Genomic DNA, 144,179 nt, shown 5'->3' with positions numbered 1-144,179 from the left:
TTGAAAGTGGAGAAGTTAAAATGATCTCACTTCTGAAAAGATACATGACAAAATAAAATATGAACAGCCCATACATCTTATTTAAAAGCCATGTCTTTATTCTGCAAGTAGTTGAAACACATTAACACCAAAAAAAGAGAAGCATTAATAAGGATAAAGAAGATGTAATTAAAATAAAAGAAGAGAAATTTAGATTGCAGTGCAGAAAACCTTTCTAACAATGAGATATAGTATTGGCTGACATATTTTGTTTTAACTCTGACAGAATTTGAATAAATATATAACTAGAGCTGCTTTTTTTTTTTTGTTGGAAGGGGTCTAGAGTCATTTAACTACTTTCTAGCACTAGATTCAATTAGCCAAATTAATTTTTAGTGCACTCCATTCAAGCAATGAACTGCATAATACTCAATATCCCATCTCATTTTATAGGGGTCTGTGTGCACTCTCTGTGTCTTCAAAAACAACAGCATTACTTTTTAGGAGGAAAAAAATGCCTGAGCCTAGTTACACTAATATTTTTTTCTAAAAAAGCAAAATAAAGACATTTATAATATAATAACATGTGTGGCAAGGTTTTGGTAGTAGGAGGGCTACAGGGGTGGCTTCTGTGAGAAGATGCTAGAGGCTTCCCTCATGTCCGACAGAGCCAATTCCAGCCGGCTCCAAGACGGACCTGCTGCTGGCCAAGGCTGAGCCCATCAGCGATAGTAGCGCCCCTGGGATAACGTATTTAAGAAGGGGGAAAAAAAACCCTGCCAACTGCAGCCAAAGAGAAGAGTGAGAATATGTGAGAGGAACAGACCTGCAGACACCAAGGTCAGTGAAGAAGGAGGGGGAGGAGATGCTCCAGGCACCAGAGCAGAGATTCCCCTGCAGCCCCTGCTGAAGACCATGGTGAGGCAGGCTGTCCCCCTGCAGCCCATGGAGGTCCACGGTGGAGCAGATACCCACCTGCAGCCCGTGGAGGACCCCACACTGGAGCAGGTGGATGCCCAAAGGAGGCTGTGACCCCATGGGAAGCCCACGCTGGAGCAGGCTCCTGGCAGGAGCTGTGGACCTGTGGGGAGAGGAGCCCACGCTGGAGCAGGTTTGCTGGCAGGGCTTGTGACCCCGTGGGGGACTCATGCTGGAGAAGTTAATGAAGAACTGCAGCCCCTGGGAAGCACTCATGTTGGAGAAATTCATGGAGGACTGTGTCCCGTGGGAGGGAGCCCACACTGGAGCAGGGGAAGAGTGTGAGGAGGAAGGAGCAGCAAAGACAACATGTGATGAACTGACAGCAACCCCCATTCCCCGTCCCCCTGTGCCGCTCGGGGCGGGAGGATGTAGAGAACTCGGGAGTGAAGTAGAAGAAGAAGGGAGGGGTGGGAGCAAGGTGTATTTAGGGTTTCTTCTTATTTCTCATTACCCTACTCTGACTTTTGATTAGCAATAAATCAAATTAATTTCCACAAGTTGAGTTTGTTTTGCCTGTGACAGTAACTGGTGAGTGATCTCTCCCTGTCCTTACCTCAACTCACGAGCCTTTCGTTGTATTTTCTCTCCCCTGTCCAGCTGAGGAGCGGAGTGATAGAGCGGCTTTGGTGGGCACCTGGAGTACAGCCAGGGTCAACCCACCACATAATGAATAATAAAAAGGGAAAGATAATCTGGGATTTCTGTGTTCATCTTTGAATGATGAAAACTGTAAATAGAGGATGGGTAACTGATGATAGAATCATGTATCAGACTCAAGGAGGTTACTATATACTGTTTAAAGCTGAACTAACTTAAGCTTTTGTCAGAAATATTTAGGCATATCAAGGTTTTTAAAAAAACACAGATTTTTATTTTATTTGGCAATATTATCTGGTTTATACATTCCCAATAATTTTTGAACATATGGGTAACAGTTCATATATTTTTAACAGTTGGGGTGGTGTTGTATTAGATGAAGCTATAATGTTTTTTTCTTGCATCTCCTTGTCCATAGTACAAAGTTTTTAATCTCTGACCAACCATCCTAAACTTAAATGGGAGCTGGATGCGTTCACCATTTCCCAGCATCAAAGCATATGGCTAAGTTCTTATGCTTTTCTGATTGTCTCATTACATGAGCAGATGGAAAATACTGCATGCTTTTAAGAACTATCGATAAATCTAATATATGCTATACAGTACTAAACTTTGAATGTACATTATCTTGACCACCTGTTATCCCATTGGAATAAATGAAAATGTGTTTTTACCATGCATACAGAATTTACGTCTTAATTATTTCACATGTTTTGATCTTTCTGACTCCCCAAGAGTCTTTGCTACCTTAACAGAGTCACTGCATTATTCTGTCCATCTTTTTATCTTTGAAAATGTGAAGTAAATACTCTACTAACAAGCTTACAAGAAAAAAAGTTTGAGTGATTCCTTTTTTAACACAGAGACTACAATATAAACAAGCAAGGACACAATTACTGTAGAAATATTTCCTGACAAGAATGTTAAGTAATGCAGTCTTGGAGTATTAATTATGTTCTGTGTGCATGTGCACATATTCACGTGTGATATGAAAAGCCACAGGAGTACTTTTGAAATCTGCTTTTGAGAGTTTCACAGAATTGAAATTCAAATGCTCACACAGGTGGAAATTCATATTATGGCCATAATCTAATTCAGCTGATTAGGATATTGCTTTAGCTGTAATAGCATTAATATCCTGTGCCACTATCAAATTAACACAAAAAGCATAAAATGAAATGAAATGACAATATAATGTAATTAACATCAACATAGTTGAGAACCAGCCCCCACTGCTGACTTATCCAGATCAGCTGCACTCCATCGATTATAACCATTAATCACAGTCTGGCACATTTTTATTTTGTTCTCTCAGGCCTACATCCTTCTTTTAATCTCATGAATTTTTATTCTGGAAATTTTTCTCCTGGTTCAGTTGCAGCATTCCTATCTTAAATTTTAGAACAATTTTATATCCCTGAATTGGATTCATGGTACAATTTCTTGATACTCCCTGTGCTAAGCTGGAAATGGTACAGAAATAATAAATTGGTGATAAGTAGTTTTTCTACAGTTATGTTATTTTTAGTCTGTCTCTTCTGTATCCTCATCACTTATTGTTTCTGCTGATTTTCTCTCTGCCTTCCATCTCCTGAAGCATTCAAAAAGGATTTATTGTTAATTTTGGTGCCCTTTAAAAATTAATATACACCTTGTGGAGAGTCTCAGGATGCTTTTACATTTAATCTACCGGTATGGATCATCCTTCTTATTTTCCTAATTTCTGAAAGATCATAGTGCTCCTTGCTTTTATTTGTCTCTTTTACACCACTGTTTAGCTATGCTAGGTCCTTTCTGGTCTTTCTGAAGTTCCTTCCACTAAGTAGCATACATTCTGGATTTCCAGTGTGACGTTCAGAATGCTCTCCATGCTGCCTGGGAGGGTGGTTTATTTCTTTAATAGCTTCTTTTTAAAAAATCATAGACTCAGAAAAGGATTTAGGTTGGAAGCTCATCTTGTAGAGTCACCCGCTCCAAGTAGAGCTAACTACAAAGCTAGATCAGGTTGGCCAAGGCCTTGCCCTGGACGGTTTTAAAAAATTCCAAGGATGGTGATTCTATCACCTCTCTGGGCAGTGCTTAAACCTGCTTTTAGTAAAGATTTCTTTCCCCATATCCAATAAAAATTTCCCCTGCTACTACTTGTGGCTGTTGTCTCCCACCCTTTTGCTGCACTCTGAGAAGTTCTCTTCTGTTGATGGCATCCCTCTTGAAACTGAATGGATGCAGTGGATTTCTTTGTTGCTCCCACACTCTGCATATGTTACAATCACTGTCATAGGATGACTCTTGAACAGTCATACTCTGAATCAGGTCCTCGTGCGCTGCTCAGAACCAGGCCAACAGATGTTGATGGTATCTAAATATTAGTCATAGTCCATGACATTTAAGTAAACTATATAATCTATTGTCTTTCCTGAGGGTGCTGATGACCCTTAGTGTGCCTAGGTAAAGTGTATGGTCAGTACATATTCAAACACAATAATCCTCCCTCTAACTAAAATAAGGCCATAGCTCTTACATAAAATAGTTTCCTTCCACAGAAAAAAGCAATAATTCCTTAAAAGCAACCTTTCCCCCCTGTTTTTTCAAATGCAAGTATATATATTGCTGTATTGCAGGTGGCAAAAGTATCTGAAGAGAAGGACAGCAGACCATATTTTAAATACCCAGAAATAAATAAGCTGGATCAATATACTGTAACAGATTGTTTTCCTCATTAGAAGGTAAAAATAAAAAGGAAACTTGTGATTCTACCAAAAATTTAGCCTTTCAATAAGGATATAATTGGAACACGCTGTCAAAAACAACTTTGAAATTAAATTCACAGCAGCTGGTACTTCATGACAGGTCATCAAAGATAAAAATTTACCTCTACGTGTTACTTCTTTCATCTCTGACAGATATTTCAAAATGTCCAGGATTTTTAAAGCAATATTAACTCTTTCAGGTTAGAATAACCTACAAATCGTATCTTTGTCTTAATTGGAGTTTTTTCCTTTGCTGGAAAACCAGAAAAAGCCTTCGTTAAGAGAAATACTTCACTCTAGCATTTGCTACTGTGAGTCACAATCCTTTCCTAACCCATCCCTTATAGCCTTGACTAGTCCTTAGTTTTGTTGTAGCTTTTTAGTAGCAAATTATCTCTTTAGTAATAGATGATTTGCTTCCTTCACTATAAATAATATGCAATATTTAGCAATATTTTCTATCAATCAACAGATTGTGGATACCATCTTACGTGTGAATGTTTCTTAAGCACCCAAACATACAAATCCAGAGATATTTAGAAAGACAGAGGATAGCATTAACGGTTAGATCTGATAAAGATCACTGCAATTCTGCTCTGCAGCTTACTATTAAAAAAATTATCACCTTTTTCATAATATCCTAATTTTAAAGGAACAACAAACGATTGTTTCTTTTCCACCAGGAAAAGTGTCTGTTGATATTTCCTACCCCTCCAGAAATCTCAAATAGTATAAAATGCCTCAGGTGACTAGTTTCCTCATTTGAGATAATCTACAATTTCGTACAAAATCATGGAAAGCTGGAACTAGAGAGGAAAGAAGTCCCGCTCCCCATGGGTAGCTGTCATGCTTCTGTTAGAAGATTGCTAGAAGGCCAACTGATTAAGAGGTTTTCATACACTCTTCTATCATCAAGGTTGTTGAATGATTAAAACCTGCCTGCTGCCTATTTTCTTATTCACACTTTTGTGTTTTGTACCCATCTCCACTTGTGCTGCATCACTGTTATTGATCTATTTTGTCATTTGCAAAAAACCATAGTGGTGGGAGAGGGGACATGTTACAAAAGTGGTTAAGAACGAGAGCTAGCAACTGAGGTCTGCTTGGATCAGGAAACTGTACAAGAGCTCCAGAGGTCCCTTCTAGCATAACTCTTCCTACGATTTTATGAAAGTGTAGAAAACTATTTCAAAGATTGAGCTCAGGCCAGTACTCCAGACTGAACTTGCTGCAATTTGTGACTCATAATTGGACAGGTGATATTACCATTAGGGCTGTCATGATGCTGCTTTTTTTTTTTTTTTTTTTAATCTTGAAAAATTCAAGTGGTTGCTGCTGTCACTGCTGCCCTGTTGTGTGAAAGAGTGAGAAGTAATGGGTAGTGTTGGAAAAAAGCCATTGCAACTGCACCCCCTGCACCCCTATTCTGTAGTCCTGCCCGGGCATCAAGGTTCATAAGGGAAGGTGTAATCTTAAAGAACGACTGTAGATCTGTAGGCCTTCAGAAAAACTGAAGTCCTTACTAGTGAACTGAGTCTCACCGTTCAGGCTCTTTTTATGAGTAAACTAGCAAAACCACAGTGCTTTCAGAAGTTTGACGTCAAAACAGCAAATGTCATGTTGTGAAGTCACCATTTGAGCTGTCTTAGAAATACTAGGTTCATTAATAAAAGATACTAAATTAATGTAATTAGCATTTTAATTAATTAAAATGTATTTTTTGAAATGCAGAATACTCAAGAGCTAAGCAAGCCTCTTGCCTTTATCTTATTATAAGAATAAGACTGTACTTTATTACACGATTCATCTAGTAGCTGGGTAACATTTTATGGGAAGGTCTGCTTCATCAGTACTGAAAGTAAAATATACTTTTCAGTGAACAAGTACAATATTTAATTTTTGTCAATTTCAGTTTATTAAATATGTATGCCACAGAAAAAGATTTCCTCTTTGTTTTTCCCATAAGTCCCTTTGCAGCTTTTTGTGGACTTAGAATTACAAAATGAAATACAGAGCTGTGTTCTTTTGACCTAAAATCTCTGACCTGTGAGATAAAGTGACATTGTTTCTGCTTGAGGACCGGTTCAGCTAATTGTTGAGTGATGGCTGTGACACAGCTGGTACACGATTTTGTTCCCAAGGTAACTCTTCCATACAAAGTGATTCAGAATCAATCATTTGTTTTATAGGGATACAGCAGGTGTTATGTGCTGCACATGGGGAAAATAGCCATTTTTACTGAGAGGAAAAATAGACATTTTTTACTTTTATTAAAATATTCTTTCATCTCCCTTTGTGACGTAGAAAGAACATTTGCAGTATTATAGCTGAAGGGAACATAATGGTTTCAATAGGAAGGATACTCAGGAATTTCTCCTTTGCTTAACATGAGTTCCCTGGGATTAACATGAACCTAAAAAGCTGTAATAAAACTGCAAAGAAATACCTTTCTATTTTCTCTTACCTTCAACAAAATCATACAGCCTTTCCCTGCGCCCTCACGCCCCAGAGCATTGGTTCACAATAATAGTCAATAAGCTGTTTTATACTTACAACACACAGCAGAGACCATCTTATTAAATACGAATGTTAGGCAGTTAGGACAGAGTTCATCTCCCAGCGAAGTCTGCTGGATTTCTGTGCTTCCAGTCAGAGAAGCTGGACTGCATTTAGCACTGGAATTATTGCTGGAGAAAGCAAAAAATTCTACACAATTACATATGCCTTTTTGTTCTTGAGACAACATCAGAAAAATAAGAGGTAGAATTTGTTCCTCCCATGTGGATGAAGAAAGTCTAATTTTTCACATGTTTGAGCAGGAAACACTTAAACACAGACCCTAGCCCCAGATTGTCATGTATCTGAATAAAAAAAGAAATAATATCTTCTTCAATGCATTGAGTTATCTTTAAGGCTGAAACAAGGACATGGTCTTTGAATTGTTGCTCACTTTGTAACTGTGCAAAACATTCCTTGATTTCCATGAGGTTTTACATGCAGGCAAATCCTTCAGAATTTGGCTTATTATTTCTAAGGAAAAACATAAAATTTTGGAGATGGCACAAAAGAAGCATTTCTCAGTTCATTGAAAAATAAATCATTGAGAGCTGCACAAAGAGTTCCTCCTTCAATTATTTTCTAAATATTTTTACGGGGTTTTTTGTTTCTTTTTTTTTTTTTTTTTAAGAATATCACAAAAGGTTTCTTCATTTATATTAAATCAGGTTTTTTTAGCTCAGAGCTGTGAAGAAAAGCTATGATTGAATTTCATGAAATTGACTTTTCTCTTAAAGCTAGTTCCTGTTTAATCCAACCACAAACCAGCATTAACATAAATTCCTATGAGACAGAGAAGATCCTGTCAGATTAATTTAAAGCTATGGGAAATCCCTTTCAGATTTATTACCATTTTACAAGTTTAAAAATTAGGGATAATTTTTGGCTGCTCTATTACTTGGTAATATTCCTTATCATTTGAATTACTTCCTTGACATTATTCTTCTTCTTGAACGAATGCCTTTGTTTCTTAATGGTTCATGTAAAGGAGTGTGTGGTGGGTTAGCCTTGGCTAACAGCCAAACTCCCACCCAGCCACTCACTCCCCCTGCAATGGGAAAAAATGGGAAGAACAGAAATGAGAAAGCTTGTGGGTGGAGATGAAGACAGGGAGATCACTTACCAATTACCTTCGTGGGCAGACCAGACTCAATTTGGGGAAAATTAGCTTAATTTTTGGCCAATTAAAATATATATTTAATTACCAATTTGGTAGTGGGAAACAAAAAGACAAACATTAAAATAACCCTTTTCCTTCCCCCCTTTCCCAGGCTCAACTTCACTCCTTCAATCCCAACTCCTCTATGCCCAAGTGGTGCAAGGAGATGGGGAACGGGGGCTTGTGATCAGTCCATAACAGCTCCTCTCTGCTGGTCTTTCCCCCTCACACTTTCCCCCTGATCCAGTGTGGGTCCTTCCCAGGCTGCAGTCCTTCATGAACTCCTCAAATATGGGTTCTTCCCATGGGCTGCAGTCCTTCAGGATAAGCCTGCTCCCGTGTGGGTCCTTCACAGCCTTCTGTTCCTTCAGGGACTGTCCACTTGTGGCGTGGGGTCCTCCATGCGCTGCAGTGTGGATATCTGCTCCAGCGTGGTTCTTTCCAGGGGCTGCAGGGAAATACCTGCTCTGCCAGGGTCTCTCCAGGGGCTGCAGGGGAATCTCTGCTGGGGTACCTGGAGCACCTCCTTCCCTCCTCCTGCTCTCTCCTGGCTGTCTGCAGGGAAAGTCTCAAAGACTTCTGCCCTCACCTCTGCTGCTCTTGCAACATAGACCTTGCACTAGGCTGGGTTTTACTAAGATTGCCTGTGTAGTAACATATCACATTAGGTGAATAATATGGTCCTCAGTCTGTTTCACAGACAATTTACTGGACCTTTTGGCTCACTAAGAAGGTAATATTAAAAGCCTTGTAATTCAGAAATTCGGTTTCTTTGATAATTATCTCATTTTAAGTTAGAGGCTCTGTAATTATAATTCTGCGCTTGCAGTTCTTGTATTTCCTTATTTAGAATAAAAGTTTATTATATCTTTTGGTTTTATTCATCAAAGTGAAAGTCCGGAATATAAAAGAAAACAAAATTTTGCATTTGATCGGATCAAAACGTTATCCGGAGGTGACACACCTTTCAAGATTAGGTTTACAAAACATACTTGCAGGATACTTAAAAAACCAATCAGGATATGTAAAAAACCAACCACCCTGACGTAAGATGCGACTCAGTCATTGTTAGGGTTAAGGAATGCTAACATCTAACAATTGTTTAAGTCAATAGATAGACTCGTATTGATTTTAATTAGCACAATTAGCAAGGCCCTGAAGAGTCAGAACAGAAAAGTCTATTGCTCTGAAAGACCCAAGACCTAAGATATCACAGGTCATCCCAGCAAAGACAAGGCACAACCTTTAGCAAAGGGGAGGACCAGTGCCTCAGAGAGAGCAGATGAGAGGCTATTTAGTCCTACACAGTCTGCTATTGGGCCTGTGGCTATAACTGCCAGTAATACTACAGGAGACTTGATTCACAATCATTTGAGGGTTAAATCTGAAGCACTTAAATGTCGAAGAAGATTCTGAGCTTATTTTTTATTGATACTTACCAAAATGAAGAAAATCAGCTATAACCTGCATAGCAAGCAAACCCCAGAGATTTAGGGGAGCAAGATGTTGCTTAGTAACACTCCTAAGAGTGAAGTTCTTGATATTTGACATTGCTGTTTAGTTTAGCTGTTTCCTATGTATCAGCTCTAAGCAATGGTATAGCAGAATTAATGTATGCATTTATATATAAATTGATATATGAAGTATTACTAAACAGGTAGGTACATAGGTACTATCATTTTTTGTGAAAGTCCTAGCCTTTTGCAAAAAAAATACCTTAAAACAAAAATTAAAGCATCTAACTTCTCATCCATTCCAGATAGATTTGTGTATTCAATTCTTTTTGTCAATCTCAATCTTGCTTCAGTCACTTAGAGGCTGTCTTGCGTTAGAATTAAATAACTACTTTCTAGGCTTTTCTTGTAATGGTATATGTATGACTCTGACTACATTTTGGTTATGCTGAAGAGATCTAAAGATGCATTGCATCTATCTTTTGAACTATTAGAACATGAAGTATAGGCAAACCAAAGAGACAGGTGAAGTGAAATTCAGTAATGTGTTTCTATTATATGTCAACAGTCTCAACAGAAAAACTGAAGCTTTTTTTTATTGACAAAAATAAGTGTTGACTGGCTTTTACCTCTCTTGCCCTTACAGGGTTCATAATGTTAAGATTAAGCTTCTGATTCTGCAAAACCCCTGTGTGAATTAAGTAGATCAGTAACCAAATCAGAACTGCAAAGTCTGTTCTACATTCTGAGCATCAGCACTATTTATTTCTTTCAAAACAACCCTGCCAGTACAGACTGGCTGAAATCCATAGGGCTGCACACATTATGGATTGCTTAAATAAGCCTGCAGAAGTGTTATTACATAAATGAGGCCTGGCTCAAATGGAACTACTATTGACTTAGGTTTATGACAGTGGAAGTTAAAGCCTGTTACCATTACATTTCTTCCCAAATACACAAAGCAAGCTAAATTTTAAAAATAACTAATATACAATTTTCAGTGCATTTTTATAGATCTTTATTTCTTATTTCTTTAAAAGGAGAATATTTTAATATAATTTACAAGTTCAAGAATGTATTGATTACTGAAAGTTGGATGTTTTTAAAGGAAGAAATAATTCTAGCTGTACAGAAGCATTGATACTGGCATTATAATCTCCTCAGAATCCCCAGTATAAGGGACAAATTTTCTCAATATGCCACTCACAAGATGCATCAATCCTTTCACTTTCCTGATGATTTTAAATGTCTTACTTTTATTTTGTGCTGTCTTTTGTATCACCAAATATGTATCATTACATGTAGGCCCTATTATTAATTTCTACCTCTTTTCCACATTTGATTCTTTCATCACATTTGTTTATTTGCTGTCTTTTTAATTTCTAGTAAATCTCACTTGTCTTGACTTTGCATATGGTATGGCAAGTGCCAGCAACTGCAATTATTTCTTCATCTCTTCTTCCTTCTGCCTCTGACCTCCTTTACTGATGTTGACAGGATGCACGTATGTATTTTTAAAATCACTTAAAAACCCCAAAATTATATTCTCAGGGAAAATGTTATTATCTCAAATATTTATGTTCTTTAAAAATTCTATTTTCATTCCTTCCTAGAAGAGAACCCCAAAGTGAAAGCCTTCTATTAGGCATAGTAATAAATGAACTGTAACACTACATGTTTCAGACGTCATATATGTACATATTAGTTACTGCAAGCTCTAAAAGTATTATTCCTCAACATAAGACAGTGGCCTTGAGCAATTGCTGCCCATGGGCAAGTAATTTGAGTCTTAGGGGTTTTTTTTGTTTGTTTTTTGTGTTTTTTTTTTCATTAACAAAAAGTATTTTTTTTACAAAGCTGATGAAAATTGAAATGTGGGCAATCTTCTGTGGTGTGTTAAATCTTTTTTAAAGATTGATGACCAGATGTGCAAATGGTCATGGATAGCTAAAGAAAGTAGGAACAGAACCAACAAATGCGTGTCTGTCTGATCAGCTATGTGGAAATTAAAATGCCATCACCCTATGCAATATCAATTGCATTTTATTATTTTGATCACGCTATCACTACACCACCAGACTGAAGGAGAAATTACAGTATCTTCAATTAAACTGAATTTTCATATATGCCTAGTGAAAGGACTGCTCCTTTTTTCTTCTCTTCTTTCAGTGCTTCTGGCCTCCTGTATACATCCTGACCCTTTAATAGGATCGTTAGAAAAAATTTAATAATGAACTTGGCTTTTGTGACAGCCAGCGTTATTAATTGCATTAGGTTCTTTAGCAAAGGCTGCACAGCCCCCATAACTTTGCCATCTTTTTTTTACTTACTCTTACCAATGACATTTGCAACATATTTTGTTGCAGCTTGTGGCAGTTCAGTGTAACAGGGCCCATATCATGATTACCCAGGTAATTCAGTCTTAGACTGAATAGGATGTTCAGTCAAAAGTCTTGAAAGCTAAACATTAACTCAGAGCACTGCCCAACTGATAGGATGCAGTCATTTGAGCTTGTCACTGTCAATGCACTTTGCATCATAGCAGAGCTAAAAAAAGACAGCTTAGACAAAAGGCAGAGAATTAGGGATGGCTTAAAAAAATAATAATTCTTTATTTCTGGATTTGAAAAATAGATTTTCCCCAACATGGCTCCAAAACAAACAGCTAATTTCTTGCTTGGGCCTTTGTTTTACCTTTATCTCTTTTCCTGTTCTCCTTGTATTTGTTTAACAAAAAAAACAAGCAAATCAATGCATTCATTTTCCACAAAAGACTAAGTTTCGACCTGATGTTTCAGATGCCTTTAACCGAGAACTGTAGCACTTGGTATTTTTTTTTCTTTAGTTTTTCATGTAAATAAATTATAGCATTCTCTGGTGGTCTTAACTGTAAGGGAGAGTAAGCATATCCTTACCCTACAATGACATCAGCCAGCAACCTCAGCACTCATGGGTGCATCCCGTCAGGTCACATGGACTTGCATCTGTCTAGTTTGTTTAAATATTCCCTAACCTGATAACTCAAATGATGGTTAAGTCTTTCTTGCTCTAGACTTTCCCACTGCTCTCGGGGACCTGGTGTTCCTGAAGGCTGGTGTCACCAGTAAAATCTGAGGCAAGATGCATTGAGTACTTTGTTCTTTTCTGTGTCCCCTGACTTGCCCCATGCAGCACTGGGCCCTATTTTCCCTAGTCATCTGTTTGTTGATGATACATCAGTAGAAGTCTGTCTTGTTGCCCTTCATGTCCCTTGCCAGATTCAACCATAGATGGGCTTTGGCTTTCCTAACCCCACCCTTGTGAGCTCAGAGTGTCTCTGTATTCCTCCTGGGTGACCTGTTCCTGCTTCCACCTCTGGTACACTACCTTTTAACATCTGATTTTAGTCAGGAGCTCCTTGTACTATGTCCTTGTTTTAGTCAGAAGCTCCATGCAAGCCGCTGGCTACTTTTGCTTGAATTCCTGCATGTCAGGATGAACTGTTCTTGAGCTTGAAGCCCAGGGTTGTGATCCTGCAATTTGTCTTGTTCCCTCTCAGGATCCTGAACTCTGCCATCTCATGATCATGGTAGCTAAGGCTGTCCCTGACCTTCAAATCCACAAGAAGACTGTGGAGCTTTCAAAGACCTGACAGGCTCAGGCTACTCCTGGGGAAGAGAGACTTAAATGCTGGTACAAATGGCCAATATACAAGAAAAGGCCTAAGGTGTTTTGCAGTTATTGTAAAATCATGTTTTTCCTTCTTTATCAGTCTCAAGATGCTATCACTCTTGGGACACACTAAGGAGATATAATCTTCAAGAAGATTAAGATAAGCTGATACTGTTAATAAAAACTACATTTTTCATTCTCACTTATTTGTTTTTATTTGACCAGAGCTCAGAGTTTAGCTTTAAGACTTCTTACTATTGCATTAAGAATGTCATGCCCTACAAAACACAATGACCAGTTCTATTATAAAATCATTGTGCCAAATCCAATTAGCAAAGATTTTTTGATGAATTAACCTTGTCATGGCAGGATACTCACTGCACCTGCTGTTCTGCTTTAGCGCCAGACTTTGGCCCTCCTACAGTTAGGTCCCAGGTTGTTTTGCTGATTCCTTTCAGCTCGCTTTTCCCTCCTTGTGTTCAGATGTCACTACCTCCAGATGTCCAAGATTTTTCTCTCTCATTTATATGTATGATTTGCCTCTTCAGTTTGTTCTTTCATCATTCTCAGTACTCTCTTTTTGCAGAACTCTGCAGCAGATGTTTGATTTTTCCCTTGTACCTTGCTTTACCTCCAAGGAGCCTTGCAAATGTTGCTGCTCCAGACAGGAGAGAAAGATGGATCATTGGAGCCCATGAATGACCGAAACAGAAGGTTATTTAGCAATTTAGCTGGGGAAAGAGCATTAACAATTTCCATTTTCATGCTTAAGGGATCTGATCCCCAGGGTAGGATAAATGCCCATTCTGAGGAACTGAAAAGCAGTGTTCTGATATGGTGGTGATTCACATGTTCCCTCCACTTCTGGCAGTTACCTGTGAAAAAAAAGCATGGGAGAAGGAAAGAGTTTGCCTTTGCTGCATCTCCCTCACTGCCTGGAGGGACACAGTGTGACAGTATGAGGAACACAGAGTGTGAAGCAGTGCCAGGGTAAATTTAAGAAGTCCATAATGGGCCTCAGGCAGGCTAGAGACCTGAATCACATCTGGCATAACTTGTCATGGCTGACCCTACTCTGCTGATCTCCCCAAATATTTGGTTGTGATGTTGTTTCCTGTCTTTGGGTACTAAGGACCTACAACACCTATCCTCCTCAGTCACCATTGTCCTTGGCCAGAATCCTGGCCTACATCATCAAAGGGTGCCTCTTTTGGGGCCATTCCTGGGTGATCTGCTTTTGATGCATGAGCAGTCACAGCTCTCCTGCTCCACCACCAGCACTAGTGGCATCTGCCTTGAAAACAGAGGCAAGTATAAGAAGTATCCTTTTACCTCTTGCTGATAAGGGAAGGAAGAGGAGAAAATCTGGACTTGGTTCTGGGATTAGATGCTTCATGATACTGGGCAACAAACACAGAGGTTTGAAGTGTGGACCATCTGTCATCTCTTCAGCTGACAGCCTGCCATGAAAACAAATCAAAGTGTACGTTTGCATGGCCAGCATCCACGTCAGATGGACTGCTGTCTTTCAAGTACAAGGAACATGACTGCAGCTAACACAGCAGGGCCCACATGTCTCCTGACAAAGATCAGCTCCAGCAAAACATTCATCTGGTGTTCACAACTCCCAGCTCCTCCTCCTGCTCCAATATGGCAGTACCTCCATCTCCAGCCACCCACACTAGTTGGCCCAGGCCAACCTGAGCAGAATCCAATGAGCCCCTGACATGCAAAGGAGGTGTACGTACAGGATTCACGCCTGACCCTTAGGTTTGGTGACACTTCCTGTCTACCTAAGAAAGGAAAAAGGAAACATGGCCTTAGAGGGTAGGGAGGAGAAACCTCTTTCAGCAATGACTAGGATCAAAAAATCATTCTCCAGGATTCTGGGCTTCTTTTGGAGCATGGCATAGTGTCCAGACTCTCCACCAGGATGAGATATACTTCTCCTGCAGGAGGAACTCTGGTGTTGGTAGCCTGCGGTGATCACAGCAACCTTTGCTGGCCCACTGCTGGGTCTGGCCAGACAGCAGCATTGCACAAGCATGCCCACAGCAAATGGATACAGTCTTCCTCCATTTCAAAGACACTCTCTGTTCCTGCACCTAAGTTATAAGCATTCTTTTCTTGCTCCCAAAAAAACTACCTGACAGCAGAGCCCTGGATGAGATCCATCAGGTATGCCACAAAATGGTGGGGGCAGCACAGCCTGTGGCATGTGCTCAGTGACCACAGACCATCACTGACAAGTAGCTGGAAGACAGAGCTGCTCAAGAGCTGAGGTGGACACCGTATGGTGAAGTGGAAGGGGACCCATTCCTAGAGTTGAGAGAGGCAGAAAAGACAGAGGAACTTGCAGCTGGGTGAGGAGCTACTGACATGAACGCTGCTTCACCCAAGTGGCACCATGCAAATCCAGCAGCATTTGTTGCTTTCCAGAGAACCTCTTTGAGATCATAATGAGTGATACCCCATCGTCTTCCAGGGAAGGGAAGTAGAATCATTTGGATGCTGTGTCTACCAAGCTTGATCTTGTCTGAGAGATGCATGTACCTAATCAAATTGTTCCTTAATAGTACCATGCATGCACTAGGAGGGGGTGTGGGACCCTTTTGTATGACATAGCTGGTTGCTATGCAGCTGTATGCCTCTGCAGCTATTGCTTTTACTGCTGCAGTTGCTATAGGAGACTATCAGATGAAGTGATGAAAGATTTCTCCCCTCACTCACCATGGCATATTGCCCAGCTTTGCGTATACTGCATACCAAGCATCTGATCCTAGCAAAAATCTGTCCCTGCTTTCTTCCTTCTCCCCTGCTTGAAACCATGGAAACCAAGCTGACTTGATTCTGCCATGGAGAAAGAATAGAGGGGTGGCCCAGAGATGAGGCCCTTGTCAGCTCCACTGAGCTAACCCTGTTCTTTGCCAGGAATGCTCTCACAACACAGCCTATAGGAAAGAGTTAAGGCTTTATTTAATCACAGTTGCAACTCGATTAGACTAGCATTCCAATTTAAGATACCATTTAACAATATTCTTTGATATGTTACTTTCTTCTGTATACTCACTGTCATCACACCAGGCATCCCCAGCCACCGGGGAGTAATATGTGGACTAAGACCACTCAGATCCATTGCATTCCTTGAAGTTTTCAATGCAATGTTTGTTTTTCAAATACCCAGATGTTGGGCTGAGCCACATATACATCTCCTGGACGGTCCATTCGTTGGCCAGGGGGTTGCAAGGCTGGTATTTTCCAACTCACGGAATGATTTGTTGAGCTGAAACATTTTCAGGGTTGCACATAGGTGCACACAATTAGTTTTCCTGCCCGGTCGAGAATAAATTAGTTTTGTGGCCTTGCGTGCAATTACTGGCATTCAAGTGAATAGTGCAACTCCCTCCCTTACGTGCACTCTGTGTAAGAGGTCAGTGAATGGTCACAGCCCTTTGTGGCATCCTCAGTCTCTTTTTCCCCTTCCCACATTGGGTCAAGAAGAGGCCTAGCTGAAAAATGGGACCCTAAAAAGGAGCCACTGGATTCCAGCCTGGGTTGCCGATGACCAAAGGCTCTGTATTATCATCTAATCTGAGTATCTCTTGTAGTTTATCAAAGAATTGGGGATCCATGCTGAGCTACACCAGAACATGGGCTGTAATCTTGGTCATGTGTATGCCCCGTCTTAAACATTCATAATTTTTCATAGTTGCCCATCCATGTGCAGCTTATCTCTCCCAGCTGCTGAGCTAACTCTCTTTAGGTGGCAAGAGATACAACACCTGGTACCCAAATCTTTCTCCAAACCTTCATTCCTATGAGACATCTTCACAAAGAGAGACAATGGTTGCCATCTCCTTGGTGCACATAGCCCTCTGTTGTCGTTTGACTATAATGAGAACTAAGGAGCTCTCCTCCTGTGAGCTGACATTCCAAGAAGGAAGAAAAAGAGGTGTTTCTCTACTACAGTGCTAGGGCTGTGTTTGATATGGCCCTAGGTGAAGTGGATGCAGTGTCAATGTCTGCTGGGATAGGGCTGAAAGACCGCCAGATTGAAGATGACAGAGTGGCATGGCATTGTCCACGCTGCCTACTAGGATTGTTCCCACATCCAAACCATGCCCAGGCATAGCTGATGAGTGTGCCAGTTGGAGCAGCTAAACACCTGCCACAGGGGCTTATTAAATGTTAACCAGCCTGGAGAATCCTGTATCACAATTAGATTATGTGTTTGGCACTGTTTAATTCATGTTATGTCAATACACATGATCCTACAGTCCATGGAGTATGTTAACACTCTGGCCAGAAGATTACAAAAGAGACAGTAGAGCAGTTCTACTAAGCAAACAAATTTTCATGCAGACAGAATGAAAATGCTGTGCAATTATCCTACATAATACAAATAAGAGCGAACTTTGTAAGTGTATAAAAATGTTTGCACCACTGAAGCAAAAACACATAGCAGCAGTGTCCTATTCTTGGTCACAGTAATCCTAGTTGCAAAAAACAATTATTTTTCGGAAAAGGAGATAAGGGCATGTCAAAGAGCAGCAATAGCTGGCTGCTCCCTAAAGGACAGAGAGCCAAGAATCAAGAGCAATAGCACAGCTGGTAGGGCAAGGGTCTCGCCAGCCAGAGCCCAGTCCCACAGTAGCTAAGCAAGGCAAGCAGAGCAGGCCCAGTAACAGTGGCCAGGTTCAACCAAGGGCCCAGGTCCTCAGGCAAGTTCATGGTGATGAGACAGGTCCTAGGTCAAGACAGGATGTTAGTCTGCAGGACAGGGTCTGGATTAATGGGGGCTAGGGCTGAGCTAGAGACCAACACTCCAATGACTTAGGTCAGGCAGGGACTGAGCTTAAACAGAGCTCCTAGGCCTTGGGGCAGGGTGATTAGGTGGAGGTCTCAGACAATACTGGGTCAGGGCCATTGAGGCTTAATAGTACCCCCAGAACCGAGACATGGCAGACTGTGCTTAGACAGCAAGTACACAAGCAGAGAGCAGGCAGAAACCACACAGTCTGCACAAAGACAGAGTCATCCACAGTCAAAAGGAGTTCAAAAAGAGGACAAAGATTTACAGAAGAAACAGCAACAAGATTTCTCTGTGGAAACTGGTCAAAAGATAGTATGGGAAAGGAATATTACACTGAACCCTGACAAGTGTTTCTACCAGTGAATTAAATGTGCCTGATAACATTCCCAGGCACTGAGACCAACTGGCATGGGATGGCCTGTGTCTATGCTTGTAAGCTGCCTTGCCTTTTAAGTATCAAACCACATCCAGCTCAGGAAATTCCCCATGCAGGACATAGAAGGCAGGACAGTACTCTGGGCATTTTTTGAGCTTTGGCTATCTAGCAGGAGGAGAACTATTTTTTCTGTCCCAAAGGTGTCAAGTGTCAAGAAAGTAGTTGATAGGTAGGGCACTAGCCAGTAAATGCGTATGACAAAAAGACGCTTGGATCTCCTGTCCAGGAGAGTGCCTACCCGCCCGAGTGACTCACCATTCTGCGTTTCAGAAGTAGGACACATTATGAAGTTCTGGGACACATTATGAGTTGTGGGAGCAGTTAGAGCTCTCTCTAACTCTGCCTGAGCTCTTGCAAAAGCCTCCGCAGCATGCGTGCTAACAAATCCTGAGCTATCATGGGCTAACAGCAGAGTTCATTCTGGGACATCCTCAGCCTCAATTTTGCTACTATCCAGGCTGAGCCTTTGCGCTGTGGAGTGCTACCCAGCCAGGCTGTGATTGCTTTCTTGCCAAGGAGAGACCTCCAAACCTGAGAACAGATCACAGAAAACACAGAATAATTTCTCACTTTTCTGAGGCCGCTTAGGATTTTCCATATCTACGTCATACCCTTCTGTTATCTATTTTTTTCAGGCTGAAAAATTCCACAGAATTTCTGCTCAGTACAAGCCAATATACTCCGATCACTCTTGTTTCTTCTTCTGTACCTTTAAGTTATGACTCATCTTTTTAATACTGTGCAGTCAAAGCCGTCTACAGTATTCCAGGTTGAACTGTGGATTTGCACAGTAGAATAATGTTTTTGGTTTTGTTCTCTAATTCCTAATTTACTTTTTTTTTGTCTTCCTTGAGCACTAGCGTTCACCAAGAATGATTGTCAATAGCTCCAGCATTCCTTTCAGGAGTAGCAATAGCTCCTCATTATACATGGGCAGTCAGGGTTGTGTCCTGCTGCCTTTCCTGCAGCTTTGTGGTTAGTAACATTGAACTTCCTCTGCCGTTTTATCACATGGTCATTTCAAATTTCACGATGTTTTTCAAATCTTTGTGATCAGCTTTAGTTTTGTCTACTTTGAATAATTTTGACTTGTCATTATTCAAGAACTTTTCTGGATAATTTATGAACATACTGAGCATGCATCTGATGTCGGTAAAGATTAACCTTGCTCATTTTTATCCTAACAATACTATGGCATCATGAAACAGGATATATGTCTTATAACAAAGAACTCTAAAGTGAATGATAGTTTGCTTCGCTAACGGTCCGTAAAGGACTGCTTAGTGTTGCCAAAGCTAAGTGAACTTAGGGGAAAGGTAATTCTGGCAGGGGGAGATCACAACCACTGACTCAAGGACCATCCACTCAAGAAACCCACCGACCCAAAAGATTAAGGAAGTAAAGGTCTCGAGAATTGTACTGAGCATGTGTAGTAATTTACATGGCAGGCGAAGAATTTTAACCAATCATTTAATAAAGGACAATGAATATGTATTAGAAGATTGTATAAATAATTGTTAGTTTACATCAACTATGTGCTGGTTTGTACCATGCACCCGTATTTGCGCATTTATGTAATAAAGGAAAATATCTCGACTCTGTGTGTGAACTGGGCAATGCACACTGGGTAACAGACCCAAGTTTTTGGGACAACAGCATCCCAGGGTATATTCCTGGTAATACAGATCTGTTGTGAGAACTAGCTGTTTAGCCTCATCCTTTCTTTTCTCTCTTTTAATGAGCAATTCATTTTTTTTGATGAGAGCACTTTTGATGAGACACCTTGACCACATATTTTTTTTAAAATCCAAGTATACTTATCCACTTCCTTGATCACTGACTAAAAAAAAAGATTATCAGTTTGTGAGGGACAACTTTCCTCTACAAAAACTGTGTTGACTTTTGCTTGTTTAATCATTAATCATAGATCTATTCATTCTTTCTTTCATTCCACCTTCACTCAATTTTCTTTGCATGAAAGACAGACTTCCGGGCTTGTAGCACCCAGGAGCACTTTTCAAAATTTTGCATGACATTTACCACTTTCTACTTCTCTGATAGCAAGGTAGATTTAAGCAATAGATTACACACTAAGCTGATTGGCAATCTGTTTTACAATCTGGCCACAACCCACCAATTCTGAAGATTTTTTACTATTTTTCACTTTTATTTTTATTTTCTAATATGTTTGTCTTTCCTCATTTTTCCAAGCGAAAATGTATTTGGGTTCCCAGTTTATAAAGCCCTTTGTGCTTGTTGAAAGTGATAAAGAAACATTATGAAGAATGACCATGAAAACTCAAGGTCCATAAAAATCTACATGTGTAAAGAACATTCCAGGAAGAGTTTAACCCACCTCTTCCATTTAGTTTTGTTTTGATCCACATTGTATGTAACCCTTCTACCAGCTATTGATGGTAACCAAAAGAGCTGGGTTCAATGCACAATGAGTGGTATTAGGTAGTCTGTCCCTTTCCAAGCAGAATTTTTAAAACTAATAAAGACATATGGCTTTTCTGTCAGAGCTTTCTACAAAATTCCAGTTAGTTTTTTAAACTTCATGTTGTATTGTATCTACCCTTTAAATATATAGATATAAGGGTAGAGTACATATCCAGAGAGAGAAAGATATATCTCTCTATATATAGATAACCGATCAGGAAACTAGTTTTGCTGTACCATTAACAAAGTGTTCCTCCCTGCTTTTTGGTTATGATGTCTGCTATATAAAAAAGTTATCAGTTAACAAAAGAGTTACAAGATCTCTTGATCCTTGAAAAGGTCTATCTGGAAAAAATGGAGACATACTGTAAATTTCCATTAACCTAGATCACACAGGTCTAATCAAATTACCGTATATATGGGCTTCTGATTAAAGCTAATGTAAACACAGCAGTTTCAACCATGTGTCTTCCATTACCCATGTTATTAAGAGGATCACAGCTTTTACAAATTTACTACTTCCTAGGATACAAGGGCAGCCTACTTGAGGATTTTTTGAGACATCTAGGTGAGTCTAGTATTATGAAGTGCTCTTTCAAAATTAGTAAGGAGGACTTTACAGGAAAGCTGTCACTAACTCCATCACACCATTGCAAATGTCTCTTTTGAACACAGAACGTGCATACTTGAAAAGTGATTTAATCTTTGGTATTACAGTCATTCTTTGGAAAGTCTGAATTCCTTCACTAAAACCACATTGCTCAATCGTACTGCCATGCTGATCACTTTGGGTTTTGTTTGTCTTTTAGGTGGACAACAGTATACAGGATTCTATAAAACACTCATTGCAAAAAACGCTTAATTGCTATGAAAGTTCAGTAGTTTGTCTAGGACAACTATACAGACTGTTTTTCTCCCAGTCACAGACTCGTAGTATGATTTGGGTTTGAAGGGACATCCTGAAGTCATCTAGTTCAAAGCTCCAGTTGAAATCAGGATTAACTTGTAAGTTAATCAGTTTGTTTAGGGCTTGGGAAATGTCCCATTTTTTTCCCTGTCAGAGAATTCTGAGGGATTTTTAATACTTATAGCCTGCGATTGGAATTTTAAAATGCCCCAGAAATAACAGGTTGAGACAGCTAAGAAAAGTGACCTTTACTGCCAAAAGGAATACAGCAACCAGTACTGGTAATCCATGGGAAAGAATACAAGAGGGGGCCAGCACTTCAAATACAGTCAGGAATGCAATTTTAAAATATTTGCATGTAAATGCAAAGAAACTGTACATGGAGCCAGAAAGGCCTAGGTGAGATAGAGTTTGAAGGTAAGAAATTGTACAGGAAGAGTAGGTGACAGCAGGGAGAGGAATTGGGTTGGGAGTAGTGTGATGAGTATCGTCTGACTTGATGAAAAGGATGTAATTACAAGGTGGGGGCTTGTGGACTGGAGGTGCTGTCAGATAAGAAGGCTTGAGGAGCATGAATTCGGTTTGAGGAGTTTGCGGATGCTCAGAAGCAGGAAAGTTAAAGGACTTCAAGTTCTGACAGACAAAATGAGAAATGAAGGTTCCCAAGTAGGAGTTTTAGGAACATCCCCACACCCTAGCTGAGGCATTAGAGAAGATTTTTGGGAGTACTCCATCTTTCCCTGCCCTGTGTTCAGCATATCTGACATAAGACTTCTTTCTCATTTGGCTTATTCTGTTTCAGTTCTGCATATTTAGCATGGAATGACATTGCCACATGAACATGTTTCTACTTCACTCTTAACCCCAAAAAGGTAAAAAACGTTGGAGAAATTGCTCAAAGATAGATGACAAGCCTTTTCATAGAATCATAGAATGGTTAAGGTTGGAAAAGACCCTTAAGATCATCGAGTCCAACTGTCAACCTATCACTGCCAAGTCCATCTATACCATGTCCTCAAGCACCACATCTATCCGTTCTTTAAATACCTCCAGAGATGGAGACTCAACCACTTCCCTGGGCAGCCTGTTCCAATGCCTGACCACCCTCTCGGTGAAGAAGTTTATCCTAATGCCTAACCTAAACCTCCCCTGGTGCATCTTGAGGCCGTTTCGTCTCGTCCTATCACTCGTTACTAGGGAGAAGAGACCGACCCCCACCTCGCTACAACCTCCTTTCAGGTAGTTGTAGAGAGCAATAAGGTCTCCCCTCAGCCTCCTCTTCTCCAGAATAAACAACCCCAGCTCCTTCAGCTGCTCCTCATCAGACTTGTGCTCTAGACCCTTCACCAACTTTGTTGCCCTTCTTTGGACGCGCTCCAGCACCTCGATGTCCTTCTTGTAGTAAGGGGCCCAAAACTGAACACAGCACTCGAGGTGTGGCCTCACCAGTGCTGAATACAGGGGCACTATCACCTCCCTGGTCCTGCTGGCCACACTATTCCTGATACAAGCCAGGATGCCATTGGCCTTCTTGGCCACCTGAGCACACTGCTGGCTCATGTTCAGGTGGCTGTCAACCAGCACCCCCAGGTCCTTTTCTGCCAGGCAGCTCTCCAGCCACTCCTCCCCAAGCCTGTAGCATTGCATGGGGTTGTTGTGACCCAAGTGCAGGACCCAGCATTTGGCCTTGTTGAATCTCATACAGTTGGCCTCGGCCCAATGATCCAGCCTGTCCAGGTCCCTCTGCAGGGCCTTCCTGTCCTCCAGCAGATCGACACTTCCACGCAGCTTGGTATCATCTGCAAACTTACTGAGGGCACACTCAATCCCCTCATCCAGATCATTGATAAAGATATTGAACAGGACCGGCCCCAACACTGAGCCCTGGGGAACACCACTTGTGACCGGCTGCCAACTGCATTTGATTCCATTCACCACCACTCTCTGGGCTCGGCCATCCAGCCAGTTTTTAACCCAGTGCAGAGTGCACTTGTCCAAGCCATGAGCAGCATAATTTTCAAAATATTCTGCTAGTTTTGCTTATGAGTCACAAAAAAATCTTGGGAGTGTTCCTTTTAATCCCAGATTATTGGAAAGAGAGATAGCAAGTCATGTTTTATTCCCAGGTATTCAAGTCAATGATTCGTACATGCTGGTTTTACAGCAGTAAAATACTGCTTTGAATTCCTTGTGTACTTTCTGCTTTTGTCTAACACCACAAATTCTTTATTGTAAAACTTACCGGTGTATTTTTTTTCCTTTTCTGATTTTGTGCAAATGGTTTCTTCACTTCATTCCTCAGTTTCCTAATTTGTAGAAAGGAGGTCTACATCAGAAGGTCTACATTCATCTCACACTGTGGGCTAAGTCACTATTCCTTACAAGTCATTCAGTTACTCCAGTAGGGGCTTCCAGAGATAAATTTATAAAAGAAGTTATGGTGCAAGTTTCATTGGTGTACTCTGCTCTTCAGGGGAATTTACCATCTCATCATATTCAGATTTTTGTTGAGAAAGGGGTATTATGAGAATAGGTTGTTTCCATCATAAACAGAAGGTGTTGGTAGAATTTTATCTTTATTTGAACTGTGCTAACATAATTTCAGGCAAGTTCCTCTTTCTTTTTAATTAAATTCTTAGGTGTCCTACGATACACATCATCAAGTCTGTCTGTTCTTATTGGTGTACTGAAAACCTAGGAGTAAATGGTAACTAGAAAATAGAGTGGAGATGAGTAACCCTTGAGTCTAAGCTGTAAACACACTCCTAGCTACTCAGATGTAACTCCCATAATATATGGGTTCATCTTGAGTGTAGGAAGTATTGAGCTGTGAAAGCTCCTGGGTCCAGAATCACTGGCACGCTAGATATGCACCACCCCACAGTCGAGTAGTGGGAGCTGTTTTCCCAGCTGAAGTGTTTCAGCTTTACAAAAATGTGAGTGGAGAATACTTAGGCCTAAGAACTGAGTTGCATTACAGGTAGGTTAATAAATAGACTGATTGCTTAGATGGAAAGGTCACAGTGACCTTGTTTATTAAAGAAAAAGAAGAGATTTTATATTTTTATTACTTTTCAATATATGGGATTGTTCTTTTCAGCTGGCAATGACATGCAGGTTAAGTTATAATAATAATGTAACCATGGTAATAAAATAATAAGTGCTAATGTGGGCTTAATGAAAATGATTTGGTTAACTAATTTTACTAAATGTATTAACTAAGGGCTCAAGTAAAACTAAGGGTGCAGCTTTTTCTGTCTTTTCCTAATACAGCGTTTCCAGAAAACAAACTCCTCTGCTTCCACCAGGGTAAGTCAAGATGAAGGAGGCAGGCTACTGCTTTGATATTAGCAATAAACGTTGTGTTGCAGAGTGTGTTTTAGTTTAGGTCAGGAGGGTACTTCTCAAGCACGTGTTCTGATCATCCCCATTTCCCTGCTGTAGTACACATTGTGGAGTGGCGTCAAAGAATGAGGACTGGATTCCTTTGGGATGAAGCTAAACTAAAAGCTGTGTTTCAACAGCACACCTAATGTGCTCCAACTCCACAGGACCATTCAATCCATGAGAGCAGGCCAAGGCTTGATCAAAATAAAGCTCCCTGAAACATATCTAGTCTGGACATTGGTTTCTCAGCACTAGGTGTTTCATTCTACATATTCTTTAATGCAGATGTAGTCAAAAGATTTTAGCTCTGTTTCTTGATATCTACTTAAGTAAGCCTTTGATTTTCTGCAGTAATTTTAATGTTAGATCAGAAATTGAACTGAACAAGAGCCACAAGTGTGAGCGAATCCTACCCTTTTATAATAAAGTCTGATGGTTGACATAACCACAGGGGTCTTCATCTCGACTGTTTTTAACTCTCTAGTCCCAGAGATTTCTTTCCTGTATATCTTTGAGGTCTGTTGTTGGTGTTTTATACCTCTCAGCCTTATGCAGATTTTCCCATGTGGATTGTATGGTGGAAAAGTTGTCCATGCCTGGTAGAAGAGAGTACAAAGCAGGAGGTGCAGTATTGTAGTTTACTTTTTGGAACTACTTATACAGAAGGTAAGAATGGGAAAAAAGGCCTTGGAGAGAGAAGAGGAAGTGTTTAGTGCAGAAAATAGAAACAAACAAAATTCAGGGAGTGCTTGCTCCAGTGTAATTTGAACACAGATACCTCATAGTCATGAGCTAAAATGATTCCAAGGTTCATAGGAATGGGATCACCAGGGTATCCCCAGCCTTGACATATTAATGTTGCATCAAACTGATACGGGTATATCTTAAGTTATACCTCCTGAAGAAGCTCAAAAAGAAAGAAGAAAAGCGCCAAACCACTGAAGGAAAAGACAACAGCAGAAACAGTGCTTTCATTAGAGGCATGGCTGTAGGAGTTTGTAGAACATTGAGCTGGGTGTTTACCATTTGATTTGGAATGACAGAATTTGGAAAACACCTACAGCTGCTATGATGCTACGTTATCTGATGAATCACTGCTGCCTATAAGCACTGAGTTCTTGCTGACTGAGACTGAGCGTAGAATTTTGAATCCATAATTAAATTATAACTTAAAGTCATTATATCAAACAATGCAAAGGAAAGCTTTTGCTCTTTTTAATCTTCAGCTATTAAAATTTTATGTGGCCATTCACATGGAATATAGTGATATGACTTAAGAACTGGTACAAAACCATCATTTTCTCCTGATCTTAGAAGTCATTTAACCCATAGCATTTCCTCCCTTATTAATGCAAACAGTCTTTATTGATCTATTATCATAAAATGTTTACCGTTTTATGCTGTAGTGTGAGATTTTTCAGATTAAAGGCTCAAATCTTCAGGTAATTCATACTATCATCTTCCTCATGTCCTCAAGAGAAACACAGGTGAAGAGGTAGGAAAAATAATATTGATTAATATTGAAGTTAATAATGTCATTTTTTACATGTGTTTTATACCCATCTATCATCTACTTTTAATCTGTTGCCTCATTTTTAATTTACTGATCCCTCTATCCATTGCTCATCTCTTCTTCTCCTTACTGTTTAGCTCCAGACTTCCCAACAGGTTACTCACGTGGAGCAATTGGGTAGGACAGGGGCTCGCACTAGCTTGTTGTGTCATTCTTTGCCCTTCCAGGTCACTCCTTACTTCTTATACCTACTTTAAACCAGTATGGGAACAAAAAGATTGTACTCACATCCTTAAGGAAGCATGTGTTGTTAACTTAGTGGTAGCCTGATTTGAAGACACAAGCATCAGGGAACTCTCTGCATTCCATGTATGTCAGAAGCCTTATACAACAGGAGAGAAGAAGCAAAAAAAAAGTCTCATGAGGAACTGTAGAAATCCCTGATATTTCAGGATCTGGAAACTAAAGAACTAGGTAAAGGGTAAAGTGGGTAATAACTGGCTGAATACTCCACTGATAAATGCAGGTTGCATATATCAGTAACCGCAAAGCATTAAAAAAGCTATATATTAAAAATGGAAGCACATAAATGCAGGGCTGAAAGCAGAACAAATCTCTTCAAAAGACAAAAGCATCTTCTATCTCCTTTCATTTGGATAGTAATGCCCTACTAGCAGAATGAAATAGATTCAAGCTTCCAATATAAAACAGTTCATCATTATGACAAAAAGAAGGAGAAAAATTAGAGATAAGTCAGGAGAGGAGCAAGAGAAAGCATGAAAAATCTAAAGGGGCAACAGAAAAGTTTGAAGATAAATACAGCTTAGCTGAGTGATGCCTGAGCATAACAGCTCTCTGCAAACTTAGTAACTGATGGACTGGGTGACTGAAATGGGGATCACAGGAGAATATTGGGAAACAACTCCCTCATGACATCTTTTATGTGAGAAAGACATTCACCCTAAAGAAAGTTTATAGAAAAAGTGAAGAGCAAAAATGTGATCCAACGTTGCTTTAAAGTCTTGTGGGGCCACAAGACAGAAAGTTGAGAGCAATGTCCTTTAGGTTAAACAGACCCTAAACCATACTGGTCTGGACTGCAGAGATGAGTCATGATCAAAGATTGGATCCTGAAGAAGAAGAAGAGATGGGGCTGCAATTTCTGTCCCAGAATCCTCATCCATGGAAACTCACCAGGCTCTGTATGCACTCCAGCCCTGTTCTATCTTCACATACAGTTGGCCTTAAAGACCATATACAGAGGTTGTGAATGATCAGGCTAAACTAAATTGTATATAATCTACCCTAGAGAGTTGTTCTGGTCTCCTTCTTCCACCCAGGCAGAAACTGAGACAAGAAGATTATTAGAGTTCAGGATGACTATATGATGCTGAAATAACAAAGCTTCATCAAGAGTCCCAGGAAATATATTTACAAACATAAATATTTATGTTAGGCTACCTGACAGAAGGCTAATCAAATTCAGCACAAAGACCCAGTTTTCCAAGGAATAATTCACCAAGACTACAGCACAGCTCAGAGTACAGCAGAAGACCTGCACTCTGACAGTACAAGGATGGCAGCACAGTTACAGCACATGGGTTGTGCCTTTTGTCATCCCGATATTCCAACAGGAAGACAGACTGCAGCCACAAGACACCCAAAATGAGGAAATAAAATAGGCAGCCACCTTCTCTAAGATTTACAGAGGATGAAGCAGGGAATATTAGGAGGTGAAAGATAATGCCTAGGAGTCAAATAAATATTGATTCCTGAAAGATGTGAAACATCTACCTAAAAATCACTTCATTGTCATCAATTAAAATGAAGCCAGAAGATGCAGTGAGGACTTAAGTCACACATTGTGTTCCTTGTTGCATACAAGTGACCATGGCCAGACCCCTTAGACACATGTCTTTGTGCTTGCATGTTGGTGTGAGAGTGTGATGGAGTTGAGTCCATGCTTAGAAATCGAAATAAAACCAAAATTATCTTCCTCTTCCATATGACCTCATCTTGAAATTCACTGCATTAATTCCTACATGACAAATGGGAGAGGACAGCTCCACTGTACCTCCAGGTTGGGGGGGGGGGGGGGGGAGAAATCTACCTCCAGAAATCCACAAGACATTTTGATGTTGGCCTTAAAAAGTTCTAGAAAGAATTTCAGCTGGCCTGAGTATGCCTGCTTTGCAAAAGCTGTAGACAATAGCTTCTGCATGGTGGGTGTGGAGGGTATTGGTTAACACATACTTGGTGTTCAGACTAATAGCATTTTTCCTCAATGGAAGAAATCTTGGGCTGTCTGCATGACATCAATATTAGTGTGATCCTCAGATTCCATGCTTTCCATACTTAATCATGGCTTTTCATCTTCTTCCCATTCACTATCAGAGTTTATCAAGTCATCTAAAAATAACCATATTTTCTGATGTCTGGAAATTAGCAAAAGGATACCCTTCCACAGAAAAAATGAACAAGAAGTTGCTGAGCAATCCTTTGTACAGAAGTTGCAAGTAACTACAATACCACACAGTACTTTTGAGCATGGCAGCACAGCAGACAACACCCACACCGCATTCTTCTTCTTTTTTTTTTTTTGAAGTTCACTGTTACCATGTTTTTTAAGTTCCAAAAGTAAAACAGAAAACAGGTGTTTCTAATGTAGATTTGTTTTCGAAAACAGCTGGGGAGAAATCCTCTTCTGTGGTAACCAGCCTTTCTGGTTAGGTATTTAAAGGCTATTTTCCTCATCTTTCCCTGTTTTTTCTTGTCCATGGTTGATACATCTGGTGCCTCTCTTTTTCTAAAGATCATTTTTCCCAGCCGCAGTACAGTTGGGGAGAACCAGCTCTTTTTGTACAGTCAAAACAGATTTCTTTACCCCTTCTGTTTGTAGCATTCAGAATAATCCCTTTGACTCTCATCCAGGCCTCCTGCCCCTCCAAGAAGTTGTACATTTTTGGTCATGTGAACACAAACATGATGTGTTGGTGATGCCAGGTGCTAGCATAGGGGTGTCTATTAAAATAGGGATCTGAGGAAGGTTCCACTAACCCTTTCATTCAGAAATACCACAGAAGCTGATCCAGGTTTGCATAATTCTAAACAAATATAAGTAGTGGAAAACAGCTTCCTAAAACACGCATATTTCTGACAAATGCGCAACAGTCATCTTTGGCACTCTTCCAAGATGTGTGCCATTTCACCACTGATTAAATCAGAGGATGAAACCAGTTGTTCTGAGAGGAGAAGAGACAGTAAAAAAAAATCAGGATCCCTCACAGCACTGAGATGGTAAAGATTTGCTCTTTGACTAAGTTTACCGCACAGATTTAACAACATTTTTGCAATTTGCTCATCAGGAAATGTTCACCCAGCACTATGTGCTGTAATAAGGATAAGTACAGGATTGTTCCTATACTACGTGCTACCATTCTGTACTTATCCCGTGCCATGTAAATGCACACCTCATTTTTGGTGGAGCTTCTCTTTTCCCCTACCATCTCAAGCACTGTACCATACAGAAAAACCCAAGCCCTCTTTTTCCTGTCTGAGATGTAATTTTACCTAGTCAGAAAAAGGAAGGATAGCTTTCTCTCCAAAATGACAAGTGGTGCTGACTCTGCTCACACGTCTCCCCCTTTATATCCAGCATGATCTGTTTCGCAACGCACTAAGCCTCTTCAGTCAGCGTGGGTGTACTTCTCCTACTGCCGGCTTTCCCTATCCAAGCGGCAGAGAGGGGCATAGCTGTGGGAACTGAAATACATTTAGCAAAGCTCTCTACCCAGCTCCAGCACAGCCTTCCTGTCGTATCCCCAACTGGTCCTGCAGTGAACTTCTATCTAATTAAGATACTCAATCTTGTTCTATATCTGGTAATAAAGAAAATAGTATCTTTTTTCTTATTAGGCATTCCATTCTGTTTCACAATAACTGGAGAAAAATCTTGGAAAAACAGTCGTTATATTCAAAGGTGTCCTGTCAATAACTGCGTAACTTCAAAAGAGTAAGAGCCCTCTTTTCATTCCCCTCCCATGATCGATGACAAACCTCAAGGTTTCTTTTGTAAGATATCTGTCCTCCACTCTATCAGTGGGACTGGATATCTCTTTGACTATAATAGCTGTCTGGAGGTAGAAACACTGCGTCTTGTGCCTTAATAACACAAACCTGTATATAGCCATGCAGCTGGTAGGGTTACAAACTGGGAAAGACCTGTACACCATTTTGCTTTCTCAGTTCTATTCCGTCTTTGTGACAGTGGGATGCTCTGCCCTCTCTTTCCAATAGACAGTTCAGGTTGACCTGAAAATTTTAGCATCTCACCAGCAATGAGGGTAAACATTTCTTCTGAAGGGTAAAAACATTAGTCATGTTCTGATGATTTTTGAATAAAGCTCCAGCTTGCCCCTGGACTTCATTCCATCAAAGTCTTCTGTAAAGGTCAATAAATGCATATTTTTAAGCACATTATTAAAAAGGTGGTGGTGGGGGGAGAAATACTCTTCAGAGCATTTAAACCCCATAGCCTAGTGGAGTGTGTTAAATCTTGTACTAAACAAAAATGCAAATAAACTGTTAATCCAGAAGCTTCACTTTTGCACACATCAGATCCTGAGTGATCAGATTTACCTTTTCTTTCAGCAGCTACTTGCTACAAAATAGCCCTTGCAACCTTTGAAACTGTTTCTATGGAAGTATTTCCTGCATCCCCACTTTTTGTGCTAATAGTTCTCTTAACAGAGGCTTTTCTTTACTCTTAAGTTCTCAAGGTTTCTCCTGCTCTAAGCTCATCCCAGAATTGTATTTGGTTACATGTCTTCCTGTCTCAAACATCCATTCAGAATCGTTACAAAAGTGATTTTCTTGAGTCTTCCAGGTCTGTAATTTGGAGACTGACACACAAATGATTATTCATGCCAAAGAGCAGAAAATAACACTCATTACATTGCTTTCTTTTGCCTTTGTGATTCCTGCCCATGTAAGAGTGGCACTAGCACACCGAGTCGTAAATTGGCACTCTGCATAGTTCTTACTGATTCACAGCTGCGTGCGTGTTTAAGTGCTTTCCTGAACAAATATACTACAATTAGGCCAATCCAAAGACCACTCACCCAAAGCTGTCTGCACATAGCGCACTCAAATAAACAAAACAGAAACCAGCAAGAGGGCTATGACCACCTGATGTCTAGCCAGAAATTTCTCTCTCTGGCGAGTTATCCACACCCAGAACACCATGGTAACTGTCAAGTGAGGCAAAACACACCTGAATACATTGGAGTGTCCTGCATTTTGAAAACATCCCAGACCTTTTCTCATTGCCTGGAACCCCCTGAGTAATAACCGGCAAGCGTTTTTCAAACACCATCACATCATTTAGCAGTATCTCCTTTTGGTCAGACCATCTTATACCTTGGGTTTTGCCCCTGCTAATAGTTTTGCATCTGTGCAGTCCCCAGTGGACATGAAGTCAGCTGCAGAACAGGTTATTGCCTGCACTGTTCACACCTAAAATTATAATAACTCTTGCGTGCCCACGCCCTGTGTTCTTTAACTGCATGCCCATTGCATCTGCATGTGTTTGCTATAAGAACCAGAAAAGGAAAACATGTATTTTGGAAGTAGGGGACCCAGGGCAATCCTCTCTCCTGCCCTGTGAGGGCAGAGACCCTGGGTATTCCTCCAGCCCTGGGCAGTAGTGCCAGGCTGGGGTGGTTCCCTGTTTATAGGTGGAGCCCAGAGCGAGATCAGGTCCATGTTCTCAATATACACACAGACACCCCCCTCCAACCCCAAAACCTTTCACATAACTCCCACTTATCTGTCTGTGAAAGCCAGCCATCCCTCACTGTGCTATCTGTAACTGTTGTCTGCTTCTCACTCCGATACTTGTTCCATCCAGAAATTTCTCATGTCATGTTCAGCAGTTTATCATGTCCAGTTCAGTTACTTTCAGCTCAGGCCAGGGCCCTAGCATTTGCATGCATACTTCAGGAGGAATGGTACAGATTACTGACCTGATTTAAAAAGTAGTAATCGGCAGACAGATAATCCCAATTTGTTTGTTTGAAATGCAAAGTATCAATCAAATCACACTCTTGTAAACTTTCCTGTATATCCTTCCACCCTGCCTCCTCCCCCCCTCCCCTGGCAAAGGACTAGCAAGGACTCCTGAAGAAGCTGACATCCTAATGGATAAAGACCTCAGAAGCCTAGTCATCAGACACACACTGTGGATTAACAAAGCAAAATGCCTTTGTCTCCCTTCTTAAAACCCAGTATGTCTTGAGTCCATCATATTCATGTCACACATATTCTGGGCAGAGCCCTTTTTGACCTTAGGTTTACTAATCAAATAGAAACTCACATTTCCCTTTTTTTTAGCTCTGTCCCCAACCATTATGCTATAGACTTAGTCCAGGGTATAAAAACTAATGAGGGACAATGGAAAACATAACACAGATACCAAAATCATATGGACACAGACTGAAAATCCGAAGCTTATACCTAGTTGACTAAGATTCTGCAAAGAGTTATCTAATAGAAATAATCACAGATTAAAAAAAAAAAATGCTTTGAACCGGAGAAGTGCCAGACAGATTCCTGGTCTGCTTGAGAGAAAGCTCCCAGTAAGGATGGCCAGTTCCCCCCTCTGTCCATAAGGCTGTTGGTCTCAGACAAAAAAAGTATGTAAATTAGGGAAAGCTCAACTTGCCGACTATAAGCTCTATAGACTACTGCTTCGGTGAAGGAATTTCCCATTCAAATATTACAGATTAAGAGGTTCTAACTATGCCCTGGAGAATACAGGTATCAGACATATTAAGATCAGCTAGAGGGATGAGGAAGTCTCCACTGCAGAAGAATCAGAAATCAATGTGTTTGAATGCACATATTACAGTCAATATATTTTGTTGAAATGTTGGGCTGAAATATATTGACAAGAACACAGTGGGGAAATTTAGAACCCCAAATGCTAACCAATAAAAACTACTTGTGTTCATGTTCGAGCTATTGGCAGGTGTTAAATTATCTCAGCGAGCAAGCATTTTGTGGCTTACTGAAAGTAATTAACACCTGGAATATACAAGTTTTCTCATGGTTCTATATGTTGAAGATATGAGTTTCAAAAGCATAAATTTTCTGGAATAGTATTAAACTTAAATTAGTGATGTAGATGAGAAAAAAGAAGTGTTAGTTATATGCACAATTGCTACTTTTGGCAAGGATTTTCTGAGATCAGAGGAAGCAAAACAATCAATCATAAAAATCCCTTGAGAAGTGTGATCGTGTAAGTCCTCAAAATGTTCTCTGGTTCAATTATCATTGAAAGGAAAGGAGACCTATCAAACTGTTTAACACCTTATGTTGCTGTTGCAAAATTACTGTAATGAAAGTTAATCAGAAAATCTAATGAAATTCTGCACAGCACAGCCTCATTTTATTGCAAAGCATTGATGTAGGCATCAGTTCACATACTGGCCAATCAAAGACCATGAAGTGATGACAATCCATGCTAATAATAACACAGAGATCATTAAGAGGTGGCATGATTTTAATACAAATGAGAAAAGAATATTAGACTTGCCTATAGCATGTCTTCTAATGGAAAAAAAGCATCATCATACAAACCACCTCATGCTTTATAATGTTAGCACTAGCAATCTCATTCTAGAAACACGTCCATTTGATGGGTTCATATTCCATATTTCCTCTATGACTAAAAATAGGATTCTCTCATGCTGTGTATGTTACACCCACTCCTCTTCTGGTTAACAAAGGTTTTTCTCAACAAACGACGGTAAAGGATGCGCCCACCAGATAGTCTCTTTAAGCTACATAGAAACTACATTTAGTTGGGGCTTAGGTTGAAGGTTTGGTCCAAACTGACCCGTGGCCTGTCCAGACTAATTTATTCTTTTGGCAGCATTATATTTTTCTTTCTTTTTTTTCTTTTTTTTTCTCTCTTCCTCCTGATGTAATAGCCTATTCTTCTGATGTATTTAGGAAGAGCCTTTGTACCCAGTTACCTACCTAAATAAGCCAGCCCCTGATCCTCTGATCCTCTGATCAGCTTACTATGTATTACCTATTTTGTGGGACATGATGTGTGGTAATATCCCTTTGGTATTCTATCATACAATTTGAACAAGTAAACTTTTCCCAATTCCATTGGGAATTCAGAATTTGGGGTGGCTGAATCCAGCAGCCCAAGAGAGGCGAGGCTCCTGCAGCACCAATAAGCACGCATACACATACACACACACAGAGCATACTTATGTATATATGTACATGGCTGGCTGCACAGATTGGCACAGACAGACACACAGCACACATGCAACACAAATGGCATCAACAGCCTCACCCTGCTCTCCTCTCTGGCCAACCAGGATGAAGGTCCATTAGTGGGATATAAATAAAGATACACGTACGAGGTGGATCCCTCCAGCAGCTGGGCTTGGGCACGCAGTCTGCCCAGTAGCTGCCCTGGCATCTCAGTCTCCCCAGTTGCTAGCACCTGGACATATGAGCCCCTGAGGCTGCAGCCCCGCTCCAGCTGCTGGCGCAGACCTGCCTCACTCACAGCCATGCACACACATGCACCACACGCATGTCATCTCCCACTAGTTGGCCCTGGACAAATGGTCCTTCCAGTAGCTGGTCCTGTGCCTCCTTACTCTTCCTAGGTGCCTTACCCCTAGAGACACACACATACATGCATGCACACAGATACGTACATACACGCACGCACGCACGCTTGTACACACATGCACACCCCTCACTGGCAGTTGGCTGGGACTCCCCTCGTCCCTCCACAGCCACTCCCCCAGAGACACCCCCGCCCTGGCTCCCAGGCCACATCACCTCCTCGTTGGCTAGTCCGGCTTGGCAGTCAGACTAGCCACCTGGCTAGAGCTCACACACTCCCTCGCACACCTGCACGCCCTCCAGGTTCTGTCAGCACGGACACAGGGGCGCCTGTGACCCATGGCCACACCCCAGCTGCTGCACGCAGACCCCGTGCACACACACGCACACAGAACAGGGAGCCCGGCACCCAGGAAAAGAGTTAGAAATGGAGTTAAATGAGAAGACAGGACATTCTGCACTGGTCAGGCACAGGGCATGGCCAGGCAAGAGTACTGACCAGCAGCCTATTCAAACACAACCAGCCCCATTTCTCTTTTTATCCCTCTATTTTCCCATGCTTGTTCCTCCACAAACCACCATGATCCCTGCCTTCCCCTACCTTTGGCTCCTCCCCTAAACATCCCATAGTAAGTCTTGGGAAATCCTGAAATGCTCTATCCGTGCATCCCATAACGTGACCCATACTCCTGTAAGCAGTGACCTCTCTCAGCCTGTAAGGTGATGGCAACAGCCTCTCCTCTTGACTTGTGGTGCCGAGATCAGGGGGCTGGGACAGCCCTAGGAGGAACAGGGGCAGCGTGTCCATTCCTCTGACTGGGTTATTGGGGTTCCCCCACCTACCACTGCGCCCCTCTGCTCCGTCCTGTGTCTCTGGAGGCGGGCTTTTTAAACACATATTGTAAGATTTCTCTGACGCTGTGACCTCACAGTTCTGTGACAAGATCATTATGAAAATAAAATATTCTTCAAAGGTCTCTGCTAGTAACCTTCTTCTAGTCCCCTTCATACGCACTACTTTCCATGCCTCCTGCAAGTCTTCTTTGGCTTTCCTCTTAGCTTTCTGTGAAGTAATATTCATGTCATGAATTTATTTTGCAAGTCTGTGCTTAAAATATGGTTTAAGTTAGGTTTTTACATTCCTATTTCTAAGGATTTATTCCTTAAAAGAAGAATCGAATTTTTTGAATGGAGACAATTTCTTTGTATGCAATGTGGATTGAAGCCAAACTTCAACAATTATATTTTAATTTTTACTTGAATTCATTCATAGCTGCATCATCATAACAAGATGACTTGATTCTGATGTCTGCTTTTGACAAAGTGAGGAGACAAGGGCTATGGAAGGGGCTTTTGTTTCTTTATGTCATCTCAAACTTGCAGATGCCATTGTAGAGATCAGATAGAAGTCAGAATATTGTACAGCTTTTGGTTCTCACTGAACAAAGAAAGAGGAAGAACATCCTTTTCATGTTAAGCCTGCATGAACCATGTTATCACTGGATGCTAAGTAATGGCATGGAGTAATGGTTGAACAAACTCTGCAATAAACCTGTAATTTATAAAGTAATTTTTAATATTGTATTCTTCCCAGTGAAAGAGAAGCATCAGGTGAGATTTAGGAAGAATCTGCTTAACAGCTGGTGTTCTGTGGGTGAAATACACTCGTGCTTGCTTGCCTTTTTGTTTTTTGGGTGCACACACATCAATTTTTCCATGTAATACTGGTCTGAAGTAATACTGATCTGAAGTGACTTTTTGTTAGCTTAATTCTGTAGAAAAAGGAGGAAAAAAATCACACAGTGTACAATACAAAAAGTCTTCATATCAAGTTACCTGGCAATATCTCAGACTTTTTCCTTGCAACACTTAATTTGCTCTGAGCAGTCTTGAATGTGCAGAACAACAGGTAGGAGAGATTTGGTTAGACCTTAGAAGTTACTAAAATCATAGTAGTCAAATTCCTGCTTATAATCTGAAAGAGACAGTAGGGACTGTCTTTTGGGAATGAAAGGATGTAGCAAGAAATGACAGAGGATAAATAGCCTCCTTCCCAATTTATAAAATGCAGAAGGCAGAATATTCTGCTGCTGGTGGATACTTGATTTTATTGCAAAAAGATATTGTTAAAATTTTGAGTCTGTCAGAGAGAGTTTTTAAAATAGAAGGGGCTCCCGATTTGTACCCATTCATTACAAAAAAACTATCAAAATCTGAAATCTAGACTACTTTCTGACAATAATTGTAGCATCTAAAAGGCATTTCTGGAGCTCAGACAAAACCCAGCAGAAGTTACCCGTAACTGTAGCTTGTTACAGGGGGGTGAACACTGTAAGAACAGTAACATTGGAGCACTTAATCAAAGTACATGGGGGAAAAGAAAACAGCTTGAAGGGAAAATACAGCCCTCCATCTTGCATATGCTCTGAATAGTATTCTTTCACAAGAAAATCCAGGAAGGTTGTTTTCAAGCAATGAAATTGCTTTGAAATGCTTAGTCAGAAAGAATGCTTCCTCTCCTGTGCTCCTCTCACTCGGCCTCCGCTGCGAACCTCAGCCACCTCCTCCACGTCACCCTCCAGTTTCTGTTAGGCTGAGATGCATTTGGGATCTACCCTAATGCCTCGACACTGAAGCTTCCAGCCTGGAATCTGTTAACTCCTAGGTCTTGTTGTGCTCAGGGATCAATTGGAAGCATTTAGCATTGTTCAGCTTTCAGTCATCATCCAGCATTTTTCAGCACTTCAAGATGAACGAGCATTCCATGACAAGTAAAAAGGGCAGATGATAGGAGAACCCTACCCAGAAAGGAGTAATCTCTTTGACACACGAATCTCTACTGGAGATTCAGTAAGAATAACAGAAATCTTATGTGCAAACAATGGCAAACAGGGAAGAAACATTCAAATAAACGGGTATTTGTTTCACATATTGATCAGCAAACACCCACATTTATGAAAAGTAGTCAACTGATTATGTTTCCAGACTGTACCCAATTGTATTACTAAGCAAGCCAAGCTATAAGAACAATTCTTCTAACTGGAAGGACAAACTGTGAGCTATTAACACAAGCATAATTCAGTAAGCTTTCAGAAAAGAAAAGGGTCTGAGAGCTTGAGCCCTTAAGAAAAAGCAGTCAAAGCATTTGACATCTTGTTTTCTTACCAGATGATCTTTAACATTTTCTGTCTTACTGCCAAGACCTACCAAATATAAGTAACGTAAGGATTGACAGAGATATTGTTCTTCCCCACCTTTTTTGTTTTAATAAAGGCTATTTAAAAAAGCAGAGCTCTCTATATATGTTTACAGTACCCGGTCAGGGAAAATTTTTTCCCTTGAGCTGATGCTCTAAAGATGGCACACATAAATGTTACTATATATTTTTCTTATACTCTTAACCCACAGCTCAAAACTGTTTACAGCACAAAAATGAACTGAAGATGACAGCCCAGTCACAATCTTCATTGTTTCTGATGTCACCAGTATAGCAGTTCAGAATGTCAATGGAGGAAGTGAAAAGAAGGGGAACAGAAAGACCTCATGATGTACAGGGGACATTATTTTAAAAGGAGAGAGAGATGTTAGGATAAAGATGACTGAGTAGAACAGTAGGAGTTTGAGGGAGAAGAGAGATATTTCCCCTTATCATTCCCAACCCGTTGTTTTGTTCCCAAAGTCTTCCAAAGATGGCCATATGATGTTGCATCAGCAACATTTGCACCCATCTGTCATGTTCTCCAACAGCAGAAATACAGACAGATTAGGATTTTCTGACCACTTGGCTCTATCAGGAGTTAGTAAAGCTGTTTGGAAGTACTTTTGCCAAAAAGTTCCAATGAAAAGATGAAGCTCTCTATAGGAAGTGAAAAATAAAAGGTTTCTGTCTTTTACATACACTTCTATTCAGTGAAAACTTCCTCAACTTTCCTATTAGAAAGGGGTGCCAAGCATATTTTAAGACGATTTCTTACATAGTTTGACTGATACCATGCTTATGCTGAATTTTTCATTTTCAGCTATACTTAATACAGTCTTTCTAGGGATATAAGAAAGTGAGTAAGATGTGGCTTATTTTTTGGAAGTATCAGATACTTGCTGCTTAAATTCAAATCAATGCATTTTGCTAAGTTCAAAAACTGTGGAAGCACAGAACGTGAGAAGTGGGGCTTGCCTGGACCAAACTGAAGTTTAAAACAAACATCAGATGATTGTGCCTAGGTGCAAAGAAAGGCCATAAACCATCTTATTGCTACTGCTTAGTTTCATGCAGTAGAAAGTGCTGAGCTCTTAAAGTAAAATGGATACTAGCGGGTTAAATAAATTAAATCAAATACTAAAAATAGAGACCTGTTATTCCTCTCTTTGATTGCCTTTCATTTTTTTACAGCTCAATTAAAAATGGCTGAGAGAATGAAATGAGAAAGAAGTTTGTATATATGACTAGTCCAGTGATCAGTTCAAAGGATATATGGGCAACTGGCTTCTAGTCCTTGCTCCAGTGAACAACTTCATATTTGATTACAAAATATCTAGGTGGCTATGATGTGCTGCTGAGGACTTAAGGAGCTCTATCCCAAATCGAGAAAAAAAAGCATCTAAAACTGGGTCTTCTGTAACCAAGCTGAGTTCTTCCAACAGCTGAGTACAGCAGACTGACAGTTACCACCCTCAGACTGTTTTTTACGAAGGTGGGAGGCTTAGGCACTGTCTCTGAACCAACTCGCTCGTGTTGAGTCACCTGTATGAATTAGCGAGATGAATCCCAAAGGTGTACTGGCATTCCTTCAGTTCCGCACAGCCCACACAGCAGTGATCCTGCACGTGCCTGCCAACAAACGTATAGAGAGAGCGAGGAAGCCCTGTTTTTTGAAGAGCCGTTTGTTTTATTTGAATGCTTACAAAGGCAGCCAGGTATACAAATGTTCCTAGTGAATCTAGACTTGTTTTCACTTCCAGAAACATACATTTAGAATATGTAGTCTAGTGCTCGTTTCATGAACTCAAAAGGAAGAGATTTCACTGACATGGTATTAAATATCTCTGATGAATTTGCTCCAAGATAGCTTTATTTAAGAATAATTCACTAGAACAGGGCACTCACTCATGTCTTATATCTTTCTGATGTACTTTATTCAAGCAGAGGCTTGGTTGTGTAAGCTATTTTAATTAACACTTTAAGCTAAGCCTTCACCATCTGCTCTCCTTTATAATTACAAATGTAAAGGGAATCTCATTCTCCGTAGTAACATTAAAATTCAAGATATTAAAGAAAAGACATAAATGTATGCCATTTTATTCATTCCAAGGGCACTCATTTGCTGTGTTCCTTTTTACTGTTTTTGTCTCCTCTAGGACTCAAAGGACAGAGCAGTGCTAAATGGTGCCAAAATATTTCCTTGACTGAGCTCTTGGGACTGCCTTTGAAATCATGGATGACTCACATGAGCTTCTGAATCACAGAAAAGAAACACATACTGTAGCAATATTATTCTAGGCCAATAAAAAGTTGCTTTCAGGAAATTTCATAGAATTTTTCTATATCAAATTCCCCAGCTTTAACTGTTATGGGGGAAAAGGGTATTCATCATGAATATAAAAATAAAAACAGGAGTCATACTAGCAAAAGATGCAAAAAATGAATGACAGAAGTACATAAGTTTCCTTGAAGTATTGTAGTACTTGAAGTTATTATTTCCATTCTCCAGGTACTTGGAAACCTACTCAATTATGGTTTCCTGCATCCTGCACTGACCCAGAAACTTGCAGAGCAATCTAACCATTCTTCACATCAGCATGGTCAGTAGGGAGAATATTCTCAGCTACCTTCCTCAGAAATGTCCCAGTGCCTCCTACAGTATCAAACAGCCATGAGCACTTGTTATCAATCAAATGTGCACCAAAGACAAAGCTGAGTCAACAGCCAACAAACTGCTAGAACTGTGGGGGAAGAGTCCTTTCAGCAGCATTGATCAAGAAGATTTTGTATAACAAACAAGGAAACTCTTAGTAGTTAGTTCCCAGTATATTCAGGAAAAGTTTATGTTTTGAACTGTCCCTACTGATAAAGAAGAGTACATGAAAGAAGTGACTCTATCATCAGTTTCTCTTACTAATGGAAACCCAACACAAGACTGTGAATACTAGTTAGTCTTGTGGCTCCCCAAAGTCCATCTGAAAGACCCTTTCCCTGACTTCCACATCCAAAGAGACCCTCTAGAGATTTTTTCCTACTGTTCAAGTACACAGACAGATAAGGTTCCTTTGCAGAAAGGGCATAGTTGATATTTTGAATGAAAAGGGTTATACTTGCTATTAAATTACTACTATTTTTAGATGTAAACAAAGAAGAGGTCATGCTATAAATTATTCAACAGCTGTTAAATAGAAACATTAGGACTTACAGAGGTTTTAACTTGCCCAGAATTGGAGTCTGATTTGCTCCCAAATGTAGAAGAAGCAGAAACAATATTTTTGAAATTAATTCAGATACAAAATTATTCAAATAATATATTAATCTTAGATTTACAGCTCATAATCCCAGCAGTTCCTTCATTCTTTCAGCATTTCATATTTAGCTTGACTTTTTTTCTGTAGTTCTTCGTTGTTAATACTAATGTTCTTAATTCATTAATGTCTCTAATATTTAGACTCATGGAATTATTTCGTCTTCTTCGTTGGCCTGTATTTCCATTAGAATTGATAATTCCTGATATTCCATTAATCAAACTAAAAATGAGCCATATCAAATGCCAGTAATAACTTAGATACGATCTATTATCTCTTTAGTCACAGCAAGTGATTTCTAGTCTGTTACTCAATATTTATTTTTATTTTTTCATTTCAGTGTGCTAGGTTAAGTAGCAAAACATGTAATGTCATTCTACATTTCCTTGCAAGATTAAAAGGTAAGAGATGAATACCACTCCTGATTTTCTGCCCTGTAACTTGAGGATCTCCCTCATATAAAACATGTTGAAGTTACATGAAACTTAACTTTGAAATTCTGCTGCTCACAGCAAGACTTGGTACAAGATAAATTTCAGAGATGCCCTCCAAATGTCTGGCTTCACTGTTTACATCAGTGGAAAAAGCTATTCTAATGTGATGCTCAAAGCTATGCTGATAAAATGCAACACCAGCAGGAGCAGATAGACCTCAAATCTTGCTCCTGTCCACCCAGCTGCCTTGATAGAAACTAGTTCCCACATAGAAGTGTTATATTAATCTAGTGCTTAAAAGGACCTAGAAAGAGCTCAGGACCATCACTTTGCTCACACTGGTACAAAGTCTCTTGCCTATTGCTCTCCTGTTCCACCATGTGGTTACATTGATTGAGAAGTTCATACAATAATATATGTTGGAAGGAACGTCTGGAGGTCATCTATTCCTCCACTGCCAGCCTCCCCAAGCTGAGTCAACTTAGATCAGGTTGCTCAGGACCTTGTCCAGTTATGTTTTGAATATTTCTAAAAATGGAAACTCCACACCACCTTTGGGCAACCTGTTGCAATGTGTGTTTGTGTTTGACAGATGAGGCTGACCCAGGAGGAACGGAGCCATAGGTGGACCCTGTGTAGTCTGATCACTGCTTTACACAGGAGGCGGTCCTTTTGTAGAATTCTAGTTTGTTGTAAAGCACTTGTACAGTGCTACGAATGAATGAAAATTTCATAAATCTAATGTCCAATCTTTCAGACTTTGTCATGTATATCATCCTTATTCCTTGAAGTCAAGACAGGAACAGCACTGTCTAAATAAAAGCAACAAAATTTACATGTTTGCTCAACATCTCAGCACAGCCATTTCCTTAGCTCCTGTCCACAAATCTAAACCATGCTGACACATTAGAGACTATTCTTAGTCAAGGTTACAGGACTGCATGGAAAAGGTGAAGTACACATTTTCATTTTTTGGAGTCGGTGCAACCATGTTATTGAAAGGATTGTACATGAACATGATGAAAGAAAAACAAGATCTGAAGAATTTCTAAAACCTTCCCAATTGTGAGTCACCACAGAGAATTTACTGGCATCATTTTGTTCTCTGGTTTTTATACCAGCTCTTACAGGATGCTATTTTAGAAGCAGTTGGACATTTTACAGTGTGCTTTTTTCCCTGCATTTTTTTTGTAAAGCTTCTTGTTTGCCTGAGAGTACACAAACATTTTGAAAATAATACAGGGATGCTGTATACTCAGATCTTTAATGCTACTAAATGATGCATTCCATACTCTGAAGATTACAAAGAGGCAATGAAGTAAGACTATGGCTCTAGGAATTTGAATTTAGATGGAATAAAAACCCTAGAAATATAAGCTATCAGAGTTATGTACTTGTGATTCCTGTGCACTGCACGAAGAGAATTAGGCCCTTCACAAAATAGCCCCAAATCCCGCATGTTGGCCAGGGAACTGTTTAAAGTTAATAAGAGAATGAACACAGTGTCTTTCTCCATGAACAGCGTAAGGCACCTGAGAGGATGCAGAAGAGCAATAAATTTTTTTTCCTCCTTTTTTTTTCTCCATTTTTTCCAAGAGGGATTGCTGAAAGTGCCAGCACTGCTCCTGAACACCTCTTCCATAGCTGCAATTAAAGTAATGATTCAGTGGTACTGAAACAAGGAAGGATGAAGGCCTGGGACTCACTGCCCCAAGTCATTTGCCCAGTAGTGGGACTTCTGGATTCTGATCTCTGCTAAAGCTTCTCTGTTTTCTGTTGACCCTAAAGCTGTCTGACATAAAATGGTCTTAGAGATCCAAAGACTGAAGGCTATTCTTTCTTGTTGTCCTGTTGGCTCCACGAATTCGGCATTATCTTCTGGTAATATATATGTACCTATGGAATATGCCTCCTCCCTGCAGCTGTAAGACTTCGTTACTTTTATGGGCAAAGTGAACCCTCAGCATCCCTAATGAGTGTGCAAGCCACAGGTTCAGGACAGCAGGATGGACATTGACACCACTGTTTAAGGGAAAACTGGACATAGCTTGGGACTTTGCTGCTGTTCTTTCTAGTTTCAGCATCCCGACTCAACTTAGCCAGGAGATATTTTAGCAGATGCAGAACTTCAGTTGTAGCATATATAGAACCTGCAAGCTTATCTGGGAGATGACTAGCGAATTTCAAATGGTTTTAAGTTCAGCTAGCAACTGAGCAGATGTTTTCTCATTTGTAATTTTGAAGCTTGACACACGAGATTTATCTATGTATTGTATCTGGCACTGAGGGCCTTTCCTGTACGTTGTCATTATTGCAATTACCACTGAAGATGATGATAGTTGCCCTTTTCTTATCGCCAAATTCAATTCCTGCTAGCAGCCTTTTAATTAATTCTGATGTTCAGTAGACCAATCGTCAGACAAAGGCACAAGGGACTCAGATTTCATTTTGCCCATGCTTACTCCTACTGAAAATTATGACTCAGTGGGAGAAGAGGAGGCCAATATGTAGCACTGAATGATTCATTACAAATATTTCAGCACTCTGACAGCAGTTATCATTAAAGCTTTTATAAATGTGTTTCCTGGAGAGAATCCCGTGGTTCAGATCTTCCAGTGTGGGCAGACTCAGTTTCACCCAAAACAAAAGTGGGCAACGGCAGCTTCAAGCAAGGCTTATAGTCTTCCAAATTTCTACCTTTGTGTGAGATAATCTCGAGAAATTTTGGATTTATGTCCATTTTCCCCAAGCTTTTAGAACTGGCAAATAAAGACTGTATGTGTTTTGTAGATGGGGAAATTCCTGGGGAATTTGGTAGTTGGGTGTCAGTCAAAGACCTGAAAAGTTCTTGAGAACTATGAGAAGGTAGTATATTTTTTATTAGACTAACTTGCATAGACAGAAAAAACAGGAATATATTACTGTACAGAACCTTTTCTTTGTGTATTGAGCAGAAGGAACAAATTTTAAAGCTGAACAGAAATTCAGTTCTTCCTCTTGTGCAAACCAAAAATAAGCATATCCTTATACCCGATCATTTTGCTGTGACTGCTGAAGCTTTTCTGTCAGTATCTCACACAATCAAAAGAACAGTAGACCTCTTCCAGATGATTACGTGTTGTACCAGTTAAAATCTGCAGCAGCTGAAACAAAGGAGTGATTGAGCACCTTCATTTGAAAGGAAAAACTGAAGGAGAAAATGTTTACTCTTGGATCACTAAAAGTGTAATTGAGGTACAATGTGAATACCGATAAGCATAATAGTGTCCCAGGTACCACCTGCAATTTCTTCACAGACACCAAGCTGTAGGTCATAACCTTCTTACAAGCACCTGCCGCCAGGGAGCTCACCCAGCAAAAGCTGTCTCTGCTGTGCATCAGCTTAATTTCAACATCCACACTATTCAACAAAGTTGTCTTGAAAGAATGGGTCACTGTGGAGGGGTCCCAACAGTTCAGTCCTCCCACTCTGGGCCATCACAGCTGAGCATTGCCTAATCCTTGATCACCAACATCATTCAGCATGAGCTTCCTGCTGGCCACATGTGTCTTTGGAGAAAAAAAACTGTGAAGAAATGTGAGGACAGCATGAGACAGCTGTAGCTGAGAAACAACCTGATGACTGAGTGGTAGCAGAAAGAGCAGCATTGCTGGCTTATAAATCAGTTCTGGACTTATAAATCAGTCCAGCTGTTTGAAATTAGAGCCTATTGCTATTTCGGCACAGGCCTACAGCATCTCTCACACTGTGCTCAACCTGATGCATAGCGTCTTAGGTGCCCAAGCAATTTGTATTGCTATGGCCTTCTATCTGCAAGTCTGTAGCCTTCTTGACATTCAGAGCTTTGTAACCCTTCACACAGCTGCCTGGGCAGTACTTTCGCTTGTTTTCCTCATGCTATCACTCTCATAGAATCATAGAACCATAGAATTGTTTAGGTTGGAAAAGACCCTTAAGATCATCAAGTCCAACCGTTAACCTAGCACTGCCAAGTCCACCACTAAACCATGTCCTCAGGCACCACATCTACCCGTCTTTTAAATACCTCCAGGGATGGGGACTCAACCACTTCCCTGGGTAGCCTATTCCAGTGCCTGACTACCCTTTCAGGGAAGAAATTTTTCCTAATATCCAACCTAAACCTGCCCTGGTGCAACTTGAGGCCATTTCCTCTCGTCCTATCGCTTGTTACTTGGGAAAAGAGACCGACCCCCACCTCGCTCCAACCTCCTTTCAGGTAGCTGTAGAGAGCGATAAGGTCTCCCTTCAGCCTCCTCTTCTCCAGGCTAAACAACCCCAGCTCCCTCAGCTGCTCCTCATAAGACCTGTGCTCTAATCCCTACAGTGGCTTCGTTGGCCTTCTTTTAGACATGCTGCTGTGGCCATGGCCTTACACCTGCAAACTCCAATACTGTTGTTATGGTGGCTTCTCATGGACAATGGTTGCTACCAGTGTGAGAATCACCCCTTCTTTCCCAGTTTCCCTACTCCTTCATTGTAGCTTTTTGTTTGCATTATGGGGAAAATACTACCTAGGGTGAGGAATGGAACAGGCCATCTTTTTCCGGGTTTCCTATTTCTTTTGCACTGCTTGGCACAGCTTGTTGTTCTTCTTTTTCTTCTTCTTGTCCTGACCAGGCTGCTGTCCTGTGCCATCCTATTTTTATTTCAAGGCGTTGGGGTGGGCCTTGCCTCTGGGAAGGTGATGTGTTTATTTCTGTTAAAGCCTTTTCTTTGAATAAAGACCAGCCACAGTCCTCCTGCCCTGTTAGCATTCCCAACTTGTCCAGGATGATCTGAAAAATGTGTCTGACCACATTTTTTGCAATGTGAGAGGTGCTTATCATGTGGGGCTTAATTATTTCCAAACCTCTTTTCAAAAGTGGTATAGACTTCTGTGACTAGTACCCCCTGTTCCTGACCCCTAGTAGTATGGTTGGCATAACTAATGCCATTTTAAAGAGCAAACAGCCATTCTCTGTGCCCAAGATGGTCGTCTTATCAGTCCCCTTTTCCCTCCTTATCAGGCCCTGAAGCCCCTGTGCACCAGACAGATTTCTTCTTCCCCTCCTTATCAGTCTCAAGGTTCCTGGGCACCAGGCTGACTACTCCCCTCCTTACCAGCCTTGAAGGTCCCAGGCACCTGGCCAGCCAGCTTGTGATGACTCCGTCGCAGAACGGGGAAGCATGGCAGCACACAGAGCACTGTCTATAAAATCAAGCAGTTACAGGTCCTAAGTGAGACTTGGACTGGAACTGCTGCTGGATGGCAAAACCCGTGATCCCTCAGTGGTCAGGGATGTCTCCATGGTCATCTGCTTCCTCCACGGACTGAGTGAGGTGACTCCTGTTCTTTTGCCTATTTTGAGTCTAGATTATGATTGTTATATTGATACGGCAAGCCACGTATTAAGATTTGACCCAATCTGCAAAAGGTCCAGGTGATTAGAAACCATAAACTAACCTATGCTATAAAATTCTGTGCTACATTACTTATAAAATTATGCTACACTGATTCTGCTTATTAAAATTCTGTGCTACTCTGATAATAAAATTCTATGCTATGCTGATCATAAAATTCTGTTAAAAAAAGCACTTTAATTGTAACTACAAATTAGTGCTGTCATCATTCTGCCAAGGATCCCTAAAAGAACCTGTCTGTCCCCATTTCTAAACAGGCTATATATATATATGTATACACACCTCCTACACTGGTCCCATAGGTAACAGGAACACCTTGAAAACCAGAGAGACCCTTGCCATGGCTCTGTAAAAATTCATGTACATTGATGGGTCCCCATAATTTTTTACCACCACTATGTTGACCTGTTTTCTTAAAATATCAGTGTCTTCTGGGACCACAGCTGCAACTTGACAATTACCTTCCAAAAGTCAAAGGAGACATGTTTGTTCTGATCAGCCTTTGAGTCTTTGTTTCAGTGCTGAACATGTTGGTGTGCTGCTGTTGGTTCACTCCTTATATCTCACAACCTCCAAGTGCATGGCCAGGCAAAGATCAGTTTTGGGAGCCTCAACCAACAGAAGTGGATGGACCAAATCTTCTCCTGGAAAGGACTATCCAGAGAAGGAGCCATTCTCATAGCATCACTTATTGGCTCTTCCTCCTTTGCCACCCCTGAACCCTCAGATGGGTTTTTTGGGACAAAGCTTGCTATTGTGAATGCTGTTCTCATTGGCTGTGTTGGGGAATGTGTATGGTAAACAGTGTAATCTCAAGAACTTGGTCTTGCAGATACTATCCCAGAGTATAACCTCAGACTTTGCTGGCAAAGACTTGGTTAAAATTGTCTACAAAGCCCATACATAAGGTGCTCATTATGACAAGGCGGTCGTGCCTATGGCTGGACAGATGTACCTAACCACATGACTTGCCTGACTGAATATAAAGCTTTTGACTTCTCTTTTATGCAGTGGTACTCCTGAACTTTTCTGCATTCTCGTAGAGACAGTTCATCTGCTAGTCACAGCTTCTGTGGATGATACTCTGATTACTTTTTCAGCAAAGCCTTTACATGAGCACACATCCTAAGTTCTCCAGGAAGGCCTATAGGTATCGTACTTTCCTTCTGCTTCTACGGGTATGGTAGGAAAGACATCAGCTACCCTGCAGATGCAACCTGTGCCATAGCAGGTCATTCTGACAACTGAGAATGGACGCCATAAGGGCTTCCTTAACCAGCAGCCAGCCAGCTTGTAGCTCAATACTGTGTGAAGAGTTCTTCTGCACAGCAAGCCAGTAAAACTTCCCCCACTCAAGAGCAGGGGCAAGTACAGGCAGTAGCGGAGTGTGAGTGAGTCCCAAGAGTCAAACATACCCCAAAAAGCACACAGCCTCCATCACCTTTCCCATGTTCTTCAGAATGAAGCTTCCTATTTCAAGCATACAAAATCTGCCATTGCATTAATCCTTAGAAACAGAACTAGTTATCACACTTACATAGTGTGATATGTTTCTCCTGGAGAAACAGCAATCACAACATCCCTTTGTACTTCCCCACACCTCTTAGGCTGGAGAACTGTTTTTTTAACTCTTTCCAACTTCTCAGTTGTGTCATGAGCTTTACTAAGCTGTAATTCCTCTGCTTTTTCTACCCCTCCCAGTCCAGCAGCAAGAGCAGGAGAAGTGGCAGCCACAATGGCAGCAGGGGCTGTCAATGCATCCTCACAAAGAGCGTTGAACTGAGATAGTCATGCATGGTGCAAAGCTCTCTTTTATGGCGCGGAGTGGCACAGTCACATCTCCTGGCATAGTTACATGCTATGAATTGAGCAGAGAAGCAGTAAGGGAGAGATGTGTTTTGTGCTGGAGAGTCATGTGAGTGACTGTCTATGCTGGTAAATTAAATATCGCTGAGACCTTTGTTAAGCCCAAAAGTCGACTTGGTGTGAGATGCCTCTGCTGATAAATTCTCTGCCCCAGACTCCCAACAAGATAACGACATCCCACCTGCAAGTTAGTGTTCACAGAATATAACCCCACGCTGGTTACAGATATTCCTGCAGGTCTCTCTCACCTGCCATAGCTAACGTTGGGCCCACGATGCAACACACTGTCACTCCCTGCTGACTCAACCACTGATGATGCTTGAATCAGACACCAACCCACCACTCCTCAGGGGTAACTCTCCCCTCCCAGTGGGCTCCACATGGCCTGGCTCAGACACTGAGCTGAGGAGCTCAGCCATACAGCAGAAGCGGCAACATCCAGGCCTCACCACCTGAGCCCACGGCAGGCAGTGTATGGGATGGAAACCCTTGACATCTGCAACCCTCTTCCCAAAGAGGCACCAGTAGGACAGGAGCACCTTCTGGTGCGACCACACTTGGCATGACCAGATCCACGTACACAATGTTCACACAGGGAGGGCTATATCTGAGATGGAGAAGGCTATATCTGAGCAAGGAAGGTGTCCTGGTTTCAGCTGGGATAGAGTTAATTTTCTTCTTAGTAGCTGGTATAGTGCTGTGATTTGGGTTTAGGATGAGAATAATGTTGATAACACACTGATGTTTTGTTTCTTGCTAAGTAGTGCTTACACTGGCCAAGGACTTTTCAGCTTCCCATGCTCTGCCAGGTGCACAGGGGTGGGGCGGGGGGGGGGGGGCCTGGGAGGGAGCACAGCCAGGACAGCTCACCCAGCCTGGCCAAAGGGCTAGGCCATACCATGATGTCATGCTCAGCAGATAAAGCTGGGGGAAGAAGAAGGAAGGGGGGGATGTTCGGAGTGATGGCGTTTGTCTTCCGAAGTAACCGTTACGCGTGATGGAGCCCTGCTTTCCTGGGGATGGCTGAACACCTGCCTGCCCGTGGGAAGCAGTGAGTAAATTCCTGTTTTGCTTTGTTTGCGTGCGCAGCTTTTGCTTTACCTATTTAACTGTTCTGTTTTATTTTACTTCAATTATTAAACTGTTCTTATCTCAACCCACGAGTTTTCTGCCTTTTACCCTTCCGATTCTTTCCCCCATCCCACTGCGGGGGAGCGAGCGAGCGGCTGCGTGGTGCTTAGTTGCCGGCTGGGGTTAAACCACGACAGAAGGAGAGCTGGTATGGAGCGCTGTGCCACTGTCTTTTACTTTGGAGTCTTCTGACCCCTGATGTGTTCTGGCCACCAAACCCATGATAGACAAAGCCATGGTGGCGGTTGCTCCCCCAGATAACTCACCCATGACTGGGACATTTTGCCAAGTGCAACTTCACCAATTTTTTGCATGCTTGACTGGACTAACACTCATTCTGTTACTACGAGGCTCCTTTTAATAGGAGTGCCGAATTCACAGACAATCGCACAGTCCCAGGCACCTCCTCATCGGTGCCTATGAGGGCTGCCATTTCCTCAAATCTAGAGGTGGCTCCTTTTTAGCTGTGAACGATTTCTTGCATTAGAAGACCCTGGGAAGAATTGAATTGCTGCTTCGCTTGCCCCAAGAGTGCCATTTTTTCACCATAATGCTGTGGGTGAGATTGGCATGGCCTCAGGGATGGTATGAGGGCACGGCAGGCCTCTTGGCATCACTCTGAAGGGCTGCATCCCAGGCAGCACACTGAAATGCTGTGGCCTTCCCTTTGTGGGGAATGGCCAATGATAACTTCCAAGCTGTAGGAAGGGAAATATTATCACGTTAATAAAGAGTTAACGTTAGTTACAGTTAGCACAGAGTGTGGACCAAAGTAATGCCAGTTAATAGGTTCCAGGGTCACTCTTTCATATGGTTTAGTTTACTCATAAAAACAGCCATAAGGGCTGTTGCAGAGGTATCAAACCATGGTTCACTCGCAGTGGTGCTGAGTAAGGCTGTGCTGTTTACTCTTGCAATGAACAATATGAAGAAAAGCTGGTGCACAGTAACTGTCTCAGGAGCGGTCACTTCCTGGCAGAAACCCCAATGACACTGTAGACTTAATTCTAAGAAAAAAATGCTCGTTGCAAATAATTTGATAGGTTATATAATTTCTCTCAGGAAAATTATGCTGCACAGAAAACTGACGTGCTTTCATTCACCTGACTGTATAAAAAATACATTTTATAGAAAAGAGAAACATGAATTATGAATGGTTTAGGCTACCACAGAAAAAAAGAGATACATTTATGGGAAATTAAGAGTTTGACTATGCTTTTCTGTAGTGTTTCTATTGAGATAAAGTATGTTGGGTAGCATATGACTACCACCCTCATTCTTTTGGTAGGAAAAAAAAAATGTGTAGAAATTATATACCTTATTACCATACAGTATGTCTGTGATCGTGACTTCTAAAGCTGGAAGAATATAGAAAAGAGACCTTTCTTAATCATCGCTTGGTGTTAATACAAAGGCACCAGAAGGAGCAGATGAAACAAACCATTTAAGTTAATATACACTTGTCAAGCAAGAAGCAGTATGATGGCATGACTCCAGTCTCTCAGAGGAAGGAAATTTTTTTGTTCAGTAAAAGCTGATATCCCAGTAAACCACCCAGCACAAAACCAGGAAATGCAGTTAAGAAATGCAAAGCTCTTCCATTCCTCTCATCTATTTCTCCCTGCACTAATAAATCATTATGTTTAATGTTATGGGAGAATACAGAGGCGAAAGCAACTCATAGCTTGTCATCAGAGCTTGACAAAACTAGAAATAAGTTTTCTTTTATTGTCAACATACGATGACAATTTTCATAGTACTATCACAGGTGTCAGCTCCCTATAAACACTTCTGTCCTATTGTAGGTAAGCAATACTTAGGGGACAGAAACCAACTGAATGAAAACCTATCCCTTTGCTAAACAAACAGTCAATGGAGTGCCAGCAACGTCATGTAGCAGATTCTGGATGACACACGTCACAGTTCATTTAGATCTCTCAGATTTAAAGGACAATGTACTCTGTGTACCAATCTTTATTTCATTACCTCATTAGGTAAAAATCAAACAAGGACTCAATTCCCTTTCAACAGAGTAGTTTAACTTGATAATTCCCTAATTCATACCTTTGTTAATTCACAAATTAATTAACTCATAAAGGCACTAACTCACAAATTCACTCTCACATCCAGTGTACATGTTGCTCTCACTTTAGCCTAATAGTGCTGCTCCCACCATACATCAGGCTTTAGCATGAGCTGTGTGTTAGGCCAAAACCTGTGCAGCAGTCAAGTGAACACCCATACTCCACCACTTGGTATAGGCCAAAAGTCTAGTAAATCCCATGCCTCAATGAGTGGAGGTACTGTTACTCTTCTTGCCTCACTGAGGGTGAGGGTAGGGGAAAGTTTTGAGCACTTTCATGGAAGTCTAGCATTACAGTTTGTTATGAGGTAACATACTTTCAACATGGTGATGTTAGCAATAAATATGGATATATAAACATACTAATAGAAAACAAATAAAATACAGAACAACAATACAATGATCATAAGATGCAACATAAGATGCAGTATGCCAGTTGCAGATGGTGCATAACCTGCAAAAACATCATACCAATGATGTCTAGCAGTTTGTTCAATTTCTGTTGCCATCCTGACAACCTGGTCAGTATCATACCTGATAGCAATCGTCATCTGTTTTTGATAATTAATTGCTTTTTTATATTTGATTAAAATTTCCAATTCTTCAGTTTGCGAATGTACCATGTCCCATATTGGTCCTAAGGGTGCTGTCCAAGTTGTAGGCCAATATTCCACCAGAATCAATATGAACTAGCTTTTTGGTTTCTATAGTCATTCTGTCATTACACAGAACATCACAAAGCAAAACCAATACATATACAACCCAATTTTCACTTACGTACAACCATGCACTTATCATACACTTAGCCTAAATAGCAGGTACTTGAGGTCATATTACTCGTACAAGGGTCTTGTGTTACTAAATGCTCAGGGCAGTACTGTTCATGGTTTCCCCATTTTACATCCATGAGTATTGATTAGGTGACCTTTGTTATCCATGCATTTGCTCCCTTGAACTGGCAGCCATATTCTATTAGCTACAATAATGGGGAGTGGGGCATATTGGTAAATGGCTTCTTCTTTACTTTCCCTATTTATGGTGCAGTAATAAATAGATCCACTCACCAGACTACTTTTGCTTGCTACCCCTAAGCTTTGATAAAATGCAGTTTACAGTACTGGCACCAAGCCAATAATAGGGTCCCTAACATAGCAGGATTCCCACTATGGATCCAATTGGCTTGTTGTTCATATTAATTTACAATGAAGGTTTGCATGGTAACACAAGCAATGGCACTGCTGGTATTAGAAACAAATATGTGAATACCAGCATACATTTCCTTGAAAATCTTCTGGAGTTTTTTCCAAGGGTTTAGGATAATAGTCAAGGTATCAGTAGTTGCATCCTTTCCATTTATTATATCCATGGTCTGAGCAGTTATAGCTTGTTTGCTTAATGGTCCTAGCCTGGACACTTTATTACTAGCGATTTCTAAGTTGATTGATAAAATCCAATGCTCCTGTGCCCAATCCAACTGTTTCCAATCCCCTGGCAATATCCCTAACTCTGCAGGTTTTCCAATGCGACTTGCACCATTGTTCATATATAGGTACTATCCACTGTGAGCAATTTGAATATACCTATGCTAATGTTGTCCCATCAAATCCAAAAGTAAAATTCAAATACCTCAGAGGTAAAAACTGCAAATCTTTTGGGAAATCCTTGGGTAACTATTACTGGTGTAGTAGTGGTAGTGAGAATCAGGGAAATTTCAAATTGCATACCGCCCACTGTGGCGCATGAGCAATGGCCTTGATGGTCAATTGGCTCACAGACTCCTGCAATGAATTCTAATGGTTCCATTCCCAGCAGGCATCACCATCCCTCATTGTGTTATCTGATAGTTTTGCATGTATACATTTGTGTAAGAGGAAAAAATGAACAGGACCTTCAGTAGTGTTGCGATCATTTTGGGGCGTTATGTCTCCTTTATAATGTATTAGTTTCTCCACCCAAGTCCAGGTTCCCAGATACAGATCTTTAAGCAAATTTAAGGTTGGTATGGGCAGTCAGGTGGATACCCTGATTCTTAATACCCCACTGGTGGGTTTTGAATATACTGGGCCTCACACCCCATGTCATGGAAGAGGTTACCATCATTTGTAGGTTTGCTTGGTTATTGCATAGCACATGAACATTTATGTAATAGTATCCTACAATGCCCAACACAAGTGTCAGAGTTGTTTGATAGATAGAGGATCCTGACTTTCTGGATGTTATCAACATTCTCTCTGGTGATAACACCTCACCACAGGGAGTGTTAATGAAGGTCCAGGGAATATTTAGTGTACTTGCTAGATGAACTCTTTCCATAGCATGCAGGTGAAATGGCATCTTTCACTCATTCATCCAGGAGGTCAGTGGTTCCTAGGGAGTAAGAAAGAAGACTTATGTCTTGGACTGTATCCAAGCCTCAGTAACGATAAATTTCACTCCCACACTATCTGCAGTTTCCTATGGTGTGGATGTTGTGGATGTGATGAAACTGTGGATGCCCCCTCCCTGGAAGTGTTCAAGGCCAGGCTGGATGGGGCTTTGAGCAACCTGGTCTAGTGGAAGGTGTCCCTGCCCATGGTAGGGGGGTTGGAACCAGATGATCTTTAAGGTCCCTTCAACCCAAACCATTCTATGACTCTATGATTCTGTGTTCCTTTCCCTCAAAAGCACTGCAAAGTAACCCAGAGTTTTCTGAGCGATGGGTGTTGAATTCTCACCTGATCTCCTGGATGCCACACTGAGGTGTTCAAAGCATCCTGCTGGTGTTGGTTCAGCACAGGAGATTGTTCAAAACCTTTATACAGTGCACTACCTGTCGCTATCTGTCAGGATTTTAAGACTTGCGTGGCCTCCCATAAGTTTCTTCCCCAATTAGTGCCATCATTGCACCATTTGATTATTTTAAACAACCTGCTTCGTCTTTCTCCTATGCCATTAATCTGAGATCAATAGAGGAAGTGCAAAGTCCACTTAACTCCATGCCCAAGACACCATTCCTGTACTAATTTGTTTTTAAAATGTGCCTATTATCTGGCTGTATTTCTTGTGGCATTGTCTGTGTAGCAAACCACTGGTTAAATCATGCCACAGTTTGCAATCTGGATGTGGTGTGTGCAAGGTAAATGTTATCTAAACTGCTCACCACTTCAACTGTGGTCATAATAAACTTCCACCCCTTGGAGGTACATGTCATGAGTCTGATATAGTCTACTTGCCCAGTACTCCAAAGGACTTTTCCTTCCCTAAGGTTTGCTTGTTGTTGACTTTGGACAAGAGAATCCTTACTTTCATTATCAAATCCACTGGTTGTCACTATATGATCTGCTTGTTTCTTAGTAATTGGCCAACCTCGCCTTCTGGCATGCTGATGCAAGTCACATGCTCCAGTGTGCCCAAATTATTCATGCAACCATTCAACACTCAAGGCAGAAGAAAGGCCTTGACTACTGAATGGCTAGGTAAAATACCATCATTTTCTGGTGTGCTGCTACGTGCCCTATAGTAATAGGATGACAGTTGGCAATATCTTATATTTGCTCCCAATATTTGCTTGCCTATATACTGAGATATATGGGGAAATTGCCCAGTTTCCTAGCCATTGTGTAGCACTAGCCCACACAGCATAGGAATTAGTGTATATGGCCTGTGCGCCGTTTCTAAGAGCTCATACTATGGCATAGAGCTCTGCTAATTGAGCAAAACCTTCTATTCACTCAGTTACTACAGGTTCTTTGGCTACAAATACAGCAGTAGCCATTCCTTGCCATTTACCCTGTATTTTGTGAGCACGTCTGACAGTAAACCAGACACCATCTGGTTGACAGGCATTGAATTCAGGGGCATCCTGGATAGAAGAGCAAAGAGGCTCCATGTATTCAATGGGCATTCCTATATGCTCCACAACTTCAGTAACTTTATTCTTAGTTAAGCCATCTACAGTTTCATGATGATAGATGCACAGTACTCACCTTGGTACAGGGGTCTTACATGCTACATCTACAGGTACTAGTTTACCAGCAAGCATACGTTTAACAACAGGTATTGGCAATGTAATTTTATGCTCCTTCCCTGGGTCAAGGGTTCAGTCACTACTAGCCCTTTGTTAGCTGCTAACAGCACCTCTTCAAAAAAGTCGAATGCTTGTGCTCATCACTCTGCCAGATACACACATGTACTGCACAACAGTGACCTCCTGTGGTAACTTTAGTGTTTCTAGTTCTTTAAACAATACAGCATGAACAATGGTCAGACTGTTTAAAACATGCATGAAGGGAGTAAATGTACACAGTGGAGTCCCTGCCAGGTGGAAGCAAATTGCTCCCTATCTGCACCTGGTACATATCCTTCACATCTATAGCTGCCACCCATGGAAAGGTATGTTAGTTAAGAGATCTGACTCTTATCAGTTACATTGGGAGCAGTTTGTTGTCAGCATTCAGGGCTTTATAATCTACTGTTAGCTGCCACTTGCCGTTAGGTTTCTTTACAGGCCATACAGGAGAATTGTAGGGGGAATAGGAATGGGAATTTTCCCCACAAGTCTACCCATGACTGGCCCCTAGATACATCAATGCATAAGATATTTTGGGGACCTAAGAGTAAGGTCAGGTGGACTCTCCATCCATTAGACAAAATTCATTCAGCCCTGGCCAGTGGGTGGGTAGTGACTTGCCAATTGATGCCTACATTAGAAACTAGTAGTTTGCTAAGTGGAAGCTGTCCTTTGTAAGTGTCCTTACTTATCATCAACATCTGGGCTCCTGTATTGACAGAGAAAGTTGTAAAGTAGCAATCATTAAATGCAACCATCATCTCAGGACTTGGATCCTTAGCAGTGGGAGTAGCCACAGCAAGTACTTCCATTGGATCCAACCCCCACCCTAGTTTCCTATGTATTTATGGTCTAGGGTCAGTGCTGATAGCTTTGGATATCTCCCCCAAGTTCACATCCCTCACACCCTCCAGCTCCCTAGGTATTACTTTCTTACATCATACAGTGTCACTCCCATCCCCTGATATGGATCCCAGAGCGGTATCATGACAAACTAATGAGAGAAACCTGGCCAACTGCTACAAAACAGGAATCAGCAGTCCATTTAACTGACTTGAGAGTCCTTTATCTAAACACATTTTCCATAACTTCTTATGCTCCTTCTGCTCCCTTTACTATGGGGCAGAGATGTCCTAAGAAATCACCTCCCAGGAAATGGGCTCTGTGGGAGGTATTTGTTCGGCACCTGGGCAATGGGTGGTGGTCCTGCCAGTTCAGCTAAAATAGGGTTTTCAGGAAGGCAATCTGAAGGCTGGCTGATGAGGTCCACTGCCACGTGTTTGCCCCACTATGATCAGCAAGATGTAAAGTATGTTGCCAACACAAAACGCAAGTCCAGGGACTTCTAATATTTGGCCCTGCAGTATCTAAAAATATTACTGAACCTAATGCTAATGATCAAACTTCAGTTGGGGTAAGGTGGAGCTGATTGGCTCTGGCTGTCCAGATTTGTGCTAAAAGTCCAAGGGTGTTTCCCTTGGGTTAGTTTGATATCCATCTACCCTACAGATCTCTTAATTCCAAGACAGTAAGCTGTCCAGTAGCTGTTCCAAAGGGAGGTAATTTTTGTGCCCTATTGTTTGGACTTGATTACTGGTGTCAAAACTGAGGGGGGGGTGTAGGTGGAGAGGGAAGGAGAGATAATCATCCCAGTTATCATCTGGCCCAGGGAAAGGATCAAGGTCTGATTCCACATATTCTCAACCCAGTCATTGCCACACAAGGTACAATAGATTTTAACTGGGTCAATCATAGTGGCTTCCAGCAACCTTCTCTTGTGCCCTTCTGCATTTGTAATTAATTGGGACTAAAGTTTTGACTAAAGCAATTTAGCTTGCATTTCTAACTATCCAAACTTTAATTCCCAACTATTCCTTCCATTTTCCTCATCCTCACTTTCCTTTTTCCGTTGTACAACTTCCCCCTTCAATTCATCAATCTTATCTATCGCTGCTCTAAGACAACTGCCTAATAGCCAGCACCTGGCATTTTTCCCCTTTTCCCTTCTTTCTGCTACACAAGTAAGATTACTACCTCATGTCTGAAGTCCTATATTTCAGGCATTTGTATTAGATAAAGGACTTTAACCATTTGTTAAAGGATGTTTTTTGCATGGGTTGAAAGGAGCAACCCCTTCAGGTACCTGTGAAATTCATACAGTAACAGTCAATGTGCTCCTGGTAGAAGTATATTGGAAGTCCCTTGTTCAACATGGAATTCATATTCTTCATTGCTGTTTTCACCTTTTTAGTTGCTAGCTTCCCTAACTAAACTGGGGAGATATGGGGATTAAATCAGTACTTTTTCAATTGTTTTGCAATTTGGACTACTAAACAAGCACACTGGCTTGGGACAGCAGCGCTCACCTAAACATGAATATAGAAATGGCCCAGTAATGCACCTACTCACCACCTCATTGGGTTGAAAGTTCACCAGTGGATTGCACACATATTCACCTACTTTCTTTCACAGGCCTCTTGTAGCTGCTACCCAAACCCTTGGTACCTCCAATACCTGGCTCTTCACCTACTCACCAGATAATCCAGCTTAGTTTGCTAGGAGATCACACACACACAAAAAATGGTTATATAGAGAGTTTATAGAATGGACTGCAGTCACCAGGCACAGCAGGATAATCGCCTAGACAAGCAGGCTGCTGACTTCCCATGGACCCCTTTCACTGCCCACCTCTTCTCTGCTTTCCCACCTTTGCTCTCCCTGCTGGGCACTCTCCAGACTCCCTCGCAAAGGGGCAGGAAGTGTTTTCTTTATTGTTAATTTTAATTACCTGCTAAGCGTCTGCCAAGCTTTGTGCTGACTGCCGACACAAATGGAGGAGTACCATTACAGTACCCTCCCTGGAAGGGGCATGGGGTCTGCAAGTCCTGTCATACAAGGGGGCCAGGATCCATTTCCCCTGCAAGCACCTGCTAATCCTTGCACAGTCAGTCCCGCCTCCTCCTCCTTTCCCGCTGCTCATGAGGATGCTGTCCTCACCTCCTGGCCCCCAGCGTCCCAGCTGCCTCACTGCTAGCCTTTGCCGCTGGCTGGCATCACCACCCTCCTCTTAACTCCTCACGAGCCCTTCCCTGCCCAGGGCTCCTTACCAACCCAACAACACCCTGCATGACAGCACCTGTCAGAGAAGGTGCTTCCATACAACTGTTTGCCATATTTTCCTTCCTCAAGTTGCATCTAACTCTGTACTTTCAGGCTTCCTTTTGATATGAGTGCATACAATGTGGATTTCGTAGAGCTCTTCCAGTGTCTGATTGTGTTGTATCCATCAGCTCTCGTCATAAACTTAAAAACAAAGCCCATTATAACCTGTCCAGAGGGCCAGTTAAAGCTGCCTGTTAGAGGGAAGTGTTTTCTTTATTGTTAATTTTAATTATCTGCTAAGCGTCTGCCAAGCTTTGTGCTGACTGCCGACACAAATGGGAGGAGTACCATTACAGTACCACAGAATAAAACAGGGATCTTAATTCTGGCTGTTGTGTTTTATTTACAAAAGAAGCCATTTGCTGCTGGGCCCAGCTTCATGGATATTACTGTCCAGGTACCTGTACTCACCGTTAAGCTGAAGGCTGCTGCCCTTGTGTACTCTTGCTGGGCACAGCAACCTCAATTTCATTAGAAAAAGCCTCACAGAAGATCTGCCCAGACTGTTGGAAAATGAGGGGGTTTTTAATGTTTCTCTTGTTGTCCTTGTACCAGAACAGTATCTTTCCAAGAAAGCAGTCCATCCCATGTGCCTGTTTCTTACTGAAGGAGGTTCAGTCCTCCAGCTCTACTGTCCCCTGGCTCCCTACAGCCCTTGAAAACCACAGCATTTGCAGAGACAGTTTTCTCTTTGGTTTCTCAGCTTGAGTCAGGCTGAGGGCTGGCTGCTCCAAGGCATGGGAAGCCCAGAGTCGAGTGTGAGGACACCTCTTGGCAGGGCATCCACGCCAGCATCCACACCACAGCACGTGTCCATTGCAGGACTCCCATGGACAGGCTGGGACCACTGAACAAGAATTCTCTTCACCAGAGTGAACTGCAGGGGAAATAAAGCCTAAGAAGATAGAAACTAACTACTGGCTTTCATTCACACTTAAATATACACACCATAGATTGTGGTGGGAAACTGCTATGCTATACCTGCAGCACTTAAGAGAAACAGAGCTTTCTTCGCGTTCTCTACCTGTGACAGAAAAAAATGCTTCTGGAATACAGAAACTCAAGTGGACTACAGCTTCCCTTCTAGAAGAACCCGCAGGCCCAGCCAGAAGTGTCTTCGCAAGCTCTACAAACAAAGCATTGTCACAGAGTGCCTCTCCATCATACCTTCTTTTTCTCTGCGTTTTCTTTGTCCTCAGCATCCCTCTGCCAAACGCTTTTCATATCAAAATCAAAAGGCCCTCTTCTCGGCTCGTAACTGTTACCACGATGGTCATCAGCCTTAAACTCTCTGTGAATCACATAATCTGGCAGAGAGGAAACATAGCTCCTGCAGGCAAAGATTTGACACTTGTTCATACAAGGGATACATATCTTGCACTTTAGTACAGAATTATTCTGAAACACTAACAGGTGAGGAGAGAATCCAAGAAGTTATGTGGAGTCTCAACAGGCTTACCATGGCTTATTGGTCACTGGGGGATCAGAGCAGTGCGAGTACCAGTCAGGCACAGCATATGCTGCTGGAGAGGACCTCCTTGTCGCAGGAGTTTAGTGCTTCAGCAGGTCTTGAGAGAAAAAGACTAAAGGAGGAAGTAGGAGGAAGTGCGCACTCTGTGGTCACCGACTTCTGTGGTCGTTTCAGTGGCATGTGGTATTACTGTCCTGCAGTAATGGAAAAGAAAATATTTATGGTAAAAGTTATCTGCTGGGGCGGGTGGGGGGTAGACAGGGGAAGAACATGAGAGCAGCCTGAGAGCTGGGTCTGGAGGTGGTGAAAGGCAGCAGCAGTCTCTTCCATCTCTTCACGAACACCAGGACTAGGCCTAGCAAGCCTTTTGTCTCTGCAAAATGAGGGACGAGTCCATTCTGGATGGCATGGAGGGAGTCCCAAATGGCTGCCCAGATACATCCTGCCATAGTAATTGCGAGAGCTTAGCGCAGTCCTGTATTGCACTCTCCTGGATGGGTTACGTCCCTGAGCTGTCTTGGTTTTCCTTTTGACCCAAACCAGAAGGACACCGATATTTCCTCTGTTGGCAGTGCATGTGACTTGTGGTCCTGACAGATGAGGTTTGCTTCAGAAACCTGGTCAGCTCCTCACCAGTGGTTTGCCTTAGGAAAAGAAGCACGAGATCCTCTGAGGGGTTCAAGAAGTTTTCTAGTAGGACAAAAGGGGTTTGTTTATTCCTGATGAAGTGTATGCTGTAAGCCTTTCAAGAGCCTCCCAGAACAGGCAGGAGAAGTTTCTGTCTTGCAGAGCAGTGTGTGCTGTCTCTTGGCAGATGAGGCTTCAGGGGTGCAGCGCAGGGCCTAGCCACCTGGGTGTTTCTCTGGAGTCTCCCTGGTTCTCCCAGGCTTCCCAGCACACATTTACAGTCACCTCTCCCTCCCTCTCTACCCAGTCTGCATTTGTCTGCATTTATGCGAAGGAAAGGGCCAGTGATAACCTGGCTGTTAAAGAAATGCTGCTAGAGGGGAGACACACAACCCTCCCTGTACTGCAGGCTCTTGAAGTGTAGGGGTACAGGCTGGGTAGCAGCTTCCTTGCGTGCGTACTTGTCCCCGCAGCTGTGGGCTCAGACAGTTCCTGGCAGCCCTTTCAGGAAGGAATAATTGGGCTGTGAGGCTGAAAGGACGTTTTGTTTCAGTGTAGCCTGCTTTTCTCAGCCTTCACGAGACCACTTGTGCAGGTACTGCCAGTCTGGTGTGTCTAAGTTTTTTTTTTTTTTTTTTTTTTTAAGCAATCCCCAAGCCAAGAGCCTGCTGCTCTCCAGAGCACTGGGGTCTGTGGGCAGGACCAGCCCCAGCTTCTATAGCCTCAACCAGTGTGGACAGCAAGTCTGCTGCTGAACTGCCCGGGTACCGCCAGTTTCACCATCCTTTTCCTCCTTGCTGCTCCACAGCACAATGAAGGCTCGAAAGACAGTGACTAGTACGAAGTCTAGTAATTAAAGAGTAGATGGGGAGGTGGTTAGAAGTCTACAGGGATTTTGTCTAGAGACAGACAGAGGCCCAACTGTCAAAACTAAAGTCAAGCAAAAAAAGGGGAAAGGAAAGGCAATGAGAAAAGACTTGAAGGCTGCTAGCAAGTCTCACGCACTGTCTTTCTTTTCCTGGTATTAAAAGAAAGAGGCTAGCATAAATTGCAGATATCAAAACATTCCCTAATGTTCCAGTCAGCTAATGAGTGACAAAAGGAGGAAGGGAACAGATTGGAATTTGGTTTTGGAGGGCATCTGCAATCCCGTCGGGTGTTGTTTGTTACTTTGCTAGGCAAATTCAGCACTAAAAGCCGACTCTTGTTTTCCACACTCAGTAGAAGACATACCCTTAGAGGTTAAAATGTTTTTGCACTTGTCCCTAAGGGCGCCCTTTGGGATTTATTTCCACGATTGCATTGCACATTTCTCTTCTGAGCAATTGCTTAGTCAGACTGGACTGAAAAATGTTTTCAATACATTCAGTCTCACCTAAATACTGGAAGTAGTTTGCTGCTGCAGTATCATTACATAGTCAAATGACTATTGCTTAGAAATTTGCCTGCGGTGTTTTGGAATATATCTCCAACACTTCAATACACAAGATGTATGGCGAGAAAACTAAAATCAAGACTGTTTGGTAGAAATTCAGAAATTCCTTCTGAATTTGCACTAGTTACACATCTCAGCAAAGGCCAAGGACTTCTTTTCCTAAATTGGCCAACGTCTGCACTTGTATTCAAGTAGAAGGGAGGTACTGGTGTTCAAGTACCTTAAAAGCCTTCCCATGTAGACTCCACAGACCTATGGTAAATGAGGCAACCAAGATTGCAGAGGATATTAAAAAAACATATGGCTTAAGCACCTAAGGGTGGGAGAGAGGTTTCCAGGGCAAAATACCAAGATCATCATAGAAAAGTTTGTTCTGAGCATAGCTTGCACTTTACTTATTTTGTCTTTGATAAATCTTCTGTTCAAAGACAGCTACTGCAGTCTCTTTGGGGACTTTCCTGCATTTTAAACTAAAACAAATCCCTTTTTCAGAACAGGCTTCTGTTCCTTCCTCCTCCTTCTTTTTTCCTCCCCCAAGATCACAAAACAAGAATTCTGTTCACCGAGAGTGGTGAATTGCATGGGAAGCAAAGCCTAAGAAGATAGAAACTAACTACTGCTTTCATTCACTTAAATACATGCACCACATATTGTGACTGGAAACTGTTTCTGGTTCCTATGCTACACCTGCAGCACCTTAAGAGAAATACAGCTTTCTTCTCACTCGCCAACTGCAATATAAAAACTACAGCCTAAGCTGCCAGTCAGAAAAGGAGCAGACGTTCCCAGTGAGAGGGGGGTCACCTGAGGATCCCACATCAGCACTGGGGGTGGGGATCATCCACCTGCCATGTCTAAGGAGCTTTTGCCAGACACTGGGCTACGACGCCATTTGAGATTCCCGTCACAGTCCATCGTGAGCTCTGGCTTCTGGCAGACCTTGGACCATGGTACTTCAAGCCACTCAAATTGATGTTACCCAAGGAGCAACTGCTCTGAAACCAGAACAGATTTTCAGGCTGGATTCCCAAGGCCAGGTCCTGGGGAAAGCTGAAACAGCAGTTTTCCCATGGATCTGCACGGCCCACGAGAACCCCAGGCTTGCTGGCTTGACTCAGTGTAGGTTTACGGGTCTTTGCGGGGAACCTGTGACAAGACCCACAGCAGCAGGTGTAAATAGGATGCATAACCTGAGTAACCTCTCTTCACAAGGCAGAACCATAGTTTCATCCAGACCCAGAGTGACTAACTCACAGGGGCAACCCCAAGCTGCAGTCTCTTCCTCTCTAGCGTACCTTGTTATGGAAATTCCCTTTCCTATTATATCTATCGCTGTTTATTATAGTCAAGTGTACTAACTTGGTTAATGTATATATATTAGTTCACATTATACACTGTAATGTAATGAGGTAGTGGAATTTTACTGGAGACTTTGGTATTGTTCATGCTGAAGTAAAACAAACTAGAAGACAGCCCTGGAAATAAGAACTTGGCTTCCTGGGAGCTTAGAGCTGTCCATGAAGGATAAAGAATACCCCTGGACAACCAGAATAATGCCTCCATCCTAGCCCCTCTAACACATCTTTGAAACCCTCCAAGTGTTGCCTGGCGTCATAGGTAAGTAACTATAGGAAGGCTGACTCCAGGGACGTCTGGATCAATGGACTAACATCAAGAATGCTGCAGAAATATGGTTGCTTTGCAAAGTTTGACTATGATGATAATCAGTAGTGTGCATGTTGGCGATTAGTCAAATCATGTTGTACCTAAATGTCTGAGGGGTATTAGAACCCTGTATAAAACCACATTTGGGGCACCCCAATTTGAATGGGACACCATGCGCATGAATAAAAGAATTACTCTTATAAGGGCTCTGCACCCCTTCAATCTAGGGAATTACATTTGGATAAAAGTACAGGTAAATTACATTTGGGTAAAAGAAAGAATAACTTGCCTCCTCAGTCGGAGAGACCATTTTTGGCACTGCTAACCTTTCTCAGCAGTAAAGGTGGAAGAAAAATGGACTTGGATCCATCACTCCCACCTGAAAGCTGTGACAAGTCTACAATTGGAACCATCCTGCCACTAAGGGAACATCCACCACTGCACAGACAAAATTACTAGAGCTAGTGGATCGCACCTCCGATTGGCTGTGGACTCGCTAACCTTGTGTAAAAATTCAACAGCAAGAAAGTGGAAAGTAATTTGATAGTTAGGAATTGCACATAGACTAAACTATATCCTTACTGAAAACCAGAGTGTAATCAAGAGATAATTGTAACAATATGCTGTTTGGTTTTTTCATACTAATGCAAGTTTTAAAACCCTTACACGAAACCTATTATAATGAGACATCACATTGTAGATTTGTTCTGGGATGGAGTTTATCAGGCTCTGCAAACAATGTAGATAATTGCAGATAGGTTAACTTGGTATTCTGTAGGAAGCTATAGTCAAACTAAAGATAATTGTAAACCTTTGGTTTCCATAACAGGCCTACAGGATCTTGATTGCTCTGAGTCATCTAATCTGGGTCCAAGCCTTCCTGGTTTACCTAAAGGACTGGATCCGGCACACGCTAACCCTTTTACAGGAAATAATTTACATAATTCAGATTTACCTGAGGATTATACTACTCTATTGACACAACTACCAGGGCAATATTGGATATGTGGAGACACAGCATTCAAGTATATACCCTCAACCTGGGATGAGAAGGGTCTTCTAGGTGCGTTAATACCACTGCACAGGTTAGAACCAGTATCTCTTCTGCCTCTGTAGTTCATAACTACAGGTGTGTATATATATATATATATATATATATATATACACAAAAAGTGTTACGACCCTCTGGTAGAAACTGTCTCTAAGTTCCACCTGTTTGTAAGAGCTTTTATCCCATGGTTAGGGTTTGCTGACCTAGAAAAAGCTATTGCAAATGCGTCAATAGAATTAGAAAAAGCCATTAATGAAACCACAGAGAGCATTATAGCCCTGCAAGAAGAAACCAAATTATCATCACAAATGACAATACAGAATTGATTAGCCTTAGACTACCTATTAGCAGCACAGGACAGAGTATCTGCATTACTGAATACCAGCTGCTGTTTTTCTTCTGTAAATCAAGACCAAAAAAGTGGTAAGTGATATAGAGAAGCCACATTTACAAGTATTATATGAAGCAAGCCAAGAATCTCCCCTAAATCTATTCGGGTGGTTAACCTCTTGGCTCCCAGACTTAGCTACAGGATGGTGAACCGAAATAATTTTGGTTGTTGTATTTGCTATGTTATTTTGCCGTGCAATTAGAGATGTGTGTCTGCAGTGCTGTATTACCACAGGCACTCCACCTACTACTAAAATAATGGCTAATATAGTGTCATCCCGACAGCCAAAAGAAAAGGAGGGCCATTTTTGTGACAGCCTGCAGCGTGGTCACGCAGGCCACAGGGCCTCGCACCCCTGCCCATGCTCTGTGCCACCGACCCAAGCACGGAGGGTCCCCGCTGCCCCCCCCGGCTCTACGACCGACCCCTGGGAAACACGTCGCTTGTCCAGCCCAGGGCGGGCAGAGGTATCCCGCCACCGGCCGCGGACGGCGAGAGAAGGAAGAGGGACCCGCCCGCGGGGCAGCAACACCCGCACCCCCCGCGGCCCGCCGGCCGGGGCAGCAGAAGATGGCGCCGGCTCGGCCGGCTGCGGGGAGTGGGGCGGGCTGTGGGCGCCTCCCTGCGGCCCCCGGCGGCTGGAGGCCTCGCCACTGCGGGGCGGGGCGCGACCGGCCGCGGGCCGCCCCCGTTGCCGCGGCTGGCGCCTTACTCCGCCCTGCGGCTCCCCTTCCTCTCCCCTGAGCAGGGGCTCAGGGCGTGCTCCCCGGCGGGCGCTGGCCGCCGGCGCTCAGCCTTTCCTGCAGCGCCGGGGCCCCACGCCTGCCCCGGCAGGGCCGTGATGCGCCTCTCCGCGTACCCGCCTTTATCTGCTCGGCGGGCAAGCGAAGGAGCCGTCGGTCCCTGCATCCGCGTCGCTGGTTCCGTTCTCTGGCTTCTCTACCCCAGGCGGCCGCGGTCGCTTTCTGCCGGCGCTGCTCAGTGCTCCCGCGCCAGGAGCGGTTGCCGGCCCTCCGCTAAGCAGGCTTTCCCGCGGGCGCCACGGCCCGTCGCTGTGGGGTGGCCGTTAACGGCACGGCAAGGTGCAGCCACCAAGGGGCTCCTGCAGCTCCCGTCCCGTTTGTTTACCCCCCGGCCTTGCGTCCGTAGGCAAGCGTAGCTCAGGCTCGAGCTGCCGGTGCCTGGGTGCCAGGCCACCTCTGCTCCTTCAGGCAGTCGCTGAAGCCAAGTCGGAGAGAAGGAGCTTTTTTCTCAGCGCCAGGCGAAGAGCGTGACGTTTGGATGGGCGCTGGGAAGAACTTGGTGAGGGAATGCGGAGCCGATCACTGGCCTTTGCTTAGGGCTGCTGTGAGAGCGCCCTTGTCACGGTTTCCTCGCTGGCCGGTTCCCACCTGATTGAGTTTCCTCAAGTACTGGCTGAGCTCTGAGCACCTTTGCCATCCCCAAGTCATTTTACCTGGTGTCCTCTTGCACCCTGAATGACAGCATTTCCTCCTTTTGCAGAGGTCTTTTAGAAGATGTCAGGTGGAAAAAAACACTCTGAAACACTTTGCCCTCTGGGTGAAGCCCAGTGGAGCTCAGCCTGTTTGACTGGGGTTGCTAATGCCTTTTAGCGGAAATTTTTATTTATTTTTTTTTTAATCTTAAGCCACAGCATGCAGTAGAGATCCAAGATAGTGGCAGCCCAGCAAAGTGGAAAGAAGGAGAGCATTTGGGATAATTGGGTCATGCAGTTTCTGACGGACCAATTAGTGAAGTGACTGCAAGCACAGTCTGTTTCTTTGCCCCTGATACCAGGGAGAGCAAGTGCTTTGGGTTATTATTTCTTGGAGCTGAGTTTCGGCATAGCTAACTGTGTGTGTATTTAAGAGCTTCTTAATAGGCTGCTGTCTTAAGATAGTTTCTTCACACCTACGAAACGGCATTTGCTGTACTTGGAGTCACTTCAGTAAGTGTCCTGTGCACCTTTCATGACATAATTCCTTAGACTGTCTTTTTTTTTTCCTTGTCTGCCACTCCATGTTCCCATTAATGAGGACATATTTATCTTTTCTTTTTCCTCACTAGAAGTTTAGACAGTAATGTACCGAGAGGTAGGGTATTGGGTGTTTTTCCTTTTTTTATTGGCGAGGTGGGCAGTTTGGGGATTGGGTTTGGCTGTTTTACAAATAAAGACCTGCAAACAGACAGGTACTGTCTTTGCTTTTGTTAATGGGTGAGGAGGAAAAGAAATCGAAGGCTTAAGTGTTTCCTGCTGTCTTCTGTGCCTCTTGCTGCTCTTGGTGTCCTTGGAAATAGTTTTCTGCATGAAGATGCATGATCCCCTGTATTAGAACACTTTACATGAAAACTTGAATGCTGTTTCAAAACTGAAAACAAGGTGTTCCCTTGTTGCATCAGATCTTCTAGAAACTGTGTGTACTATATCCCCCAGAATAAGCAAGCCTGGTCTTCTGTCTCCAAGCTGAAATGCAGCATGCTGCTCAAGTTTCAGGTGGGCTCGATTTGTTAGTTGCCTGAAAAAGGGATGCTAGCAGTTAACTTTTACCACCAATATTTTCTTTTCCATTATCACAGGACAGTAATACCACATGCCACTGAAACAACCAGAGAAGTCGGTAACCTTGAAGAGCCCACTTCCTCCAGCATCCCAGATTCTGGGTCTCAGTGACCTTACAAAATCTCCCCAGGACGTGCCATCTGGGTGCCGCAGGAAGTGGATCAAAGAGACCGATGCAGCCTACGTCAGGCTGGCAAAGCAAGGAGGCCGACCTGGTGAGTGTCTGTCTCGCTTGTTTGTTTTCGTCTGTTTTCTTTGCATTTCTTGAGTACGGTGGTAGAAAGTGCTTGTAGATACTGCAGAAGAATCCTCTGGAGTTTTGAAATTAACCTACGGAAAAAATGAGCAATTGAAAATGTGACATAAGAGGTCACTTTCTCAAGAATCCTTGCAGTCTATTTTGTATAGGTACCTTTTAACAAAATGTGTAGTTTTGAACTGTATTTGATCTAAGTAGGTGATGACAGTTTAGCTGCATTTGAGTGAGGTCTTTACAATTTATGCTTGGGCTATTTAAGTAGCAGTCTGGTGAAAATGACGTTGTCACAAAAAAGCATAATCAGAAAACTTGGTAGAGGTTTATAAAGTGGTTTTTGTGATGACATTCAGTTTGTTACAGTGCTGTACATATTCTATTCTTGTTCCAAGGTGATCCATGGTTTTGATATTTCCTTTATCAAAGAAGGAAGCTTGAGGAACTTGAGCAGATGGTTTGCATGCACGCTTAGAGCAGGGTGACAAATCCAGAAATAGGAATTAACAGACCAGTAGAAACATGTCAAAGCATTTAGAGTAAGATAAACAAGGTACAAGCACAACGCAGTGCTGCAAGGTTCTGTCTGTTTTATCAAGGGAGACAAGTGCTCCTTCCTCAATAAAGCAAACATTTCTTCCTGATAAAACAGCAACCTGAAAACAAAGGTTTTGCAACCAGATAAGAAGTCAGAAATGTAGTGGCTTTTGTCTTTTTCTCTTAAGACCTGCTGAAGCACTACAGTCCTGCGACAAGGAGGTCCTCTCCAGCAGCATATGCTGTGCCTGACTGGTACTCGCACTGCTCTGATCCCCCAGTGACCAATAAGCCATGGTAAGCCTGTTGAGACTCCACATAACTTCTTGGATTCTCTCTTCACCTGTTAGTGTTTCAGAATAATTCTGTACTAAAGTGCAAGATATGTATCCCTTGTATGAACAAGTGTCAAATCTTTGCCTGCAGGAGCTATGTTTCCTCTCTGCCAGATTATATGATTCACAGAGAGTTTAAGGCTGATGACCATCGTGGTAACAGTTACGAGCCGAGAAGAGGGCCTTTTGATTTTGATATGAAAAGCGTTTGGCAGAGGGATGCTGAGGACAAAGAAAACGCAGAGAAAAAGAAGGTATGATGGAGAGGCACTCTGTGACAATGCTTTGTTTGTAGAGCTTGCGAAGACACTTCTGGCTGGGCCTGCGGGTTCTTCTAGAAGGGAAGCTGTAGTCCACTTGAGTTTCTGTATTCCAGAAGCATTTTTTTCTGTCACAGGTAGAGAACGCGAAGAAAGCTCTGTTTCTCTTAAGTGCTGCAGGTATAGCATAGCAGTTTCCCACCACAATCTATGGTGTGTATATTTAAGTGTGAATGAAAGCCAGTAGTTAGTTTCTATCTTCTTAGGCTTTATTTCCCCTGCAGTTCACTCTGGTGAAGAGAATTCTTGTTTCATGATCTTGGGGGAGGAAGAAAGAAGGAGGAAGGAACAGAAGACTGTTCCAAAAAAGGAGTTTGTTTTAATTTAAAATGCAAGAGAGTCCCCAGAGAGACTGCACTAGCTGTCTTTTGAACGGAAGATGTATCCAAGACAAAATAAGTATAGCTATGCCCTTTTTGTGATGACCTTGGCATTTTGTCCTCGAAACCTCTCTTCCATCTTCCCTCTTCCATCCTCCCTGCCCCTGGCCATTTTAGATGCTGAAGCCTTATGTTTTTTTAATATCCTCCATAATCTTAGTTGCCTCATTTACCATAGGTCTTTGGAGTATACATGGAAAGGCATTTGATATACTTGAACACCAGTACCTCCCTTCTTGAACAGAGGGGCAGATGTTGGACATTTTAGGAAAAAAAGTCCTTAGACTTTGCTGAGATGAATAACTAGTGCAAATTCAGAATGATGGCTTGTGTAAATGGGAACACCTCATTTCTGAATAGGCTTGAGAATGTTTACTTAACCTGTGGAAACAGGCAAACAAGCAATGTATGCTTAAACTATAATTTGCCTGATGCTTGTAGGTGAAGCTTTTTTTCAATCAGAGATTTAAGGCACTGAAAACAGAAACTTAGCCTGCCATGGAGCCTCTTAAAGGATCAAACTAGGATGGAGAAGAAGTGCTGTCCCTCGCTCCCTTACTTAAGAACCAATTGTCTTCAGTGCTCTAACAGTCAAACTTAACTTTGATGACAATAAGTGTAATTCAAGTCCATGTGGTGACTGGTAAAGTGAGACTGAGGTCCTTATCTGTTTGGGTGGAGTTTGATCAAGACCCAGTTTCATTCAGTCATGTGAATGAAAGTTCCCATGTTTTTTAGTTATCACCACATACAAAGTGAATATATGTTATATATTCAGCTCGGATTCCAAATCTGCTGAGGCCTTGATATATAATTTACACTGCTCTTCTGGAAGATGAAGTTGAGTTTTGTCTAAGGTACTAAATCTGCCGAATCTTTTTCTTTAAGATTAGGTGCCTGAGAAGGCAGGTTCTGTGTCTCTAGTTTTAGCTCTACCTCCACACCACCATCTCTGAAATGGTGGTCCTTCACAGTACCTTTCCTGGACCCTGAAAAGTGTCTCATATATCTTTAAACATCACATGGGCCTTCTTCCACAGCTATTTCTTGTATTTCCTCTTACAGGAGGTTTCTATCTCACGCTTTAAGAGTACCTTCCTGAAGACTCTTCAAGTGAGACAATGGAATTAGCCCTACCAAACAGTCCTGATTTTAGTTTTTTCACCGTACATCTTGTATGTTGAAATGTAAGAGAGATATTCCAAAACACCACAGACAAATTTTGAAGGACTATTCAATTTATTTGTTTGACTACATGATGGTGCCGCAGCAGCAAACTACCTCAAGTACTGAGACTGCACATATTGAAAGTATTTTTCAGTCCAGTCTGACTAAGCAGTTGTTCGGAAGAGAGATGTGTGATGCAATCATGGAGATAAATCCCAAACGGCACCCTTAGGAACAAGTGCAAAAACATTTTAACCTCTAAGGGTACCTGTTCTACTCAGTTTGGAAAACATTGTTCCCTGGTGGGCCCTTGCTCTGGAGCTTTAAGCCTTTATGCCACTTTGTTCTGAAGTATTAGAAGCTTCACTGTTCCTCATATTATGGTTGTCACTGCATAGAGGAGGACTGGAGATCAGGGGGACCATTACATGGTTCTCCGTGCCTTAGGATGGATCCTGTAGTTCCTCCCTAATGCCTTAATCATGGGGATAATTCTCGTTCTTCTGGGAATTTTGCAAAGCAGCAAAGATGTTTTAGTGCATGAAGGATTTAGCCTTTGTGCTTATGGCAAAGTGATGGACTACTAGCCCAGGTGGAAGCATCCTTTCACCTATGCATCATGTGGACCAGCCAGGTTGGGTCAAAAATGCTACGACCTTAAGAAAAAGGCAGACCTGTGTATGGGTGGGAGATCAGCTGGAGGTGGTACCAGAGTTAGCATCAGCATTAGGCAATCTTCCTGTGGCACCAGTAAGATTACTACTTCATGTCTGAAGTAATCTCTTTCAGGCACTTGCCTGAAATGTATGTGTATGTATGCATACATACATATATATTTATGTGCTGTAGCAAAAGTATTACTCATCTGAGGTCAGGATTTTACCTCAGAGAGAGATTTGAAATGTAATCTAGAATTTTTCCCTTGATTGCAGGGGAGTCAGGATTTCATCAGGGGGCTTTTAGCCTTCCATGCTGGCAGCAGGTATCCATTATTCTTCATATACCAGCCAGGCACAATACATATCACAGTTTATGTTTCTTGAATCGGAGACTAATGAACGTGTATGTATAATTAATGTAGGTAGTAATTTTTAGGGTATGTCGTCGCCATCTCTTCACAAAGGGAGAAAACGCTTTAAACAGAGAACATGTAAAAAATGTCCTACATAGTTTGCTTTATCTGGGAAACTTGACGGCTGTTAAATAGAGGCTTGTCAAAGTGAAAATGCCTCCTCAGCTATAACCATAGGGGTGTAGTGGCACAAGGGTCTGCTTTTAATGCTGAATTTGCCCAGCAAAGTAACAAACAGCACCTGATGGCGTTTCAGGTGCCCTCCAAAACCAAATTCTGATCTGTTCCCTTGCTCCTTTTGTCACTCCTTAGCTGATTTGAACAGTAGGGAACATTTTGATGCCTGCAAGTTATGGTAGCCTGTCTCATTTAATACCAAGAAAAGAAAGACAACCTTTAAAACAGTGCGTGAGACTTGCTAGCAGCCTTCAAGTCTTTTCTCATTGCCTTTCCTTTCCCCTTTTTTCCTTGACTTTAGTTTGGACAGTTGGGCCTTTGTCTGTCTCTACACAAAATCCCTCTAGGCTTCCGCCCTCCCCCTGCCCTTTAACTAACTCTTTAATAACTAGACTTCCTTTTCTAATGCCTCGCTTCAGTGCCGAGAGGAGAGTCTCATCTCTTTCCATCTACTATTTGTATATCCTGCCTATTGAATCGTTTTTCTGTGTGCCATCATGCCTTCAGTATGCGACAAAAGTTACCCGAGTTTGATGATTTCTGCTTGTCTAATTAAATTGTTTTTCTCAGTTGAAATTGTAGGCAACTGTGTCCTGGATCTGAAACTTCCATGGTATGTCAGATCTGTACTGGTACAGTTTAATGATGGACAGAAGAAGGCCCTATAATTTTTTGCACAATAGGATTGCATTTTTGAAATGTAAAGCAGAAGTACGCTGCTTCAGCAGAGAATAGTGTTAACAGATTTGTAAAGCAGTTCTAAGTGGCTAACGCATTTTTTAACCCCTGGGTTGGACAACAGAACTCCTCTTCATCTGACATCACTGCCCCTGACGTCACTGCATGCTCTTGCTAGTATCATCTCTTCTTCTCTGACAAGTGTCCCAGATTTTCATCTCTTTAAGCTTCAACATAACATCAGTCAGGCTGAAACCTAGTAGCCCATCCGCTTATTCTTTACCAGATTCTGGAACTTTTCTTCTGATGAAACTCTGACTCCACCGAAGTCTGTAGGGATTTTAGCACTGACGTAGTATGTTGGTTTGCATTGACGTCCTGTTTCAGAATCAGTAGAACTCTCTGTTGTAGGCTTCACTTTCTCCCGGAAAATAAGAAAACTTACACTCTCCAAACATTCAGGTCTGCTTCTTTTAGTGGCTTGTTAATTAGTTCACTGATTAGATGTGTTCAAATGCTATTATACTTTTCTTTGCTTCTTCTATACTAAATGTGCATGGGCTCCTTGAGAAGTCCGTGGTGTGTTTACATCTCTTTTGGAATCTTCTCCTCATGGGTGTTTTCATGGGAGTTGTTTTGTAGTGTCTGTAATCCAAGTGCAACTGCTGCTGATGCATCTAATTTTTGCACTCTGTTCCTAATTTTTTGCTCTGTTAACTGTATTGCAGTAGGTATGTCCACATAGGTGAAAAGTATCTTCACCCTTAATGTACTTTTAAATTTACAGAGCGATATATTTCACTTCTAGTTACCCTGTCCTGATTTTTTTTTTTTAAATAACCTGCAAGTAATATCTCTTATCCTATGGGGTGCTCTCCTGTGTTGCACGTTTAAAAGAGAAAATGGTCAAATAATATGTAGGTTCTAATTAAAAGGATATATTAGTATAACACAAAAACTTTGTTAATAAGCTTTGAAAACTTTGTGCTATCTTCAGGACTTTTTTTTTCTCTCTTCATGCAATGAAGGAATCTGTAAATAGTCTTTAAAGAGATTTTGGGTTTTTTTTAACCTCAGAATTTCTTGGCAGGTATCAGTGAAAAATATCTGGGAGTTGTTGGGGATATTTAATTTAATGCTTTTATTTGAGAGAGAAGTAAGTTGACCCTTCAGCAGCTGTTGATTTTGATCGACGTTATAATAAGTAGCTTTGGTATGTGTTGCTAATGTTTCTCCATTACTTTTCCGTTTTCCAACTTTCAGTCCTAGAGTTTGTAATGTCATTTCACTGGCTTTCTAGGTGTCATCTTTCTATATTTCAGTCAACACTGAGTTTCTTTACCTGTCATTAGCAAGTGAAAGATGATAAAAGTAAAATACACTTCTCTGTTGTAGGCTTCCCCCAATACATCAATATTTGTTCGAATTTCAAACCTCTAATTAATGTACCACAACTGTTTTCTTATTATATGGGATGTTTTATGCTTTTTATAAAAAAAACCAAAATGTAGTAATTAAACTGGAAATGAATTTCTCGTCCCACTGACTTTAGTAAGACTGGGATGTTGTCGTACACTGCATACAGAGAAATATGCCAAGATGAAAGGTTGCAATGGGTAATTTTGAATTTGAAGCTTAATTTTGGGTAGAAGTGTACTGTCAGGGGAAAGCTTGTGGAGGGCACATTTTGCATTATTGACATACTGAACAAAGAGCTGATCTCATCTAGAATAACTAACTAAGGTGCTGCTTTATCTTTTGCTATTCCTTTATATTCCTCTACTCTTACTTATGGAAATAATATAGATAAGATAGTAAAATTTGAAGACATTTAGGGCCTTTAATATAATCTTCACTTTTGAAGGCTATATTATCATATAATCTTCTTGGTTATTTTTATCATATCTCCTTTCATTAAATTCAGATTTCTCTAACACAGATAAAGCTCCCAGCTATAAACCCTAAACATCCAAGCAGAATGCCGAATCTCTCTACAAAGAAGGAATTTAGTGGGAAAAATAAGCTTTCCTTCCCACCTATGTAAGTAGTACTCTTATGAAATTCATTAAACTCATAAGCCTGCAACTATTTGTGCACACACGTAATATTACTTCTTGTGAAATTGCAGAGATTAGTGGATATGTATATGGATTTTGTGGATCCTTACTGCTACTAAAGTTGCTATCATGTGTGATACTAAAACAGTTTTACAAACAGCTAAAATAACAGCACTTTAACTCGTATAGGAAAGCTAGTCAGTATAACTTTGCTTTGGGAAAATTAAGCATAGAGTTGCATGTCTTCATGTAGCACACTTTTATTGTATTCTAAATTGTCTGGTTTTTTTTCTCAATACCAGTGAACAGATGCAAACGATAATGTACGTTGTTATTTCGTAAGCATAGGTTACAGAGACACGAGTAGGACTACCATTTTAAGTAAAGACATAAACTGTAGCCTATATAAGGTCAAGCACAGCAAAAATACTGTAATGAACACCTGGAAGATAATAGTCTTTTAAGCAAATTAATATATCACCTGTGATGTGATCACGTCATCAGCTGTGTGCACAACTGAACTGTTTCTGTGTACTTTGTCTTAAAAATTTATTACGCAGTCATCAGTAATCCCAGCATGTTTTAGAAATATCTTAATGACGCAAAATAAGTGAGTAAACTGTCCAATGAATTTCAGAGCAAACCTGTGACGAAATTTCATGTTTCAGCAGCACAGAATGAGTATTGTCAGCCTTTTTTTACACATTCTTTGTATGATTTCCCCTTTTCACTTTTTCATCTCTGAGACCAGAACTGTGTATTACACATGTAAAGTTCCAATAAAATGGATGGCTCTTCTCATGTAAAATTACACATTACTGAATCAGGTGTAGTTGTGTGCTTTGGGGTTTTTTTTTGTTTTGTTTTTTGCTTAGATGATTACCTGTAGAATGTATGTTTAATTACTTGGAAATAAATTATGTTATAAGGCTATTGCCCTTTCTGTGCAAAATAAAATTTTCCCACCTAATCCCCATTTTTGTTTACTTATGCTATTGTTTTCCTTAATATATTTGGATTAACAGGCCTGCTCAGAGAAAAAGCGAAGCAGTAAACTTTAGCAAATTAATTAGCAATGGTTATGGGACTGACTGGTTTCAGCACTGTACTGGACGGGAAAAAAAGATTCAAGAAACATCAGAAAATAGTGAGCAGTCCAAAGGTAAAATTACGAAAGCTGTTTCTTTTAATGTGAGTTGGGATTTCAAGGTAACAGCAGAGGGCAGCCTGAATAATTGGTGTGGCTCTCTTTGAATATAGTGAGACTTACTGAATTACTATGCTTAGCTTACAATACCCTATGACCAGCTATAGAAAAGAGTGATCCTGTTTGTAGTCAGCGAAGGCAGGGGCTTTCATGGATTTTTTTCATCTTTACGATTGCAAAAGTATGCTCTGTTCCAATACAAGCGCTTCTGTGTTTTTGTAAAATGCTGTGGAGACACAGCCATCCTCCTGCCTAAATTTAAACAGACCGTAAAATATTTGTTGCCTATTTGTTGTGAATAGTCTTTGGCCCCCAATATTTTTCTGAAAACTTCTGTGACAAATGTCATCGATACTCATGTTTAAGAAATAGATCACCGTTCATAAAAATTTGTCAAAATAAACATACGCGCATCGTTGAAGACAGTGGCATTGCAAGAGTTTTATTAGAGAGAAAAAAATTTATCCAATGTTTACCTACGATTTCAAACCTTACTTTGTCATGCACAGTGGTAATAGCTATGAAAGACATCACTTGAAAACACTGAGATATAAAGGTTAAAGGGCGGAAGATTCCCCTTCTGTCAAAGACCTTTTGCTTAGGCTTTTTACAGTGGCTTGGTAACCATGGTGGGTATAGCAGTTTTCTATAGCAACCTTTTAAAATGCTATTGAACATACACATTGCAAGCTCCAGATTTTTTTTTTTTTTATTTATTTATATCAGTGAATGCTTGTGTATACTCTGGGGATTGCCATGACTCCCTTGACCTTGATATATCAATGTGTGAAAGTCTTAGAGGCCAGTTAATGTAGTTTCTGTGACACTTCAGCACTTCCTGAATTCATCTTTGTGTCTTCCGTTAATGTACCTACAGTAATATTTTTTGTGTGTGTGTGTGTGTGTGCAGAACCTCTTCCTCCAGGTGAGTATCAGAAGAAAACGGGCAAACAGAAAACTAGAAGTTGTGTGTTATTGTTCAGAAGAAAAACGGCTATAAAAAAACCTAAGGGATGAAGCCAGATCTCGGTCTGGACCTGAAAGGACATGCATAACCTGAGAAGCAACTCTTCAAAGTCAGCTTAAGTATCCAAACTCTGATCATGCAGAGGATGCTGCCTTTGGAGGCGCAATGACCTAACAGTTCAGCCATGGAGCCTAAAAGTGCTCTGCCGTAGCATGAAAGAAAACCTTGAATATTCTTCTTTTGTCTTCAGATTCTATTTAACTTTCTTGTGCACTGACATTTTTCTTTTCCATTACTGTAAGTAAAATGAAAGGATTTGGGATTTTCAAAACCTCAAATTCATTCATTTGGTGATGGTTGATTTCTTTAATGTGAAGTGTGCCTCTAATGGGACATTTGGGATATAAAGAAAGCTGAAGATTGTTTCAGAGTAATCATGATATTGGTTTGGTTATACCACTTATGCGTAGAGAACAAAATGATGGGTGTACTGTAAAAGCTGCTGAAAAGTCAGTGTGCTGCATAGTTTCATATATAGATACATTTTATTTTTGAGATGCTTTTCTTTCACAAATTCTTAAATATGACAACACCTGCTTTGCTTGTATTGCCCTCCTTTGTCAATCATAGCTCTTCTGGTTGAGACTGATTCTGTATCTCAATGTAAAAGGAGATTTTTTTAAATGCTCTTAACAGTATGGTGTCGTACAGACATGTAGCTTGATTCAGTTTTGACCTTGTCCTTTTCATTCTTTCAGGTATGCACTGAAGGTAGTGCTTGTATTTTTTTCCCACTTGGGTACTTTTGTCTGCTCATCCAACGCAACTGGCAGCATGAGCACCTTGCAGCTCCCTTTTGAGATGGAGCTTTCTCTGTTACCTCTTGCAGAGGATAAGTCCAAGACACATCAGACAGGAGATATAACCCATTCCATATGTAAATCTATAACCCGTTTTCGCTGGGTTATAGATTTGCATCATACTGCAAACTTTGTTAGGTAGCTTGTCTATCTTGTTAGTTAAAAATTAAAAGTACTGGAATTTGTATGCATTTTGACGTGAAAGAGAAACTGAAAATTTTAGTTGACCTTTTTATCCTTATGGTTGAAATTATCCTAAGAACTGTAATCTTTTTTTATTGCAGATTCAGAGCCATCACAGTCTGAAACAGCACCTGCAAGCAACGAATCAAAGCCACCGTTTCAGGGATGTAATAAGTAACTTAAAAGACTATAGGGGAAAGCAAAGCCTTATATGGCTTACATAGTCCACTATTTACATGTTGGTTAAATTACTTTTTATAGTCAAACTCATCCCTGATTGAGAAGTTCATTTGGTTTATAATATGGATGAACTTCATTGTGCTTGATTACAGCAAATTTTAAAGAACAAGCAACAGCTGTCAGTGTGTATTCCTAGATGTTTTTCTTAATATAATAAACAAAATAAAGCAAAACTGAAGTTCTTTCCTGCACCAGACTAGTGCTCCTTTGCTCTTGTCAAATAGGGTTACCATATTGCTGCTGACACAGGCACGATATCTATGTGTCCAAACCAGCAAGTTTCTTCAGTTAACTACAGTTATACTCAGGACCTGTGCTATACAGAAAGGTGAAGGGGAACTGTATGGTATGGGATGAAATGTAAATAGAAAGAATTGAACTGGTATGGGTACTTGCAGTGAAAAATTCAAGCCTTCACTGGAAAGATCGCTTCTTAGTCCCAAAAGCACAGTTATCTAGACCAGATATTCAGCTTTCTAGGACAATTCTATTGCTGCACAAGAACTAGGTGATCAGTTACAGTGTTCAGCCACATAATTAAATTAAGACCTGGTGGCATTTCCTGTTATAGTCTTGTTATATAGATGATGAATCATTGGATGACAGTGGTGTGGACTAAGCTATATATGATGCCTACACTTTCAGCTGTTAAATAAAAATTTTATTTATCCTGAAGTTTTGACTGCAACGAAAATATTATGTGCTAGATCTCCATGTTTATTCACACCAGCAAAACAGTTTGTACTTTGAAATAGCAATGTATATAAATTATTTTAATATTTTGAAAAAGTTAGATACACTGATATTTTAACATGGGCTCTTTTAGCTACTTGAATTAGGATATATCCCTGAAATCTTACGAATAATGAAGTATTTATTATAAAGCCCATTAGAAAGTTGATGCAATTTCAATAAGATTTTTTTGCAAATACTATGAAAAGTGAAGCTTTTAATAAGTAAAACGGTAATTTTTAGTTTCCTTTTCTGAGTGCACTCAGTACATTGTACACCTTCAAATCCAAGAGCTGAAGATTTTAAAATGTATTACTGAATACACATTTCTTTGAACAGAATGTTTAGAGGATTTGACTTAACAGTGCTTTTCTTTAGAACTTTGATATGAAAATTTGTTGGAAATAGGTAAACCTATTGCTAATCTGAACCCTCAGAATGTTCAGTGAAAGTTTGTGGAAGTTTTGCCGTTGATGTTGTTAGACCCAGCATCTGAGTCCATCTCTGCTCTTTGTTCTAACCAACAATTCAACTAAGTTGTATGTACAAAAATAAAAGGCTAAAACATATGAACATACCTAAATGTACAGTTATTGGTTAGTCAGCAAAATTTTCCAAATACAAAAAGCTTACATCAAGCTGTATCTGAAAGGGGAAAAAAATTAATACCTTATATCTGTTTTCACTTACAATTTGTATTGCGGATTACATTGAGATACACTGAATTCATTAATTTTGCTGTGAAAGCAGAGTGAAATCTACTGCAGAGTGAAATCTTTTGGTGAAATCTAGTTTTCTAGGCTAGAGTACCAGGGGGTGCAGAGCTGGAGCTTATAGTATCGTAGAAAAACTGTCACCTGTCATCATAGAGAAGCACTAAAGAATAAGCTTCTGTCAAGAAATTGTGTATGTATAACAGGCAAATTGTTGATACCCTTAGGACTTCAACCATAAAATTTTACGCCTAATGCAGTAATCACCAGTAGCTGCCTGATGCCAAAAAAATAAGTACCATTTAATGAATTTTTCAGAATTATTCGGTCATGTGAACATGCCTTATCTGGGAATTCAGCTATCTTTATTTGATAGAGTCTTTGGATAATGTTATAATTTTTGTTTTTACTGTCTGTAAAAAAAGCGTAATAGAGGGCTGAGTTTGTTGTGCCCACCGATGGTAAACTGCACCAGTAAAATAAGTTCTGTGTATGACAGCCTTTGTAGCATACTTTAAGGGTATAACTGTCAGCAATAGTACTACTTTTCAGTCTCACTTTGATCTTCTGACTCCTGTTATTGCAGGAAAAACTTCTTTTGCAAATACTGTTTGCAGTTACATGCTTGACTGGCCAAAACATAAAAGAAAGAGGAAGTATGAGATGATAAAACTCTCTGGAGTTAAGTGGCGTAACGGTAAGGCAGCCAAGTGGTTTTTTTTAATGCTTATCAGTTGAGTAAGAAGTTTTTTTTTTGTTCTTAAGCATATATTGAATCCATTTCAATATCTTTTTTTGTAGAAAGTTTTCTGAAAGGTGTTTAGTACAAATTTACTGAAAATGTTGGAGACAGTAATGTTATGGACCAAAAAGAAAAAAAAAACAACAACTAGCATGGGTATTTAAAAGTATTTACAAATTTATAGATCACCTGTTCACATAGACTTGAGGGTGCTTGCTGTGCCAAAGCCCTCAAAATCTATTCCATAAAATCAGAATTCCCATGTGGCTGCAATACTGCTGAATTCTAATCATTCTTTTCTATATTATGGTCTCCTTTTCTCATTAAGATCTGTGCAAGTAACTTCATTACTTTGAATTGTTTGATGTCTTAAGTCCTCTTCACTTTTCAACACTTATTTCTCAGTATTGGAGTTCTTGTCCAAAACTGTCATATTTTTAGGCAATTGTTAGAGGCAGAGACAGAAAGACAGCTGAGATCCTAACTTGGTCACTCAGCACTGTTATTTGGCTTTACTGTACTTGAGTTCTTAGAAGTGTTTATAGTGCTGGTTTTCAGATACTTTAAAAGCATACACCATATCCTATTGTAAAAATTGTCTCTTTTTACCTCAGTCACCATTAGGTAATATCCACATGACATTCCTTAAATTCTTAAAAGTTTGCTAATGTGCCATTAATGTATACTCAGCTTTCCTTAGTCAAGCGAAGGAGATGTTTGATCTGCACTGTCGGTCAACTGAGTCTTCATGGATCACAGTTTGAATACCATGAGTTAGAATATTAACAGCCTAAGATTTCTCTGTATAAGAGCAGGTGGAGAACCCTGGAATTTGTGTTTGTGCATTCAGAATAATGGAGAGGTGCAGCAGAAGCATAACTTGCCAGTTCTCCAAGGGACATGAAATCAAAGTAGTGTAACAAATCAAAAAGCTCCAACTGAATTCAAGGATGGAAATGTGTTGCTCGAGTTCACCTTACCTCAGTAATTATGTTGTTTTATTCACTTCTGAGTCAATGCAGTCGTGCAACTGGCAGTTTTTAAAGTCATCAGCAGTTCCATGTAAAAGCAGTGGAAGCTTCTGGGTCTGGAAGGGTTTTCAGTGTTTGTTTTTCAGAGAGATGCTGAAGTCAAAAGCTGGGTGCTTACTTACAAAATCTAGCCTTATTGTTTTAAATGCTGAAACATTTATTTCGTTGTATTGTGCTCCATCTCTGACCTGAATGCCTTTAAGTAATAAGTGAGATAGATAATTTCTTTTTTTTTTTTTTTGAATACTGATTGCTTTGCAAGCCCAAAGATAAAACAAAAGTGCAGTTACATTTTATGAGTTACATCCAAGTATACTGAATATGTGAATATTTTTAAAAGAGAATTCGAGATACAGATTTAAAAATAACCTGGCAGTTTAGGTACCAAAAACTAATTTCCCTTTTACATGCAACATTTAACTGTAGCAAAGTCTAATGGCTCTTTTCATTTTAATGTGACTGAATATATACTTACTTCATACCACTTATGTCTTTTTAGACTAGACTAAAACATGTTTTCAGAGATCAAGGGTATATATACGTTAACTTTGTTTGTGTAGCAGTGCAAACAAAAATTGAACTGGCCCATGCATTTTTTTAAGCATCTAAAATTTCATTGACTTCAGCATATCTATTTCTTAAATACTTATATCTGCACCGAATATGCAGACTTAGTTGTAAAAGATGTAGGATGAAGCCCAATTTTTTTCCATAAACAAATAGCCTAATATTCTCCTTTTGCAGTTCTCTGCAGTTTATTTTTCAGAATGTAGTTACATAGTTTGCTATAGCCTGGAAAAAAGATAAAAATAGAAATACAGAAGTTCAGTCTCAGCACGTTTTGTCCTCCTGTGAATAGTTTTAATGATATTAAATATCCAGAATGACTGAAGAATCAAAGTGCAGTAGGTAAGTGTCTGAACAGGTGCACTGAATTATTTGACCAATTGGCTATAAAAATGGTATATGGTGAGCAGAAGGGAGTATACTTTTGATTATAAAAGGACAGACAGCCTCACTTTCCACAGATGCAAGTTTTCATCAATTCAATATCAAAATCTGAAAAGTGAGGCCAGTTGCAGGTTTTGTAATTTATTGTTGTAATAATCCCACTATGTAGTTGTGTATTTTTCACCCTTCTAAAATAACATTTAATAACATATTTTGTATTTTTACTTAAGAGGTATCTTTCCCACTAAAATACAGGGTGAAATGAAACCTCAAAGATTACAAAAACAGGAAGCTTAAAATGAATTTAAATTTTAAAAAAGTTTTCTAGAGATGACTGAGAGCAAAGGTTACTACCAATTATTAGACTCGTAGAGATGCATTATTTATTGAACATTTCAGGCAAGGTAACTATAGTAACCTGATTATTCTTTATTTACAAAAGAAGTCATTTACATTGATTATTCTCTTAATATATAGCTGAATGACAAACCTCCTGAAAGCCAAAGCAGATTTTTCAGTGGACCCTGAGATGAAGGGGTAGGTAATATTCTTATTTAAAGGAAAAGTTTCTTCCACAGAATTAAAATACTGTTCTAAGGTGATTATTTTGGATTGTCCACCACCATAGCTTTCAAGTGTTGACAAATGTTCAAGGAACAGAAAAACAGAAGATGCATTAGGAGGCTGTGCTTCTGGTTTACCTATCAGAGATTTAAACAAGTTGAACAGGTGACATTTTTCTTGATTTGTTGAGCAATTTCTCTTGTATGCCATTCACGGCTAAAAATGCATCTGTGTCCAGGGGACTCCTCTCTCTTGTATTCCCATACAAAGTCCTTTGGTGTGAGACAGGATATTAAGAAGAGATTTTACTCTAAATGCCCAATACGTGATTTTGTCATAAATACGTCTTGGCAGTGTCTTGTGCCCAACGTGTTTACCCTCCTGATGTACAGAAGGTTATGTACCAAGAAGGTTTTAGTTGCTCTGTCTCCCAAGAGTTCTGTACTATGACAAACTACAGTGTGGTTCTGGTAGGAGACATGATTTAGAAAATTGTATTGCAGGATTCTGGGTTTAATGTCTTCAGTTACTGTATGAACAATGTTAAATTTATGCTTACAGAGTGCTTTATGGTTCTTTTTTTCTTTGTTTTTGCTTTAGATTTCTTGCTAATTGATGGAAAAGGGTAATCCTTTAATCATTTTAAATTTGACTGTTTCCAGCTTGAACCAGCTCTGCCAGACTAAGTATATCTTGGAAGAATTAATGCCTGGCCTACATCTCTCTTACATAAAAACTGGAGACTTGACTCTGTAAGATAGACCTAGGAAAGTGTGTGTCAAGCTAAGTGTATTTTGCAGTTTCTCTTTCTAGGTTCCTTACAATTTCAAAACTTGTAGGATTGTAGCTCTGTTTCCATTGCAGACGTTACTTCTGTAGGTAAACGTGCTGGATCCCTCTTGCAAATGTTTTCATCTCTTGTTCAGGATCTCACTGGTGCTTTATGAGGAACAGGTGCCACTCTTTCAGAACCTAAAGGGCGTGAGCTGAATTCACAGCTTTGTTTCATTTATTTTTCTCAGGCTAATTGGCCTAGCTCTAGCGAGGTCGGCCATATCAAGGTAGCACTGGAGATGTCACGGCTACAGTTGTGCTGCACTCGCCTGTCTAGCTTTAGGAGCTGAGGGTATATTTTATATTTCCTTGCTTTGCAAAACTTTGAGCTTAGCTAGGAGCTATTTCATAGCAAGTTGCGGAGAATCTGTTCTTTTTATTTAGGCAGAGGGGACTTGTGAGAACTTTCTGAATCAACGAACAGTTGCAGGCTAGCTGCTTTAGTGATGCAGCATGTTAAAACCTGTTGATCAGTGCTCAAGCTTTCAAGCCTAAAAGATCATCTGACTTAAGGTGGTCACACTTTCCCAGTTTTTGTGCATGTTTAGGATGCCAGACATAAATCGGGGTTTTGTTATAATGAAGATTACCCCTCAGTTGTGTTGGTTTGATCGATGTTGAGTAGATCTTTTATTTTAAATATTACATCATTATCACTGGATTGTGCAATGGCCAAGTAAACTACTGGTCAGGTAACTCAGGTTCTGTTTCCAAGGAAATTTTTCAGACTCACGTGGTGGTCTTTGTATTAACACTTGGTTTCCACCCAAAATGCAGACCTGCATTTTATATGCTTTGTAGGTGTTGGTTGACACACTGAATTTGATACCAGCAATGATAAACATTGGTGCCTGCTTTGTTGAGTTAGGTACAGCTGAGTTAGTACTTCTCAAGTAAAGCAGAGGAAAACGTTGTGGTGCTGGGGCCTGACAGGATCCAGCATCCCGATAGGGAAAACGTATCTTTGGACGTAAGCTGGTGGGACTGATGGAGAGGGCTTTAAACTAGAATCGATGGGGGAAGGGGATTGCCGAAGGTAAGCCAAAGGTTGACAGGGCGTTGCCTGAGGGTGGCAATGCTAGCGGGAACATTTACTCTGCTCCTGGGAGCACGGAGGGCTCGGGAGCGTATCTGAAATGCTTGTACACCAACGCACGCAGTATGAGAAACGAACAGGATGAACTGGAAGCGTTGGTCAGCTCCCAGAGCTACAATATCATTGGTATTAGTGAGACTTGGTGGAATGAGTCCCACAGCTGGAGTGCTGGGATGGAGGGCTACAGGCTGTTAGGAGGGATAGGCAGGGCAGGCGAGGTGGAGGAGTTGCACTGTATGTAAGGGAGAGGTTTGATTGTACAGCCCTTACAGTTAGTGATGATGTGGTGGAGAGCTTCTGGGTGAGGATTAGGGGATGGAAAACAAAGCAGATGTTGTAGTGGGTGTCTATTACCAATTGCCCAGCCAGGATGTAAGCACTGATGAGTTACTCTATAGGCAATTAGGAGAAATTGCTGGATCAGCAGCCCTTGTCCTTATGGGAGATTTCAGCTTGCCAGACATCAACTGGGAATATCACACTGCTGTGATCAGCAGGTCTTGGAAATTCTTGAAGTTTGTGGAAGATAAATTCTTGTCACAAGTACTCAGTGAGCCAACTAGGAAAGATGCCCTCCTAGACTGTTTGTGAATAGAGAGGGACTTGTGGGAGATGTGATGGTAGGTGGCTGTCCTGGCCACAGTGATCATGAAATGGTTGAGTTTAAAGTTTTCAGTATAATGAGAAAAAAGGACAGCAGAGTTGCTACCCTGGACTTCGAGAGAGCAAACTTTAAGCTATTCAGGGAGCTATTCAGCAGAGTACCCTGGGAATCTGCTTCTGAGGACTTCGAAGTCCACGAGTGCTGGTCAGTTTTTAAGAAGCACCTTCTAGAAGCACAGGAGCAGGCAATTCCCCTGTGTCGTAAGTCAAGCAAGTGGAGCAGAAGTCCAGCTTGGCTGAAGAGGGAACTCCTCGTGGAGCTCAAGAGGAAAAAGAAATTGTATGATCTCTGGAAGCAAGGTCAGGCTTTGCAGGAAGATTACAGAGCTCTGGTTCGTGTATTCAGGAAGAAGACACAAAAGGGCAAAGCTCAAATAGACTTGAAACTGTGTTGTGTCCGACAACAAGAAGGGCTTTTTAAAGTACGTTAATAGCAAAAGGAGGTCTAAAGAAAACATTGGACCTATACTTGTTGAAGATCATCATCTGACTAATAGGGATGAAGAAGAAGTTGAGGCAGTCAATGCTTTTTTGCCTCGGTCTTCAATAATACTGACAGACCTTGGGCTGCCCTGTCCCCTGATTTAGAGGACCATGAGTGTGGGAACAGTGACTTTTCATTTGTGGACACTGAAATTGTAAGGGACCAGCTGTATCACCTGAATGTTCGTTCACAAGTCCATGGGGCCTGATGGGATTCATCCCAGAGTACTGAAGGAGCTAGCAGATGTTATGGCAGGACCTCCCTCGATCATCTGCCAAAGGTCTTGGGAGTCTAGAGGAGTCCCTGCTGACTGGAAGCTAGACAATGTTATTCCAATCTACAAAAAGGGCGTGAGGGAAGACCTGGGGACCTACAGACCTGTAATTCTAACATCAGTTCCTGGAAAAATTATGGAGAAGATTATACTAGATACTATTGAAAGGCATTTACAGAATAATGCAATCATCAGGCACAGTCAACGTGGGTTCACAAAAGGAAAGTCCTGTTTAACCAATTTGATATCCTTCTATGATAAGGTCACTCACCTAGTGGATGAGGGAAAGGTGGTGGATGTAGTTTTTCTGGATTTTATTAAGGCTTTTGATACTGTCCCTCACAGCATCCTTCTGGACAAGTTCTCCAGCTGTGGGATGAGCGAGTTCGTGGTGCACTGGGTGAAGAACTGGCTGAAGGGCAGGGCTCAAAGGGCTGTAGTGAATGGGGCTGCATCTGGCTGGAGACCTGTCACCAGCAGTGTTCCTCAGGGCTCAATTCTAGGGCCAGTTCTGTTCAATACATTCATCAATGATCTGGATGCAGGAGTTGAATGAACCATTAGCAAGTTTGCTGATGATACCAAACCGGGAGGAGCTGACTCTCTTGAGGGACAGGAGGCCTTGCAGAGGGATCTGGATAGATTGGAGCATTGGGCTATGATTAATGGGATGAAATTTAACAAGTCCAAATGCCAGATTCTGCACCTAGGATGGAGTAATGCCAGGCACAAGTATAAACGGGGAGAGGAGTGGCCGGAGAGCAGCCCTGCAGAAAGGGATCTGGGGATGCCGGTTGACAGCAGGCTCAATATGAGCCAGCAGTGTGCCCTGGCAGCCAAGAGGGCAAACCGCATCCTGGGGTGCATCAAACACGGCATAACCAGCTGGTCAGAAGAGGTGATTATCCCGCTGTGTTCTGCGTTGGTGCGGCCCCACCTTGAGTACTGTGTGCAGTTCTGGGCCACACCATATAAGAAGGATGTGAAGGTCCTTGAATGCATCCAGAGGAGGACAACAAAGCTGGTGACAGGGCTGGAAGGCATGGCCTATGAGGAGCAGCTAAGGACCTTGGGCTTGTCTAGTTTGGAGAAAAGGAGGCTGAAGGGAGACCTCCTTTCTCCCTACAGCTTCCTGAGGGGGGGAGGTGGAGAGGGAGGTGCCGATCTCTTCTCCCTGGTATCCAGTGACAGGATGTGTGGGAACGGTTCAAAGCTGCGCCAGGGGAGGCTCAGACTGGACATTAGGAAGCATTTCTTTACCGAGAGGGTGGTCAAACACTGGAACAGGCTTTCTAGAGAGGTGGTCGATGCCCCAAGGCTGTCAGTGTTTAAGAGGCATTTGGACAATGCCTTTAACAACATGCTTTAACTTTTGGTCAGCCCTGAACTGGTCAGGCAGTTGGTCTGGATGATCGTTGTAGGTCCCTTCCAACCGAACTATTCTGTTCTGTTCTATTAGTCAGATTTGACAGGATGAGAGGAAACGGCCTCAAGCTGCACCAGGGCAGATTTAGGTTGGATATTAGGAAAAACTTCTTCACCGAAAGGGTAGTCAGGCACTGGACCAGGCTGCCCAGGGAAGTGGTGGAGTCCCCATCCCTGGAGGTATTTAAAAGACGGGTAGATGCGGTGCTTAGGGACATGGTTTCGTGGTGGACTTGGCAGTGCTAGGTTAACGGTTGGACTCCATGATCTTAAAGGTCTTTTCCACCTAAAAGATTCTATGATTCTATTAGCAGAAGCCATCTGTGCTCTTTCCCCACCACCTTTTTTAGCGGTACCAAAGTGCTAGTAAAAGAGGTGCACTTAAAGGCAGTCCGTACGAATATACATTGCAAAGACAGATACAGGTACCAACGTCCACACAACCTGACCCGACTCTGCAGTCCTCAGGCTGCCAACGTGTGCTGATACATTTATACGCATACCCTCAGATCACGCCCGACGCTTGCAGCCTGGCGGCAGACCCCAGAGGAGCGGCAGGAGACCCGCGCTTGCAGCGCAGAGGCCCGTTGCTCTCGCTTCCCTCCCGCGCCGCGGCCCGTCCCTCAGCCGCCCCGCAGCCGCTTGCCGCCCAGCCGGGCCGGCCGCCCCGCAGGCCCCGCCGCCCCGCAGGCCCCGGCCACCCCCGGCCCTCGCCGCTCCCCCCGCCGGCGGCGGCGGCGGGCGCTGGCGGCTGCGTTCCTGCCCCGGGCGGCCGCGCCGCCGGCGCGCAGGGAGTTAACGCCGCCCGGTGCTGCGGCCCCCGCCCGGGGCGGGGCGGTGCCCGGCGGCCGCAGGCGGAGGCGGCTCGGCCGGCGCTCCCGCAGCCCGTCCGGGTGCAGCGAGAGGCGCTCCTCGGTTCCCGGCAGCGGTTCCCGCCGCCCCAGGTGAGAGCGCAGCCCCGCCAGCCGCCGCACGGGCGGTCCTCTCTCGGCCCAGAGGCGCGGTTGCCGCCGGGTGGGGGAGCGGGGGCGGTGAGGGGAGCGCCCGTCGTGGGCTGCGGGGCGGGCCGGGGGCGCGGGGGTCTCCTCGGGTGGGTGCGCGGCGCGGGGAGCGCCGCCGCCGCGGAGGTGGGGTTGGGGGGCGCCGCCCGCGGAGCGGTGCGCATCCCGCGGAGCGGTGCGCATCCCGCGGGAGCTGCCGTTGCTCGCGCCGTCTCAAGAGGGAAGCCACAGTGCAAAAATCGATTCTGCAGTGACTTCGGTTTTTCTGGTGATGGGTCAACACCAAACTAGACATTTTCCTTAAAGATACTATTAACTGAGGTTCTCCTTTAAAATAAAGGGGGGGGGGGTTAAAAAAATAAGAGAGAGAGAGTAATGGTGATGGACTCTGCACGGTTCTAAAACATCGGTGAGAGGATTTGCACACATGTTAAAGTGGGCCATGCCCTTTCTTGAGCAGAGTCCTGCTATGGGCACATTATTCTTGAACATCAGTTTTAACTTTGGCTGTGGAAGGCTGCTGGAGCTTTTGACGCGGCTATAAAAATTTCCATTTGTTTAGACAGAGTGAGAATTTTGTGGCTTTATATTAATCGGCTGCCTGTCAGCTACTGCCGGCTTGCCGAAAGGGTCTGCCATGGGAAGACGTCTTTATGCTTGCTCCTTTCTTCTGTTCCTGCCAAGGCATGTCCTGTTGGGCGCTGTTGGAGAGGGTATTCTGGACCTTTGGACTGCCGGAACTTTGTTCTCGTATTTTTGAAATACGTCGTCACTTAGGGGATCACAGAACCAAGAACACTGTTGAAAATCACATGGTTGCTTAATACTGTGAACAGCAGCTGAATTAATATCCTCAGTTTATTTGCAGCCATTTATCATCTTAAGTACATAAAAACCACTTTGCTGTTTCTTCTTCTTATCTTCTAACTCCTTGTTATTAGGACTCTATTGACAGAGTTTTTATTGACAGACTCCATTGACTCCATTAACTCTATTGACTCTATTAGGCACTGTAGTTTTCTTGGAAAAAATGATGCGTTTTTCCCATAATGTACATGGTATAATAGCGATACCCTGTAGTAACTGACTCTAATCATATGACCATAAAGGATGCATAATTGATTCTAAGTGCGACTTTTGTACTTTATTTCCTTGAGCATAGATTCTAGTATATGTTTAGTACATCCAGTACATGTGAAGTTTAGGTTTATTTAATAAAGTTTCATATTTTAAATGAAGAAAACTATTGTCCTTGTAAATTTTAATACGTTTCCATTGTTCAGTGGCCTTTAACAGGCAGACTTCAGGTTTATTTCTTTTGGTTCTTCACGTAATTCTCTTGCGAGACTGATTCCTTTCTATTTCCTTGTAGTGTAATCCTGTGTTTTTTAAGGATTACAGTCCCGTCTCTGTTATAACTTACGTGCTGTCAAGTTCTTTGTAAGGGCGGGTAGAGCGAAACTTTGTGATTCAATACTTCCTGTAAGGGCACTTCCAGAAAGTACCAACTTTGTCACGTAGCCTTACTAATTTCTGAAAATAATAACAAATTAATCATTCTGTAATTATAATTCTGTCATCGTATCAGCACCAAAGCCGCAGTGATACATTTGCCTATTTAAATGTAAAGGAGAATGCAGAAAGGAGAATTTGTTTGGTATAAGTTAGTGTAATGCATTAGGAAAAAAGATATTCAAGGTGGATGGTAAACTAGAGTGCTGTGACTTCTTGGACCCGTGTTTGGTTTAGTCTTCCTTGCCCTTAGGCTGGGGCAGATAGAAATGCTTGTAAGGTCGGTAGGAGGAGTTTAATGAAGGGGATATAATGGGTAGGATGCTTCCTGGACTCAGGTTTCAGGCATACGACAGTTAGAGGAGAGCTTTGGAGACCTTCTGGAGCCGGAGGTGAAAGGGCGCTAAAGGTAGTTCAGCAGTCGCTGTCGCTGTGGGAGGCGTAGAAGAAAGAGGATTAGTTAGCTAGCTACGAGACTTGCCTCTCTCTGGCCCCTGAGCTGGGTGTTGCTTATACCACAGCATGGAAGTAGTGGTGAGATGGGGGTTACGTTAGCAGGGGCTTAGCTTGGGCTTCAGTGGTTTGAAAGTGGTGATGCTTGGCCATAAAAAAATTGGAGATGCTCATTTTGCTACGGCTATAAAAGCTGTAGTGTGGCTGGATTATTTTGGGGGTTTAATATTCATGACAGTATCATCTATATAGAAGGTTTCTCTCACTGTTAATGATGCTAGCTTTACAGATGGGACTATTCAGTTGCACTTATATCTGATTTTTTTAATATAATTCTAGGTATAAGCATAGATGGCTCCTGGTGTCTCAAATGAGAAGAAAACTGACGATGAACAGTCTTCAAAGTAAGATTCAGAAATGAATGATCTTGTCCAAGTTTATGCTTACTTTCCTCCCCAAACTCATAACACACTTATTTAGTTTAAGATAAAGTTTATGATGCAAATATTGATTATAACATCAAGTATCTAGTAGAAGCTGTTTTGACAAATGGAGTCTTTATCTGCTTTCATCAGACCTACACAGAGGGCTTTGCTGGCTAGCCATTTTCAGTTATCAATGACAACAGTGAATTTTTCCAAGCATAGGTGATGTTTTTATTTTTTTTTTTTTTTTAATACAGTGAGCTGTTGAAATGTTGACTTTGGTTGCTGCATATGGCCAGACCTACCTGCTTGAGAAGTTTGAACAAATATTTCTATCTGTTTCTCTAATCCTTACTTTAAGCTTGTTTTAGTAAAACTGTACATGCATGTTTAGTCCTCAGATGTTTTGTTTAAACCCCCAGAAGTTGTAGGTGCTTTGCAACAGTGCGAGGAGAATAAATTGTCTGCTCCTTAGAGTTACAGGGCAAAGATTTTTATCAGGCAATCTTTGCCTCTGCTGTAAATCCATGGCATTGGTCCTACGTACACATAGTAATATGCTTACTTTTATTGCCTATTTTACCCCAGGGTCCAAGTCTGCAATTAGATGTGGATGGGCAGATAACCAGTACAAGTTAGTAACAGCCCCTAACCGCAGTGAGGCGATGGGTTGAAGAGTGTTGCCGATAGGGTATGAGATGAAAAAAGTGAAAGATAGTCACTGCCGAGGAAGGAAGCTGTAGTTAGGCCAGGCATGAGGACAGCGGTGTTGGCACATACCACGTGAATTTCCTTGTACTTCTGATAGAAGCCTCACCTTTTCCCGGTTTATTTCCTGGAGAGAAGCTTTTATTGCTGGTATTCTCATAAAGAAGGAAATAATTTTTGCTTGCCTGAGAACAAGTTGTAAAGTGATTTCAAATCATATCCTCTTTGTATGTAAAAGCCATTCCAGTAAACGTCAGGGCTGTCTGCACCTTTCTGAAGAGCCATAAACCTGTTCTTTATTTCTCCCAGAGTCGAACAGGTCTCTCAGAGGGAAGAACGAAGGCAACCAAAGCCTCTGGTTCTACCTCAGGCGGGGTTTCTATGAAGAGAGGCAAATGGGGCACATGGGAGATGGAAAGGAATTACTACTGAAGGGGCGAATGAACCACCCGCTTTGTTGGGCTGCTTTTCCAGTTGTTGAAGGTGGTAGTCTGTGGTGGGCAGGGACAAATAGGGGGATTGGAATTGATGCCGCTTTCTTTGGTTGTGCAGCTGCTGCTGCTGGATATTAGTGACATCGGAGAGAGAGTTTCAAGAACAGAAACAATTGTTATACTCAGAATATTGGAGTTGTAACTATTTGCTTTGCTTTCCAAGGAACAGTTCAGTTACCTCAGTATGGGCATCTAGGCCACTTTAGGCTTCTTAAGCTAGCCAATACATCCTGCACAGGATTGAGAGTGACCATGGCTGTAGGACCTGCAGAAAAGCACTGCCTTTCTGGAGAGGCATTAGAAGACAGATGAGATAATCTAAAACATCTAAAATAACACTCAATACCTATGTTTAGGCTTCAGAGTTGTTCCTGCAAAGTCTTAACAATTTTTTGCATAAACTCCAGGCAAACTCTTTCGTTTGTCTCCTCCGACAAAGCAGTTTGAATTTGCTGAGCCATGCTGTGACTGCAGTGAGCCTTCATTAAGCTATTAAGTCATCTGCTTGTGTCTGGAAGATATTCGTTGCTTAATTTCATCTCTCAGAAACTACTTTGAAGTATTGGCCAATATTTTGCTTAAGCTTGTGATTATTGACTAGTCTTTCCTACCTGTTTCAATTGAACTTAAAACATCAATCACAGAAGGCAGACGTTTTATGAATCATTCAGCTTCCTTAGTTAGTCCACTACGAAATTTTCCATGAAGGCGATCCCACATGCTAAGTAGTTCAGTTTTCCCTCCTTGCCTTGTCATTTCCTGGTTCTTCAGAAAGATTTTTTTTTTTTTTTTTTAAAGCTGTATCACTTCCTTACAGGAAGCAACTTAAGAGGAAGTGAATTCTTTTTACCTCTTCCTCTCTCTCCCTGTTTCTTGCATTTTTTTTTTTCTCTTCCATGGTTTTCTCTTTGCTTCAGATTTTCATTTGCCTCTTTCCTATTTCTGATCTTCTGTACTCTTGTTACCAGTCTCATGCCGTAATTTTTTCCTCCTGGCTGGATGACACAGAGTTACAGTGAGCCAAATTGCCAGAAATCCCCCTTGGGCCTGTCTGTAAAGCCCAAATCTTCCCACCCCTCTCAGGTGGCTAGGAGGGTCAGTCAAAACACAAGAGGTCAAGTTTGCTTTTCAGCTTTGCTATTGATTATCTGTGTAGTAAGGTGGTCTATTGAATATTCCCTGGTCCTGCTCCTATTCTACTGCTCGCCATAAAGACCCACCCTGGTTCATAGCTTTAATATTTTTTAAGATAAAGGTTGCAGTGTTGCTAATGCATGCTACCATCTGGGCTTTTCTTCAGTGATTTCATCCTGTGCAATGAATAGAATGTTAAGTATAATATGTGATTTATTACGAGACGTAAAGTGGTCATGAAATTTAGGATTTCCTTAATATAATGCATGAGGAACCAAAATAAGGTAGTGCAGGCATGCTTAGGTGTAGCATTTCCTGACTTCTACTGCTTGATTTTGCAAAAGTAGCATCTGTTCAATGTAGAGGTTTGTATATACTCTATATGTTTCACAATGCTCCTGTCCTGGCAGAGAGAATTTTATCCATCTCTGCAACCCTCACCTGGAGAAAATGAAAGAAGACATCCTGTACCATTTTGCTCTTGGGACTGGCACCCATGATTTTCCGGCATTGTTTGGAGATGTAAAGGTAAGACGCTTCATTTCATTCAGCAAACCTAATCTTTTCTGCAGAAGGTGGAAGTGTAGCTGTCTTCAAAATAAGACTGAATGTGTCAGCGTACCACCAATTGAGGAATGAATGGAAAGGGGATAAGGTTTTGTGGGTTCTTGTCACTTTCAATATCAAGCAAAATTGGGGGTGATTGCTTCTGACTGACTGCCTTCATCCAGTAAAAAGGCAAATGCTGCAGTCTTTATTCAGGTAGAACTCCCTTTTGGGGGGCTTTCTGGCCCGTCTTTTACTAGTTTAAAGAGGATGAAGGCATTTGAGTGCTATATAGAAGGGTTTTTTTTTTCCCCATAATTTTTCTTCACGGCCTCTTAGAGTGATTATGAGAAGAACCACATCTGGGACTAAGCTTTGTGTTAACTGAAAGTGTTTGTGTCTTCATGTTGATCTTTGCATGTTCTTTGATATACTGAATCATGCAATTGATTTTGTTTTGTTGAATACTGTCCACCCCAGTTTGTGTGTGTTGGAGGAAGTCCTTCACGGATGAAAGCTTTTATCGCCTACATAGCTGAAGAACTGGGGCTTGGGGGCCCTGGTTGTGACTATCCCAACATCTGTGCGGGGACTGACCGTTACGCAATGTACAAAGTGGGACCTGTTTTGTCAGTCAGCGTAAGTACCTCTCTTAATCAGATATGGGACACAGTTCAATGATGCTGTTCAAAGTAGAAAATATGAATGCACATTTCTTTTAAGCGCATAATAGGCAAACTCAGGTTTTTAAGTTTGTATCAGCTATGCTCAAAATATTGCAGTCAGCTAATTAAGAATTCCCTTTTAGCCCTTTCTTGTGAGAGGGCAAATCTCCAAGACCTTCATTCCTTTCTTACCTCCTTTTTCCTCAGTGTACCACTAAGGTGTTGCAGGAATGGCCTTATAAACTTTTTGAGCAGACTTACTGTTGCCTTGTCACTGTTCTGTATTCTGAATAATGGGGAAAAAAGGTCACTTAATGTGTGTGGGGTATTGGAAAAAATGGCTGTATCACATCCAGAGCTAAGTATCTGCAGTGGCGTTGTCAAGTGTGCTAACGTAGCTTCAGAGTAGCATCCCATGGGACTTGTGCTGCCAACTCATGTATGCATTTTCAAACTTCATACCTTTAGTTTGTAGATAGGATTACATACTTCAATTGCAATTGCATAACTGTAGTATCATTCTGCACCCTTTCTTTTGAGTTGTAATTATCGCATTATCATGCAAGTTAAGGTGGACTTACATGTGCTGAACTTTGTGACTAAACCACAAAGTCTGTGTTTTGAAAAAATTTAGCTTGACTATTCACTGGCACTTCAGGTTGGTAAAAAATCAGAGTGGGTTTTTTCTTGTGCTTAAGAAAGGTTCTGTGATGAAGTGCAGTTGTCAACTATTAGGAAACGACACTGCTTATGCTTTTGAGAATGTAAATATTTTATAATTCATGATTTTTAGAAATACTGTACTTCATCCATAGTCTGCCAAAGCCAGTGGGAGTCTTTCTGTTTACCTGCAGTAGCCTTCCAGTACGCCCATAGGTTTTTGTGGGAGTGAGTTAGGTGACATTTGGAAAAAAATATCAGGAAGGAGATATTTTCCAGCTCCTTCCTCCGTGTATATTTTGCATTGTCTATGTGAATGTCGAATATGAATTTCTGCTTTCATTTCAGCACGGTATGGGCATTCCTTCTATTTCAATCATGTTGCACGAGCTGATCAAACTGTTGTATCACGCCAAGTGTTCCAACATAACCATTATTCGCATCGGCACCTCTGGTGGAATAGGTATTTCCCCTCTTGATTTCTTTTTTTCTTCAAACCAAAGCATCTGTAGGAGAGTAAAGCGTCTCTCTGCAAGTAAGTGATTGATGGTCAGAACAGTTTTCTGCAGGAGATTAATCATTTTGCTTCTGTGGTTTTGAAAGAAAAGGCAATATCTGCCTCTGGATGGAGGAGACGCACTTAAAAGATCTGACAACAGGAGGAGAAGGACATTCCTGTCCTGTATGAAAAGTGTGAGATAAGAAAGAATATATAGTGAAAAAGGAAAAATTTCATTCTTTCAGAAATTATTTGTAATAATAAACTGAAGCAGCTAGGCATGCACAAAAAAAATCTCTTGGTGAATTCAGGGGCAAAATTGCCACCTTTAAAAGAAGCAGGGCTGGGTCAAGATGTATGTTTTATGTGTGTGAAAGCAAAGCGTTAACTACGTTGTGAAGCTATATCTATTTCTTTTTACTGCAGGTCTGGAGCCAGGCTCAGTGGTTATAACTAGGCAGTCTGTAGATGCCACCTTCAAACCTCAGTTTGAACAGGTTATTCTGGGAAAGACTGTAATTCGCAGTACAAACCTAGATGAAGAGCTAGCTAAGGAACTGATGCAGTGCAGTAAAGAAATCGGTCAATTCAATACAGTCATTGGAAACACTATGTGCACTTTGGATTTCTATGAAGGTAAGGCTGGCGACAGACTAACAGGAGTATATGGGTAAGCAGCAATAGATAAATATGGAATAATATTTTAACATTAAGGTTCCAGTTCACTGAACAGAACGCATTCCCTACTTTGAGTTATCTTGTCAATTGTAACTAACCTATTTTTCATATATGTAAAATCAAGAATTGTGATTAGCAGTGTGCTGTATTGAACTTTTAATTTTGTGGAGGTTTATTTTCCCCCAGCTCTAATAGATCCTCTGAAATACATATAGTCTACTATACACTTTTCACTATTTTTAGGTATGTTTGTCACAAAATTTCTGTGATTTACTGAGGCATCGAGAGGATTAGAGGAGTGAGAATTATTTTTGGCTGTTTTGCAGTTGGTTTTTTTTTTTTTGCACAGGTTATGTATCTCAAGTAAATCTTTTCTAAAAGGAGCATTGGAACTTGTTTCCCCTGCGCATTTTGAGCAAAGCAGTGATCAGACAACTGAAGAAGATATTTTGCTGAGTTGTGTCAATGGTGCTACATAGGAGGGGCAAACCTCCAAGGCTTGCTTTGCATAAGCATATAGACATTCAGGTGCTTTTCTGATCTCCCAAGTCTATTCACAAACATCTTTCAAATCTTGCAAAAACAAAGTGTAGGCGGCACCTGGTACTACTTTCCCTAGCTGTCGCTGAATAGGTGACAAAGGGTGCAATGCAGAGGGGAACACGTGGTCTTCATAACAGTGCTCAAGCTTGGTCAGAAGCAGACAGCGTCGGTTTGTGTATCTCCTCAGACACCAACCACAGGTGCAAGCCACACTAAAAAAATGTATCAGGAATGTTTTCCACTCATACAGCAAAACCTGAGAACAGGCTCAAGGGCATTAATTTAGGAGTGCGTCTCCTGAAAGCAAAAAGATACTGAGTAAAACACTGTGTAATTTAACTTTACTGTACATAACCTGCTGCTGGTTTATCTGTAGGTGTTATTCTTGAACAATTTGAATAAACTAATTTTCTCAAAGAATTATGATGGTATTAGCTAGTTAGCTTAAGAGACTCTTCATCTCTTGCCTTAGAGAGTCTGTAAGTAATAAAATGTTCATCCTTTTAAAGTAGCATCAGGAAAGCATTTTCAAGCCTTGCAGTTTTTCTAGATAATGATTAAACATAGCAAAAATGCAGCTTAAAGTTTGTTGCTGAATTTTGACGGACGCTGCACGTGTGGGAAACTACTGCTTACATTTTCCCGCTTATGAATTTGAGAATTTAAGCTGGAGAAGACCAACTAAATTATCGTGATTCACATTATAAAAAATACAAGTAATATGTAGACACTCTAGCAATAGCTAAGAATCACTTTGTCCTATTTGTCTTGCGCATGAAAATAGAGAGTAGTAGTAAAAGCTGGCCGCTGTGTAGGGGAAACGGCAATAATTGGGTGTTTTAGAAACTGATTTTGTTCTGTGACTTCATCACTCTGAAAATTTCTACAAAATTACTTTGTAGGACAGGGCAGATTGGATGGTGCAATCTGCTTGTATAATGAAGAAGAGAAGCTGCAGTATTTGAAGAAAGCTTATGATTCTGGTGTCAGAAACATAGAGATGGAGTCTTCCGTATTTGCTGCTATGTGTAATCTCAGTGGTGTCAAAGGTAAACTAACTTAAAGTCACTTTATTCAAGCTATAGGAAGTTTTCTGCATTGCAGGAGGGTTGTGGTAAAAACTGCAAACGAAGTGTTAACGTACCTTCTGCATATATAAAAACCAGTTCTGGTTATAGTTTTGTTGCTACGATTGTTTGATTTGTGTCATATGTAGTCACAACTTATGCAAAATTCCTCACATAGTTCTTATGCAGTTTAGTTCCGTCATTTGCTATTCCAGCCCATGGCAAGCACATAAATCATTAAAGTACCTAATTACCCTATAGCATTAATTTGTTTTCTTAGTTAGTTTTTTGAAGTTTACAGGAAGCAACTGGTTAATTTAAGCAATCAGGTGATTCTCATATACCTAAAACTATAATCACTTTCTATACTTTCATATCCAATTGAAAATCTAAATATTTTGTGTAGACTTACGGCCTTAAATCTTAAACAGTTGAAGATTTTTAGTAGCATCATGAATAAACCGTTCCTAATCATAAAACGAGTTTTTAATTTTTTTACACATGCCAACTAATTTTCAGTAAAGATTAGAAAAAAAGGATAAGCAATTACAAATAATGTAATACAGTGCCTTTCTACTTACCATGTTAACTACAGTCTCTCACTTTCCTTGGGCATTTGCCAATTCAAAACACTGATGTTTCTCAAACCTCCTTAAACTCAAGGAGGACGAAATGAAGAAAAATAAGCAAAAAGGCCAACAGTTATATCAAACATCCTCAGTTCTTACTGACTTGAGAGCGATTAAAATCCCAGCGCATGCTATCTCTGAGCCTCTAGGGAGCCTGGTCTGTTTTGCTGTCTCTGCTTTGTAGGTCTGTAATGTGTATTACTGCTTGTGCTCTGCAAATTGTGACTAGCAGAAACCCCAGATACAGAAGAGTGATGGTAGAGCTCAGCTTGGGTGAAAGGAGGAATTTTTGCCTTTGGAGCTCTGATTACCAAAAGGCAGCAGACGAGCCTGAGATGATCCATGAGATCCTCATGTACTTGCGGTGCTCCCCGTCCATGAATGTCGAAGGGGCTCATCTGCTGGTTCCCGAGGGAGGGCATCTACAGCACAGGGATTTGAGTTGGTAGATAGCAGAGGGCTGTAACTACATCTGCTAGAACAGTGTCTCTGATCACTTCCTACCAGTCAAGTCCTGGGTACTTGTGAAATATAATTCCTATCCAGGAAAACATAAGAATCATGATACAACAATAAGTATCTGCAGCTGCCTGAGAGCTCTTGCTTTATTAATGTAGGGATCAGTTGTCTTAAACTATTTGTAACATTTTTCATATCATCCACAGCATGCTAGTCCCCTCGCATCTTATGGTACTGTGCACCGTGTTTTTGGGTTTGTTTCCTCTCATATTTCTAATCTTCTAGCTGTTTGTTCAAATGTTTCTGCTTTTGGACTGTAGAAGTGCCAGAATGTCATTCCTAACTAATGCTGTCTTTTAATTTCTAGCTGCCGTAGTGTGTGTCACACTTCTGAATCGGCTTGAAGGGGATCAGATTAGTAGCTCACATGATGTACTTGTGGAGTATCAGCAGAGACCACAGAAGTTAGTGGGATATTTCATTAAGAAAAGTCTTGGGAAAGTGTGAAATATCCATCTTTGTTTTATAGAAGCAGAAGGCTTTTGCACAGCTGAAGTCACGGTCACGACTTCTGTGCATTAAAGGTCTTTTGCCTCAGAATACTTTACAGCGTTCCGTGTGTCTGTGGAAGTTAATAATTCATGTCACTGTGCTTTGGGAACTGAATGTGCTGAATGGACTTCAGTTAAGTTTTGCTTAGTGATGCGTTGCTGGGTATAAGACGCACTTTTCTGTGAACTGGAAAATGGATCTGTTGTGCAGGACAAGCCTGATATAATATATGAAAAAGCTTTATTTATCCCTGCTGTAAAAGAAAAAATGAGGAAGAAAATCAAACTTTTTTGCCAAGTACTCGCAAAACACCAAATTAAAATTAACTTAAGAATACTAATCCCTTTCTTGTTATTAAAAAAATATAAATTATAATTGTCTTTGTTGCTTCACTTGTAAAGAAAACTTAAAGTGAATGCAGTTTATTTTTTGCAAACTTTGACAAATACACAATGCTATTTTCATATATTAAAATTTAATGAAATTGCAAAGTGTGGGACTGAATTTTCTAAGCATTAAGGACTTGACGCTGAACTGTTGCATATCTGTACTTCCTAGATAGTGATCCAACAAGGTAATTCATATTTCATTTTAACTATACGATTGAATCAATACCCAGGAAACATTTATGCATTAAGTAATTTTGCATTGAAGAACTTTGAAATCTTTTGCTGACGCAAGGCTCCTGCTTCCTGAAGAGGAACCAAAGGCATTCAGGAGATGCACAGCATGTTCACAGCACTGCATTATGGTAGTTTGTTGTTTTTTTTTTTTTTTTCCTTTGTTTCTTTTTAAATTGGTTTTCATCTCCCTGTCCTCAGGGCATAACACTCACTGTTGCAATGGTTCCCCGTTCTTCTGAAGAACTGGAGAATACCTATTGACTCTACAGGCCATCAAAACCATTTCTGCAATTTTTTCCACTACCATTGACCTAGTATTTGTTTTTTTTTTTTTTTTTAAATCATACTCATTGCTGCTTTGCTGCTGTGGTTAGAATATAAACACATGGTCAGCTACAGAAAAATGCATTTAACTCTTTTTTGGTTTTTTTTGGTTTTTTTTTGTTTTCCTACTGCAGTGGAGGGTCCAGTCCCATTGGGAGTCACAGGTCAAAAGGGTCTGAATAAACTCTCAGAACAGCTGTCACTGATCCAGCTGAATGAGACTTTCTTTTCGAGGACTGTAGTCTGCAACACTCTGTTAACAAGCATAAGAGTTAGATCTAAGAGGGAATGATGACTAGTCATAGGCACATTCACCAAGAAGTGGCAGAAACTGGAAGCAATGTGATGAAAACATTAAAAAAGGAAGGGATGACTTTTGTGAACAGGAAACTGCCAGTGAGGATTAGTCTGCTTAAATTTGATGAATTTTCAACTGCAGAACAGATAAAAAGAAAAAATATAAGATTTTTTAAAAAATAAAAATTTTATTTTAAAAAATAAAAATAAAAATATCAGATTTTTAAATAAATAATAGTTTAGTCTTCCTTTAATTTTAAAAACACATTTTCTTTTTTATGCTCAGGATGAATGTCAGTTTTCAGAGAAAGCCTTTTTTTCCATAAGCTTAAGGGAAGCTTAAGTTCATTTTGTTTGAACTGTTCCTCCCTTATTTAAAAAAAGAACAAACCACCAACGAACCAAAAACTGTGCTTAACTATGCCTAGTGCTTGCCTGGGCATTGCACGAAGCCCTCTGAGGTCCCTTGGGAAACGTGCAGCAAGGCACATCCTTGCTCTGCAACCTCCTGTTCCCAGCACAGTAGCAAGGAGAGAAAAAGGAGATCCCTTAAGAAGTAACGTGCTGCACTCTAGGCTGAAGAAACTCTTATCCCAAACTGACCAGCATGGGTTTGGAGGAGACAGTTCGCTGGTGTAAAAGAAATACTTACTATGAATTTACTATGAGGAGAAAAAATATTTTATCAAGAAAACAAAGAAACACCTGATGAGGCTCTGTGAAGCTTTGAGGAAGCATATTACTGGAGTTGTCGTGGAGGTAGGAGTCTGAAATGGTGTGATTTGTCTTTTTAAAGGAAAGACAGCAAGAATCCGGAAGCTGGCTAAAAAGAAAAAATTCTTAAATCGTTTTTTATTGTGTGCTGTCAGTTGAAACTACAAAGCTTTTCTATTTGCAGTCTTATAAAGTAGGCACTTCTGTTTTGATAACTAATATGAAAAGATGTGCTACATGTCGGAATATAACTAGCATTGTGGCCTGGCTGGGTTGGAGCTAAGGTTCAAGCATTCGTGGAGTGATACAACGATTCTGTTAAATCAATACACAAGACCCTAGCAGGAAGCCCTGGAAGACTTCAGCCATTCCCTTTTTGCCAATACGTCCTTTCTCCTTCCCACTGTTCCTTAGGAACAGTGCTTTTTTTTCTGATAAAATATTTTTCTTCTGTGCTTTCTAACAAATGGCATAAAGGGATGTATGACAACTTAAAATTAGAATTCAAAGAAGACGAAGTGTCCTGTTTCTACTGGTCAGCATCCTGTAATGCTGTATTCCTAATGCAAGAGGGTGCTCTATGGACACATCTTACGTGCAATAAAATACTTTTCTTAGCTTCAGAGGAAACTTGCCAGAATGTTACCCTGATAAGAACAATTGTATTTTCCCTTGTGACCGCAACTGGACAGAAAGATAAAGAAATTAGTCAGCTGTGTGCATCCGGCGGCAAAGTTATCTTCCTGTAGGTTTTACAAAGACGTCCGTAAAGAATTATAAAATATTTAACAGGCTTTTAAAAGCAAATGAGTTATTTAATGTTAGCCATTTCTGTAGAACATGAATCAGGATTTGGAGTGGTGATATCTTTAAAAGCATATATGATATGACATGTATGTTTGATATTACATAGTGCAGTGTCTCCTGGTAGATCTACAAATCCTGCAAATCCCGGAAACCTCAACTTCAAATCAAAGGCCCGCCTTTGTTCTCTATGCCGCCCTGTACCTAGCAATACATTGCAGAATCCGTTTACTCCAGAGATCAGAAGGGATAAAAGCAAAGACGGAAGGTAGAAGATACGAATAGGGTAGAAGTGTGAAGGGAGAAAACAGTGGTTTCTACTAATGGTTTGTTCTGATTCATGGTGGTGTTCTGGCCGGCTCCTACCATTTTGTTACAGAAATGGTTGAGACCATAATGAAGATAGGCTAGAATGCATTTGTTTCACATTTGCAAGAGACTGAGAATGTGCAGTAACTTGATTAGTGACTTGAAGGGTGGATTTTTATTTTTGGCATCTTGATATACTTCAGAGAAGGATTTTTTTTAGTGGAAGGTGTAAGAAATCCTGAAAAGGAACATTTTGGAATGACCTATTGCAAGAATCGCTTAGAGTATAAATGGTTTTATCTGTCCTTTAAAAAACAAGTAAAATAATTCAGTAATTTCAGTATTTCTTGAAAATATACACATGTAATATGCAATATCTTTTTTTTTAAATTCTTCCTAAGTGCTCACAAAGATTTTCAGTGCATTATGTAACAACTGAATTTTCTTCTCAAGTCTGGATCTCAATATATTCCTAAATAAAATGTTTATACAGTTGAATCGGAGATGTGTTTCCTCTCTGTTGACAAGATAGGTGAAAGAAACTAAAGCATGAATGTTTTTAGATTTGCCCATCAGCCATCAGTTATGTTCTGAACGCAGCGCTCAGTAAGTGCAAGCAGCAGACTGAGCTTTGGGGATTGAATCTCTGTGCAACAACTGAATACACAAAAGCACGGTAGTGTGATTTGATGACACCATTACAGTTTGCTACAAGATGTTGAGGTTTGCTTTCCCTGGAAGTTTCTCCGTCTTTAAGTAGGAGTGACTTAAATACATGCTTTCTCTTTCTAAAATAATTACCATTTAATATCATACTCCAGAGTGAATTAAATTACAGTTTAAAAAGTCTTCTGCCCGAAGAGAAGGGAGGTCACTGAACAGAGCAACATTAAATCTGAAACTATGGTACAATAATAGAAGAAAGAGTAATGCTGACGGGGCAATGCTTTTGCTCATGCAGCAAACAAAATGCAGCAGCAGAAAAAGACAGAGAGAGCCGGTTTTACACCACGGAAACCTGATTCCCGATGCTTCTTGTTGGCGCTGAGCTTGTAACTGCGAGAAAATTTTCAGTTTACTGTCGGTCTGTCATGTTACAAGAATAAAATTCCTAGAGCTGCCCAGAAGCTCAAACAAACCACTGGCCTCCTTGTGAGATTGGGTCTGTTTTGTTTGTTTAATGTGTAGCTCCATTTTAATCAGCCCTATTATTTGACCGTGCCCACAACTAACATTTTTCATCACGTCCTAACTTTGCACTCAGGAAGCGTCTCCCAGGAAAGATGCTACTAATTGATGTCATCCTGCGGGCGCTTTGTCTGCAAAACAGGTCTGTGCCGTGTAAATACTTACAAGTAGTACTCTTAATAATGTTAAAAGGAAAGCCTTGTGATCACACAATAAACCTTGCGAAAGAAATTGTGGGTGGTGATAGGAAAATATGCCAGTTTACCAGATTCCCAGCCATATTTTCACATGATTTGACTGCGTTCCTGTCTACCAAACAGTATTTTTGGCTCCTGGGCTTTAACCTATTTAGCATATAAAACTGTGTTTCTTTGAATATGCTTGCCAACCTACTCTAATTAGCTTATATTAAAATTGTAGGCTAGATGTGGCGTGTTGACGGTATCATATTATAAAGCAGTCAAGTTTTAAAACCAGAGATGGATGCTGGCAGAAGGTTCTCCGCCTTTTCTGCCCCAGTGGTTTTGGATATCTAGCATATTCTAAGAGTAAACTTTTAAGTTAAAACCGAGACAAAGCCTGCTAAAGCTAAGCAGAAGTGGAAAAGGGCAGGTCACTCTGCCCCGACCTCGCTTGGAGACCCGATTCTGAGCGTAATTTTTTTCCCATTCCCGAAGGAATGAGTGGAGCACATGATGAAATATACGACCTTCTAATTTGCCCTGCAATATTCAAGATGTTGCTGTTGACTACAGCCACTCTGTTAAGGAACCCTGAAAGCATATAGTTTATTTACCCTACCAGCAACTGTGCTGTGTTTGAACCTTTTTAAGCTCTTTGTACGTGCAGCGTCTAAACAAAGTTGCTATTTGAGGCTGGTACTTGCACAGGATACTGCTTGGCACTGTACTGATGCAACCTAGATGACTCAAAAGAGCTTCCAGGATGGCAGCAATATAGCTGCTACGTCTTTCCAAAAATATTCAGAACTGATTTACTTTTCCTGCCTGTGTGCTTAATTTTTAATATTATCGTCTCTTTTGTGCCAAGGGTTTGTTGAGGGGGGTGGGTGGTGGTGGTCTGATTTCATATTTCTCATATTTCTAGAACATTGCAAATAATACAATCAAGCTCATACGTACTGTTTCTTCTAACATTACTTTCAGAAGTAATTTCCCAGAATGCCACTGCAGGGGTTGTTCTTGGTTGAACGTTTATGAGGTATCTCTTACTTTCATAAATTTTGTTCTAGAAAAAACAAGTCTACTACTGCAGAACACCATACTAGGCAAGAATGAATTTCTTTAGGAAAGAACAATGATGTATGAGGGCAAATGAAGTTAACAGAACTTGCCGTGAGGGCTGTTTGTCTGGTGGGTGTCTTATATAGTAAAACGAGGAGTCAGTAGTTCATTAATACTGAATACTAATTGCACACAAAATAGTTGTTTCCTGTATCCATGAAAAGCTCTTTAGCATTAAAAAAACAGAACACAACATTTATGAGTATGTAATTATATAGAGCATAATAAATTATGCACATCACACAGTCGGATGAGCAGAGATTTTGCAGAATTACTTGTTCAAAATAATGTGGGAAATGGTTCATGTGAGCTGTTTTAGCTTACATACTTGCAGCCAGGAACTGGCTTCCGTATCAGTTGCTTTGATAAATAACTGCTTGTAATTCATTATGCTGACTGATTAGTTTATCATTTCCTGCAAATCACACACTATAGATTCTGCTCCCCAGCTTTCCACAACGGCTGTGAGAACCCATTCATGTATTCATAACACTCAATTATTGACAAATATTTGTTTAAAAATGCATACTTCAGCTGTGCACAGAATTTTCATCTCAGCTATGTCAGAATTTTGCCTTTGGTCCTAGTGAGCAAAATTACTGTACATACTCTGAAATAGCAGGGATTTTGGCATTGCTTGACTAAAAGCAGAGACATCCCTTATGCAAATGCCAGCCGGCTGTGAAGTGGAGCTCCTTGGTGGGGTATGGTCTTCCTTTTCGGTCGTTTGCCCAGCTACACTTTGCCACCGTAGGGCATGCGTAAGAGGAGAGCCCCACCGCGGGGGGATGATGGGAGAGGTGAGACACGGGGGACGCGTGGCTCTGTCACGCAGCACAGGGGCTGCTCCTTGGCACTGGAGGAAGCAGAAAGATGGTAACCTGCTCGAGGACCGCTGGAGGTGCGCACTTTGCCAGTACCACGACGACGGAGGAGTGGAGTGGAAAATAGGGGTTAACAGAAGAACAGAAGATGAGCTCAATAGACCCACCTTCATACATAACTTAATTAATCCTACCTTAGGGGTACAAACATGCTTAACATCATTCAGGTAAACACTGAAGTACTTAGTTCTTTAGTATGTCCTGAGGACCTTCACATTTCTGTTTAAAGCTAAATGATTACTTCAGTAATTTTTTGGTCTCAGAGCAGAGAAAATAAAAGGAAATCCCACCATATTTGAGGAATAAAGGCGTTCAACTAGTCATATTCTGCCATGACTGCATCTGTGATTTCTGCTGTGCTGGGAGGGGATTTTTACCAGTATGTAAAAATTTATGAATTCATGACACCTATATAATCTGTTTTTTCTCTACTCCTTGAACCCATGCAAAATGTAAAAATTAAAACAGGAATTTTCACTGTTTCAAATACAAAGATTTTAACAGATTAATCAGTCAGTTTAACATGAAGTGGAGTAACTAAGCTTCACAAGATGCTCTGGAGGGCCAAAAAATGCTGCTGGGTGTCCCAAATCCAAAGCTTGGAAAAGGGAAGCTCAGGCACTGGACATAAGACACCAGCTGAACCTCATCTCATGGAAACTGGCAGAGCTCAGTGAACCTACAGATGCGCAGTTGCTCATTGCAGAAGTATCAGACTCATTAATTTTTTTAGATTTCTGCCTTAGCTCAAATTTAGTGGAAGTTGGATTCCTCACTGGTGACTTCTGTATCCAAAAGGTTTTTACATTTTTGGGGATTTTACTCTTAATGTGGAAAAATAGCTATGAATGTTAAGATCTCTCTCTCATTCAATAGTAATACATTTTGCAGACAATGTAATGATGCAATTTACTCAGCAATAATGAGAAATAATGAATATTTGTTCAGGCATCACACTGTCCTAATGTGTATGTATGTGTGATTCATGATTCAGATTATAGGTGGTTTGAATCACCTTCTATAATGGCTGTGTTATGTGTCTCCATCGACCATAGAGAGAGCTTTTGGGGATCAGATTCTATCTTAGGCAATTCATTTGGGTAGAACAAAACGTACGGAAAGTTTACTCCTCTGCTCAAGGTGGCATTCCCAATCGGTAGGGCAGTCCTCCTCACCCCCCAGTAAAACAGCACAGCTCTGCACCACCGGACACCGGCTGTGTCTCCGGGTGGCCCTGCTGCCACAGGTATGCGCAGGCTCCCCTCCTGCAGATCCCTCCGCGCAGCTCCGGGAATTGCCCTCCCTCTTCTTTGCTGAAGGAAATGCTGGAAGACTGATTTTCATCCTGGGTGGCATGTGGCAATTAATTAACACGGTCTTCTGACTCGTTGGAATATTCCACCTTTACGTCGGTAATGTATACTGAAAAAGGAGAATGAAATGTCAAACACACACCCTTTATAAGATAAAATTAAACTGTCGTATGGTGATGCAATGGGACCACCACAGTGCTAGATGTGTACTTATAAGGGTGTATATATATATACAGACATTTATAGGGCTACGTGGTTAAAGAGTGTACTTATTTTCCTACTATTCTTTTTTCAGAAATCTAAGCGTATGCATGCAAAATGACATTAACACTGTAGTGACAGAAAGTCACCAAACTCTGGAAAAAGGCAAATGTGTGTTACATATTCTTTTTTCCTGTTGTTTACATTCATTTTTATTCCAGAAAAGTAGAAACAAGTGCAGAACATATACTGTGGAGTAAAGCACCCTGAAGGCATTTATACAAACCCATCCCCTTACTGTTCATTGCACTGAGCAGCAGATGGAAAGATGAGATTCCTCAGTGATGCAGAACAAGAGGCAGAAACATAATCTCATCTTTTCTCAGCAAGCAGGCAAATCTCTTGCACCGTTCTCTAGTGCTGGAATTAATCAGCTTCTGAATAATATGTTCAGACTGCTTGGCAAGATGATTCTGAATTAGAAAGTCCTTAATAAGCCACTCTGCAAGTGGGTGAAGGAAAGAAAAGACAATATGGGGCACGCTGTACACCAGTTCAAGGCTCTGTTTTGGAAGAATTGGCTCTGCCGTGTGAGGCAACCGGTGAGTTTTGGAAAATTACATACAGGTACTCATTGGTAGTGTAAGAAAGCTTGCACAATTGTGATCAAGGTCTAGATATGGGGAATGCAAGGACTGTACATTAAAATTGTATGTACTTCTAAATTTCCTTTCTTATCCACTCTATAAAGCCTAATTTAACCTTTCAAATTCCAGTGTGCAGAATGTGGCAGCTACTTCAACAGCAGTCAAAATTAAAATAATACTCAAATACGAGATGAGATGTCATTGTTTGCTTTTACTGTGATTGACGCGATTTTTTAATTTAAGATAGAAGGAAGTGAATTTTCTCAAGTGAGATAAGATTTTTGGGGAAAGAAAAAGTCACTTCAAATAATAGTTTCTCATTGATTTCCCTTGTCTGTGATGATCTGGGGGTTTGCAATGAGGCATGTTGGCTGCTTCGGATAGGATTACCTCAATTAAATAAACATACACCTTTTCATTTCGGAAATATTTCACTTAAATAAAATTGTGATTTAGAGAGAGAATTTCTTCTCCAAATGATTTCAGGTGATGTTGTTTAGTATGAAAGACATTTTGGGGGGAGGGGTGCTGTTGGTTATATTCTTCTCCATTCCTAAACACTTCTGTATGTTCCCTGTTCCTCATACTTTAATTGGTGTGCATTAAGTGGCTTCTCAGTATCTCATGTTTTCCTCCATGGTGATCTATTTCTCTTCTTGCTCTGTCTAGTTTTCCTTCTTATATATTTTTGAAGGACAAAATCTTCATTCATGTAAGTTTTAAGTTTGCCTAATAGGTAGCTTTCCTGAATAGCGAGCTCACTGCGATGCAGACTTCCCCAAACCAGGAGTTAAAATAAATGACCCAAAGCAAACTTGATTCTGCCTGTTCAGAGCCAGGAGCTGCCCTGGGGAATTTGCAAAACCTCCCTACGTGCTCATTGTGTGAACACAGAGCCACGAAGGCGCTCCATCTGCAGTTACGCAAGGGGAAATCCAGGTGGATCACCCGCCTATGGAAACGGCAGGACAGACCTTTCTGAATCTGACGAGAGAAGCATCTCCTGAAAGATCTGATGTGCTTCAGCTCTGTATTATATCGTGTAGATCTATCTGTAGAAGGCAGTTGTCTTCTCATGGTTATTTATCAGCAGTTAGGGCTAGAAGACAAGCGTGCTCTGTTGAACTAAGAATATGTCCTGAGTGCCATGTGGCATTAGCTGATATCACACAGTGAAGGGTGAAGGGGCTGTGAAAGACCTAAGTGTTCTGTAAAGAGTAGGTGTTTTGACTGAAATTCAGACAGGCATCGGCGCCTCTTATTGACATGGTTCAAAGGCAGCACAGGATAATATGTACGTTTGGACATCAGTTGGAGTTTGAAATTGCAGTTGTGTAGAAGACAGCTTCTCATTTCTGCTTTCAGAAGCTTTTGCTTCTGAAGTACAGATTCTGGAAGCTCAGGAGATAGATAGATACATACATCAGGCAATTGTATTACTTAAGTTTTCTATCACTTCATTTCTTCTATTGTTTATATAGTATTTATTACCATCTAAATTTGCAGCTAGGTAAAGGATGAAATGTGATTCCCAAATTCTCTTTTTCTGATACCCTAATTTAGAGGAGAATTGGGATTATAATCACGTTGTGAAATGCTTGGAGCGTGTAGTTGCTAATACAGCTATTAGGAGAAAACAGAAACATAGCCTATCCTAAGACTATGCCTTTTTTAAAAAGTTGCTATTATTAATCATTTTCATTTTGGGTTAATGTTAAGCATGACAGAAAATGCTGGTATAATTCTTGCTCTTCATCTGCCCCTACACTGAGTGTCATCTTTGCCTGGTTTCTGTCCTTTACAGTTGACACTCCTTTCTTCCACACTTTAAAAAACATAAACATCCCTAAAAGTTGCTTACTGATGAGTGCCTTCTGTTTTGCACATGTATGTTTTTGCATCAGTGCAAAAAAAAAAAACCAAACAAAAAAACCCCAGTGAATGGTTGCAAAGTTGTCTGCTTTCGTCAGGCAGGTCCTAAAGATCCGTTACTCTTCCCAGGTGTAACCCAGCAGAACGGCATGAGCTCTCAGACCCCTGTTCCCCTCAGTGCCTGAGCAAAGCAGCTGTGCAAGGGCTGCCATCTTTCAAATGCCCTTTCTTTGGACCTTCTTCTCTTGTTGCCTTTCCTATTTGAACATGAATATGCCTCATACAGCAGTATTACTTCCCACCTTTACCAGGAATAACTTGCTCAATAACATCAGTCTTCCTTGCTTAATGTCTGCAGTGTGCTGATGGTTCATTGTGTTCTCCAACTATTTCCACTTCAGCCCAACCTGCTGTTGTTGCCTCTGCAGCTGCCTTTTCAGTCCTTGTACTTATCCCAAATCCTGCTGCTATTGCATGCTCTGCAGGAGCCAGCTGAGTGGGGTTTGTTTTATTCACCTAAAAAAATCATTAGCTTACCAAAGGACAGGACTGCTAAGGGCCCTTTTGGAGGTTGGAAAAAAATCCTAACTATTTCACAGTCCCTCATCAGCTGCAGCGTTGCTGCTGTTGCTACCCAGGCAGTGGTTGAGGTGGTAGTAAGGACAGCTGGAGCAGACTGTGGCAATATGGTCAATAGGATTACTTCTAGGTTCCTAGGTTCCCTGCAACTGCTATTATCTGCATCCAGACTCATGGTACTCTAACAAAAAAAGGCATAAGCATGTTAGACTGAGAAGTCTAGCTCTGATAAGCCATTAATGTGTACTGAAATTCTGGAGATAAATGGAAAATGGGGAAACTATTTGTTTTCCTAAAAACCTTCTAAACAACAGAATTTATTCTAATAGGCCTATACTTGCTTGGCTCACTGGTATTCTCCAGTTGTGAATTTGATATATTTATTAAACACTGAATTTTATAGATTCACCAAAATCATTGCTATTAACCCTATTCTTTAGGTGCAATGAAGTTTCTCAGGTGAATGGCAACAATCAAGGAGAATGAATGCAGCCCAGAATGAGAACAACAATTGTTTACAGCTCTTTTAATTTGGTGCCTTTCTCCCCCAGTGCCAATGCTAGTGGCATTGTGCAATGTTCATTTTGATCCCTAGGGTCGTGCAAAAAAAAAAAAAAAGAGAGAATTTGCCCATTTAAAAAAATGCTGCTGTTGTATTTTTGTAGTTTAAGAATCTTTGGCTCATTTGTCCCAGATTTGGAATAATAACCCTTCCCTGCATGCCAGATTTTTGGATATTCTGACTGAGCAAATTAATTTTGGAAGAGCTTAAACCAGAGGAGAGTTCTCAACTGTAACTGTTCTGTACCTGGCATACCCTACTATGTTACAACCTGTGTGACTTTTCTAGTCACAGAGTATTCTATTGTATTTCTAGCCCAATGACACTGAGTTATACCTATAAATGGGTTATTTCTTCCCCTTTCTCTGTTTTGTTTTCCATACCATCTGATAATCCAGCAGCAATTCTCAATGGGTCAAACTCTTAAAGTTCAAAATATTTCTAAAATGTAATTGCAGAGAAAAAAGCCCAGGAACAGGCCAAAACCAATTAACTAAAGTCTGCCTGAAACAAATGAGCTTCCTTGGCTGCATCCAAAGTCCATGAAAATCTACAGGAAGAATGTCACTCAAAGTTTTAGGCCAAGTGATGTATCACACCCCATGAAAGTTGCAAGAGTGGGCCTCTGGTGACCTGCAATGGTATACGAAAGGGAGTGTGCGTGGAGAAAGTCCAATTAATTTCACAGCTATCTTAAATATGAATGACTGGTCCTTAATGCAGCCTCATAGGGGAAATGGTAAGAAAAAAGAAGGTCCAGAATGAGGGTATTTCTGTGTTTGTTTGGGTGAACTAATCTAGATTTTAAAGTCAGAAGTCTGCCTTATTCTGAATTGATGGGAAATTTGTTTCTCCACTAGTAGGTTTTTGTTTTGTCTCAGTTGATGGGAAATACAATATGTTTTCTGCTTTTCTGTTCTGGTAAGCAAGTAGAATCTTTCAGATACCATAAGTCCTATGAAGCTGTTTGTACAGCTCAAAAGTATCCCACAGTGCTAGTATCATGCTCTTCTTCACTTTTAGTGATAAGATAGTGTGATATTTTTGATCCCAGGTCTATTTCTCCAGAGACATTTAATAAAATCTGTTCTGTCCCTACGGGAAGGCCTTTGTTACCTTTGTTAAACCAAGTCTATTCCTTCTCTGCTTTGTAGCACAAATAAATTCCTCTTACCAACATACTTAATTCCCTGCAGTTTTTGCTTGAAACCTTTGTACTAATTACAAATAACGTGTTAGATTTCCTTGACCAAAGAGGTACTCTCACCAATACATGTCCTAGTGAAATGCTGCTCCAAATTCACATCCTTTTGTTAAGGCCTAGATTTAGCTCTGTACAATAAGACTACCTTTTTTACTAACAGTTTGGATACTGGTGACTGAGCTCGTAGGTAAAGCCATTCCTGTTCTTCCCACATCATGAGTCTTTGTTAAATAGAACCAAGAACATCAAGGTTTTTTTGGTTGGTGACAACCAGTGACTTGTTTTGGCCATGAGTCCAGTCCTGGGCTTTCAGAAGTAGAGCTGCCTGGAATTAGCTGTGGTGGCTCCTCACCTTGGTTTTATTTACATGATTTTGTGTTTTGTCCTGGTTGTTGTACTGAAAGAGCAAAAAGCTGGCACAGTTATTTTAGTGCCCAGTGCCCCCAAGTATGATTCTGGATATTGTGCAATGGACTTGAAAGCTATTGAAACACATTCAGTTTCTTTATTTATGCTTGACCTGCTTGCTAGAGGTAAAGGAATTCCCTGGTAAAAGTCCCATGCAGTAGGAGGGATAGAGAACAGAACAGCAAGCTTGAAATCAGAAGACTTTGGTTAGTCTACAAGTTCCCCAGAGAGAGTCCCCACAATGCAGAATCCCAAGTAGCTTCTCTAGCTTACACAAAGATGAGGAAAAGCAAAGAAGAGCAGGTGATAAGTAGCTCTATCCTATCTAGAAGGCATTATCAAGTGAATACCTAAATATACCTACAGCTCTGCTCACAGGTGTCAGGGCTCTGAGGGCACTGATAGGTCTTAATGGTACTGAACAGCCTCACCTGGGGCCTCCACCCACACACCCAGCCCTGCCCCTATTTAAACTCAGTCTGGGGCCTTCAGTAGCAGTGGTAGTTTCTGGATCAGCTGTACTTTTCTATTGATTCTGCTAGTGATTGTAGGACCATGTCTGGTCCTGGCTGCTCATATTGGATGTGACCATAGCCTATGGGTTAGTTTCCTGGTTTGATCTTAGGCCTGTCTCATTGCTGCAGACTCACCTGGATATCCAGGCTCTCAGTTGAACCTGGCTGCCATTGCCTAGCCTGCTTGCCTTGCTGGGGTGCTGCAGGACAGGCCCTGCCTGGCAAGGACCCTGCTGGCCTGGCATCCCCTTTGGCTCCCTGCCCTTTAGGGAGCAGGTGGCTGGTGCTGTGCCCTGACTGCCAGCTTAGGTTGCTTTCAGCCCTGAGGTGAGCACCAGGGAGCCTGGCCTGTGGCTGTCCAGGGCCTTCCCCCTGCAAGCTTCACCCTGAGCTCTGGTCTTCCACAGCCCTGACCCCCTGCCTGGGCTTCTTATGGGGCTTCCCCCAGCACTGGCCTGGGGACCCCCCCAGGGGGTGGTGTGTGTCTCCAGGGGCAGCCTTGACCCTTTCCAGCCCCTCATCGGCAGCCTGGTGACACCTCCCCCCCCCCCCCCAAGTCTCTTCTACAGCATTCCTTTCCTCATCTGTTGTACCTGGCTCCACACTGCCCCAAAACAGCCCATTGATATCCAGAAATGATGGCACCGCTCCACAGCAAGGACAGTCCCAGATGGGAGGTATGCTGATGAACATGCCCAGGAGGGTAGGCTGCTGCCAGAGCCCTGGGGGCACCACTAAGCCCTAATGGCCCTGGCCAGCCCCCTCACCTGGGGCTCCAGCTGGGCCCAGGGCTCAGCTCCTGACTGGGTGAAGTCAGAGGAGCACCGCTCTCCAGCTCAGCTCTTGTGCTTGGATGCTGCCTTTCTGGTTTGACCGTGGTGCTGCCTCATCACCACAGCCTTTCCTGAGGATCAGGACTCCTGGTTGAAGCTGGCTGGGCCTGCCTTACTTGCCTCGTGGGGTCCTGTGGGATGGGTCCCCAGCTGCTGAGGCCCCTGCCCTGCTGGGAGGTGTTACCATCCATGGCTCCCCGTGCCTTAGGGAGCAGCTGGCCCTCACTGCTCCCTGAAAATTTGAAAGCACCAGGCCTTTTTTTTTTTTTTTTTTTTGTTGGCTCCTTTTGGGTTCGGAGAGTGTTCAGTTAGATAAATGGCAATTTCCCAAAATTTCAGGTAGCCTTTAGTTCCTTGCCTTGTGTTCAGCAGAGCAGGACTTTTCCACAAGGAAGACTCTGCCATTGGATTTTGTTCTTAAGCATTATGTTACTTTTCTCAGGTATTTTTCTAACATACTCAAGTTTAGGATCACTTCCCCAGTGGGATTTGATTCAACTCTGACAGCTTAGAAATAAAAATCCTCAATAGCCTTCGGAGAAGTTAATAGCCTCTAATGGGAGATCTTTAGTGTGGTTCTTTGTAATTTCTACTACACTTCTGTTACTGAGTTTGGTATTCATGCTTTCCTAGCACTTTTACCAGTGAATCTAAAGTCTTTTGAAAGTTGGCTGAATGGCAGTTTCTTCTTTTTTGCAGCTGAAAATTGAGACAATTATTTTTGGTTTTTTTTTTTTTTTTGCTTTTTTCCCCCCCTCTGTGCAATCTGTTTGGGGGAAAAACAAGCCTCTGCAGAGGCTCAAGCACATACCGTGTATGTGCAACTTGCTCAGAGGAGACACGGTCAAAATCTGCAAGTCCCACAGCGTATCAGCTTGGGTGCCTTTTCCTTGTGTCCCTGGAAATGGGAAGGCAGGGAAATGAGAAGCGTGGCAGTGGGCAGCATCAGGCCCATTAGCCTGGTCTCAAAATGGCCTGCTGCTGGGGGTGACAAAGGCAACTTTTGGAGAGAGGTGACTGCAGGTGAAAGAAAGGGTATAATGGCAGTCAGGGAGCCAGGGAAGTACAAGAAGGCATGCTGCCAGGCAGGGTTCAGGACAGCAGGCTTCAGGGGAGCATGAGGAGTTGCAGCAAGATGCAGAATGCTGCTGGCTTCTTAGGAGGCTCAGGTATGGGAAAGCTGGATGTCACTGTCATTATGTTGTCAGAGTCACTGTGTTGGCCGGGGGAAATATCTGCAAACACTATAAATAGAAGGTGAAAACTGCTTTTGTATTCTGAAAGCAGTGTATTTGGCAAAATTATAAGGATTTTAAATAGAAGTCTTAATTACTAATTTGCTTTTAATCATCTTATTTTCCCTTAAGTAGTTGTAGAGGGGATATTTAATTTTTTTTATTAAAAGATATATGAATTTTAGTGATTTGTTCCCAAATCCTGTTTTCTATAGTACTGACGATGTTTTGATTTCCCTTTTCAGGTCCTGTCTCTCACTGAAATACTCTGGCCATGTGTGCTTTTCTTGATTCTGGCTGCAATCCGCTTCCAGGAGTCCCCAAAGTACAAGGAAAACTGTATGTTTTGTTTCGCCTGTGTTTTGTTTTGGTTGCCTCTGCTTGTAGAATTATTTAGGAAATATTAAAAATATTGTAGAAGGGGGGGCTTAAATGTAATGGAGTCAATGGAAAGAATCTTACAGTGGGATTCAGTCTTGTCTAGCTGTGGATCTGAGCAAGTCATATTTAGGCGGGAAAGAAATACAAAGTTTAAGGTCTGATTTGTCAGGTCAGTTTTAGAGATCTACTTTGGAGTGAGGTGGATTACTTGGGTTTTAGTTGTATGTATTTCTTTTTATTGAGTAATGGAGTTTAGATGACGGGCTCGGAGGTAGATAATTATGCAGTAGATATTAACAGTTAGACAAGATGAATCTTACCCCTACCCACTTCCTGGGATGTAGAATGAACATTTTGTAAATAATAACTTCTTCCATTTCCCTCAACACTTCAACACTTGTTATGACTACCTCCACCTTATAAAGTTCTTTTTGCTTTTATCTTGTCAAGCATTAACTTCATTCAGAAAAGAATGACTTGTGATATTATAGTCTATTCGGTTTATTATTCTGTTATTCACAGATGTCAGTAAACTGGGGATAAACCAGTTTTAGCTACATTATAAACCAATTTGGTAGAACAATTATAGATCTGTAGAGTGAAATATCTGGAGAGAATCTAGCCTGCACTATATACATTTAATTTAGACTCGCTCTAGTCTGGACCCAAGAATGCAATGCATGCTAATGGTTTGAGCACCTTAAGTGTGCTCTTGGAGTACATCTGCTTTGTTTTAGCAGAAAGGGATCCAGTGTATGTGCTCAGAGAGCTTTCTACAATGTGAACTGGAGTGTGCTAAGTAAAAATAACTCGTCTGCAAATGGCACTGGTCATTCACAGTGACCATTATTTTATACATTAGGTACAGTTCCTGAGGAATGAAGGATGGTTTGACTAACAGTGCAATTTCTAATGGTACATGTCTCAAATATTGGCACCTAAATTTAAATAAAATTATGATTTTTAAGTATCGTGTACATGTAGTAAATTTCCTATTTCTGCCTCTTTCAGTTCTGAATATTCAGTAAGACTGCTAGCCCAAATGCTAGATTTCTTATCTACTTCTCATTTCATTCCCTTAATTTGGATGTGATGGTTACCAAAAGAAGGTTATCCAGAGGAAGACCAAAAGAAGGTTATCCAGAGGAAGACGGGAATAAGTTTTCAAGTATTTCTCAATTTTAGCTGTTTTAAACAGAGAAATGAAGTTAAATAGGAACTATAGCTATTCCTTATGTTTCAAAATAAGCAAAAAGTTGTGTTACATTTTTAAGTTTCAATTGTCAGAACTATGGAGAGATATGGATAAATTCCAGAGATGTGGAAAAGTTGCTGTTTAGATAGTCTTGATGGATGTATGTTCAGACATTGATGAATACCAGTTCCTTCATGTCATGAAAGCCTGGGAGGAAAGAGGAAATACTATTTTTTTGAAGAAGTCTATATTCTGATCTAGGTCACAAGACATTTTGGGCAGAGAGGCTAGAAAGTGTGTGATGTTGCAATGGCGTTACTACCATGAAAATCAGCTTTTCAAAGACTGCTGTCAAATGTAACCCTGTTGTCACAATCTGACATAAAGTTATTCATTTTCTGTGGTGAATTAGTTCTTAAATGGGACACCTCCCATTGATACAACTTCATTGTTTGCAGGCAACAAAGCCACTTTCTAGGAGAAGGGAACACAATGTGATGATTGTACAGGTTTGTAACTGCAATGTCACTGGTTTTAATTCTGCTGCTGCTTGGTTTTAGGTTACTTAGAAGCTCGGGATTTACCAAGTCGGGGCCTTTACCCTTTCATGCGGAGCCTTTTCTGTAATGTTGGTTCAAGATGCAAGAATACTAGTTACACAACACAGAAAAACAACCGCTTACGGTAAGTTATATGAATTTGACAGAGCTGTCAGTATCACAGTGCATCTTCTTCCACAGCAAAGGTTCCTATTATCTTGTAGACGGGTAGAACAGGAGCTTTGTTACTCTGTGCTAAAGTTGCCTTCAGTGTCCTTATGAATGCAAGAGATGTAGGGCCTTAGTCATCCCTCTTCTTAATTTTTGTTTGCCTTTCTTGGGCATTTCATGCTGTTACTAGGTACTGAAAACTGTTTTGAGGGAAAATTGGAAAGGTACCTTGTAATATTCTTGCCTTTCACTGCTGCCATGTGAGAGCATACTTTTATCCTTCACTAGAAAGTCTTTTATTACAAGAGGGTGAGGTTGAGCAAGAAAGTATATCATACATGCATTTAAACTTTGAATAGTTTGGGAGCATACATGGTGGAAGAAATAAACACAGAAAAGCAAAACAAGGATAACTCTTGAGTAAGACCCACAATGAGCCAAAAAGGAGTACCAGAAGCTCTGTAATAAAAAACTTGAAAAAGTAGTCTGTAAGAAGGCCTTGTCACAGGATCCCAGAATGCAGAAAGAAAAGAGATGAACCTGAATTTGGGCTTTTTCTTTAAGAAATGTAGTAATTTCATCTACTTCAAAATGTTGAAAAGCATTGATATGCAAAGACACTTATGCAAACTGACTGAAGGATGTAGTCATAAGCAACTCTTCAAAATATATAACAATAAAGTCAAAATAAGGCGAGCTAATCTGAATATGTGTGTACATATGTATGTTTATTTTCAGAAAATTGAGAATATCTACCAAAAAAGATCTTAGACGTTTGAGCTAGGTAAGTGTGTAAGAACATCAAGTTTTTATGGTTTATTATTGTAGAAGTTTATAGGTAGCAATAAATTCGCATCCAGCAAGTTGGAAAGCTTCAGTATCACAGTAATAGGCCATAACACTTACCATTTGATCTAGACACTCTGTTCCAGTTATTTGTACCTATAAAGAGCTGTTGCTCGAGATTAAGACTGTGCAAAATAAATCTTGTTTATGGGCAAACACCTTCTACATAAAGCAATAATAATTTGTTAGTAGAATTGAGATCTTAACAGTTTAAGCCATGAATCATTTTCGGCCTCAAGCTGTGCCAGGGGAAGTTTAGGTTGGATATTAGGAAGAACTTCTTCACCAAAAGGGTAGTCAGGCATTGGAACAGGCTGCCCAGGGAAGTGGTTGAGTCTCCATCCCTGGAGGTATTTAAAGGACGGATAGACATGGTGCTTGAGGACATGGTTTCGTGGTGGACTTGGCAGTGGTAGCTTAACGATTGGACTTGATGATCTTAAGGGTCTTTTCCAACTTTAACGATTTATGATTCTTAGTCCAGATCTAGTATTACACAAAATACTTATATACAGAAATAGCAGTATTACAGTAATATCCCTAAACAAAAATTCTCCTAATAGTAATAATACAGTTGAAATTGTTACACAGCCACTTAGTTTCTACTCCTTTCCCTGGTGTTATGCTCACCTTTCCACTGCTGCTTTTGGTCGTAAGGTCAGTGGCTGCAGTCTGGTGGTGGTGGGGTCGTTATGGCAAGTCATGATCTGGAGGAATGTGGTGTTGATGGCTTCTTTTTCACTCTAGGGTGCACTTGGGGTCACTTATGTTTGCTAGTGTTCTTTTACACCTTGCTTATTCTCCATTGGTCTGCGTCTCTATGATATATCTGAACATATATGGTATCTTTTACATATGTTAGGTACCTGTTCTTTTTTTCTTGATACTTATAAATTGGCTTTGTCTGGCTATAGTTCTGCATTTTAACTGACCACTGGTGAGTTGTTAATAGCCATGGGGTCCTCAGTGCCAGCCTGTGCCCCGTCTCTTATCCTGGACCTGTACTCCAGTACAGTGCATCCTGCATCCCCACTTCTTGAGGCCTCTACTATTATATTGTGCCTGTGTTCCTCTGCATTGCTTTGCTATGTTAATCATAAATATCTCATTTTGTACTGAATGATCACTTGTTACTACTATCTCTATAAAACTATGGTGGTATTATACAATGACAAGTGAAAGTAAAGCGAATCATAAATCGTTAAGGTTGGAAAAGACCCTTAAGATCATCAAGTCCAACCATTAAACTGTCACTGCCAAGTCCACCACTAAACCTTGTCCTCAAGCACCATGTCTATCCGTCCTTTAAATACCTCCAGGGATGGAGACTCAACCACTTCCCTGGGCAGCCTGTTCCAATGCCTGACTACCCTTTTGGTGAAGAAGTTCTTCCTAATATCCAACCTCAACTTCCCCTGGCACAACGTGACGCCATTTCCTCTCGTTCTATCACTCATTACTAGGGAGAAGAGACCGACCCCCACCTTGCTACAATCTCCTTTCAGGTAGTTGTAGAGAGCAATAAGGTCTCCCCTCAGCCTCCTCTTCTCCAGACTAAACAACCCCAGTTCCCTCAGCCGCTCCTCATAAGACATGTACTCCAGACCCTTCACCAACTTCGTTGCCCTCCTCTGGACATGCTCCAGCACCTCAATGTCCTTCTTGTAGTGAGGGGCCCAAAACTGAACACAGCACTCGAGGTGCGGCCTCACCAGTGCCAAGTACAGGGCCACTATCACGTCCCTGGTCCTGCTGGCCACACTATTCCTGATACAAGCCAGGATGCCATTGGCCTTCTTGGCCACCTGAGCACACTGCTGGCTCATGTTCAGGTGGCTGTCAACCAGCCCCCCCAGGTCCTTTTCTCCAGCCACTCCTCCCCAAGCCTGTAGCGTTGCATGGGTTTTTTGTGACCGAAGTGTAGGACCCGGCACTTGGCCTTGTTGAATCTCATACAGTTGGCCTCGGCCCATCGGTCCAGCCTGTCCAGGTCCCTCTGCAGGGCCTTCCTGTCCTCCAGCAGATTGACACTTCCACCCAACTTGGTGTCATCTGCAAACTTACTGAGGGTGCACTGAATCCCCTCATCCAGATCATCAGTGAAGATGTTGAACAGGACTGGCCCCAACACTGAGCCCTGGGGAACACCACTTGTGACTGGCTGCCAACTGGATTTGACTCCATTCACCACCACTCTCTGGGCTCGGCCATCCAGCCAGTTTTTAACCCAGCGCAGAGTGCACCCATCCAAGCCGTGAGCAGCCATAGCCATCTGGCCAGAAGAAAAAAATGTTAAAACTAAACCAAGTCAAAACCAAAACTGCAGGCACATTAAGACAATCACTCTCTACAACTACCTGAAAAGACATTGTAGTGAGGTGGGGGTTGGTCTCTTCTCCCACGTAACAAGTGATAGGACAAGAGGAAATGGCCTCAAGTTGTGCCAGGGGAAGTTTAGATTAGATATTAGGAAAAATCTCTTCATGGCGAGAGTGGTTAGGCATTGGAACAGGCTGTCCAGGGAAGTGGTGCAATCACAATCCCTGGAAGTATTCAAAAAGTTCAGCCAAAGCAAAGGTAGCAAGCCTCTGTGCCATGGTCTTGCAATCTCAGTACAAAGCCTGTGGCCTGTTACTTGCACTGGCAATACTATATTACTGGGTTATAGCGTTACAATAGGTGCTGGTCTTTTTAAAAATTGTTTCCTAAAAGGATAGATTTTTATTTATATCTCTAGTCTAGATGCCATCTAAGTGTGTTAAACCTCTAGAAACTATGAACTGTATTGACTGCTCTGCATGATTATTTACACTGCTTTGAACTGCCCAAATTATGTTTCAACTCAAAATAAAAGCAGGAAAGAATTTCCTGGAGGCAGTCTTAGACCTACTTAAGTATTGGGGAAATTATTCAGTGGCTTTCAATTTTTCAACTGAAAAATAAAATGCATGTATACTTATTTATACACTCAATAGGCTATGCTAAGTAGTATATAGCCTAGGTAAGGAAAAGGGGTAAAAAGGTAGGATGAAGTTCATTCTGAGGTCAGTCTATTCCAGCAGGTCCATCAGTATAAATTAAATCAACCTCAGGGCTGCTCTGACTTATGCTCGCTGCCAACAGCCTTAGGAATACAGACTGTCAGCTTGATCAGCCAAACATAACTGAATTCTACAATGTCCCTGTCTTGACTGGAGAAAAGGGGTGGCATAGGAACAGTAATACCAATTATCTTCCCTTTGAGGATTTATACCAAACCATAGGTGGTTCTTTATAATCATTTTCAGGGACATTTTTGCATCAACAATGTTGTGTTTATTAAGGGTAAAGCAAAGACTCTGCATAGTTTGCATGGACACTTAACCCATTTGTTTTCACAGTATGTACCACATCGGTGCTATCAGTTTGAAATATAGTTGTTGCCTTTTGGAAAAAGTAATTCTATGACTTGTTGGAACCTCCACTATGAAAGCCATAAACCACCCAAATAACTATTTGTCAGTGAGTAGCCTGAGCAGGGCTGCTCCATGAGGGATGCTGAGCCAGGGGTTGAAGTCATCTTGGTGCAGGCCATGCCCTCACAGATGTGGTGCCATCCCCCCCAGGCAACAGGCTCCATTAACAGCCTCCGACATGGTGAGAAGATGAGCCAGGTGAAGGCTACAACTACCTCATTAACTTTGATTTGCAGCAAAATCTGCCACCTCCTCGGATGCCTCTGAAAGCATCCATTTTTCAACAGCTCCGAGGCTTTGCTCTGTGCATCTCTCTTCAGCCACTGCAAAAACTGCTGGCTTGCAGCTCTCTGATGTGATTCCCTAGCCTGTTACACCCAGCAGTATCTCAGAGCAGAGGAGTAAGGAAATATTTAGGAGGTATATTTAGGAGCTCCCATTGCAAAGAACATTTTTTCCTGTTCTTTCCAGAATGTTCCACCCCCCACCTCATCTTAATGGAGCACAGTAAAATTGAGAGCATGCAAATAAGACAAAAACCATGCAGCGCAGTGTCCTATGGCCTTACATCCACACCCACAAATGAGAGTGCATGTGCATGGAAACATAATGTATTCCCATACTCTTAATTCCACTGCAAATCTTCCAGAATATGGTGGGGTTTGCCCTTGCAGCTCAGACTTCTAAATCTGTTTGTTAGACTTCTCAATACCTAAAAGAAAATTAAGCTTAGGTTTTCTTGAACTTAGATCTACAAAGATCACAAAACCAAGAGTCTAAAATGTTATTTCTAAGGACATTAGTTTATTTATCTTTATTTAGCTACAAATAGTAGCGGCCTGAGCAGCCTCACCATGTAGGTGTGTCGGAGCCCCAGGTCTGTCTCTGGCATCTTCTCCTGAGTGGACCCCTCATCCCACATGGTAGCTTTGTCTCCTTTGGCACCTGACTGGACTCTGGGCTCATCCTGCTGTGCTGGGTCTGTCGCTGGAGCCTGTGACCCACCCCTGGCTCTGCCTGCTGGCCAGGATCCTGGGGGATGGTGCCCCATCGGTGAGGGCATGGCCTTCTCCAGGGTCGCCTCAGCTCCTAGCTTGGCCCCCCTCCTGGAGCAACACCACTCACTCTGGTCCCTTTCTTGTTACTGATTTTATTAACACCTGGGCCTCTGTGGTTCTCTAGTGGAGTAGTATCAGAAGAGCTCATGTATGAGAGCAAGTGTGGGAAAAAAAAAAAATCAAGGAAGGTCTAAGCAACGATGATAGCACTTGCATAAGAATTGTTTAGAGGGTGAAATTTTTCTTTAAAGATGTGTATCTCCAAATGAAAAAAGAAATAATTCTGCAAGATAGCTGTATGTCTGCAGTAACTTGTTAGAATAGTAACCCTCTGTGGTCTCGTCCAGCTTTTGTAGTCTTATGCTATGTAGTTGGAAAACAGAAACACAAGTAATTTTCATGATCTTGCTTATAGATTGTCAGAGAGTTGGGGAGAAAAGGAATTTTAAACATGAGTTTTCTCCATTTTATAGCCAATTAAGAACAACACTTTTTTGGTTCTTTATATGTTTGGGTCCATTGCATTTTAGAAGGGTTATAATAGTATGCAACATGGAGGGGAAAGATCTTTTCTTTCTGTGATAGACACAGTAAGCTATTGTCCAGCATATGTGTTGGTGTTGATGGAGATGTCATGTCTCCAGGCTGTCCTGAGATGGTGCAGCACAGGAGCCAGCACAGCTGGCACTTTGCTATTTTAGAGAATAATTTTTAATGTGGTGACAGGGGTGAGGTTGAGACAAGAGTTTGCTGACAGGCTTATGAAAATCACCATTCTAAATGGCATTGTGCATCATGGCTGAGATCTTAGATAAGCTCTGAAACGTTCTTATTGTCATCCTGAGTAACTGGGTAATTTGGACAGAATTAGCATTCTGTCATGTCTTTAGGAAATGCCAATTGCTTTTACATGCTCAAAGAGATGCGGAGACTTTTTGCTCTTTTGCAGTGTTTTGTCATGGTCAAAACTCATATGAATGTATGTCTTTAGTTTGATTTCTGTCCTCATGCAGGTATTTCTGGAAATGCACAATTAAGGGAAGAATTACCATGGATGATAATGAAATTTATATACATATATACACACCTTCTCCTAACACCCCAGTTCTAATTATGTATGTCCTCTCCTACAAATTACTGACTTCTTCCTTTTGTCCTTTTTGTCATCCCTTGCTTGTCTCTTTATTATTCCTAGCAACTGCTGCAGTTGACTTCCTTTACACATACACAAGTAAGTTAATGTTGTCTTCTGCCCCAGAAAGCACGTATTGCAGGCTCTTTGGGAGAGTAGCAGTACAACAATTGAGTATTTTTGTTGGCACACTGTCTGAAAATTGCTTGTGTTGACTGTCACTGCAGCTGGTTTTGAAGTCTAGTCTATCTTTAGGCAAGCTGGTGACATCTTCCTGCAATTTTGTGTAACTTGCGCTGAATTAAGAAACTAGTAGTATCTCGTAGCATTCTAATTAGGAGATAAACATGGTCACTTATTACCATGTTGAAAATGTATAAAACCCTTTAAAACTTGGCATGGATATTCAGCAAATTGAAAAACTGTAATATTTTAATCTGTTTCATAAAACTGAGCCTGAAAACGAATATCATGCCCGTTGCTATTTCCTCTTCCAAAGGAGGTCGCGCTCAGCTCCAAGAGTAGCCAGAGGAAGAGCTGTGGCAACGACAGCAAAAGAGGGGTACGAGTGGCAGCTGGCTGACATCGCTCCTGCCCTGAAAATCCCCATAAAGCTAATAGTTCAGAAACAGCATGTCCAAACAGCTGCTCTTGTCCTGCTGAGAGGCTTGTGCTTGGGAGTGTGATGTTCCCATGAGTTTTTCAGGTTGCATTTGCAGCCTTCTCTTCTGTAATAGCTGGGCCTTATGTCTTTTGGTCCTTCTTCCATACCCTGAATATCTACACCCCCACCTACGGTTTCCTGTCTCCTCCTCCAGTTTCACCATCAACTTGCTTTTCCCTGCCCTTCTCCCTGGAGCTCTTCAGAGCCACCATGCTCCAAGTGCTGCCAGCTATTTTCTTTAATGCTTCTAGTCTGTGTACTCTGTGGGACCCCTCGCAGGGCAGTAGCTTCTCTCCCCAGCCCTCAAGCCCGGAGAGACTGAAGGGACAGCCCAGCTGAGCTTGCTGCCCTGCTTGGGCAAGGGGCAGAGCAGAAGGTCTAAGCAGGCTGCTGCCTTGCGTAGCACCTAGGGCAGCAAAACCTGAAGCCTTTTGCCCAGCTTCTTAGTTCAAAGGAAACTTTACAGCTATCAATGAAACATTTTGAAGCTAAGTGATGAAGAGCAGACAGCTTTCTTCCTCGCTCAAACTTGGGAGTGGGGGAGTTCAGTTTTCCTCTTGTTTGAAAAGCTATTGCTAAACAGACCCTGCTTATCTATTACATTTGCTACCTACCTGCTCTGAGAACGCTGCTCTGCTTGCACAGTGTGAGGCTGAATGGTTTCTGGGCTGGGATTGCTCACAAGAGATTCAGATTAGCAGGACTGATTAATGTTCACACAATTCAGCCTGTGTTATCAGGTGTGCTTCTGATAAATCAAACAGGTGCCTGTAGCACATAAAATTAGATCCCAAGAGGAGTTTTTTTTGTTCCCCTGCTCTTTTTCAACCCAAGCTTTGTTGATCCAAGGTGTGGAAGAGTCAGTGATGGGGGTAGAGGAGAGGGAGTTACTAACTCTGCCATCAGTCATCTGCGCAACCCGCTGCTGGCAGGGAGGCCAGGCAGCACCAGCAGCCCTGGTGCCAGCGTTGAGCCCAGCTGCATGCTCCCATGTGAGTAAGAGTGTCCTTTTTCCCCAGAGCATGGTTGTTTGCAGTGCTTCTAAAACAGGGAGATTTGTACGTAGGGCTGCAAGGCTTACGTCTAATTTGAAGGGAAAACAATGTGGGTTGAAACACTGCCTTTATGCTCCACTTCTCTGAATACTTGGGATTATTTTAAGTCACCTTGATTTGTGAGTTTAGTTGTCAATTTAAAGTTCAGCAGGTATTTTGGAAAAAAAAAATCTGTGGAAAATCCTGTGGAAACTGGGCTACAGCATTGTTTTTTTTAAAGTTCTGACTGGATTTGTGTTTTAACCAATGTGGTGGTTGTTATTCTGGTCAAGTGCTGGCCACTTGTTCATGCTTAAAAAGCACAGTGCTAGAAAGTTTTCAGTATGTAGTTAGTGTTCCTGTTCTTTGCCAAACACCAGTGTTTCTAGCTGTCTCAAATGTCAGGCAGTAGGTGTGTTAGTAATATTGGAATTTATGTGGTAGTTTTCAAAAGCAGTAGCTAAAGTGCAGCTATTAATCACCCTAGAAGCTGCCCTCTGAACAACAGAAACCTGCTTTTTAAAACACCATTTAAAAGGAGAAAAAAAAAGTGGTGAGGAATTGTTCTGCCTTTAATCCATTAAAGTTTGAGGCTGGTGAAAGAGTTTTCCAAAATCCTACTGGCTGTTGGCCAAGTTGGGATCAAAATAAACTGCACTGAAACAATCAAGAACTTGTATTAAGATTAAATTTAGTCTAAAGTTGCAGACAGCTCTGCAGGTGTCTGAACAAATGAGGATCAGTGAGGGAAAGAAACAGAAATGAGAGAATCAGAAAGCAGCGGCTGAGTTTTTTTGCTTCGGTTTGTGAATCTATCTCACTAGATGTTTCTTCACCAATAAGTAAGAATTGTGCTGAAAACTAGTATTAACACACAAGTTTGACAAGAAAGGAAAGTAACTCTTGATTATGTTTTTTTAAGTGGGGCTTATGTGACAGTTCATTGTGCTTCTAATGAAAAATAGCAATATTTTTGCTACACAGGTTTTCACCCTAAAATAATTTGAACTTCTTATAAGATAAATCAGAATTCAACTGCCTAGTTAAAGATGATTATTCCTAGCTAAATATGATTATTGCATTGTTTATGGTGCCTTGGGAGAGTCTAAAGTATTTTGTCCTGTATAGAGACATTTAAATGACTCTTTGATTTCTGATTTAATCTGGAAAGTATTGTTAGAAAATTGTTGTGCTATTGAGTAGCCACCAGATGGTAGCATGATAGAGATAAAGGTAACAAGTACCAGGGGTTTAGCTGTAAGTTAAAATCAGGGGAAAGCCAGTAATGAAAATAGGAAACTATTTTTATAGGTTGTTGCATGTGTTTGAAAAAACAAACTGCCGTACCCCAAATAAAAACTGTATAAGTTTTCTGAACAATAGACACTTCTTGTGTGTTGAGTCAGCATAAGGCAAAAATATGTAGCCAGAAACACCATTCTTCTTGCTTTTCAACTAGAAGGGTACCTTGAGGAGCACATCATCTGGAATCGGCATATGTTTGTTAGTATGGATGCTTTTCTTTAAAGTGGTGGAATCGTTAAAGAGAAAGCACCAACTTTCTTCAGGGCCCAGAAAGAGGGACTTACCTATATTTCATCTGGTGACATTGACCAACTTACCTGTTCTGGTTGCAGCTCATTGCCTTAGATGCAATAGGAATGCCTGAACTTCAGGGTACAGGCCATCAAAGAACCACCACCTGCACTCATGATAAACCAGGGGAGAAAAGTTGAGTGTGCTCAGAAACACCAAAGACTTCTTTGGATATGTCTGTCTTTGGCTGCTGCCAGAATTGGGTTACTGGCACAGGTGAGCTGCTCCAGCTCAGCAATTTTTCATTGCCCTCTTTCCTGAGGTTTTGAGACTCAGTGCTGCAATGTGCAGACTAATGAACCAAACTAAATAAAAGTTGTATGAATGCATAATAGTTAAAAAAAAAAAAATCAGAATACTGCTGTGAGAATATACACATTTTTCAATTACTTGCTTCCAGTTTGTAATTACCTGCCCTGTCCCATTTCTTTCTGTGAAAAAGTGCTTCAGGCATCCAAAGTGGCCCAGAGAGCTTCACAGGACCTGATCTAGACTTCATGAAAGAGATAGAGGAACTTGCAAGGGAATTTATTGAGACCACAGAGAAAACCACGGCTTTAGAAAAGCTATGGGAGGAAAACTCAAAGTTCTCAGGTAAGCTGTGATCTTTCTAATAATGAATTGCTTTGCCTATCGGGTAGTGATAACCATCAAACAAAGGAATGCTCTTATCTTAAAAATAAAACTAAAATTTTAACTGATCTTGAAAAAAGCCACTTTTATGATTACTATTACTGTGGCCATCATAAAATTATCAGAAAAACAGCTTTCTAGAACTGTGCTCTTGTTTTACTAGTTGATAGTTAACAAAATACTGTGAGGGAAAAGGTTTAAAGGTAAAGACTGATAATCTGAGTACATGATTACTTCGTCTAACATGCATTCAAAAGTAACATATCAGGATTTAAGTCTTTCTCCCCAGGTTTTTCTGTTATACTAGAGAGTATAGGGATGGAAAACCTCAGTAGCTCACACCTGGTAACCTTTAGGCAAACAAGTCACTCTTGCACTAAAAGAGTGAGACTGGAGACACCGAGTTCTGATGCTCCCACTCTGTTCCCACCCGTACTGCGCAGCCTGGCTGCTGTAGCAGGTGGGCATTTAAGACCTACTACCACCCTGCCTTTCTGGCTGAGTTTTCAAGCAGAAAGATTTAGGTGAAACAGTCATTTTCACGCCTGGCTGTCTGGGAGCTAGTACGTTCATCTAGTGTTGATGTGATGATTTTGCCTTACTGAAAAGTGAATGGTAAGCAATTTCTTTTAAATTGTTTTTGTGATAATAGTAAAAGTATTGGACGGCACAGAAAATCAAGTGGATCACTATCTTTCTTGGTTATTAGTTGTTTCACATGCCTTTACTCCTGTAGAAATGCCCTTTGTGTACTACTTGCTATTGCTTATAAAATTGATTCTTCTGAAGTTAATAATGCCTCTCTGTAAAGGAAAATATTTGATTTTACAGGGCTCCATAACATCACTGCTTTTCTTACTGTAAGTATTTTTACAGTCTATTTCTAAGTTAGTTCTGGATTTTGAGGCATCTTTATTATAATTGTTAGAAATTTGTATCCTGTTAAGTTTTAGGAAACTATATTTTAAAAAATTGCTATGCTGTTGAAGGAAAAAATGATATCTTGTAAATTTGATAGAGGTTCAGTGGTTTCTAGATAACTGATTTAAACCAGTCTAGGTGTATCAGGTTTGCATGGCAAGGTTTTGGTAGCAGGGGGGCTACAGGGGAGGCTTCTGTGAGAAGATGCTAGAAGCTTCCCCCATGTCCGGTAGAGCCAATGCCAGCTGGCTCCAAGACGGACCTGCTGCTGGCCAAGGCTGAGCCCATCAGCAACAGTGGTAGTGCCTCTGGGATAACGTATTTAAGAAGGGGGAAAAAAAAAAACCTGCACAACTGCAGCCAAAGAGAGGAGTGAGAATATGTGAGAGGCACAACCCTGCAGACACCAAGGTCAGTGAAGAAGGAGGGGGAGGAGGTGCCCCAGGTGCCAGAGCAGAGATTCCCCTGCAGCCCCTGGTGAAGACCATGGTGAGGCAGGCTGTCCCCCTGCAGCCCATGGAGGTCCACAGTGGAGCAGATACCCACCTGCAGCCCGTGGAGGACCCCACACTGGAACAGATGGATGCCCAAAGGAGGCTGTGACCCCATGGGAAGCCCACGCTGGAGCAGGTTTGCTGGCAGGGTTTGTGACCCTGCGGGGGACTCATGCTGGAGCAGTTCATGAAGAACTGCAGCCCGTGGGAAGGACTGCGTGTTGGAGCAGCTTGTGAAGAACTGCAGCCCATGGGAAGGACTCATGTTGCAGAAGTTCATGGAGGACTGTCTCCTGTGGGAGGGACCCCACGCTGGAGCAGGGGAAGAGTGTGAGGAGTCCTCCCCCTGAGGAGGAAGGAGCAGCAGAGACAATGTGTGATGAACTGACCGCAACCCCCATTCCCCGTCCCCCTGTGCCACTCGGGGGGTGGAGGTAGAGAAATTGGGAGTGAAGTTGAGCCTGGGAAGAAGGGAGGGGTAGGGGGAAGGTGTATTTAGGGTTTGTTCTTATTTCTCAGTACTCTAATCTGACTTTTGATTGGCAATAAATTAAATTAATTTCCCTGAGTCAAGTCTGTTTTGCCCATGACAGTAAATGGTGAGTGATCTCTCCCTGTCCTTATCTCGACCCACAAGCTTTTTTTCCTCTCCCTTGTCCAGCTGAGGAGGGGGAGTGATAGAACAGCTTGGTGGGCACCTGGCATCCAGCCAAGGTCAATCCACCACACTAGGCTGTTAGTAGCTGAAATTCACAGCTATTTTGAAGGCTGACTGTTCATTAGGAGCTATTTAAAAAGGTATCTGCCAGACCTTATGTAGTTGCATAAAACCATATTACAAAATGTCTTGCCAGAAACTCTTATCCTAATGTGTATTTATTATTAAAAACAAACCAAACCAGAAAACCAACCCAAAACTTAAAAAAAAAGGACTGCAGTGAGATTGAAAAGATGGGGCTCTTGCTTGGATGGGATTACTTTGAATTCAGATTTGTGATCCTGTAAACATGGCAAGTGGACTCAAGTGGGGGTGAAGGAAGACAGATTTGCAAGATGTAGCATAATTCCTTCCAGAATCAGTTTGGCAGTTTATGTGAAATGAGTTTGGTCTTTGTGCTGTCCCTAATGCATTAGTCTTTCACCCTTGCAATCTCAACAAAAAGAGGAATGCTGAATGGGCACAGTAGTGGATCTCCATTACTGTCAATTTTGTACCTTTCACAGATTACTAGTTTCACTTTAAATGTATTTTAAAATGCATTTTCTCAATATGTGATTGATTGTAACTACTACTTCATGAAACCTAGATTTCCAATTTGTATCTTGAGATTAGATGACATTTTTATAGTGATATTTTTAAATTGATCATGAGATACTTGATTAAAAGGAGCTGTATCAATAAGAAATTTCATTTCTGGAATGGAATATAAAATAGAAAGAATGTATGTATGAACATTAAGAAAATATTTAGTTGAAAGTAGCCTATCGCTATTAATAACAGAGCTTGTACACACAAGCTTCTTTTTGTATAAACCATGCTCATGTTACCATTATCCAAAAGAGCCCTAGTGAAACAATGTAGAGAAACAAAGACGGCATAATAAAAAAGTATGATAGATCCTATGTTTTGCATAGGCGTCTGATAGTGTAGTCCTTGTAAAAGAAGTGGTTTTACCCCAGTCCATCTTTAAAGAGCCATTCTTATCAACTATTATTTCACACCCCCACAAGGAGCTGTGACGCAAGGGTGGCATGTCCATGGTAGTCCCCTGGTCTTTATACCCTAGACTTAAATTCATTGCAGGGCTAAAGAGCTCCTTGTGTTTGAGATATCAAAGATGATCCTTCTCTTTAGGGTGAGTTATACTTCCTGGCAGAAAGAGATTGTTTATCTTTTCTCCCAGCTCCATTTTCCATCAGAGCAGAGAAAGAAATCTGAAACAAAGCTGCTATAAATTCAAAGTACCACCAAAATGATGTGGTGAATTACCAAAGCTAGAGGTATGTTTCCACTTGAAAAAAATATTTTAAGTGGTTTAAAATTTGAGAGGACAGGTGTAGGGGAAGTAAGAGGCACCTGTTATTTTTTTCTGTTAATGGAAATGTTGCATGTAAATGTGTTTTATTTGCATAAAGATGGATTTGAATGAAGTGGAGGAAATGATTTCTAGAGCAGAAAACCTGTACAAACAGCCCTATTTATGGAACCTTCTGCATTCACTCCCTCACCTTGAATTGAACAGCTTTTATACAGAAGATGAGTTAGCTGCTGTAGCATGGTTTCTAAAAGTTATTCAAAAGTAAGTACTTTTACATGCTTGAAAGTGCTCTGGTTTAATATTTTACCTGCAATTCTTGTTCTTCTCACTGGCTATTTAATAAAATAAGCATCTTTATCAGTGTAGGGAGGCTGAAATTTTCTGCTACTTACCAGATTCTGCTTTTATAGAGATATGGTAGGAGTTTTCACCCATTCTGATTCTTTCATAACTGTATTTTTTCATCTCTGTCCAGCTGAGCAGAGATTCACCAGGATTCTCCAAGAAGTAGCTTCATCGTAACAATGGCTGAAATTAGCCCATCACATAATATGGCTTTGAACTTTGTAATGTGCTTTGAGACTCTCTGAAAGACAGAATATTTACATATGAATATAAGAAAATCATAGTTTGGATTCTAATCAACTTAATACGTATGTAGCACTTGGTCAATATTGGGAAAATAACTCCATTTTGTTTCTCAAGCCTTGTGCTATCAAAATAGCTTTGGCTGTTCTCTTGCAAGAAATGAAGCGGTAAGAAAAACCCATGGAGATGTATTCTGAATATGAAAGTTTTCTGCCTCAGGTAAAGGACAGCTGGATTCAGAGAAAGACATGGTATCAAAAGCACAGACTAAGACAAGTATCTACAGGAATTTTCAGTAAGGGAATTGTTAGGAAAAAGTCAAGAATGTATTTGTCAGAGTAGGTAGTTGGTTGTAATAGGTAACTGTCTTTGTAGTCAGTTAACACCTTTATAAGGCTAGAGGAGGCCACCGAACCTGGCTGCCTGTGCAAGACTAGCCATGAACTTCACCAGTCTTACCCCATGGGGAGGCAGGGGCCCAAAGACTTTTAATGGGAAATGACTGTTCTGATTCTGTCACCCTTTAGCATCCTGCTGTCTTTTTCCTAATAAAAAAGATATGAAGGCATATTTTTTCTTTTTTTTGAAACCGGGAAATAACTCTCTCTTGATTACAATATGTGGATTGCAACTGTGTTGAGGCTTGATTTTCTTTTTTTTTTTCCCCCTTTATGCCCGAGTCATTTGTAACCTTATTCCAGCTTGTTCTCTGAACTATTAACATGCAAAGCTGTGTTAGCTGTGCTTGCAGTGCTTATATCCCAAAAGCAGAAGTCTTTTCTGAAAGGTTGGCAAACTCTGAGTGTTCCTGAGGTAAGACAGGAACTTGGTTGTAAGTTTCTGGTTATTGCATTCTTCATCAGCAGCAAGCGAAGATAGCAGTAACCACTGACTGCTGTGTGACTGCTGTGCTGGGTCAAGTTATTAATTTTTTAATATAACCTCAGCAGTGATTTCTCTACCCTAAGCCTATAGCATGGACAGAGTGAGAAGAGGGCAAAAGTAGGTGGTGTTCACGGTTATGGTGTTTGTCTTCCCACGTAACTGTTATGCATGCTGAGACAGAAGAGTAAAAGTGACAAAACTTGGGGGTTGAGATAAAGACAGTTTAATAGGTAAAGCAAAAGCCATGTGCGCAAGCAAAGCAAGGAATTCATTCACTACTTCCCATGGCCAGGCAGGTTTTCAGCCATCTCCAGGAAAGCAGGGATCCATCACATGTAACGGTTACATGGGAAGACAGATGCCATCACTCTGAACATGTCCCCCCCCCTTCCTTCTTCCCCCAGCTTTATCTGCTCAGCATGACGTCATATGGTGTGGAATATCCCTTGGGTCAGTTGGGGTCAGCTGCCCCAGCTGTGTCCCCTCCCAGCTTCTTGTGCACCCCCAGCCTCCTCGCTGGTGGGGTGGGGTGAGAAGCAGAAAAGGCCTTGACTCTGCAAGCACTGCTCAGCAGTAACTAAAACATCCCTGTGTTATCAATCAACACTGTTTTCAGCACAAATCCAAACCACAGTCCCATACTAGCTACTATGAAGAAAATTAACTCTATCCCAGCCAAAACCAGCACAACCTATTAAACTGTTTTTATTTTGATCCCTGAGTCTTCTTACCTTCCTTTTATTTTCTTCCTGTCCTGTGGGAGAAGGGAGTGAATGAGCAGCTGTGTAGGTGCTTGTCTGCCAGCTGGGGTCAACCCACAAGTGATTAATAAGAGCAGACTCAGGTGTTTACATTTGTGTTTTTGGTTTTTTTTAAGACTTTGGTACCTTTCAATGACCAAACTTGCCATAATTAATGCAATTTGGAAAGCAAACCACAAAACCCAATGCTCGCTTCTTGACTAGCTTCGTATTACTAACATACATTTCTAGAGGTCCTAGCTTAGGCAGAGTTTAGTCAGCAGAAAGAATCCAAAATTTGAAACTTCTCCCAGTTCCTGGGCTGTACCATCTTTGCTGTGTCTCTCAGAGGTACTTAACAGAAACTTTTCATGCCTACTTGGCAAAGTTAAACAGGGGTATTTTTGGGCTTTTTTGTTTTTTTTTCCTCCCCTTGTGTACGTTGGAAACTGCTGATCCACTCTAACAAAACTGGATTCTTATTTTCTTAATAACAAAGGAAATAACTGGTAAATTTGATGTAAACTTTAAGTAGTAAATTACAGCTACGTTAACAAAGAAGTTTGTTTCACAGCTAAAGTGACTGAGACTGGGAATTCTAAGAAATTCAATAGATATATTTTTGTCAAGGCATTCCCTGATGTGCTTTGTTTAATTTGTTTTGAAAACAAGTGTTCTGTCGCTTTAAAGGTTCTTTTTTTCTCTGCAGATTGGGTGGAAGTAAAATATAAGTATTCTGTGTCCATCCTGTCTTGTTGCGGGAATAACTGGGAGAACTCTTGTGGTGGTTTTACTCTCATTTTTGCTCTCACTTTTAGCTCTTTTTCTCTCATTCATTTTTTTTAAGAGGACATTGGTCCTCTTAGGAGACATTTCCTTAATGAAAATTGAATGAAACTCTAACTGTAAAATCTGAACTTGTGGGTTTTTTTCATGAAAAGTCAAATTTGACAAAGCATCAGTTTTTTCAACAATAAAGTATTTTAATATTCAATTGCTTGAACTCCATCTTTTTCCACCAAGCCCTTTCAGTTTTTCTGGGTGTACAGAGCGCTTGATTTTTATTTTATTTTTCACTTTCAGTACCTTAGCATCATTGAAGGATTTAACTATGATGCCATTGGGCAAAAGTTTCTATGAAGTGGTGAAAACAGCACTGAATTTAACTGCTACATCAGAACAGGACAGGAGCTTGGAAGGTAAGGAATTTGCTTCAGACTTTTTTTGAAGTACCTTGTAAGCATGCTGGGAATATGCGATAGCAGTAACTGTCTGAGCTTCCACTAAATTCCTAATGTAAAAGGTCTAAGAACTGAACTATATTGCTGTAGTGCTAGCCCATTTCTTTATTGATCTGTTTTTTAAATACTAATAATTAAATTTCATCAGACTGACAACTATTTGATAAACAAAGCACGTTGGTCTAATATATAGTGTTTAGAATGAACTTTCTGTGGTGAATTTTGGAGAGAGACTAAATTACTGCAAAGGATCATTTCTTCCATTTGGTAGAAGGATAGCCTCTTGTTTTGCACGTGCATGTTAAGTATTATGGCTGTTTTACTTTAAGCTTATTTCTTCTGTTATCATAAATTCTGGTCTCAGCTGAAGGGCTATGTTTCCCATCTGCTGCTTGAGTATGGGAGATGAGTTTAATTGGAGAAGGTAGGCTAGCCCCAGGACAACTCCTCAAGAAAAGGCCAGGAACAAGTTTCATTGCCAAACTGGTGGCACACAGATTCTAGGTGCAGCTGTCTGCTCTGCATAGAAGGTCTGGCTAAGAATTATATGTAGTCTAAATCCCACTTCAGCTGTCAAAACCAAGACTGAAGTGGTACAAAGGTGATATGGTGGAGCCCTTGCACAGAGGGGTGAGCTTGAACTCCCTGGTTTTTTTTATATTCTCATGGTGCTTTCCCTCTCAGCAATGATTCATATCCAGCCCATACACACACATTCGCATGACCATATGCAGAATTAGATACACAGTTCAGAATGGCACCCTATTGGGTCTGCTGGCAATCACTGTGCAGGGGCATCACACCATTATTGTATCAGCTGTCAGAATACCATCAGATTAACTGACCTTATCATACTACTAAAGCAGTCATGGATTTTATCCTAGTGAAACTGGTGTTTAGGTGCACACATTACTTTTTTTTGTTTTTTTTTACAAAAAGTTGGAAACATGGTACTTGGATCTCATCAAGTATGAATCATCAAGAAACAACATGAACAAAAGGCAGGAATAAGGTAAACAGAAGTTTGTTTTTTTTTTTCTTTCAGGTTTTCAGTATAATCTTTCTCTTGGGGATGTTTTGTGGAATCCACATGCTGTGAGAGTAGAACTTGAATCCAGGTTTGGTTTTGATGATCTTCATGTTGAGAAGCTGCTAAGTTATACAGCACAATTAACAAAGGTAAACAACTTGAAAATTTTAGTGTCCCTCCCTTTCATCTTTGTTTTTATTTGTACCCTGAAGGGATTTTTCATGCCTTACGGAAGATACAGTCAAATCTTAGACTTGTGAAGCAGCTATAAGACTGCTAAATATCTTGGCTTCTTTTCCATCAAAATAAATGTAATTTAGCTTCAGCTGGAGTTTCTGCACATGAAGATGCTATCAACATCAGGTCTAGTTGTACACATTAATGAATTTATGTTTCTCTGAAGTCACCACTGGATACGGCAAAGTCCTGAGTTTATTATCCAATCCTGTAGAGAATTCTGGGATTTGCTCCACTAAGCTTTTAAACTAGAACCTGGATTTGAAGCTGCCTGGATTAATTTGTCAGGTAGCATTTTTCATCTGGTTTGCTGGACAACGAATGCCTGTCTCTTCTGTCTGTAAATTAAGGCACTTCAAGAGTATTTTTTTTCTCAGTTGTGTAGTCTTGATATGAATACACTTGACTGATGAGTTGTCTCAGTGGGGCTATTCAAATATACCATCGATGTGTCAAATTTTGAAGAAAATCTCTTTTCTCAGAGTGGGCTTTCTAACCTTTCTTCTAGAAAGCCAAAGTAATCTGTTCCGATAGTCCGGTTTGAACTGCAGAAAACTTGAAACATCTTTTGAATTTCTACTTAAGTCCACAGTTTTTGAATAGAACATGCTGGTATTTATCCGAAATCTGTTTGCTCTTTGCCAGGTACAGTCTAGAGTTGTACTCCAGAAGAGCTCATCTATAAAAATAGCTGATTTACACAAAGCAGTAAATTATAAAAAAACTTGACTATCAGTGATGGCCAGTTTGATCAACTGAACTGAATTTGACTGTAGCCTGTTAGCTATGATTGGCTGTGTAATCCCAGGCAGCTCACTTGCTAGCTATTTATAGATTAATATCTTGATATTGTGTACTTATGTTAGGGCATTGAAGACCCTCAAAAAGTATGAAAAGAAATATGGAGGCCTGGACAATGTCTGTTCTGAGCACTTCAATTCCGTATGTAATGCCCCAGCTCCTTTGGTGTCAAAAAATCTGTAAAACTTTTAACAAATTTTCTAGTCACAGTTGAAAGGAGTTAGGATGTAAAGTATCTCAGAAAGACATTAATAGGGAGAATTAAAATGTACTATATTATTTTTGTATGCTTTAATAAAATTTATATGATTGGGAATAATAAATCTTTCAACACAGAACTTAGAAGTCAGGCTATGAGGGAAAAATCTGGCCTCTTGGCCACGCTGCTGACACCTGCCAACTTCAATTTAAAACTAGTCTGCTGCATGTAATCATTGGTTGAGGTGTACCATTATACTGAATGCTTTTTACATCAGTAATTTTTGTACTTGTGAAGTTGCTTCAATACAATTCTTCTAGTGTAGGTGTACTGTATCATTGTCAAGTTAGTTCAGCATCAGCCTGAAAATGACTGTAGAAGGTGGTGTAGCTACACAGTGAAAATTCCTTGCATATACAAGTATCATCATTCTGCCTGGTGTATGAGAACCCTAATGGAGCCATTGGTATTTTATACCGCACTCTGCATGTGGAGCACTTTGAAGTATGTGCCCCAGAATATGAGGCTGGATTAAATGGGCTTTGTTTTCACTGAAGGAGGCTATGTGATACGTTTTTTTCACCAGATAAGTAAGTTGATAGCAGAGATAACACTCAGCGGCTCTCTTGAGATGCTCATCAATCTCCTATGTCCCTGCCAGATTCCCACAGGAGAGACACTGGACTGGTTTGTGTGCTCTGCTCTGTCCAGTGTGCCAGAAGATAAAACAAACAAAGAGAATAATGAAGAGGGCTGTGTTTCTGCATGGCGTGAGGCCAAAGTGTATCTTGTTCACGCTGTCAGCAAGCTCAGACTCTATGCACAGGTACACTTTTATTAATTAATAGATTGAATTCCTCATTTTTGCATGTAGGTTGTCAACAGTAACTCAGTTAAAAGATCCCAGTTAGTTATTAAACGTTATTGTCATGAACTTTTTCATCTTGCTAATAAGACAAAGTAATTCATATAAAGAATCGTTACAGTGGAAGTATAATCTATCACCATGTGTCCACTTAATCAGATTTTCTCATTAACTCAAATACAGTTTTGAAATCTAATAGGGAATATAGTAAAATATACTGCACTGCAGAGGCCTGACAGAAGGAAAACCCATTTACTGTCCCATCTGAGCCTGAATTTTAGGCAAAACTGAAAGCAGGCTACAGGCCTCCACTAATATAGTATAAAATTCATTTATTTTTAATTCCCCTCCACTATCTCTGGCAATAGTGGCTGAAGCATGTTGAAGTGCATGAGAGTAAATCTCCAGTATAGCATCTTAAAATTCTGCTCTGGCAGAACAGCCTGGGATGCAGTCTCTATGATGACATATGTGTAGTTGCATAGAGAAAAGGATAAACCATTCAGATGTTTCCTAAGGAAAACACTTACCTAGCCACCTTAATGCTGGTGTTTGTTTTTCCACTGAAATATGTTTTTTTCCGATTAAAAAATATTAGCTGTGTATCAAGCTGCTCTGGAGATGTTTGCAGTATCCTCTATAGAAAGCAGGTAGAGTTTATCATGTATTTCCTCAAAAATGTAGCCTTTGATTTCTCTCTTGATACAGGTTTCACTGATGTACAATGACTTGAAGTAATAAGTTAATGTGATTGACAAAACTAATGCACTAATCCCTATTGTAGCTGTAGGAAAATCCAGTAATAATTTCAGCCATGATTTTTAAACTCTTCAGAAGAGCTGACATCCTTATGATGGCAACTTGAAGTACTGTAAGCTGTAGGCCACTGGGAATTCCCTTGGTGAACAGGACATGTTTTATAGTAAAAATCTGTTATAACCATTTAGCATTAAATAAACGTAATGGTGGAAAAAAATGTAATGGTGGAGGAAAGGAGAGCAGTCAGTAGGTTTGGCCAGGCCTTGGCATGCCTTATTCTAGGCTACACAATGGGACCATGCAGGCTCCTTCTCCATCTCTTTGTGGTTTTTTTTGGGGACCCCCAAAAATGTTGAGGCTGCTGTTTTCCATCATGTTGGTAGAGTAGGCAAAAGTCCTGTAAGGGAAAGCAAGCCTGAGTAATTGACTGTGAAGGTCTGCTTTTGGTTGGTTTTAGTCTCAGGCCATCTCTTTACCATTCCTGGGTCTTTGGGCAAGGACAGCATAGCATAGGATGTTAGTTCGCTGTATGATGTAGCATGTTATATTGCCAACTTGTAGGTCAGTACAAACTGTATTGAAAATCAACCTTTGTGAGGCCAGTCAATTTAGAGTCTAGACACATTGTTGGGGAGAAATTTTACTATCGCTGTTAATTGTCTTTGGTTTTTTTTAGACATGCAAATTCTGTGTCTTGTCTAAATAAGAAAGCTTTGATTCTCTAACAAAGTGTGCTCTGTTTTGCATTCAATCTGCTAGGTATTTGAGCAATGGTTCAGCGGCAGCCTCTCTCAGAAACTCCTTTTGGAACTTGAAAGAAGCATGGCTGATTTAATGTCTCAGTTTCTAGATGACAGGAAAGCCAGGAAACTTTTTTCAGAGATAAATACCCTGATCCAGCAATGGAATGAGAAATCGGATGCCTACTTTTCAGAAGGATATACTGCATCTCATGATCTGTAAGTTATACTTATCTTTCTGCAACTTGTGTTATAAAGTTCAGGTAAACTTGAATATTTATCTTCACATTACATTTAATAGATTTCTGATTTTTGTTTTGTGTTTTTATTTTTAATTCTGTAATTCAAAACCTCATATACAGTCAAATAATTGTGCTGATGCATACACATTCTGAAAAAGAAATTAAATCTGTCATTCAGAGTGTACCTACTTGGAGGTTCAGCAGAGGACCTGAGTACATGATCAGGACTCAGGAATCGGCAGCTGTGTGTAATTAAGCATTTTGAACTAGGACCTGAATTCTTTATCTTCTTCTGCACACAAACTCTAATTCCCACAAATAGTTGCTGTGACTTAGCATACATCCATGAGAAGCATTACTATAGGATCAATCTGCTCATGTACAGCAAGTCCAGTGCATCTGAAATGTTTTGGATTTTTGTTGTAGCAGTCATACTCACCTTAGTTTGTGCAGGAGATCTTGGAACAGAAGACTACTATGGAGAATAGAATTACGATGTAATGCTATGTCTTTATATATATGTAGTTTCCAATCTTATCTAGGGTACTCTGAGGCTAAGACTTCTTTTAATGTTTTTGAACTTTCAAATTCCATGTTTGGCTTATCACTTCATGCAAATGTAAGCAGTTTATATGAATATATGGCTATAAGTTCTGTACTTATTCAGAATGATTTGTTTTGTTGAAGCAGTCCAAATCTTCCTGTACAGTAGAGTTATTCTTTTAGCAGCTCGTCACTAATCTAGTAGAAATATATTTTGTTGCAACTTTGGAAATGCCTTCAATTCCCATTTCAGGACAAGTGCAACTACAAGCTTGTAAAGATTGACTGTGCTTTAATTTCAGGTATTCTGATTCACAGCATATGTTTTAAAATAAAATCAAGACAATTGTTCTGGGTTATTTATGCAAAATAAAGTGTTTTAAGAGCTCTATTTCCCTCTCTATTAAAAAAAAAAAGGACTTATTATAAATGGTCTGGAATGCTCTACACAGGACTTAAAAGTTGTAGATACAGGGAGTTAATGTTTGTCAGAGTAGGCAGAGCCTCATAAAAGTCTATCATATAGTGCAAGAGCTTCTCTCTAAGTGCGCACCAGATGACTTGTATCCCTTCTGGGAGTTATAATGTTGGCCTCAATTTGTCATTGCTTGTAGTAGCTCTACTTGTTCATATTAAAAACTGTCCTTCATTGGAGGAGGTATGATCCATGCTGATCATCTGAGGATAAATCTGAAAGATACAAAGTGCTCTAATGCAGCACACCCCCAAGTGGGAAGTGGTCAGGCAATGTCTTTGGTTCTGGATTTGTTGCTGTTTTAATTAGCTTATAAAATGGACAGAGGCCTCTTTCCATTTCCAAACAAATCTGTTTGAACAGGGACACAAAAAAATGAAAAAATGTTTCCTAAGTAAATGAACAGGTATGCGATTATAAACAGGTGTATAACTCCTGTGTTTAACCTAACAGTCACTGGTGGAATAACAGCCACTACCTCCTTTTCCCACCCTTGAGTGTTCACAAGCATTTTTTTCAGTACAGTAGGAGGCTTGGTAGAAAATGAACTCTCTCATGGAAAACTTCTCAGTTTTTTGGGGTTTTTTTCTGCAAAGGGGAGGAAAGGAGATGATTTTGTGTGTAAATCTTCCCTAACATTAACAGGTTTGGCCTTCAGTTAAATTAGTCTGAAAAGAAGTAGACTTGTCCATGAAAACAAGTTGTACTTCTCACCTGGGAGACTGATCAGTGAATGCTGAGAGTCAGAGGGGTTCTTTTGTTTTGTTTTTGTGTTTTTTTTTTTTATTATTATTATTTTGTTGTTGTTTCCTTAGTTTGCCAAGGTTTTTGTAAAACCCATTAGCTACTGTTAAGAGAGAGACTGCAGTCAAATTGTTCAATAATTTAGTAGTACATTTTGGAATTTGATCCTTTTTTTTTTATAAAAGAAAACTGCTATCCTGCTGCTGTTGTAAGAAACTACAAAGTAGATGATATAGTGACTGACAACAAAAAAAATCCCATAATTTTTCAGCACCTTTACATTTTGTTTGTAGTACACAATGTTTCTGTGCTCTACCTCTTTTGATTGCAGAATCCTGCATCTGGAGAGAATGCAGTTCGTACTTCAGGGTGTACCTCAGTGGCCTGTTTCAAAGAGATTGCTTCTGGTAGATGGAGCTATAAGGAACGTAATGGCACAGTATTTATACTTCACTGAAGGTAAAGCTGCATGGTGGTTACTTGTTACAAGCACTCAAATGACTTCTCCAGAATAACATGGGAAATGGATGACATTCTACCTCTAGGAAGGCATTTGGGCTCTGTTATACATGTCACAGATATTTACAGCAGCTTTTGAATTCCTAAAATTTTGTTTCCCTTAGTGATGATAGAACACAGCATAATACCTGTTTTCACTTCTCGTATCAGGAATAAACAATTTCCTTAAGCATCTTATATGGTGTTGTATGCTCCTTTGACTGTTGTTTAAAGATCTAACTCAAGAAAAAGAGCCTGCTTAATAAAAATTAAAATTATCAATGCCTGAGAAGTTTGACACCATCAGTCATGTATGCGTGAACAATAAGTCTGGGTTTTAGATTTAGGTGCAGCTTGACTTTTCCGGCTGGTTATTGCAAGTGACGCAAAACACTGAGCTGGACATATGGATTTTCTGATCTCTTTAAGTAAGGATTTGATTGAGGGTTGTGAAGCACAGAGGCAGGGCGCTTCTTTTTCTGGGGGCTATGCTTTTGGACACAAATCTAGGCCGATGG

At 41.1% G+C, this 144,179-nt stretch overlaps 3 protein-coding genes across 12 annotated transcripts; all 3 read left to right on the top strand.

The window, feature by feature from the left end:
* The first annotated feature begins 67,300 nt into the window (after nt 1-67,300).
* On the top strand, nt 67,301-80,009 carry CUNH7orf57 (chromosome unknown C7orf57 homolog). Of its 8 annotated transcripts, none has more exons than XM_087736731.1 (9): nt 67,301-67,875; nt 69,008-69,067; nt 69,151-69,348; nt 70,112-70,220; nt 70,350-70,512; nt 75,977-76,092; nt 77,135-77,271; nt 78,227-78,241; nt 79,428-80,009. In XM_087736731.1, exons 3-9 carry the CDS (start codon nt 69,165-69,167, stop codon nt 79,502-79,504), a joined length of 801 nt encoding a protein of 266 aa, XP_087592857.1. In that variant the 5' UTR covers nt 67,301-67,875; nt 69,008-69,067; nt 69,151-69,164; the 3' UTR covers nt 79,505-80,009. The 8 variants fall into 8 exon arrangements, with proteins under 8 accessions (XP_087592857.1, XP_087592840.1, XP_087592872.1 ...); XM_087736714.1 differs by having other exon boundaries at nt 68,974-69,067; XM_087736746.1 differs by lacking the exon at nt 69,008-69,067 and having other exon boundaries at nt 75,992-76,092.
* Nucleotides 80,010-85,378: 5,369 nt separating this feature from the next.
* UPP1 (uridine phosphorylase 1) lies at nt 85,379-104,960 on the top strand. Of its 3 annotated transcripts, none has more exons than XM_087760277.1 (8): nt 85,379-85,425; nt 92,381-92,445; nt 95,213-95,330; nt 95,829-95,987; nt 97,022-97,136; nt 97,599-97,808; nt 99,296-99,442; nt 100,916-104,960. In XM_087760277.1, the coding sequence occupies exons 2-8, from the start codon at nt 92,393-92,395 to the stop codon at nt 101,053-101,055; spliced, it is 942 nt and encodes a 313-aa protein (XP_087616403.1). In that variant the 5' UTR covers nt 85,379-85,425; nt 92,381-92,392; the 3' UTR covers nt 101,056-104,960. The 3 variants fall into 3 exon arrangements, with proteins under 3 accessions (XP_087616403.1, XP_087616398.1, XP_087616401.1); XM_087760272.1 differs by lacking the exon at nt 85,379-85,425 and adding an exon at nt 89,884-90,019 and having other exon boundaries at nt 100,916-104,959; XM_087760275.1 differs by lacking the exon at nt 85,379-85,425 and adding an exon at nt 91,944-91,997.
* Nucleotides 104,961-119,051: 14,091 nt separating this feature from the next.
* On the top strand, nt 119,052-143,678 carry LOC148057427 (ATP-binding cassette sub-family A member 13-like). The gene is made up of 9 exons (XM_087748030.1): nt 119,052-119,176; nt 129,430-129,581; nt 130,452-130,480; nt 133,172-133,335; nt 136,371-136,486; nt 137,574-137,707; nt 139,457-139,621; nt 141,179-141,378; nt 143,495-143,678. The coding sequence occupies exons 1-9, from the start codon at nt 119,100-119,102 to the stop codon at nt 143,676-143,678; spliced, it is 1,221 nt and encodes a 406-aa protein (XP_087604156.1). The 5' UTR covers nt 119,052-119,099.
* The last annotated feature ends 501 nt before the right edge of the window (nt 143,679-144,179 follow it).

The sequence above is a fragment of the Nipponia nippon genome, unplaced genomic scaffold (genome assembly GCF_047370975.1).
Source record: "Nipponia nippon isolate SJK-2023a ecotype South Korea unplaced genomic scaffold, ASM4737097v1 scaffold_1, whole genome shotgun sequence".
In the NCBI taxonomy this organism is placed as follows: domain Eukaryota; kingdom Metazoa; phylum Chordata; class Aves; order Pelecaniformes; family Threskiornithidae; genus Nipponia; species Nipponia nippon.
Note: the sequence above shows the minus strand (reverse complement) of the source record. Positions and strands in the feature narration are given on the sequence as shown.

What these genes read in the sequence shown, in the direction of transcription:
- LOC148057427 (XM_087748030.1), top strand. Translation starts at nt 119,100, where the DNA reads ATGCGGAGCCTTTTCTGTAATGTTGGTTCAAGATGCAAGAATACTAGT. An exon ending in ACATCACTGCTTTTCTTACT is followed by an intron (nt 130,481 to 133,171) that starts GTAAGTATTTTT and finishes ATTTGCATAAAG; the next exon opens with ATGGATTTGAATGAAGTGGA. An exon ending in AGCTCAGACTCTATGCACAG is followed by an intron (nt 139,622 to 141,178) that starts GTACACTTTTAT and finishes TCAATCTGCTAG; the next exon opens with GTATTTGAGCAATGGTTCAG.
- UPP1 (XM_087760277.1), top strand. Translation starts at nt 92,393, where the DNA reads ATGGCTCCTGGTGTCTCAAATGAGAAGAAAACTGACGATGAACAGTCT. An exon ending in CGGCACCTCTGGTGGAATAG is followed by an intron (nt 97,137 to 97,598) that starts GTATTTCCCCTC and finishes TTTTTACTGCAG; the next exon opens with GTCTGGAGCCAGGCTCAGTG. An exon ending in CACTTTGGATTTCTATGAAG is followed by an intron (nt 97,809 to 99,295) that starts GTAAGGCTGGCG and finishes ATTACTTTGTAG; the next exon opens with GACAGGGCAGATTGGATGGT.
- CUNH7orf57 (XM_087736704.1), top strand. Translation starts at nt 69,165, where the DNA reads ATGCCACTGAAACAACCAGAGAAGTCGGTAACCTTGAAGAGCCCACTT. An exon ending in CCAGTGACCAATAAGCCATG is followed by an intron (nt 70,221 to 70,349) that starts GTAAGCCTGTTG and finishes CTTTGCCTGCAG; the next exon opens with GAGCTATGTTTCCTCTCTGC. An exon ending in AAGCTTTCCTTCCCACCTAT is followed by an intron (nt 76,093 to 77,134) that starts GTAAGTAGTACT and finishes TTGGATTAACAG; the next exon opens with GCCTGCTCAGAGAAAAAGCG.